This window comes from Vipera ursinii (assembly GCF_947247035.1).
Source record: "Vipera ursinii genome assembly, chromosome: Z".
NCBI lineage: Eukaryota > Metazoa > Chordata > Lepidosauria > Squamata > Viperidae > Vipera > Vipera ursinii.
The window spans coordinates 13,244,575-13,386,049 of record NC_139517.1 but is presented as its reverse complement, the minus strand read 5'-3'; the positions used below and the strand labels follow the sequence as shown (position 1 = coordinate 13,386,049).

General features: G+C 43.8%; 7 protein-coding genes and 1 long non-coding RNA gene across 15 annotated transcripts in view; 5 read left to right on the top strand and 3 right to left on the bottom strand.

The window, feature by feature from the left end:
• The window catches only part of TNFRSF12A (TNF receptor superfamily member 12A), a gene marked incomplete at its 5' end in the record, with an annotated part of 8,176 nt that extends 1,664 nt beyond the window's left edge, over window positions 1–6,512 (top strand). The window contains 4 exons of the mRNA XM_083377425.1: window positions 2,038–2,139; window positions 3,349–3,483; window positions 4,217–4,271; window positions 5,455–6,512. Coding sequence (XP_083233551.1) covers window positions 2,038–2,139; window positions 3,349–3,483; window positions 4,217–4,269 — 290 coding nt within the window. The 3' untranslated portion in view covers window positions 4,270–4,271; window positions 5,455–6,512. The remainder of the gene's footprint in view (window positions 1–2,037; window positions 2,140–3,348; window positions 3,484–4,216; window positions 4,272–5,454) is intronic.
• Window positions 6,513–32,602: 26,090 nt separating this feature from the next.
• LOC310648980 (zymogen granule membrane protein 16-like) lies at window positions 32,603–40,002 on the top strand. Its single transcript, XM_083377198.1, has 4 exons — window positions 32,603–32,648; window positions 33,948–34,002; window positions 37,729–37,861; window positions 38,606–40,002. The coding sequence occupies exons 2-4, from the start codon at window positions 33,948–33,950 to the stop codon at window positions 38,967–38,969; spliced, it is 552 nt and encodes a 183-aa protein (XP_083233324.1). The 5' UTR covers window positions 32,603–32,648; the 3' UTR covers window positions 38,970–40,002.
• A 4,246-nt stretch (window positions 40,003–44,248) lies between these two features.
• LOC310648821 (uncharacterized protein) lies at window positions 44,249–52,449 on the top strand. Its single transcript, XM_083376871.1, has 7 exons — window positions 44,249–45,034; window positions 45,249–45,330; window positions 47,167–47,190; window positions 47,373–47,435; window positions 49,492–49,756; window positions 50,640–50,790; window positions 51,816–52,449. Exons 1-7 carry the CDS (start codon window positions 44,489–44,491, stop codon window positions 52,227–52,229), a joined length of 1,545 nt encoding a protein of 514 aa, XP_083232997.1. The 5' UTR covers window positions 44,249–44,488; the 3' UTR covers window positions 52,230–52,449.
• A 1,087-nt stretch (window positions 52,450–53,536) lies between these two features.
• On the bottom strand, window positions 53,537–65,919 carry THOC6 (THO complex subunit 6). Of its 4 annotated transcripts, none has more exons than XM_083376873.1 (14): window positions 65,785–65,831; window positions 63,316–63,439; window positions 62,112–62,227; window positions 61,941–62,005; window positions 60,678–60,781; window positions 60,536–60,573; window positions 60,394–60,442; window positions 59,803–59,874; window positions 57,678–57,780; window positions 56,383–56,432; window positions 55,915–55,977; window positions 55,137–55,247; window positions 54,843–54,971; window positions 53,537–53,983 (listed from the first exon to the last, which is right to left on the bottom strand). In XM_083376873.1, the coding sequence occupies exons 3-14, from the start codon at window positions 62,225–62,227 to the stop codon at window positions 53,900–53,902; spliced, it is 984 nt and encodes a 327-aa protein (XP_083232999.1). In that variant the 5' UTR covers window positions 63,316–63,439; window positions 65,785–65,831; the 3' UTR covers window positions 53,537–53,899. The 4 variants fall into 4 exon arrangements, with proteins under 4 accessions (XP_083232999.1, XP_083233001.1, XP_083232998.1 ...); XM_083376875.1 differs by lacking the exon at window positions 65,785–65,831 and adding an exon at window positions 63,694–63,883; XM_083376872.1 differs by lacking the exon at window positions 63,316–63,439 and having other exon boundaries at window positions 65,785–65,919.
• Window positions 65,526–70,300, top strand: HCFC1R1 (host cell factor C1 regulator 1). Of its 3 annotated transcripts, none has more exons than XR_014494154.1 (6): window positions 65,526–65,653; window positions 67,109–67,270; window positions 68,952–69,002; window positions 69,443–69,607; window positions 69,704–69,874; window positions 70,063–70,300. XR_014494154.1 is itself a non-coding variant. In XM_083376881.1 (6 exons), exons 2-6 carry the CDS (start codon window positions 67,109–67,111, stop codon window positions 70,196–70,198), a joined length of 714 nt encoding a protein of 237 aa, XP_083233007.1. In that variant the 5' UTR covers window positions 65,526–65,653; the 3' UTR covers window positions 70,199–70,300. The 3 variants fall into 3 exon arrangements, 1 of the variants encoding a protein (XP_083233007.1); XR_014494155.1 differs by having other exon boundaries at window positions 67,109–67,299; window positions 69,688–69,874; XM_083376881.1 differs by having other exon boundaries at window positions 67,109–67,299.
• A 1,529-nt stretch (window positions 70,301–71,829) lies between these two features.
• On the bottom strand, window positions 71,830–91,172 carry LOC310648826 (ras-related protein Rab-35-like; the record flags this gene model as incomplete). Of its 2 annotated transcripts, none has more annotated exons than XM_083376883.1 (6): window positions 89,658–91,172; window positions 77,700–77,750; window positions 75,112–75,235; window positions 74,150–74,274; window positions 72,196–72,320; window positions 71,830–72,068 (listed from the first exon to the last, which is right to left on the bottom strand). In XM_083376883.1, exons 1-6 carry the CDS (start codon window positions 89,710–89,712, stop codon window positions 71,940–71,942), a joined length of 609 nt encoding a protein of 202 aa, XP_083233009.1. In that variant the 5' UTR covers window positions 89,713–91,172. The 2 variants fall into 2 exon arrangements, with proteins under 2 accessions (XP_083233009.1, XP_083233008.1); XM_083376882.1 differs by having other exon boundaries at window positions 71,923–72,108.
• Window positions 85,514–87,714, top strand: LOC310648570. Its single transcript, XR_014494109.1, has 3 exons — window positions 85,514–85,567; window positions 86,644–86,789; window positions 87,656–87,714. It is a non-coding gene; the product is annotated as an uncharacterized lncRNA (long non-coding RNA).
• A 3,415-nt stretch (window positions 91,173–94,587) lies between the features above and the next one.
• On the bottom strand, window positions 94,588–131,832 carry BICDL2 (BICD family like cargo adaptor 2). 2 transcript variants are annotated; one of them, XM_083378474.1, is made up of 10 exons: window positions 131,213–131,832; window positions 122,197–122,412; window positions 118,302–118,418; window positions 114,998–115,144; window positions 114,568–114,750; window positions 112,545–112,709; window positions 111,533–111,663; window positions 107,442–107,562; window positions 105,061–105,244; window positions 94,588–96,722 (listed from the first exon to the last, which is right to left on the bottom strand). In XM_083378474.1, the coding sequence occupies exons 1-9, from the start codon at window positions 131,519–131,521 to the stop codon at window positions 105,071–105,073; spliced, it is 1,563 nt and encodes a 520-aa protein (XP_083234600.1). In that variant the 5' UTR covers window positions 131,522–131,832; the 3' UTR covers window positions 94,588–96,722; window positions 105,061–105,070. The 2 variants fall into 2 exon arrangements, with proteins under 2 accessions (XP_083234600.1, XP_083234601.1); XM_083378475.1 differs by having other exon boundaries at window positions 94,589–96,722; window positions 105,151–105,244.
• Window positions 131,833–141,475: the final 9,643 nt, after the last annotated feature.

Genomic DNA, 141,475 nt, shown 5'->3' with positions numbered 1-141,475 from the left:
ATTAACTCTTTCATTCCTGTTTTGGCCCGGCTCAGGGCTTATCCACAGGATATAGTCAACTATGACAGCTCATTATTTGTGCAAATTATTCAAATTGCTAATAAAGAATTTGGGAGGCTAAGATGATCATTTCGAACTTTTTATGTTCTCATCAGTTAGTCATACCCCTCGAATCTCAGATAAAGGGTATGACTAACTGATGAGAACATAAAAAGTTCGAAATGATCATCTTAGCCTCCCAAATTCTTTATTAGCAATTTGAATAATTTGCATATATATATATTTATATATATATATAAATTTTTATCTCCCTTAATTCTTTGTTAGCAATTTTTTAAAAAAATTACATAAATATGAGCTGTCACCGGTGTGACTACTGCCTGTCGATGGCCTTCAGGATAGGCTGACACAGGAGATAAAGATTTGTCCCATGTTTGGGGCCTAGCAAGGTAATCTAATAGTTAACAAGCATTTGTCCTATAGATAGATAGATAGATAGATAGATAGATAGATAGATAGATAGATAGATAGATAGATAGATAGATAGATAGATAGATAGATAGAGATATAGAGATATAGAGATATAGATATAGATATAATAAATTAATAATAAAAGTGGGAAAGGGTTTTGCGCACGTTCGCCGCCTTCAGTTACTTATAAAAGTAATAAAAGCGGGACAAAAGAAAAATCTAAAGAAATAAGTAGAATAACAGTTCACCCCGAACTAAGCAATCTGCACATGCTTAGTGGCGCTTTCTTATCAGCTGCTGGCAAATTCCTGCGCTGAGTTAAAGCCCCGCCCCTCCCCGCGAAATCAATCACAGAAGTTGTCAGAATTGGAATGTTTATGAATGCAAGGCCCCGCCCCGCTCGACCCTGCCTCTTTCCTATTGGCGGGCTCTCCGGATAAAAGTCAAGGGGCGTCTCTTCTTCCTGCAAGTGAGACGAGCGGGGGGGGGGGGGGTGTCGGCGGGCGGCCTGACGTCGGCGTCATGCGACCCGCTCTGAGTCACCGGTCCGACTCGCTTCTGGGCTCAGCGCCATCTGGTTGCCTGCTCGCTCGGGGCATGTTTTATCAATGAAGTCATTTAAAAGTGAGGGACGTGATGGCAAGGAGGGAGGGGGGGAGGGAGGAAGGCTCCCTCTCCTTTTAACCCCCCTCCCGTCCCATTTTGCCATGTGATGCTCCCTGAGTTGACCCCTCCCCCCCCATGTTCTCCTGTTCCTAACAGTGGTTCACGTTTCGGGGTGAAACACAATATCCACTCACCCCAGTGACGTTATGCCTCTGGAAATAGCCCTGGTGTCATGGGGGGGGGGCTGGGATCACATGGATTAAGTGCAATGGCCCCCCATTTCTGAATCTTATCCTTATTTTACTTTCCTATTTTCACCCAGCTGATAATGCTTCTCATGACTTTCTCTTTCTTTCTTTCTTTCTTTCTTTCTTTCTTTCTTTCTTTCTTTCTTTCTTTCTTTCTTTCTTTCTTTCTTTCTTTCTCTTTCTCTTTCTTTTTTTTCTTTTTCTTTTTCTTTTTTTTCTTTTTCTTTCTTTCTTTCTTTCTTTCTTTCTTTCTTTCTTTCTTTCTTTCCTTTCTTCCAAAAATTCATGAATTTTTAGGAAAGCAACTATGGCTGAAAGCATGCTGGATTTCAATTTATTTTATTATTTTTTTAATTCCATTTATATCCCGCCCTTCTCCGAAGACTCAGGGCGGCTTACAAGCTTAGCAGTAGTTTTCATTCTATGTATATGCCTGCTTATTAGGGCTTTCACACACACACCCCAAGCGGCATTATTACAAAGTCAGCTTATTGCCCCCAACAATCTGGGTCCATAACCCTAGGAAGACAGGGACTATTGGAACTGGAGTCCAACATACCTGCAAGCGGGCAGAATCAGAAATACCAGAACTTTGGTTAATTCCACTTTCCTTTAGGGAGGCAGAAACTTTCTGATGCTGTTCGTGTGAAAAGGAGGGTGGGTGAACTCTCAACTCCCTTTCTGATTATTATTATTATTATTTTGCCCTCAGAAACTAGCTGTCCTGGAGACCAGTCCTGGAGTCCTGACTTGGAAAAGTGCATGGACTGCTCAGTGTGCCAACATCAAAATAAGAACGATTTTTGCTCTACCTGTAAGTGGCTCCTAACTGCGCCTGGTACTGTGGTGGAGGAGGGCTCCATACATCTTTGGTATTGCCGAGATAGCTCTTGGAGCACTCTGGGAGAGAGGATAGTGGCTGGATGTTCAGCCTGATGCTACAACATATGATTCTTTGGGGTTGAATGTTTGGATGGTGGAACGGTTGAGTGCAGGCCTGGCTTGGGACATTTTGCCCCAGAGCCCAAAGTCAAGATGCTGCTTCCTGTCGTTGCATAATCAAAAGCCAATAATCAATTAATCTGGAGACAGGATCCCAATCTCTCAGGCAGGTCAGACGGCACTCATAATGCCATCCCATATACCTGGATAGAGCTAGTGTGATTCCCTTCCCTGTCACATCTGCCACCGGAGAAGGCAGCCCTCTTTCTTTTCCCAATTTTGGGCAAGTGAGGGCGAAGGTTTATTCAGGGATGGTTTAAAAAGTGAAAAATTCAGCCTCAACCATTGATTAAAACTTTTCCCCATTTGTACCTGGGTTGCACAATCACATCTCCACAGCAGCCATGAAGGGGCGGGGCTTCTGTCACATGATTGTGGCTGCCATCTTGGCTTTTGAGGATACTCAGCCCACTTCTATTAGCTTTAGGTCTGCTAACTATAGTCTTTGTTTTTAATTTCCCCCCCCACACACACACACTTTCTTTTGGGAGCAAGTGGTAGCTTGATAACAGGACGGTAGCATATAAATTTAATAAATAAATATATAAATGGAAGCAAGCGTTAGCATCTTCCACCAATCCTGAGAGCAGCCACTGATGCCGCCGTTCAAATCTCTAGTCGCTGCTCTCCGTCATCTGAAAGCTCATTCTTTGTGGGGGCCTGGAGTTAATTAAGAGTTCAGAAAGACTCAGAGGCTTAGTTTTTGGCCAGCCTTTTTATGAGCAGGGTTTTGCCGTTGTGCTGCTGGCAATGAAAAAGATAATGGTTTTATTTTTCCCCCACCTCTATTCCAACATTTAAAACTGGAAAAAGTAAAGTCTTTGTATACAGTTTTATTCCGCTGCTTGTGGCAACTCTGCCTTGAGGGGCCTAGGTAGGCAGGAAGGGAAAGTATTTTTAAACAGTAGATGTCTGTTTCAGATTAAGAAATTGGCTGCATCAGCCAAAGATCCTTTGGGATCAACTAAAGGCTATTTTTTTCCGGGGAATTTAAGGTGTTCTTCTCTCCTCATTCTTGCAGGTGGAGACCCCCAGCCCACCAACGGCCTCAATCTGTGGGTGCTAGTTGGGGCATCGCTTGGTGCTGTTTTTCTGGCTAGCATCATTGCGGGCACAATCATTTATGCCCGCTGCCGAAGGCGAGAAAAGTTCACCAGTAAGTTTTTCCTTTTGGTGATATTTCATTCTAGTTGAAATTGTTGCCACAGCTAGTCCTCGACTTACAACCATTAATTTGGTGACCATTTGAAGTTACAATGGCAAATGACTTACGGTGGGTCTTCACACTTACGGGCCGTCACAGCATCCCCACAGTCACATGATCTAAATTTGGGTGCTTGGCAACTGGCACGTATTTACCAGCGTGCCAGGGTCATAGGATTGCCCTTCGCAACCTTCCCAGCTGGCTTCCAACAATAGCAATAGCACTTAAGACTTATATACAGCTTCACGGTGCTTTACAGCCCTCTCTAAGCGGTTTACAGAGTCAGCCTGTTGCACCACAACAATCTGGATCCTCACTTTACCGACCTCAGAAGGATGGAAGGCTGAGTCAACCTTGAGCTGGTGAGGATCGAACTACTGGCAGCCGTCAGAATTACCCTGCAATACTCCATTCTAACCACTCCGCCACCACGGCTCTGCAAAGATAGTGGGGGGAGATGGATTCACTTAACAGCCATGTTACTCACTTGACAACTGGAGTGGCTTAACAATTGTGTCAAAAAAGGTCATAAAAATTGGGCATTTGCCACGCTTAGCAACAGAAATTCTAGTCCCAATTGTCATTGTAATTCAAAGACTACTGAACAGCGAACATCTCTGCAGCCGAGTATCTACCTCTCTGTCACACTGATAAACTTTTAACCATATTTTTACTCTCTTTCCAGCCCCAATTGAAGAAACTGGAGGCCATTCAGCTCAAGAATCACTGATACACTGAAGGTGAGATCAAGATACTCCTAATCTCAGTTCCTTTCCTTGTCCGTCCTTTCTGCCTGTGGACGGAACACTTTTACTATTTTTATTAGAAATATCTATTGGTTTTATTGCCTTTAATATTGTAAGCCGCCCAGAGTTGCCTGTGGCGAGATGAGTGGCAAATTAAATACGTAAACGAATAAAGAAATAAAGCGACACTTTAAGAAGTGGAAAGAGAAACCAAGTTTCTAGTTCTCAAAAACAAACAACGGGTTTAGCTTGCCCTCTTTTTCAGAAACCTGCCCAGTGACCTTGAGCAGAAAACTTTTTTTTCTAGATAGTGAAACATTTACAGAAGCTCGGTATATTTGTGTGAAGTACAATGAAGTCATACTGTGATAACAGAAGTCTCTTTTTTTTTCCTTGGGCATAGTTCCGTGTTCATTCCTAAGCACTTTCATGTTTGAATAATCTCAAGGTTTTCCTATTTCACATATTTAATTGGGACTAACCCCTGATTAAGTGTAACTTCTGAGTAAAGCTGCCTAGGATTGTTTTGTTGATCTTATACCCTCTCTGAAAATCTCCAACGTCATACTTGGAATGAGCAGTATGTATTCCATTTCATACATACTCCTTGTACTGATGATGTTACCTAGTTTGGGTAATGAAACATCTGCAAGAAAACAAGCTAGCTCAGAGAGCGGCAAGGAGCCCTCAATGTTCATACTTGAGGTATTTTTGTTTTTAAAACATTCTGCTCTTCATCAGATTTGCTGAAATAAGGGTATCGTCGTAAAAGGGGGATAAGAAACCCAACAAATAAATAATAGATAAAAGGCACCATGGCCCTTTTTTAAACTTCATGACAACCCTGGGAGGTAGGCCAATCTGGTCCAAGAAAAGTCCCAACCTCTAGTTTAACCAGTCTGTTTCCAATGCTTTGCTTTCCCAAAATAATATATTCTGATATGTTTCGGCATATCCCAGCTACCATTCCCAACCAGTTGCCCTCCTTGGCCACTTTGAGATGTGTAGACTTCAACATGCTGGCTGGGGAATTCTGGGAGTTGAAGTCCACACACCTTCAAGTAACCAAGTTGAAGAAACACTGCCATAGAGTGATAGGAATTTTGGAGGGACAAGAAGAAAGAATCACACTGAGTGCAAATTTATCTTATGGGTTGTTGTTGTTTTTCCCCCACAGATCTGTTTTTTTTTTCTTCACCACTTCAGATTCAGGAAACAGCAAAGAAAACGTCACTTTTGGTTACCTCGACTTTTCTTGAAGCTGCAGGAGAGACGTTGTTCATCTGCCCTGGCATTCTGGGGCCTTACATTTTGCACACTCAGCAACGGGCTGTGAAACCTACTGTCTCTTGTTCCCATTTCAGGAAACAGGCCCCCTCTGGGGAAAGGGTGACCATCTTCCTTGTTAAACACTTTGTGCTGTGAGAGGAGGGGGAAAAAACCTCACTTCTGGCACATATGTACCCCAGGCCTAATGCCTCATATTGGGGTGATTTATTTTTCTACAGGGGTTACAGTTTGGGGAACTTTGCAGTTCCTAGATCTGCATTGTGGGCCTCCTCCTTTGTCGTTTCCCTCCGGGGAACATTTTAAGGGGGAAAAAAATGAATGTGATTTTTAGATTATCTGTATATAGAGAGATATTGGGTGCTAAAACTCTCCATGAAAGAGGAATATGGACTAGCCTCAGCAGAGCTTCCCGCACCATTTTTTCCAATCAGTGGCTGGCCACTATATCAGAAAGACAATTTAGGTGTAGCTCCAGACGTTCTGGACTACAACTCCCATAATGCCATGAAAAATCACTGGTTGCCTTAGTTTTATGGGTGTTTTGCTCCATAAGGAAGGCACCAGTTTGTTTCCTCTGATTTTCCTCACTATCCGTTCTTCTCTTTTTCCCTTCCCTTTGGTGCTGCCTGTTGAGATTCTATTTATGTCTCCTGCTCTCATAAGAGAATTTTAATTTTATGGTGTGATTGGGTTTTGTTTTTTTTAAACTGCATTCAGAAAAAAAAGAGAAAAAAAAGACTTTCATTTCCTGACACAGCATTTGTGAACTGAAAATAAAAATGCTTAAGTTTGGTATGAACATGTTGCGAATTGTCCCCAGGAAGCGAATGTGAATGTTGATGGGTTTGATATTGACCAACATTCTAAACCTTTGTTTAATGTATTAAATAAACCACAATTGGCCAGATTTGCATGATACAAAAAGCTGAAGCTGAATAAATCATCTTAAGGTTTAGTGTGAGATTCTATTTTTTTAAAGCGTTTCACATAAATGAGACGAGTCTCTTTTTATGAATCCTGTAAGGTGGTTCAGCATGATGAGATTTCTAGGTGGAGGCAGAGGCATTCTCACTTGTGTCTCCTCCTGCACCAAGTTGTAAAGCATATATTATATGTTTCAATAATCCAAGTAAAATCTCCAGTTAAAAGGTAGCAGATGGTAGGAAACACTACATTTAAAATCTGCTGGACATCAGAGCAGGTAAATACTGTGCTAATGAATAAATCAGTGTCTCGATCAATCTTGGCTATTTTCAGTTATCTGGACTTCAGGTCCCAAAATTCTTAGCAACGCTGCCTAGGGAATTCTGGGGATTGAAGTCTATGAAGCCTTTCAATTTTCTCCAGTGTGTATCCATTGGAGAGCTGTTTCAGAGAGACCTCTCCCAATTTGAGAATCAGACTAAGATCCTTTACTCTTCACTTAGGTCTTAGACCAATGTTCTACAAACTTGGCAACTTGAAGATGTGTAGACTTTCAACTCTCAGAATCCCCTGCTGGTGGGGGAATTCTGGGAACTGAAGTCCACCCATCTTAAAAGTTGCCAATTCTGAAAAACACTGACGTAGGCCAGCACAAATAGAGTGTTTAAAGCAATAATGCTCTTCCCCAATTCATTGCTCTTTGGAGGTGTGATTGGCTTTTCATATAATCGGGCGGGTCAGTCAAAAAATAACCCAGTGTTATAAATAAGAGAGTTGTGTTTCATTGTCAGAAGAATTCTGAAACATCAGCCTGCCTGACCATCTTTTTTTTCCCCCTAAATCCAGAAGTACAGACAAAAAACACTCTCTGCATGCTCAGGAATTCTTTTTTCACAGGTCCTACGGCTGAGTTTTCACCATCTGGCCCTGTAGCCCTGTTTGAGTCCTGCTTGTCACTTAAATAGGAGGCACCAGTTAAAATCTGGGCCCTTCCTTCCTTCAAAGCGGTAGAGGAAAAGTGAGTTTCCAAGTTTTCCTTTGTGAGAAAGCAAATTGAGGAGTGCCTAGCTGGCAGCAGGCATGGAAAAAAAAAAGTCTTCCTGTTTCCTTTGTAGCTAAAGTATAGCCTAAAGGCATCCTGATGTGCTTCCTCTCTGCAGCTAAGTGGATCTGACTCTAGCCAAGAGAAAAATGCTTTGAAACACTAGGATTCTTCATAAATGAAGCTGAAATACCTTAGAGGTATTTTTTTCCTCTCTCAACAGTTGGGAAAATTCCAGCAGTTATTGATTGTCAAAACTTAAGAAGTTTTAACTTCAATACACGAGGGCAATTCGGAAATAAAACCTCCGTTTGGTTATCAATGACAGACACAGATACAGAACTTTTATTATACACGTTAGAAAACTACAACATTACATTTACTTTTTCGCCATTCAAATTGAGGCACTTGTCATAACATCTTACAAGGTTGGAAATTCCTTAGTAGCAGTCGCTCAGCGCCAAATCTGGGCTATAGCGAGGGAGATCAAAAACATCCCAATGGAACTGCTTCAAAAGTTCTTGGGTTTGTCTAGCGGTATGCAAGCGAGCATTATCGTGAACCAACACCACACCGGAAGTCAGCGTGCCCCAACGCTTATTATGGATGGCTCATCTGAGTTTTCTTAACATTTCACAGGAGACTTCAGAATTGATGGTCGAACCACACTCCATGAACTTCACTAGCAGTGCTCCTTTGGCAACTTCACATTTGGCGGGATTTTCTACGGCACCACTTCCGGTGTGGTGTTGATTCACAATAATGCTCACTCGCCCACACACCGCTAGACGCACCCAAGAACTTGTGAAGCAGTTCCATTGGGATGCTTTTGATAACACACCCCCCATGGCCCAGATTTGGCGCCAAGTGACGTACTGCTAAGGAATTTCAAACCTTGTAAGACAATATACAAGTGCTTCAGTTTGAATGGCTATTATGTCGAAAAATAATGTAATGTTGTAGTTTTCTAATATGTATAATAAAAGTTCTGTATCTTATGAGTGTCTGCCACTGATAACCAAACGGAGGTTTGTTTCTGAATTGCCCTCACACTAGCAAAATGGGAGTCACTTCTGGCCCTTTTACAAAGGACTCTTTAAATTATTGGCTTGCCAAATAGACTGTACTCTTCATTTTCACTATATCTCGCGTCTCCATTCGGCTCTTCCTTTTCTTAATCTCACCTGGAGGGCTAATGGAGGAGTTAAAAAGCTCAGTGAGTGAACCAGTCATCATTTGGGACTTGTGAAAATTGGAATGTAAACTCTGGCTCTCAGTTCCTATATCGGTAAACTCCAAATTATGGCTTCTTTAAATTCAGGTGACCCCGTAAAACATCCCCAACCAGTTCTGCATAATTTGGAGATTCAGCAGGTGTTGGCTATGGACACTGAGGATAATGTCTCGTTTTAAGATGACCTTTCCCCTTAAGAATTGTGGGTATCCACAAAATTAAGTTTATTTTGATGTTTTGGCATTTGAGGAATAACCAGCTGGCCTGGGTTTCTCTTTGGCTAATTGTTGTGGTTTTGGGTTCTTCTATTGTTGTTTGCTTTTTGGTTGATGTGATGTTCTTGAGGGTCATGTCGTGTGCAGTTAACTAATCTTATGCCCACAGTGGAGAAAGAGTGCTTTTAAAAATATGTCTTGAATAAACAGACTGCAATGCAATCATAGAGGAAGGTCATGTTAAATGGTCACAGTGCTCAAATTCCACTTTTGCTGGTACAACATCATCTTTTCAGTTTTCAAAAATCTCCACCCCAATAACTGACTTGTTTCTTTTGAGGGAACCAGAAAAGGGTATGTTGTTTTTTCAGCACGGAGCTTGCTAGCACAGATAGATCTTTATACAGTCTTTCAGCTTCTCAATGCTAAGTTCATTCTATTTATTTTTACTATCTCCCCATCCTTCAAGTCTACCTTTTACCCAATCTCAATTATTTAGTAGACAGGTAGAGGGGAAACATCACAGGACTTTTAAAAAATTGGGGGATTGAACAAACCATTGTGTATGGTGGTACAGTGGTTAGAATGTAGTATTGCAGGCTAGTTCTGCCGACTGCCAGTGGTTCGATCCTGACTGGCTCAAAGTTGACACAGCCTTCCATCCTTCCAAGGTCAATAAAAGGAGGATCCAGATTGTTGGGGGCAAGATGCTAACTCTGTAAACCGCTTAGAGAGGGCTGTAAAGCACTGTGAAGTGGTATATAAGTCTCAGTGCTATTGTTCTAAAATGCTACTGTTGTCATTATATACACAGCAATGTCATTTCTTTAGCTGGTGTTGGCCTTCATACAAATCGAGTTCTTCCCAAAAATCCAGGATGTTGTAATCTATCAGTGTAATGTATGCATAGATCCAAGTAGTGTGGCCTGTTGCAATTGATTAGATAGAAATTTTGCAATGCACAGATTTTTCTAATGACTATCCAAGATTTTTTGGTATGGCACCAAGCCAGTAACCACCACCACAGATGATTTGTTATTATTATAGTTGGTCACACAGCCAGATGTTTAGACCAGATTTGGTATTTTTATCCAACTATTGAGCCCTTCCTGAGGACCTGGGCTAAAGAGATGCTGTTTGGTGGTATTATTATTGCTGTGTGTTGGTAATCCTCAGTTAGAATCATGTTCAAGACTGGTGAAAACTTAATAAATCAAGTCCTAACCAAGGACCTAAGAATTATTAAGGTAGCATCTAAGAATATATAGTTCCAAGCAGGGTAGCTTTTTAGTAAAATTAAGGTGTTCAGGTCAGATTAATCCAATATTTCCAGATATTGAGGAAGTTCTTTAAGTAGCCATCCAAGGATTCCATTCACAATTGCTACAACAATGGATTTCTTTTGTCATAAGCATCCAACTTCAATCTGCCAGTCAGGATAGGATAGGATAGGATAGGACAGGGGTAGGCAACCTCAGCTCTTTTATGACTCATGGACTTCAACTCATAGCTGACTCAGGAATTCTGGGAGTTGAAGTCCATGAGTCATAAAAGAGCCGAGGTTGCCTACCCCTGGGATAGGATAACAGAACTGGAAGGGACCTTGGAGGTCTTCTAGTCCAACCCCCTGCTCAACCAGGAAACCCTATACCATTTCAGACAAATAGTTGTCCAATCTCTTCTTAGAAACTTCCAGTGTTGGAGAATTCACAGCTTCTGGAAGCAGGTTATTCCACTGGTTAATTGTTCTAACTGTCAGGAAGTTTCTCCTTAGTTCTAGGTTGCTTCTCTCCTTGATTAGTTTCCATCTGTTTTTTCTTGTCCTGCCTTCAGGCGCTTTGGAGAATAGCTTGACTCCCTCTTCTTTGGGGCAGCCCCTGAGATATTGGAACACTGCTATCATGTCACCCCTAAGTCCTTCTCTTCATTAGACTAGACCAGACATGTCAAACACAAGGCCCAGGGGCCAGATCTGGCCCGCGAAGTGGTTTCATGTGGCCCGCAAAGCCATCCTGGAAACAGTGAGGGAACGGCCCCCACTGCCTTGGCCCTGGCCCAGAGACCTTCCTCCTGCCAGAGACCCTCAGATCTGTCCCACTCCTGCCCAGGCCCCCATAGGCACCCTTGATGCGAATGATGTAGAGCTGGCCACGCCCACCCAGTAGGCCATACACACTCTAGCCACGCCCACCCAGTAGGCCACGCCCACCCTGGCCATACCCACCCGCCCCCTTGAAGGCAACCGCAATGCTGATGCGGCCCTCAATGAAATTGAGTTTGACACCCCTGGACTAGACATACCCAATTCCAGCAACTTTCTATATATGTTTTAGCCTCCAGTCCCCTTAATCATCTTTGTTGCTCTGGTATTCTGGTAGTCCTGGTATTCCGTTTTTTTTTTTCCCCAACTTTTTTTTCCTGAAGTAGTCTTAAAAGATTATTGTTGTTATTATTTCCAACTTTTGCTTTCTTTTCACTAATTCCCACTTTTTGTTTCCCACTCATTTCCTTCCTCACTTCCCTGTACTGATTCCCCACCCCCACCTCTGTGCCGGCTTTTCTTTCCAGGCTCTTGTTCCTTTTGTTCAATGCTTCACCGCCTCCGCCTCCCCCAGAATTTCCTTCCCTGTCTCTCTCTGACTCATTTTCCCTTTTCTTCTCCTTGCCCTCCTGGCTCTGCATTCCTGTCCCCTTAGTTCATACCAGCCTGTACAGGACACCACCCAGTGACTCATCTGAAGGTGGCGGGGGGGGGGGGGGGGGAGGGCAGGGAGGAGGAGAGAAAGAGGGCAAAATCGGAGATGTTTCTCCCTCCTTCTGGTCAGTCAGTGGCTGCTCTAGAGAACTTCCCAGCACCTGAGTCCATGAGACCGAGTCAAGGTCAACTTTTCAAAACTTTCTTCCCCCTTGGAAAGGACAGCCTGAAACAGCTCCAGACCGAATTTAAACCCACCTGGGGGCTTCCCAAACTTAATTAGCCAAAATTGGGTAGTAGTGGTTTTGATAACGACAAGAGTCGCTAAATTGATTTAAAGCAGGAGTGGGCAACTACGGGGGGGGGGCCTTTGCGAGACCTCTGGACTTCCAGCTCCCGGAATTCCTGAGCCAGCATGGAATTCTGGGGATTGAAGTCCAGAGGTCATAAAGAGGCTTCAGTTGCTGACCCCTACTTAAAGTAATTTACTACATCGGTTAAACTGATAAGCAGTTTAGGTAATGAAGGAAAACATTTGTTAGGCACTGATCTAAACAGAATCCGAATATAGGAAGAGGTGAGAAAGTCTTGGGATATTCAGACCTGTGACAATTGAATTCTTACAGTACAGGCAGTCCTCAATGACCCATCGCTCGGTGACAACTATTGATTTTGACAGTCAAAGTTAAGAGGACCCCCTGAAAGGTGCTTATGACCCTCTTGCACAGTTCCAATGATCACACACACACACAGAGAGAGAGAGAGAGAGAGAGAGAGAGAGAGAGAGAGAGAGAGAGAGAATGTGACTGCATTTTGGGTCTGTGGCAACCCGCTCACTTTTACGGCCAGTTGCAGTGTTCCCAGTCACATAACCACAATTTATGACACTTTTTTTGCCCGTTTCTTTTCTGCTAGTTTCTGGCAAAAAATACCCATAGAAATGAATACAACCACTGCATTCACTTTACAACCCTCACGTTTGCTTTAGAACTGCAGCCTTTGCTTTGCAGCCGCTGCAAAAAAATCCAGTCGGTCACATGAGTGCCTCAACTCACAAATTACAATGGAAATTCTGGGTTTTGTTACGGTCATAAACTGAGGACTAACTGTAGAGGTTTCACAATATTGGGGCATGCACAGAGTGTTTTCCATTAGACCAGCATACTGCATCTCTGAACGGGGTGGGGGTGGGAGAAAGCTTTGCCATCCCTCAGTTGGCATGACAAATGTGCAAGCTTCTCGATTAGATCAGTTTCTTCATCCTGAGGTTGCATGAAAAAGAGGGCTTAATTCTCTGCTTTAGTCAAGTAAGGAGAGAAAGTCATTTATGTGTTTTTTACTGGACCTGGCCCAGGACTTTTTTGCAGTATGGCACAAAGAGGGGAACAGGCAGCGTGTAAAGGTTTCTTTTGCTATGTGTTGGCTGTGTTCACACATCACTGATTTTCTAGGTTTGCACAACAAACCAAATATTAAGAGAGCCCGCACCATAAAGCACAGCTTCTCTGCAGTAGCAATGTGTCCTGGTACCCCCAAGGAGACTGATTGGCCCCCTCCCAAGTAGCTTTTAGGAATTTCTCAAAAAAAATTCTCCTCTTCTGCCTCTTTTTTTTAATTTTTCCAATTTGGGAATGTATGTTTGCTTTAATTCTGTTGCTTTTCTTTGTGGAGATGCGAGATTGTTGCAGGGGGGAAAAAATCAAAATACTAACTGAACTGAACAAGCTGGACTCACAAAGCATTTTAAGACAGGAAAACAAATGAATAGAATAGAATAGAATAGAATAGAATAGAATAGAATAGAATAGAATAGAATAGAATAGAATAGAATAGAATAGAATAGAATAGAATAGAATAGAATAGAATAGAATAGAATAGAATAGAATAGAATAATAGAATAGAATAGAATCTGGAAGGGACCTTGGAGGTCTTCTAGTCCAGCCCCCTGCTCAGGCAGGAGAACCTATACCGTCTCAGACAGGTGAATGTCTAGTCTCTTCTTAAAAATCTCCAGTGATGGAGCGCCCACGATTTCTGGGGGTAAGCTGTTACACTGGTTGATTGTCCTCACTGTCAGGAAATTTCTCCTTAATTCCAGGTTGCTTCTCTCTTTGATCAGTTTCCAACCATTGTTTCTTGTCCTTCCCTCTGGTGTTTTGGTGAACAACCTGGCCCCCTCTGCCTTGTGGCAGCCCCTCAGATACAGGAACACTGCTATCGTGTCTCCCCTGTTTCTTCTTTTCTTTAAACTAGCCAAACCCAAGTCCCGCAGCCGTTCTTGGTATGTTTTAGTCTCCAGGCCTTTGATCATCTTAGTTGCTCTTCTCTGAATTTTTTCCAAACTCTCTACATCTTTTTTTGTGATAAGGGTGACCAAAATTGGCAGCAGTATTCCAGGTGTGGTCTTACTAGGCTTTTATAAAGTGGTAATAATACCTCACGTGATCTTGATTCTATGCCTCTGTTTATACAACCCAGGATTGTATTAGCTTTTTTGGTTGCTGCTGCACACTGCTGGCTCATAGTCAAGTGATCATTTTAAAATGAAAGAAGTTTAGGGTGTTGTGTGAATGCAGTGGCTGGGAATTTAGCTGTCTTGGCTGGGCCTGTTACGTGAAGATAGTTGTTGTGTGGTGGACACAAGAGGGTATGCAGAGTGTAAAAATGTCAAGATGGATGCCTCAACCATGCAAATGAAACTGTGCTTCATGGCTGTGGCTACCACGTTGACTTTTTTTATATATATAATCTCAGCCCTACAAACAACCACAGGTGATAATTACAGGTGCAGAATTTTTATAACTCAGATTAATTTGAGTGGCACTTTGGTTTAGAGAAGAGTTTCTCAATCTTGGCAACTTTAAGATGGGTAGACTTCAATTCCCAGAATTCCCCAGCCAGTTATGCTATGTTACAGTATGCATAGCACATATCTTAAAGTCCATGCGTTTTAAAGCTGCCAAGGTCAAGAAAAACTGCTTTAGGGCAGCAAATGTGCATCTTTCTGGATTAGACAAGATTCTTCCACCAAATGGAATAACTTTACTTGCATCTCAACTGCAGTCACAGATATTCAGTCTTTCAGCTTATTTCACACTACTTGAGGGATTTATCTAAGGCTTGGAAGGTACCAGATGTTCTCTGTTTCCAATGAACAACTGACAGGTAGAGGCTTGCAAGGACTTTCTAGCAAAAATTGGAAAAGAATCTGGATTTCCCAGGTAGGGCAAGCTGTGCTTTATAGCTGAGGCTCATCTGATGTGGGTGATAATGCCGATGATCACATGAGTGGGGAAAAAAACATAATTTGATTTATAAGGCCTGTACAAATTTAATTATTGCAACTTCCACCCACAAACCAGAGGACTTAAAGTTCTGCTTGATGAGAGGGACTGTTGAGTATTTAGTCTAATTTCCAGAATTTCTTGGCAGGAGCTACTTTAAAATATTCAGTGAAACAGATCTTCTCGTTTCCTGCCCGGAAACTATTTTGTGGTCAAAGCAAAGGGTCGGAGTCATTAAGCTCCACCCCTAATCGGAATACCGTATCAAGATTCAGATTAGTCAGTGAAGGCGTCAGTAGTTTCTGTGGGAATTAATTATTCTGGGTGACTTCCCAAAAATATGCAAATAGAGGCAGAATCTCCTCTCCACCAAAATGCCAGGGATCCAACTGGTTTAAGGCAGTTCAGACTTTAGCCCATATTTTTTTCTTCTGTTGAAATGCCATAGATCTACTTTAATTTTATTTTGGTTTTAATTATAGTACACACACACACACACACACACACACACACACACACATCTGTGTAGGTATTTGTTTAATTAGTTAATTAATTAATTATACAGGTCGTTCTCAAGACGAAAATTGGGACCAGAATTTCCATTGGTAAGCGAGTGAATCACACCCAATTTTACAACCTTGGTTGCCACAGTTGTTAAGTCGACCTCTGCAATTATTAATTGAATCATGTAGTTATGAAGCAAAACCAGCTTCCCCCCATTGACTTTGCTCTGCTAGGAAAGTTGCAAATATTGATCACACGACCTTGGGACACTGCAATCATTGTAAATACATGCCACTTGCCAAGCACCCAAATTTTGATCATGTGATTGTAGGGATGCTGCCATGGTCATAAGTTAAGGACCAGATGTAAATCTCTCTTTTTCAGTGCTCTTGTAACTTTGAACAGTCACTAAATGAATGGTTGTAAGCCAGTGATTATCTGTATACACATTCAGTTTCTTAAAGAATCAAAATAGGCGCTACCATATCTGGGGTGCAAAAGTTTCAGAGGCTCACTAGATGGCAACAGTGTTATGCCAAAGTTTGAACTCCTTGCTGCCAACTGGTGGCCATTCAGAACTTTGCAGCCCAGATGTAGTAATTTAATTAAAATATGATTTTCTGTTAGCAATCAAGTTTTCAATAAATTGTCTGACTTTAAGTATGAATTTTCTTTCCTATCTCTGTGGGATTTCTGTTCATCGCCCCAAAGTAAGACGGGTTAGTTTCAAAACTAGATTGAGGAACAACTTGGATTGTAACTACAAGGTAGCCTTCTTCCACCAGGCAGCTCTCTGGATGTCAGACTACAACTCCCATCGTTCACTGTGATCTGATCAATCTAAAAGGCTGCCAAGTTGAAGATTGGCGGTAAATCCTAAGGTAGAACCATGAATGTGCTGGGTTTTAGGTCAGGAAAAAAAAGATCCATTTTATATCATTTTTTTCTTTTTAATTCTCCATGTAAAAATACACATCCTTGAATGGGATAATTTGTTCCATGTAAAACTATAGATAAGTTCTTTCTTATGGTAAAGGAAGGTGATCCTTAGGTCACCTTGATTGGATTCACACAACCCTCAGGTTAAAATGCATTAGTTGGCTTATATTGTGTGAACCTAGCTAGCTAAAGGAGGAAATCACTCTGTAACCCTGCTTGGTTTACCTAGGTCAGGAGTAGGCAACCTTGGCTTTTTTATGACTCGTGGACTTCAACTCCCAGAATTCCTGAGCCAGCTCAGGAATTCTGGGAGTTGAAGTCCACGAGTCATAAAAGAGCCAAGGTTGCCTACCCCTGACCTAGGGGTTGACTGGTTGTCTGAACCCAGCCATTCCGTGCCACCTCTGGAATCCAGTGAGCAAAGGCTGCTTCCAAATCACCCTAAGGCTTAGGTAGAGCGGTCCTCCTACAGTGCCAAACCCACCGAGTGCCTAGTCTCCTAGGCCATATAAAGAGAACGAAGCCGGTGATGATCACGAAATCCACAAAATGGAAAAACCGCCTTTCCCATCCCATTGGGCAAAAAAAGAAAGAAACTGCCAGCAAAGGGAGGGAGGAGGAAGATTAAAGAGATGTAAACCAGAAGACAAGGAAGCCCAGACGGATAAAGTCATAGGGAAGGAATGCGCGACACTCTTGAGTTGCGTGTGTGCACGCTGGGCGGCTGGAGAGAACAACCCAGCCGGAACAGGCAAATGATTCACAGACACAGAAGGAGAATCGGAACGAAGCCAAGGCTGTTTCAGACAGCCCCAGGCACCCACAGAGGAGAACCTGGGAGTCTGGGCACCATCTATGGTTCCTGACCCAAACTGGGCTACCAAGGAGGATTTGGTGAGCTTGTCCGTCAACAATGGTGCCTAAGAGGCCCGTTCACGCCTCCCTGGCGAGGCGACAGCTTCCCCATCAACAACATCCTTCAGTTTTACAGCCTTTGCAAAATGCAAAAAAAAAAGAGAGAGAGAACAATGATTGCTGGAAAGACAGAGTGAGTCAGAAAAGAAGGATGGGACAGAGCGGAAGTGGGGGAGGACCAACTCTCCTTTTTTCACTGTAATCATGTTCAATGTCCTTAATAGTCAGGCTGCAGGGAGGAATTCAGCCGTGGCTGAGACAGTGAACGTGAAATGCTTTTCATCCTTAAAAGAAGGGCTGAATTAAAAGGTAATTTTGAAATACTCTGGGCATCTTGTCTTCAAAAATTGTTGATAAACCAGGGCCCATGTACCCTGGTTTATCCATACAGGTAGTTCTCAATCAATCAATCAATCAATCAGAATAGAGCTGGAAGGGATCTTAAAGGTCTTCTAGTCAGCCCACCTGCTCAAGCAGAAGATCCTATCCAGGGGTAGGCCACCTTGGCTCTTTTATGACTCGTGGACTTCAACTCCCAGAATTCCTGAGCCAGCATGGCTCAGCTTGGAAACCTCTCCCTTTCCCCTCAGCATGGCTGGCTCAGGAATTCTGGGAGTTGAAGTCCGCGAGTCACAGAGCGGCCTAGGCCTAGGCCAGGGTTAGGCAACCTTGGCTCTTTTATGACTCGTGGACTTCAACTCCCAGAATTCCTGAGCCAGCATGGCTCAGCTTGGAAACCTCTCCCTTTCCCCTCAGTGGGGCTGGCTCAGGAATTCTTGGAGTTGAAGTCCGCGAGTCATAGAGCAGCCTAGGCCTAGGCCAGGGGTAGGCAACCTTGGCTCTTTTATGACTTATGGACTTCAACTCCCAGAATTCTTGAGCATGGCTCAGCTTGGAAACCTCTCCCTTTCCCCTCAGCATGGCTGGCTCAGGAATTCTGGGAGTTGAAGTCCACGAGTCATAAAAGAGCCTAGGTTGCCTTCCCCTGTACTACTCTTTCAGAGAAATGGCTGTCCAGTCTTTTCTTAACAACCTCCAGTGATGAAGCACCCACCACTTCTGAAGGCAAGCCTGATTTATTGGTTAGTTGTCCTCACTTTTAGGAAGTTTCTCCTTAGTTCTGGGTTGGTTCTTTCCTTGATCAGTTTCCATCCATTGTTTCTTGTCCTTCTCTCTGGTGCTTTGGAAAATAAGTTGACCGCCCTCTTCTTTGTGGCAGCCCCTCAAATACTGGAACAATCCTATCAGATCACCCATAGTCTGTCTTTCCTCTAGACTGGCCATTCCCAAATCTTGCAACCATTCTTCATATGTTTTGGTCTCCAGGTCCTTAATCATCTTAGTTAAAGTCTCAATTTACAACCACTCGTTTAGCGACCATTCAAAGTTATGAGCACTGAGCAAAGTAACTTATACTTACAACCATTGCAGCTTCCATCCAGTCATGGGGTCAAAATCCGGGCACTTGGCATACCACCATGTATTTACAATGGTTGCAGCATCCTGAGGTCACATGGTCGCCATTTATAACCAGCTGCTTCCAAAAAGCAAAGGCAGTGGGGAAAGCTAGATTCACTTAACGTCTGTGTGATTCAGTTCACAACCATGGTGAAACGCTTAACTACTGCAGCAAAAAGATTGGAAAATCAGACAGAACTCACTTAATGACCACTTCACTTAGTAATGGAAGTTCCAATCTCGACTGTAGTCGCAAATTGAGGATTACCCGATAGCCCTTTTTCCCTCCTAGTTCCCATTTTTTTCAAAAAACAGCTTGAAAAAAAATAAGCAGGTTAAGTTACTGGTAAGTTTTTTCTGACTCTTGCATCTTCTAAGACCTGAGACATTTTGTACAAATTTTAGGATGAAGCTCTGGGAGGGATATAGCCTGTTGGAAAAAAAGACTCTTGGATTTTTCTTAAATAATTATAAGATTCAGCTTACAAAAAAAATTACAAGATTCAGCAGCCCATCTGGATTTAAAAGACAAAGGCCACTTTTTAAAAGAGATTTTGGACAGAGAGGACTGCTGGTTTGAAAGAGGGGTCAAAGAGGCCATCTATGTCAAAACTGAGCAGCCCTCTCTCAACAGAGGGGAAGGGATAGGACATCATCTATCTCCAGTCTACAACACAGTCCTTTCAGCAGTTCTAAGAAGGCTCCACACCCACTTGCACCACTCAGGTGACCCTGAGGACACAGGTAAACCTCCAAGTGGCCTCAATGACTCTCTAAAAGAATGCAAATGACCAGCTGTCTGCAAGGAGTATAAATCCTTCCATTCCCCCTTTTGGAAGCTTCTTGGATGAGCAGCAAAATGTCTTCAAAGAAAAACAAGAGCGTCCAGTTGCCTCTTGAAAAAGCACCTTTGGGACAACCATGACCTGGATGACTGAGAATCTCCATAAAAAAAAGTAAAGTTTCCCCCGCACATGAGTGCTAGTCGTTTCCGACTCTAGGGGCCGGTGCTCATCTCCGTTTCAAAGCCGAAGAAGCCAGCGCTTGTCCGAGGAATTCTCTGTGGTCATGTGGCCAGCATGACTAGACGCCAAAGGCGCACGGAACGCTGTTACCTTCCCACCGTAGTGGTCCCTATTTTTTCTACTTGCATTTTTACATGCTTTCGAACTGCTAGGTTGGCAGAAGCTGGGATGAGTAACAGGCGCTCACTCTGTTACGCGGCACTCGGGATTCGACCCGCCAAACTGCCGACCTTCTGATCGACAAGCTCAGCGTCCTAACCCACTGAGCCACCGTGTCTTGAGAATCTCCATAGACACTCTTAAATAAATAGTTCTAGAGTCATGGTGGCACAGGGGTTAGAATGTAGTACTGCAGGCTAATTCTGCAGACTGCCGGCTGCCAGCGTTTCCGCAGTTCTATTGTCACTGGCTCAAGGTTGACTCAGCCTTCCATCCTTCCGAGGTCAGTAAAATGAGGACCCAGATTGTTGGGGGGCAATATACTGACTCTGTAAAACTGCGAAGAGAGGGCTGCAAAGCACTGTGAAGTCCAAGTGCTGTTGCTATTGCTCTAGGAAGAAATAAACCATCACAACTTTTAATTACCAATCTGTTCCTGGAGTTAAAAAAGAAAGAGGAATGTCAACAGTACAGATCAGGCAAAGCCCCATCCATCAGAGCAACATCAAAGAAGCAAAAAGTGCATTAATTTCCCTAAAGTAGCTTCAAGCCTAGTTTGGAACAAACACAGAATTTTTTGGAAACCGTATGAGGAGTTTCTCAATTATTTTCATGTTTCCTCCCAGTCTCTCTCAAAATGGCTAAGCTGCACTTTATGAGATAACTATCCATTGGCTCATCCATTATCTGGACATTTTATGCTCATGTTCTTCTCTATCCTTTTTCTAGCTTCCCCACAGTCTCTCATAAGCGCCGTCTTTAAAAAGGGCACGGATTTTTTGCAACTTCTGAAAGCTTCCTGGCTGTAGAAACGTGGCCTCTTGGTACCACCAACTTGTTACTTATCCATTGCAGCCATCCACGGGTTGAAGAAAATAGGTTTTTTAAATTTACTTCTGGTGGACTGAAAGGAGTTTGCAAATCGTGACCAGAAAAAAAGTCAAGACAGGAGCTGCAACATTGCACATAAAAAATTAATTGGAGCTTTAGTGGCACCATTATAGCTTCATCTTGACTTTTTTTTTAATCACATCCTGCAAACACCACTGAGTCCCTGGATTCAGTCAGATTTTTCCAAGATACAGGTAGTCCTCAAGTGACAACAGGTTGTTTAGTGACCGGTCAAAGTTACAACGGCACTGAAAAATGTGACTTATGACCATTTTTCACACTTACGAACGTTGCAGCATCCCCATGATCATGTGATCAAAATTCAGATGTTTGGCAATTGGTTCATATTTATGACTGTTGCTGTGTCCCCAAGATCACGTGATCACATTATTTATTTATTTATTTTATTTATTTATTAGTTTTTATAAACCGCCCTTCTCCCGAGGGACTCGGGGCGGTGTACAGAGGAAGGAAGGTATACAGATGAACAATAAAAATAATAAAAACAATAGTGAAAACAAACTGGGACCCCAATTAACGCTATCATGCCAGGCCGGACTGCTGGAACAGGAAAGTTTTTAAGTCGCGTCGGAAGGTACGGAGGTCGGGGGCCATCCGGATTTCGGTTGGTAAGCTGTTCCAGAGGGCTGGCGCACCCACTGAGAATGCCCTCCCCCTGGGGGCCACCAGCCGACATTCCTTGAGCGGTGGCACCCTGAGGAGGCCCTCTCTGTGGGAGCGCACAGGACGGTGGGGTGCTGACATTGGCAGAAGGTGCTCCCGTAGGTAGTCCGGACCCATGCCATGTAGGGCTTTGTATGTCATTGTTAGCACCTTGAACTTCACACGGAAGGCAACCGGAAGCCAGTGCAGCGCACAGAGGAGAGGTGTGATATGGGAGTATCGGGAGGCTCCCAAGAGTGTCCGTGCCGCTGCACTTTGCACCAGTTGAAGCTTCCGAGGGGATCTCAAGGGCAGCCCCATGTAGAGAGCGTTACAATAGTCTAGGCAAGAGGTCACAAGGGCATGGGTGACTGTACATAAGGAATCCAGGTCCAGATAAGGCCGTAGTTGGCGAACTAGTCGAACCCGGGAGAAGGCCCCCTTGGTCACAGCTCCTATGTGGTCTTCTAGGGAGAGCTGTGAGTCTAGGAGGACACCCAGGTTGCGGGCCCTATCAACAGGGGGTAGTAACTTGTCCCCGATGTTAAGCAATGGGACGTTCTGAATATCCTGGCTTGCCGGAACGTACAGCCATTCAGTCTTGTCCGGGTTCAGTTGAAGCCTGTTCCTCCCCATCCATTCCCGGACCGCTTTCAGGCAGCGGGACATCACGTCTAGGGCATCACTGATATTGTTTGGAGTTGAGATAAAAAGCTGGGTGTCATCAGCATACTGATGGTACCCTACTCCAAAACTGCTAATGATCTCACCCAGCGGTTTCATGTAGATGTTGAACAGGAGAGGCGAGAGGACCGACCCCTGAGGGACTCCGCAAGCGAGAGGCCTCGGGGTCGACCTCTGTCCCCCTGTCAGCACCGACTGCGAGCGACCCTGGAGAAAGGAGGAGAACCAACGCAGAACCGTGCCTCCCACTCCCAGTCCCCTGAGGCGTCGCAGCAAGATACCATGGTCGATGGTATCGAAAGCCGCCGAGAGGTCTAATAAGACAAGGACAGAGGAATGGCCCCTGTCCCAGGCTCTCCAGAGATCATTCATCAGACCGACCAATGCCGTCTCCGTGCTGTAGCCCGGCCTGAAACCCGATTGGTACGGGTCTAGATAAACCGCTTCATCCAGGATCTGAGGAAGCTGGTGCGCCACCACGCTCTCAACAACCTTCGCAAGGAAGCGAAGATTGGAGACTGGACGAAAGTTATTCAAAGAGGATGGGTCCAAGGTGGGCTTCTTGAGGAGAGGTCTCACCACCGCCTCCTTCAAGGCGGTGGGGAAGTGACCCTCACTCAGAGAAGCAGAGATGACCGCTAGGAACCAGCCTCGTGTCCCCTCTCGAGCTGCATAGGCCAGCCAGGAAGGGCACGGGTCCAGTAAGCATGTGGAGGAGCTCAACCTTCTCATAATCCTGTCCACTTCCTTAGGAGTTACAGGATCAAATTCTTCCCAGATGACGTCGACAAGACTGTCCATGTCTTGTTCTTCCATCTCAGCCCAGTTGGAGTCCAGGCCAGTTCGAATCCGAGCAATTTTATCCAGCAGATATTGACCGAATTCCTTGGCTCGACCCTGCAAGGGTTCCTCCCTCACCTCTTGGTTTAATAGGGAGCGAGTCACCCTGAACAAGGCAGCCGGGCGATTATCTGCGGACGCGATGAGGGTGGAAAAATAGTTGGATTTTGCCACCCTTATCGCAGCGAGATAAGACCTGGTGAGGATTCTTAGTCGCAATCGGTCGGATTCGGATCGACTGGATCTCCAACGGCTCTCTAGGCCCCGTCTCCGACGCTTCATCTCCCGGAGCTCCTCGGTGAACCATGGGGCTCGCTGGGATCTGCGCCGGGTCAGAGGCCGCAAGGGTACAACTCGGTCCAGAGCCTCCGTGGCTGCCTTTTCCCAGGCTTCCACTAAGGCATCCGCCAAGCTGTGAGCAGGGAGTGCATGCGTGTCCCTAAGCGCTGCCTGGAACTTATCAGGGTCCATTAGGCGCCTAGGGCAGTACCATCTGACTGGCACCGTGCACCCACGGTGGGGGGTGGCAAGGGGGAAGTCTAGCCGCAGGAGGTGGTGATCGGTCCATGACAGGGGCGTAACAGTTGTGGTACCCCCACCGATATCATCACGCCACCATCCAGACAAGAACACCAAGTCTGGGGTGTGGCCTCTCTCATGAGTCGGTCCAGAAATTATTTGCGACAGGTCCATGGCCGCCATGGAAGCCATGAACTCCCGAGCCAGTTCGGACGATCCTCCCAGGGACGGTAGATTAAAGTCGCCCAAGACCATGAGTCTTGGGAATTCAACCACCAACCCTGAGAGGGCATCGAGTAGCTCGGGCAGGGCCGCCGCTGCACGATTAGGTGGTAGGTACGCCAGCAGCAGGCCCAACTGCGCCCCTGGGCCGTATCTCAGTAGGAGAGACTCACACCCAACCATCTGAGGGACGGTGGTCTCTCGCGGGCTAAGGGATTCCCTGATGATAACTGCCACTCCCCCGCCCCTCCCATGAGCCCGAGGCTGGTGCAGCACCTGGAAACCTGGCGGGCAGAGGTCAACCAGAGGAACACCACCCTCTGGGCCCAGCCAGGTTTCCGTGATGCAAGCCAGGTCCGCATGCTCGCTCTCCACTAGGTCACGAACAAGGTGAGCCTTGTTGGCAACGGACCTGGCATTTATGTAGACCAGCCTGAGCTTAGGAGGCTGCACATCTTCGCTCCCGGGTCCTCGGGGGAAGTACAGAGGGTCGGAGCGTCTCACCGCTTGTACAGAGTGGAGATGACCCTCCCGGTGTCGATACGGCCCTCTGCTTGTGCACCTTCTGCCGTTCCCCACCATCCTGGGAATTGGTTGTTCGTCAGCTCGCCACTGGGCTTTGTTGGCGACTGGCCCACGTTCCTCACCTTCGTGAACGGTCGTAGGCCCGGCCTGCGCTATGGTAGTTGGAAGGCCCCCCTTCACCGAACAACCATAGTCTTTTCCCGCCCCCCTCCCTAACCCGACAAAGAACTTAACTAGGAACTTAACCAGGGGCCTCTTGTTGGACTTATGCTGGAGGCCCCTGACCCTGCCCGGCCATCTCTCAGAGGCCCAATGGTCTGGCCCGTCATCGAGATTGGATGTAGTATAGGCGGGTCGCACCCAGGAGAGGGGGGAACCCCTGAGGGCGTGTAGGTCTGTGCTGGAATATTGGAGTAGCATAGAGTTACAAGGGTTTTTGGGAAGGCAGCCCCCTGGATGGAGAATTGGCAGGAGGGTCGAGTCGGGTGGGTGGGTATCTGACCGTCACCCAGCCACTGCCACTTGGCTGGGTGAACCCCAGAAGCAGGCCACTCCCCATCCTCTCACGATGGGTTGTGACTCTGTTTCCGGGGGTGGTCCAGAACCCACTCTGGGTGAAGCATACCCCATAGAGCTCTCACCTCTATGGGGCTGCAGGTGTAAGGTCAAGCCACTCTGCCACCGTGGCTTGCACCCAGGCCCATCATGTCCTGTGGGGAGAGGGTGGGCAGGGAGGTTGAGAGTTGGTAGAGGCAAGGCAAAGTTATGCGACTTTCTGACACGCAAAGTCAATGGGGAAGCCAGGTTCACTTAACAATTGATCAAGTGCAGTGATTCACTTAACAACGGTGGCAAGAAAGGTTGTAAAATGGGGTAAAACCTCCCTTAACAACAGAAATTGTGGGCTCAATTGTGGTTGTAAGTCGAGGACTACCCATAATGTGTGGCAGAGCCTTACCGATTTCACTTGCCTGGAATCAAAATTAGGGGGGAAATATTATTTAAATGCCGGGACACCAATGAGGATGACTTCAGCTTCTCCCAGTCAAAGACCGAAGATGAGATGAAAACAACATGATGGGGACATCATGCTGGCTGGGGAATTCTGGGAGTTGAAGTCCACACATCTTAAAACTGACCAAGGTTGAGAAACACTGTTGTGGATCAAAGCTCTGCCCTTTTTAAATGTCCATCAAAAGAGGCGGGACTTCAGTCCACCATCTTGGTTTCTTTTGATTCTCTTGCTGTGATGCTAAACATCAGGACAAGCCATCTGTGATCTGGCACTTCTAGACTTCAATTACCAGAATTCCTGGCCCACTCCACCTATCATCCATCCAGGAGTGGGATGCTGGGGTTAAAGCTATACTAGCTTTTTTATTTATGAAGAGCAGGGCTTTTTTTCTCATAGAACGTTCAGAACGGAGTTCCGGCACCTTTTTTGGATGGAACCTTGTAGGGTAGGCAAGGCGGGTTGTATGACATGTGTGAGTTCCGGCACCTTTTTCTTTTACAAAAAAAGCACTGATGAAGAGTAATAATATAAATCAGCAGATAAAAATCACCAGACTTTGCAGAACTCAGAGGCAGTTTCTTATACATAATACTGTGGAAAATTAAGACCAGTGTTTTTCAATCTCGACAACTTTAAGCTGTGTGGACTTCAAGTCCTAGAACTCCCAGACTTCAACCCTGGGAGCTGAAGTCCGCTTTTTAAAGTTGTTAAGTTTGAGAAACAGATTAAGAAAAGATGGGCTGAGCCACAACAATATTATGGGCTCTGCTGTCACCGTGTGGTCGTTATGTGCCTTTGCATAATGTTTCTCTGTGCATTGTGTCCTGATAGGACACAAGAAATACAGCAGTTCCACAGGGCCCTGAGTTCACGTGCTTCAAATGCAGCTCTTACCATCTTCAGGCTCACAAACCACAAAATTCGGCATTCATTGAAAATGAATATCTAGTAACTGTATTAGCCTAACATGCTAAGCTTGCTCCGTATGAACACTGGGTAATTTTTCATGGGTTAGTATGCTATGTTAAGTAAGGCCACTATGTGGTTATTAGATTTTTTTTCATTTTTTATCCTGAGATTCTCCCAGGTAGTCCTCGACTTATAACCATTTACTTAGTGAGTGTTCAAGGTTTTACAACTGCACTCAAAAAGTGATTTATGACCAATCCAGATACATACTATTGTTGCAGCATCCCCACCATTGGGACAAGAATTTCCATTGCTGAGCAAGGTGCTTGTTAAGTGAGTTACACTCAGTTTTACAACCTTCTTTTTTTTTTTTGCTAATATATTTTATTGATTTTTTAAAAACATAACTCGCTTAATAATTGGTGAACAATGTGCTGTCTGGGTTTACATTTGTAAAACAATCACTAACAATTGATTTCTATAATCCATAATCCAGATAATGGTTTTAGTTGATTTCCTCTTTTCCTCAAAACGTCCTCTTTTGCAAACATTAAGTTAATACAATTCTTATTGTTTTGATAGATAACAATTAAATATATAACTTTTTCCCAGTATTCCTAAAAATAATAATCACATCAATATAATATTTCTTTTCTATCCAATCATTCTGGTTGCCTTATCATAGATCCTGTTACAGTCCTTATTTAAAGTTTCACAACCTTTTTTTTGCCATGGTAGGTAGGTGACCCATGCGGTCATTGACTGAATTTCGCTTCCTCCATTGACCCTGCTTGTCGGAAGCCAGATAGGAAGGATGCAAAGGGTGATCACCTGGGATCTGGCAACCATCCTAAATACATTCCAGTTGCAAAGAGCCCAGATTTTGATCAGATGATGCTTAGGGGTGTTACAATAGTCATTAAGTGCAAGAACCAGTTGTAAGTCATGATTACTTTGCCCGTATAACTTTGAACAGTCACTTAATAAGATGACTGAGAAGTCACTACCAGTGGAGAAAAGTAACTTTTTTTCCCCTAGGCCTCAATCAATTTCTCTTTGTCCAAAGTAGCAGTGAATTAGGAGAGCAGCCCATATTTTTATTTGCCATGCAAATAACTGAAAACTAAAGAACGAACATTTTTTTTGTTGTTAAACAGACAGTATGTGTTTGGTTCGAATTGACGAGGACTCAGAGTGGTTAACACTGAACGAGTTTATTGAATACACAAAGTCAACTGTCAAATGTCAAATGTTGCAACCCTTTTATAGAGAAAACGTTTGAACTGTAACCAATACAAACAGTCTGTTTTCCCGCTCCTTGGTTGTGGCGTCCAATGATTGCACCTTATTTTCCCGCTTTAAACCTTGCAAAGCTGCACAGTGTTTGCACTCTCTTTCATGGCTTATTGCTAACTATTTACATACACAACACCCCTTACCCCCCAGTTGGTGTCATTTCTTTACAAAATCCATTAGGTATTTTGGTGGCCTATGTATTCTAGAAGGGTATCTGTTACTTTGGCTGCTAGGGACCCTTCTTCCTGGTTGACTGCTTGGCTGCTGGTTACCATGCTGGTTACTACTAGACCTGGGCTCAGGGTTACTGGCTTCAGATGTACTGCCTTGTGTATTAGGTTGTGTTTGGGATTCAGTTGTCACTGGCCTACTTCGCAGGGGTATTTCCCAATCAATTGGACTGAATTGTTGTTGATGGGCATCAGGAAATATGTCATCTTGCCCAACCACTACACCACTTTCTGGCCTAATGTTATCTGTACTGTTTGCCCTTACTGAGCTTTGGTCCCCCTCAGCTGGCACACACCCACTAGATCTTTTCCTCAGCTGGTCTATGTGTCTTTTACAGATCCTATTCCCTTCCCCCTCAATGATGTATGATAGGGGACCTAAGATTTCAGTTACCACCCCAGGAATCCATTTATCCCCTTGGGCGTAGTTCCTGGCCCAAATCAAGTCCCCCACTTCAAATGTTCTGTTAGGAATGTCTAATTCAATGTTTGGTTGGAGTCGGTCAGGGTGTAGTCTGTCCAACTTGGTCAAGATTTTCCTTCCCCACCTCATTTCAGCTGGACTTTTCCCTGTAGCCGAACAAGGGGTTGTGTGTTGAGCCAACAAGAACTCAGCTAGTCTCTGATGCCAGTCACCTCGAATGATTCTTTTAAGCGCGTCCTTCGTGGTCCTCACGTTCCTTTCAGCCAATCCGTTGGTGGAGGGGTGGAAGGGTGCAGAAGTCTTATGCTTAATCGAGTTGGCCTTGAGGAAATCCTGAAATTCAATAGATGTGAATTGTGGCCCGTTATCAGACACTATTAAATCCGGCAACCCATGAGTGGCAAAGAGGCCCCTTAATGCCTGTATTGTTCTGCCTGCCGTTACTGAACTGACCGGTACTACTTCTAGCCATCTAGAGTAGCTGTCGACCACTACAAGGAACGTTAACCCCTGGAAAGGTCCAGCGAAGTCAATATGAATCCTGGACCAAGGATTCCTAGCTAGCTCCCATTTATGTGTGCGGATGTGTTGTTGTTCAGGCCTGGAACGTTGGCACAGATGGCAATTGGCAACGCATTCCTCAATGTCTTGGTCCAATCCTGGCCACCACAAGTGACTCCTAGCCAGGGCCTTCATCCTTACTATTCCGGGGTGTCCCTCATGCAATTCAAATAGAATAGCTGATTTGTGGATTTCTGGAATTACTACACGAGTTCCCCAAAGTAAGCAACCCATATGAACTGATAGTTCATCTTTCCTTCTGAAAAATGGACTGTATTTTACGTCCGGGTTGGCGTTGGGCCAACCGCTCATGACCCAGGCCATTACTCTCCTTAAGATGAGGTCCTTATTGGTTGCCTCAGCTATGTCTTTAGCAGTTAGGGGCAGATCAGGAATATCTTGTAGGGACATTACTTGTCCCACTGGGGCAGGGTCCTCCTCTGTTGTGCTAAGGGGCAATCTGCTAAGAGCGTCTGCATGACCCATGTCCTTACCTGGTCGGTATTGGAGGGAAAATGAATATGCTGAGAGGAAAATGGACCATCTCAGCATCCTGGGAGACATAATTTGGGGAGTCTGTTTATCTGTGGTAAACAGTCCCAGCAGGGGTTTGTGGTCTGTCAGTATTGTAAAGTTCCTGCCATACAGGTAGTCGTGGAACTTTTTAACTCCTGCCACTATGGCTAAAGCTTCCCGGTCAATTTGAGCATAGTTCCGCTCTGCCTTGGTTAGTGTGCGGGAGTAGTAAGCAATGGGTCTTTGCATTCCCTGGGTGTCTAAATGGCTGATTACTGCCCCAACGCCATAAGGCGAAGCATCGCACGCCAGGTAGATTGGTCTGTTTTCTATAAAGTGGGTTACAGTTGAGCTACTGGAAAGGATATCTTTTAAGGTCTGGAAACTCGTTTTGTGCTTGTCTTGCCAATGCCAAGGGGTCTTCTTATCTAAAAGCCTGTGCAGTGGTTCTGCAATGGCAGCCTTATGTGGCACAAAAGTGTGATAAAAATTTACCAAGCCTAGGAAGGCCTGTAGCTCAGCCTTGTTCCTTGGTTCAGGCGCCCCTTTTATTGCTTTAATTTTTTCAGGGGTAGGGTGGACTCCGCTTTTGTCAATCCTGAACCCCAAAAAATCAGTGGATTTAACCCCTATGCTACATTTTTCCTCTTTTAATTTTAATCCAGCCTTTCTAAATCTACCCAGTACCTGTTCCAGTCGCTCTACTAACATTCCTTCATCTTTTCCCGCTATTAGGACATCATCAAAGTAAGGGCATACTCCAGGTATGCCCTTTAAGGTCCTCTCCATCACTTCTTGAAAGATGCCTGGAGCTGCTGCAATTCCAAATTGCAGTCTGTGGACTCGGAACGCCCCCTTGTGGGTAACAATTGTCTGTGCCTCTGCCGCCTCTTTGGAAACAGTCAACTGTAAGTACGCATGCGCCAAGTCGAGCTTGGCGAAGATGGCGGCGTCCTGGATCGTGGCGAGGACCTGCTTCACCGTCGGGACCGGGTAAGCATGCTTTTTCATTCCAATGTTGAGGGTCGCTTTGTAGTCGGCGCAGATCCTCACATCCCCATTGGGTTTGAGGGGTGTGACGATCGGCGTCTCCCACAAACCGCCCTCGACAGGTTCTAAAACTCCGAGGCCTACAAGCCGGTCGAGCTCGGCCTCGATTTTTTCTTTTAAGGCAAAAGGTACCCTCCGGGCCTTTAGCCTGATTGGATTTACTGAGGGGTCTAGGTTAAAATTAATGGGGGGCCCTTTGTACTTGCCTAGAGATCCATCGAATACGTCTGCAAATTCTTTGCAGACGGATTCGAGGGTCTTATTTCTAATCACAGAATTTATTCCCCCTATCCAAATTCCCAGGGCAGGAAACCAATTAAGCCCTATTAAGCTAGTCCTATTCCCCTCCGTAACTACCAAATCTAAGACCCCCTTAAACCCCTTAAAGTTTACTCTAAGGCTGGTCTTTCCTTTTACGATTATTGGACTTTTTTGGAAGTCCATTAATTGAATATTTGTTGGACTAAGTGGAATTCTTTTTCCGCTTAGTTGTTCAATTTTCTCCAGGGTTTCAGTGGAAATTATCGACACTGAAGCCCCAGAGTCGATTTCCATTCTGCAAGGAACCCCTTGCAGAAGGACTGTGATTTTTAATTTTCCGTCCGGAAAATTGTGCCCCCTTCCCTGCCGTTTCCGATTGACTCGGGCCACCTCCCTTAGGTTTGGAAATTTCGCCCGGGATCTAGGGGTCTCCTTGCCACTAGCATTGGGGGTTACCTTACCCTCTGGCCACACATCGACTTCATTCAGACGGGAGTCCCGGACGCGGTTTCTGCAGATGGCCTGGATGTGGCCGGTCTTGCCACAAGCCCTGCACTTGGCGGTGCGGAATCGGCAGGAAGCGCGGGGATGGTTGCCGCCACAGCTGCCACATTGGTTCTGGGTGTCGTTGTCGCGCGGTCTGGTTGCGGTGTCCCGCCACGGTCGTTGTGCCCCGGTCGGTGGTCTTTGCGGTGTTGCGGGTTGTTGCCGGCGGCCGGGTTCGGGCCCCTCGCTTCTAAGTTGTCTGGGTGCCATCTTTCCAAATCGCCTGGAGACTTCGGCGATCTCTTCCTCCCACTGCTGATCCACCTCCCCGCAGTCCACATAGCCCTCTTGGTTAATTTCAGGTGCTGTCGCCATGCTACTGCGGGGGGGGTCGCGATACCCGGTTGACTCATACGTTAGGAGTTCGTCGAGCACTTCCTGTAAATCGCCGGTAGGTTTGGCGATTATTCTATTTTGTAATTGTTCATCGCGTAAGCCCAGCACGACTCTGTCCCGAATCCTAATTTCTAAATTATCGTATTTGCAACGTACTGCGGCTTCCCTGACGGCAGCGACGAATTTCTGTATGGACTCCCCCGGTCTCTGATTTCTCTTCTCGAAGATGCGCCGCCAAAAAAGTTCGGACCTTCGGGGAGTAAAGTGAACCTTTAGTTTTGCAAGGAGGTCGGCATAGGGCACGCTGGAGACTGGTTGTGGCTGGCACAGCCCGACAGCGACTCTGTAGACCGGTGTGCCGCAAATTGTCAAAAGTGCCGCCGCTTTTTTCCGGTCGTCGGTGATTCCGTTCACTAACAGGAATCCTTCGACCTGACCAATGTATTCTTCCCAATCTTCGGGGAAGTTAGGGTCAAATTCCTTCAGTGACCCGATTTGCGCCATTCGGAGAATTTTTTTTTCCTATTCTGCCGCGGCCGCTCGGTTGACTGTGACTCGCTCTGACTTTGCCGCCTTCACGACAATTCTTCCTAATCTCTGGTCTTCTGTCAATCCCACCTTCGTCGCCAGTTGTTTGGTTCGAATTGACGAGGACTCAGAGTGGTTAACACTGAACGAGTTTATTGAATACACAAAGTCAACTGTCAAATGTCAAATGTTGCAACCCTTTTATAGAGAAAACGTTTGAACTGTAACCAATACAAACAGTCTGTTTTCCCGCTCCTTGGTTGTGGCGTCCAATGATTGCACCTTATTTTCCCGCTTTAAACCTTGCAAAGCTGCACAGTGTTTGCACTCTCTTTCATGGCTTATTGCTAACTATTTACATACACAACAGTATGGTGCAAGCACTCAAAGGTAAGTTCATCCAACGATCACTTTCTGGAATGAAGATCTTCTAAACAGGAGCAGGAAACCTCACAATAGAAGCCCTGTTTGTGTGCCCTGTGGCTAAGAACAGGTAAAAAGAAACTCCAGAAATTTTCCAAATTGTTGCCAAACCAATAGGAGCTCAGGCCACATTTGCAGCAGGGATTGAAAACAAGGGACTCTTTGACATCTGAAGCCTCGAGAAGACAAAGGGAAGAAAGCCTGTTGCCTTGGGCTCCTCTCACCAAATAACAATTCAATTTTGTAAGGTAAATTACAGAGTTGCGCTGCAGAAATATGTAAATATTGTATGTAGATTCGCCTGTGGTGATAATTACAGGGCTAAAAAGTTGCTTGGTGCATCTGAGGACATTTTCATGGGGAGAATCTCTTGGATGGATGGATGGATGGATGGATGGATGGATGGATGGATGGATGGATGGAATCAGAGTAAGAGAAGGCAAGGAAGGAGGGAGGAGGGAGGGAGAGATGGAGGGAAGAAAGGAAAATAGGGGGAAGGGGGGAGGGAGGAAAGGAGGGGAGAAGGAGGAAAAAGAGAAGAATTGTAAATGCAGTTCAAAATACATTGACTTATAAGTGTCACTAAAATAGGACCTGCTTCTGAATTGACATAGAAATATGGAAGGGGTGGTATTTTAAACACACCACAACCAGAGCCTTTTTGTTTTGCTTGCGTGATTTTTTTTTCTATTTACATTTTTGCCTTCAAATTCTTATTTCAGCCAACAACATGAAATCCTAAATCCTACAGTACCCTAATGCTGTAGTAGAAGACTGAATTTTAGATAGAGTAACTTGTGAACTTCAACAATAACCTTGGGAAAGCTTATTTGTGCATTTTAAATAGCATTCTTGAATCAACAGTTGCTTCTTTCAGTTGCCTCTCCCTGAGGGGAAAAAAAATCTGTTATTTCCTAGGAACCAACGTTTGTTTTTCATATCTTGCTGCATTTTACCTGCTTCTATTTCAACTGCCTGCCATCACTGTCTTAAACTGATATCCCAGCCCCTTGACTTACAACCATATTTGGGGCTTTCTGTTACTAAACAAGTGTGTGGTTAAGTGAGTCCCATCTGATTTTTTGCCACAGTTGTTAAAAGAATTGCTGCAGTTGTTAAGTGAATCGTGCAGTCATTAAATGAATCCGTTTTCCCCACTGACTTTGCTTGTGGGAAACAGGCTTGTTGGAAACATGGCAATCCCATGGTCCTACCATGGCACAACCATCATAAATACATGCCGATTATCACGTGCCTGAATTTTAATCACATGACCACGGGGATGTGGGAACGGTCACAACCATGAGGACCAGTTATAAGTCACTTTTCCGATGCCACTGTAACTTTGGATGATTCCTAAATGAATGTGTCGAGGACTACATGTAATGAATTTAAGGTTGGCTTTCTAAACAGAAGTATTTACAAGAAAGAATTGTTTAATTCAGTGGTATGTCAGGCTCCAGTAACATGCATTGTCAAAGATAACATGTTAACTATAACTCTCTCTTGTTCTGTAATCTTCAGATTAAGCCTATTTCATCTTCCAGATGCTGTTTTTTGTGTTTCTTTGCCTTCTTTGTGCTGGAGTATCAACTATTTTGGGTAAGCTCTAGAAATTCTAGAACAATGTCTCTCAAACTTGTCGACTTGAAGATGTATGGACTCAACTCCCAGAATTCCCCAGCCAGCTGTGGAAAATTGTAATAATTTGCACTAAGAATGATGTGTTTGTATGTGCGTATATGCATGGATTTGAAATTAGAATTAGAATTAGACGCGGTGGCTCAGTGGGTTAGGACGCTGAGCTTGTCGATCAGGTTGGCAGTTTGGCGGGTCGAATCCCGAGTGCCGCGTAACAGAGTGAGCGCCTGTTACTCGTCCCAGCTTCTGCCCACCTAGCAGTTCGAAAGCACGTAAAAATGCAAGTAGAAAAATAGGGACCACTCCGGTGGGAAGGTAACAGCGTTCCGTGCGCCTTTGGTGTCTAGTCATGCCGGCCACATGACCACGGAGATGTCCTCGGACAAGCGCTGGCTCTTTGGCTTTGAAACGGAGATGAGCACCGGCCCCTAGAGTCGGAAACGACTAGCACACACGTGCGGGGGAACCTTTACCTTTACCTTAGGAGCTGGAAGGGACCTTGGAGATCTTCTAGTCCAGCCCCGCCGTTCAAGCAGGAGAATCTATACCGTCTCAGACAAGTGACTGTCTAGTCTCTTCTTAAAAACCTCCAGTGATGGAGCGCCCACATTTGTCAATTACAAGGCTTAGTTGTGTACAGTAGGCAAAAATTAAAGGCAGGAGAGCCCCCCAACCTATACGTTAAAGCATAAGAGTTTTGGAGGATACACGTTAAAACTTTATATTTTTATGCAGATTTATAAGGCTTAAACAATGTGACTGCATGAGGTACAACACAAAAACAAACAAACAATAAACTAAAAGTCACACTCCCAGACCATATAACATTAAAACATGTCGCAGTATTTAAGATCCAAAATATAAAATGGCAATTAAGCATATAAGAGAGCAACTAAAGCAGACATGTCAGACTCGCGAGATCATGTGACATTGCGCGACATGTCGGGACTATTTTGCCATTGCCGACAATGGGGTGGGCATGGCTTCTGTGTGACACATCCAGCCCGTGGGCCAGCAGTTTGACACCCCTGAACTAAAGGAAACCCCACTATTTGCCCCTAAATCTTGGGGGAATGGCCAGGTCTTAACAGCTTTCTGAAAGGTAAGGAGAATTGAGGCTGATTCAAATAACAGGGCAACCAGAGAAAAAAGCATATTTTCTAGGTCCCCTAAGATTACAAGATTTACAAGAAGGCACCTGTTATCTATTTCATCAGAAATTTATTGGTTAAGCAGCTTTTCCCAGCCCACAATATAAGGGTTATTGTAGTAGATCTGAGTTACCTGCAAGAGCTGGCTAAAAAAGATATAATCTGAATTGCATAGTAGATTGCTTGGGTCTCTACAATTACAGGCCAGGATTAAATGATTAAAATTTTAAGCACTGTGTTTGAAAAATGTAACTCCAACTTAATACTAGTTCAGTAGCCAATCTTGTACTTTAGTAGACAAATCCTGTAATCCCAACAATTAATGGATGGCTAACCCAATTCTCAACATACTCTTCATTTGCACGCATTTCAATTCTCTTTTGCCTCAGCAGACGGCAGAATCTGATTGGCCTTATATGGACTGAGAAACTTATTTAAACTTATTTAAGACTTCGCTACAGGATATGTTTTAAAATTCTTTTTTTTCCCCTCTCCCTTTCTCTGTAAGCAAATCTGAAGTAAAGTGTCAACTTATGGTCCTGAGGAAATGATATGTACAATAGATTTTTAAATAAGTCCACAGAAATTACCAGCTTAAAAATATAAAATGAACCAACCAATAATTCAGGGGTCTTGAAACTTGTCCCGTTTATGACTTGTGGACTTCAACTCCCAGAATTCCTCAGCCAGCATGCCTGGCTGAGGAATTCTGGGAGCTAAAGCTCACAAGTCATAAAAGGGACAAGTTTCAAGACCCATGCAATAATTTATATTATTTACAAATACTATTTATAATGTATGGTCCAACTGCCATCAAAAATAAGTAAATTTCAGTTAAAATTGCACACAAGCAATAACTTCAAGATATACCATGATGGATTTATATAGTAGAAAAAACATTTATACAGTTATAGAATTCTAAATTTATACTCCTATTATCTGACACTCCTATTATCTAACATTGCTTATACAGATAGTCCTTGACTTACAACTGCAATGGAACCCAGAGTTTCAGTCATAAGTTGTTGCAATCATGTGAAAGCACCAAATGACAACTCAATTTGATGACCATTTTTACATTGGTCTTAAAGAGAGTCACCATGGTTGTCGAACAAACCCAGCCTACCAATGAGTGGGGTTTTTTTGTTTTTTTCTGCAAAAAATGGCAAAAAACATCACAAATCACAATCAGATGATTTTGGTAGGCGACAACCAGCTATAAATGTGAGTTAGTTGCCAAGGACCTAAAATGTGTGTTTTTGTGACTTTGGAGTATGTGTGGTAGCTGTAATTTGGAAGACAGGTCACAAGCGGCTTTTTTGAAGTTCATTGTAACTTAGGACAATTGTTAAGAGACCGGTTGTAAATTGAGGAGTGCCTGTAAGATTTACAAAAGAAAAAACAGCCCTACCATCTAACTCAGGGTTTCTCTTGGTAAGATGTGTGGGCTTCAACTCCCAGAATTCCCCACAGCATACTGGCTGTGGAATGCTGGGAGTTGAAGTTCATACATCTTAAAGTTGCCAAGGTTGAGAAACACAGATCTAACTATTAGCCATCATTCTCAATAATCATTCACAACCACCTCTACCAATTCGAGGGCTTTATTAAGTAAGTACATTTTCCAACATTAATGACGTTCCTCTGTTTTGAGTATGAGTGTCAGCTGAATATGCAATTGTTTCAATAATATTTGAGCTCCTGGAAGATGGGAAGTGAGAGCAGGAATCTGCAAGAGGACTTCCTATCTCCAGCAGTCTTCCCCCACCAGCCTACGTGATTCTTTGTCTGGAACTCTAGTTCACCTCTGAGTGAGCTATCCATATACAAATACAAGGCTGTTTAATCAATGGGACACAAAATGGGACGTAGTCTCATAAGCTATTCTGCAGGGATAGAGTGTTCTGTTCCAGCCTACGACCGGCCCTGTTTGAATGTCAGGGACAACCACTTTTTATAATCAACAGGCTGGAACTAACCCAACCAAATTTATTTACAAAAGTTAAATGAAAAGTTCAAACAAAACTTAAACAAAAAAGGTTAAACAAGAGTTAAACAATAACAGACCAGGACTCTCACAGAAGCTCTTCAAACGGTTGTCTTCAGCAACCAGCACCTCCCATACATTCCTCTTTTAACAGCAGTCCCAAGGCGTGGCTTCTCATTGCCCTCTCCCAAGTTGCCTCACTGCTTTCCTCTGCTCAGTTCTGCTAGATTGCCTCCTGCTCCTAGTGTCCCTGAACAGAGCCAGCTGTGGATCGTCTTCTTCCAATCCTTCATGCTCATGCAGCTGGGTCTGAGGAGGAACAAGATGGGAGGGGCCAGGCTGAGAGTTCTGCGGTGCATCAGAACCTTCCTCTGACACCAAAGGCTCTCCAAACCCCTCCTTCTCCTCCTCTTTAGAATTGTCCAACTCAGCTGCCAAAACCACAGGCTGACGCTGAATCACAACATAGAGGAAGCTCAGGGATGGATTGGTTGATTGATCAATAGACTCATTCAGTTAACTGGTTCTCCCTCTTCTTTATGGATCCAGACCAGGAAAACTTCTCTTCCTACTCTGGGGAATACGGTGGAAATGGTGGGGACTCTTTTGATCAGTCCAGCAACCAGTTTGAAGGCCCTATATCAGCGATGAAAATAAGGTCGAATGACCGAAGTATACTAAGGTACGTATGTTTGCATGAACCCCAGAGGTCTATAGCGGGGCAGAACTTGACATCTGAAAATTTACGAATCAACTGAGGAGAGCATAAATTACATAGATGTGGAAACAGTTTATTGATAATTGATTAATCAGTCAATAAGCTATTTTTATGTGAAAACATATGTCTAAGGGCTTCAGACTGTATAAAGAACATATCTAGATCAATACTGAAGGAAAATAAGGTATGAATGAAAGGAGGATGGTTCCTTCTAGATCAGTGAAGATGAATGGACTTCAACTCCCATAATTCTCTATCCAGCATGGCCAGTTAGAGAATTCTGGGAGTTGAAGTCCACAGATCTTCAAATTGCTAAGATGGAGAACCACCGTTCTGGAACCATTTCCTAGCTCTTCTTCATTCTGGATAAGAAGATGGAAGTATAGGTGAAAGACCTCTTCCTACAGAGGTTTGCTGAGATGAGCATCATCAATAAAAGAGAATATTTGTAGCACAGGGTTGAAACGATGGGTCCTGGCTGCTTTCTGAGCTTGCTTCTGGTTTTCTTGCAGACATTTTATTACCCAACTAGTTAACATCATCAGTCCTGCCTGTAACACTGACATGTTACCTAGTTTGGGTAACGAAATGCCTGCAAGAAAACAAGCAAGGTCAGAGAACCCCAAGGACCCCCTCATGAGCATCGTCATTAATTTCCATTTACGGTGCCTCTCTACACTTAACATCATCCTTCTCTTGTTAATGCAGCATCCAGGTTTGCTATGGTGACACGTGGTCCGGTAATGAAGGCAGCACAGCAGGCCACCCTTCGGACATGCACCTGTCCTTTGGGGAGGGATTGGTGCAGGTGAATGGCCGTTTCGGAAACGCCGTGGAATACCTGGCCTTCCGCACCAACATGGGCCACGTCTTTGCCTTTGGGCCGAATTCTGGTTTGGGAATGCCTTTCATTGCAGAGCCCTCACACCCCAACACGGTTCTGAGGTTCATCAGTGGGAGATCAGGACCGATGGTCAACGCCCTCGGTTTCCACTGGGGTGAAGATCCATGGATGAGAGGGTGGAATGAATCCGTTCACTCTCCAGCTCCACCTCCAGTGACCCAGATATAGATCTCTCTACCTTTAACCCTCACCCTGAAAATCAATACAAATATTACACACTCTCTTTTGTTGTTTCCTTTGGATCTTGGGGCGGGGGGAGTTGTATGGGGAAAGAAAAGAGAAGAGGGAAGGATAGGGAGTGATACACTTTTGTTGTTGATACCATGGTTTTGATAGTCTCTTAATTTTGATTTTGCTTCCTTCGTTTTGATTTTTGATAGCCCCTTACTTGATTTTGATTCCTTGGTTTTGATTTTGCTTTCTTGGTTTTGATTTTGCTTCCTTCATTTTGATTTTGCTTCCTTCATTTTGCTTCTGTTTCATTAATTTTGACTTTGGCTCATTAAAGAGATGTTAAGCTCGGAGCATGGATCAAAGCACTAAGAAAATATACAGGTAGTCCTCGATTTACAATCATACATTTAACCATTCAAAGTTGCAGCGTTTTGAAAAAAAGTGACACTGGTCCTCGTCTTTATGATTGGTCCTCACAGGACCATCATGTGATTAAAATTTGGGCACTTGGCAACTGTCCCTTTTACAATGGTTGCAGCATCCCGGGGTCATTTGATTGCCATTTGTGACCTTCCCAGCCAGCTTTTGACAAGGAAAATCAATGGTGGAAGCCGGATGTGTTTAACAATCAAGTGTTTCACTTAATAATGGCAGTGATTTATTTAACATGGCAAAAAGATCATAAAATTAGGCATGACTCAACAACTGCCTTGTTTAGGAATGGAATATCTAGTCCCAGTTGTGGTTGTAAGTCAAGGACTATCTGTAATCTTATCTCCTGCGCATCTAACTCTATCTGGAGACACTGGGACCCACAGAAAAAGATGGCGGGTGTTCCTTTGAAAGCCATTTGCTCAGCTCATCCAACAGATGTAATGGGAAGAAGGAATAACCTTGTGGAACTGGAGGAAGAGTCACAACCAGGACAATAAACAAAAGAAACCTGAGTCTGGGGCAGAACTACCACCTAGAAAAGCCTCTGAGACGGGACCCTCTTAAGTTCTCACGGAAATAAAAGGAGAGAGAGGAGAAACGCATTCAGAGTTTCAAGATTCTGTTATTGTAACCTTACAATAAAAGTAGTATTAATATTCATAACTTTGTTTCCTAGTCTGGTCTACTTTGAAGGGCTGACCACAGAGCACATGATTTGGCTAAGGCAGGGGTCGGCAACCTCGGCTCTTTTATGACTCGTGGACTTCAACTCCCAGAATTCCTGAGCCAGCATAGCTGGCTCAGGAATTCTGGGAGTTGAAGTCCACGAGTCATAAAAGAGCCGAGGTTGCCAACCCCTTGGCTAAGGGCTCCTCGTAATCTGGTACAAGCGCTGGATCGGCACAGAATCTCCGTCCTAATGCTAGAATGCATCTCAGCTTTGATCCCACCTACTTCAAGACGTTGTTAATTTGATCCGGATAAAAGGCAGCCATCCGAAGTTCCCAGAGCAGGGCGGGGTATAGAATTAAAAGTGGAACATGATTGGAAGGGGAGAAAATAAGTTTGGCAACAGCATCTGTTGCCTTCCGGCGCGATCTCAAAACCTACCTTTTTGAACAAACTGGCGTGGCCTGATGGGATGGGGTTGGGTTGTATTAATCTGTTTTAATCTATTTTTAATGTGTTTTAACTTATTCATGGGCATTTGTTTAATCGTTTTTAATTTTTGTATCTTGTTTTTTAATATGTATTGCCCTGTTCACCGCCCTGAGTCCTCCGGGAGAAGGGCGGTATACAAATAAAACTATTATTATTATTATTATTATTAATAATAATAATAATAATAATAATAATCTTATGGGTAGATAGAAACGATAGAGAGGAAGGGAGATCACAGATGATAAAAAGATGGATGGATGGATGGATGGATGGATGGATGGATGGATATGAATGGATGGATGAGTAGATAGACAGATTTTGAAGCCAAATCAGCAGGCATTTATTCAGGAGCCAAGTCATTAATTTGGTTTTTGCATATAAAACTCTAGACCTCAGTTGCAAATATATGTGTGTGTGTGTCAGTTTTTGACTCCTAGTGACTGCCTGGACAGGTCCCTGCAGTTTTTCCGGAAGTAGTTTGCCATTGCTGGCTCCCTGGGGCAAAGAGAGGGCGACTGGCCTGAGGTCACACAGCAGGCATTATGCCTAAATTGGGACTTGAAGTCTCGGACTCCTAGTTTCTAGCCCACTGCCTTTAACTACCACATACAGGTAGTCCTCAACTTACAACCAACACTGAGCCCACAATTTCTGTGACTAAGCAAGACAGTTGTTAAGTTTCTAAAATGGAGTTTTGCCCCATTTTACGGCCTTTCTTGCCCCAGTTCTTAAGCGAATCACTGTGACTGTTAATACCATGTTGTTGTTAAATGAATCTGGCTTCCTTGTTGACTTGGCTTGTCAGAAGGTGACAAAAAGTGATCACTTGACTCCGGTCCCTGCAACCGTCATAAATATGATCCAGTTGCCAAGTGTCTGAATTTTGATCGGGTGACCCTGGAGATGCTGTAACAGTTGTTAAGTGTGAAAAATGGTGACATCACTTTATCAGTGCTATTATAAGTGGGAAAGGTCACTAAATGAAGGGTTGTAAATCAAGGAGCACCTGGACTGTAGGACAAACTGGCTGTCTTTGGTAGCCACTAGAGGGCAGCAAAGTTGGAAGTTTGTGTATCACTCTGTGCTGCCTGAAACATGGCTGGCACCTGGACTGATGGTGCTTGGGCCCTTTTAAGGCCTCTCCCCAGCCAGCCCAGCTTCCCGGCCACCAGTAGCTATAAAAGCAGAGGAGAAAAGCAGCTGGGTGTGGCTGCGCATTAGTTCCTATGCAGAGTTGTTCTGGGAGTGAGAGGGGAGGTGGTTTCTGGTACTTGCTGGGCATAGACTAGAGCAGGGGTAGGCAACCTTGGCTCTTTTATGACTCGTGGACTTCAACTCCCAGAATTCCTGAGCCAGCCAAGCTGAGGAGAAATGGAGAGGTTTCCATGCTGAGCCATGCTGGCTCAGGAATTCTGGGAGTTGAAGTCCACGAGTCATAAAAGAGCCAAGGTTGCCTACCCCTGGACTAGAGTAACTGGAAGCAGCCTAGGGCGAGGGCTAAGTAGTCCTAAGATTAGTAGGAGCAGTGATAGACCTGGGGAAGTGTGTGGGAAGGAACTGTGCACTATCCATTGTTGGCTAAAGGCCAAGGGGGCTTGTATTGGCTAAATTGGGAGCCCCCTGAATTTGGATAGATCAAAGCTGCCAAACTTGAGAAATAGTGGGTTAGTGAAATGCAGGTAGTTCTCAGCTCACAACACTTCATTTAGTGATGCTTGAAGTTACAATGACACTGATAAAAGTGACTTATGTTTTTCACACATGATCCTTGCGGCATCCCCATGTTCACGTGACCAAAATTCAGACACTGAGCAACTGGCTTATTTATTTTATTTTTTTATTTTAATTCCATTTATATCCCGCCCTTCTCCAAAGACTCAGGGCGGCTTACAAGCTTAGCAGTAGCCTTCATTCTATGTATATGCCTGCTTATTAGGGCTTTCACACACACCCCCAAGCGGCATTATTACAAAGTCAGCTTAATTGCCCCCAACAATCTGGGTCCTCATTTTACCTACCTCGGAAGGATGGAAGGCTGAGTCAACCTTGAGCCTGGTGGGACTCGAACCTGCACTAACTGCAGGCAGCTGGTGTTACTTAAGGAGGCATTAGCCCACTGCTCCACCAAGGCTCAGTTATGACGGTTGCAGTGTCCCAGGGTCATCTGATCACCTTTTGCAACCTCCTCACAAGCCAAGTCAGTGGGGAAGCCAGATTCACTTAACGATCGCGTTACTAATTTAACAATTGCAGTGATTCTCTTTAACGACTGTGGCAAGAAAGGTTGTAAAATGGGGCAAAACTCACTCAACAAATGTCTCACTTAAAAATAGAAATTTTGGGCTCAACTGTGGTCGTATGTTGAGGACTACCTGTCATGTCTCCGGGTAGCAGAAGACCGGGACAGAATGAGCTCTGGAACTTTAGTTTTTTGGTAGAAATCCTGTTTGAAACGCTCTGTTAAGAGCATAGAAAGAGCTGGACTACTCTCTTGACGTGTGGATGATTTTGCTACTCTGGCACCCTTGGTAATTCTCTGTGCTTGGCTGTTTACTTGCAAATGTTTCATTACACAAGTAGGTAACATTAGTGCTAGTGAGAGGTTCGCTCCCTATTTATACACTCATTAGCACTGATGACGTTACCTAGTTGGGTAATGAAACATCTGCAAGAAAACACACAAGCTCAGAGAGCACCGAGGATTCCACAATTCAACCCTGAGCTACAGATATTCCCTTTTACAGGTGGTCCTTATGACCAGTACAGAGAAGAGTTCAGAGAAGAGCAACACACAGGATTAGGAGACGGGAGACTAAAACATACTGTATAAAGAATGGTTGCAAGAATTTGGGTATGTCTACTTTAATGAAAAGAAGGGCTAGGGGTGACATGATAGCAGCCTTCCAATATCTCAGGGGCTGCCACAAAGAAGAGGGAGTCAAGCTATTCTCCAAAGCTCCTGAAGGCAGGACAAGAAGCAACGGATGGAAACTAATCAAGGAGAGAAACAACCTAGAACTAAGGAGAAACTTCCTGACAGTTAGAACAATTAATCAGTGGAACAACCTGCCTCCAGAAGCTGTGAATGCCCCAGCACTGGAAGTTTTAAAGAAGAGACTGGACAGCCATTTGTCCGAGGTGGTATAGGGTTTCCTGCCTGAGCAGGGGGTTGGACTAGAAGACCTCCAAGGCCCCTTCCAACTCTTATTGTTGTTGTTGTTGTTGGATCATTTGGTAACTGGCCCTCATTTATGGATGCTTTGTGTCCTGCAGTCATGTGACCATGTTTTTGACAGTTTTGCTGAAAACTTTTATTTCCTGTTTTTGGCAAAACAGCCCATAGCAAACCATTTGCTTAACAACTACTGCAAATAAGGTTTTAAAATTGAGTCAGTCACAGGGGCGATCCGATTTAGGACTGTCACAATTTAGGACCATGGTGGCCAGGCTTCACTATGGTCGTAAGTCACGGGCTATCTGTAGCGATATTGCTGTTTCTCGGCTCTGATCTTTTCACATCCGGGAAATTGTGTTGGAACTTAATTCCTGCCTCTTATTTGTGAAATGTACATTATTTAAGATCTCAGCTTGTGTTATAATTGCTCAGAGTTCTGGAAAATGCCCTCAGAATAACAAGAAGGTTAAAAAGAGCTTAAAACGTCCCCTATTCTTGCTCGAAGGAGAAGCTGCAAAAACCTGCATCTTGAGGGTTAATTAATGCCCGTCTCTTTTACTTATCCCTTGCTGGAGGGGGGGGGAGGGGAAATCCACTTTTTCTCCCTCTTCCTTCTGCCAAGTACAAAAGTCACAAACAGCCTATCAGCCAACCGGAAAGCAACTCTGAATTGAAAGACAAAAGGAAAAGCGAAAGGAAGGAACCAAAAAAAAAAAAAAAAGAATTGAGGAGAAGGTTCAAAATGAGCAACGCAGATCTAAATGAGCAAGAGAGAATCCTTCAGGAATTCCACGCAGAAACAGTTTTCCTTTCAGGAAACAAGGAATGGCTGGTAGAGAAGAATTACTTTGTCGTGAAAAGCACGGTGGAGAGGATTGTGAAGTGGGCTTATGAATCCAGCACTGGGTTGTACCCCTTTGACCCCATTCCCGTGGGCAGCTACAAGGAAGGGCTGCACCTTCAAGTGGAGAACAGTTCCAACGACTTTGACTTCCTCGTCCCAATACGGTGTAACTCCAAGTTGGCACTCCGGAGCAGGGTCGTCCCCAATAATTCCTCCAGCTGTCCCACCCACCAGCTCCCCACCTACATTTTTCGCAACAGAGGATTCCGCAACCTTCCTGACAAAGGGCTGCCGGTCTTTCACCAGGGCACCAAAGTGTTGGTAGACATTGAGGATGTGGCGGAGACAGCTGTGAAGATCTATTGTGATAAGCCAAAATCACAGTTGGGGGAAGATGAGGAAGAAGATGATGACCCTGAATATTATAAATTAAAAATGTGTGAGGTAGGTATTAACAGGATGGCCTGGAGCAGGGGTAGGCAACCTTGGCTCTTTTATGACTCGTGAACTTCAATTCCCAGAATTCCTGAGCCACCCCTGGCCTGGAGGGAAGGTGGCGCACCCTAGTGCTGAAATCTGGGGCATGTTTGCTGGGAAAAAGTCTTTTTCTGGGAGGGGAGAAAAAAAAGCTCTTTGTTTTTTTTTCTTTTTTTGCTAGGAGAGTCTCAGCCATCATAATTTGGACCCAGAGCAAATCCTGAAGGACTTTCATCGATATGTAGGGATTGCCTTGAATCCAGGTGCATCATTTCATTAAAATTAACTAATAATGCAATGGGAATCCAGCACAGGGCTGGGCAGCTGTGTCGACCAGACACGGTTAGAATAAGAGAGAGAATGATGTGAATGCTAAAAACAAATATGAGGAGGATTCACAAAATTAATTTTCTTGGTGAGTTGTGGCTGTTTAGGAAGGATTCAGTTAGCAGAAGGAACATGATCCCTGGGCCAAGGCCCATTAGTCAGCTGTGAGCTGTTGGGAACTGGGGTGTGAAAGCAGTGGTCGAGCATCCCCATTTGTGCGAGAAGCAGACTAGGACGTGCACGCACACTCCATCTCTTCTCCCTGCCAGTACACAAAGCTGGAAAGGTTGGGGAACTCTGTTGTAGAGCCTCCATCCCACACGTTATTTATTTCTTAAGAAAAATTATATGGCTGCCCAACTTATGGGTGGCTCTCAGAAATAAAACCCCAATGCAAAACCCAATAACCCTTCATCCCCCCCCCCACAGTGACAACAAACAACTCTTGATGGGGCTCCATATCAACCTGGAGTTCCCAGCTCCACTGGCAAAACTCTCTTCGGGGCCTTTCAAAAGAATGTCAAGGTGGGCCAATCTTATTTCTGCAGGGATGATGTTCCACAGGGAGGGAGCCACCACAGAAAAGGCCCTTCTTCTTGGATCTCCCATATGGACATCCTTAAGAGAGAGGATTCCTAAAATCACCTATTCCCCTGCTCTGGCAGGTTGTTAATCATAACCATCATAATCATAATAGTAAAGTTGGAAGGGACCTTGGAGGTCATCTAGTCCAACCCCCTGCTCAGGCAGGTTGGATAAATGTAACTGGGAAAAGACGGTCCTTCATCTTTCTTTCTGAGATGGGCAGACTTGAAACTTAACACTACACTATTAACCATTTCAGTGTTCAAAGATCAGTCATCCGGATACATTTTTGTGAATAAAGATGTTGGTAGAAACTAGTCTTTTGCCACGTGCCAAGCATCCTATTTGCCTTTTGAATGAAATAATTGTAGAAAAGTAAAGCCAGATGTCACCTACTCGCTTTATATCTTAATTAAGGCCGATCCAAATAGGGGAAAGCATGCAGGTTCTTCATTGGGCTGGATGTCACAAAAATGTTCCTTGTGAGTAAAGTCTGGGGACTCCCAGCCAGGCAGAAGTTTTTAGAGACTTTTATTGTGTGAAAAGTCACATCTTTTCCAAAGACATCAACATAATAGCTGCTGTTGTTATTTTCCACGGCTCAGTTCCCAACAACCATGAGATAGAAATTTGTAGGCTCCTCACTACAGTTAGTCCTCAAGGTTACGACCACAACTGGACCAGATTTCCGTTGCGAATCAACCTGAATGTTAAGTGAGTTGTGTCCAATTCTACAACCTTTTTTGCCACAGTTATTAAACAAATTACTGACATTGTTAAGTGAATCATGTCATTAAGCGAATCCGGCATCCCTGACTGACTTTGCTTGTTGGAAGCTGCTGGGAAGGTCACAGATGGCAATCATATGGCTCTGGGACATGCCACCTGCCCTAGATACATGCTGGTTGCCATGTGCCCAAATTTTGATCACGTGACTGTGGAGATACTGCAACCGTTCTAAGTCTGAAGTCTGGCTGTATGTCACTTTTTTCAGTGCCGTGGCAACTTCAAAAAGTTGTTAAATGAATGGTTACAAGTCGAGGACTATCTGTATATCAAGATAGCATAGAAAGTTGTGTCTGCTGGGATGAATGTTGGTCTGTTCCCTGGTTCTTAAATGAGATTCTTCTTGAAATTACAACACATTCTCCTTGACTTTTTCCTATTTCTCTTTCCCATCTCCCCAGAGTACACCCATCCTCGACAAAACGGTAAGTCCAGAAAGCATAAAATGTAAATATTTTTCTAGCGGGAGAACATGTTGAGGGATTGGATTGGGTTCCAGTGGTCCTCTTGCTAATTCACTGGGTTTTAAAAACAAAAGCAGTGATTACAGATTATAAAACCTTAACACCAGACTTAAATTTATACTGGATTCCTCTTCAACCTTTAGACCCTGTTTTCCAGCATCGGATGTTCCCTTCCCGAGTACCCAGTATACATAATAGTATAAGAGGTAAGTTGATTTTTTCTTATTGCCCATTTTTTTTCCAAATAGGAAACATTCATCATGAGCAGATACATCTTTGTTGTCTTTTGAGTTGCCGGGCTATAAAAAAAATTAACTGACTACAGATTAAGAAATTTAAAAATTATCTTAGAAACCCCGCATAGCAAGAAATTAGCTTCTCAGGAATGCCCCAAAGGTGCTTTTTCAAGGATTTATATTCCTTGCAGTCCCCTGGTCATTAGCACTCTTGCTGAGAGTCGTTGTGGCTACTTAACAACCCACAGAGAGAGTGTTAACAACCAGATGACTGCAAGGAATATAAATCGTTCCATTCCCTACCATTCAGTCAGAACTGAAGAAGCTTCTTGGGTGAGAAGTGAAACATTTTCAAGGAGACACAAAAGAAAGACCAGTTGCCTATTGAAAAAGCACCTTTGGCACAACCACGATCTGGATGATTGAGAATCTTCCTACACTTCTCAGGAATGAATCAGATTATGATTAGAGGCAGATTCTTTGCATGAAACTAATTCCTTTTGGCCTCTTGTGTTTTTTGTCTTTGAATTTCAAACGGGTCCCATTCCGTTCCCTTTGTTGCTGTCTTTACTAAACGATCTTAACATTATTCCATTTTTAATTCAAAGGAGAGGCCTCAGATTGATTTTGCTATTTGCCTTCCAGCCACTCTAGAAATAGAAGTACATTTAAATAGATCCACAACAATGAAATGTGGAAATATGCATTTACACACAAATATATACCTGAAATTAAAATATAGTAAGATTGTACAGGCAGTGAGTCAGAACAAAGATTTTGCTAGAGGAAGGGCACTATTCCAGCTCACTGCCCCCAAAGAATCTATTTTAAGAATGCTTTTATAATTGATTATGTGCCATTAAGTGATGATTTGTTTCTAACTTGGTCCAAGGGCACCTCCATCGCCATCTTAACCGAGTCCCTCCATCTTGATGGTGGTCCTCCTCTTCCTCTCTTTCCTTCCAGCATCAAATGCTGGGTCTTTGCATAATTTGTCCAAAGTAGGATAGCTTTGCGTCAAATCAGAACTCTGTGTGTCGATTTGTTTGATGATTCACTTGTTTGTTTTCTGGCTATCTATGGTACCCTGAAGAATCTTGGCTAGAAATTGATAACCAAGGAATGAAGGAAATCAGATCCATATGCATGTTCATTCATATGAATGAAATCTTTTTTCATTCATATGAGTGAACATGCATATATATACAATCTGTGTGTCATAATAATAAATGCAAATATAGTTTGTATAATGGTATGTGCACAAAATTTGTATATTATAATTTATGAGCAACTGGATAGAGTAGAAGTTAAAGAATTGCCTTTCATGTGGCAGACCAGGGTTCAAATCCTGGATGGTACCTACCTTACTAGTAGAGATCCTTGGCCAAAGACCCCCTAATATTTCACTTGTCTTACTTCAAAATATGAGTGACACGTGTGTGTGTGTGTGTGTGTGTGTGTGTGTGTTAGCTTCCTAGTCAGTTAGCCTTTTTATCTGCCATTGTTTTTACTAGTTTTATTTTTCCCACCGTGCAATGCAGTACAGGTAATTCTCGACTTACAATTTGTTTAGTGACTGTTTGAAATTACAACAGCACTGAACAAAGTGACTTATGACCAGCTTTCACGTTTACAACCGTTGCACCATCCCCATGGCGTGATCAAAATTCAGGTGACTTGACAACTGGCATGAATTGATGAGGGTTGCTGCATCCTGGGGCAGCCACATGATCTCCATCTGCAACCTTCCCAGCTGGCTTCCAACCAAAATCAACGGGGAGAAGCCGGATTCATTTTATGACTGCTTAACTGCCTTGGCTATATATATATATATATATATATATATATATATATATATATATATATATATATATATGTAAAATACTTAACTGCCTCGCTTAGAAACGGACATTCTGATACCAATTGCGGTCGTAAGTCAAAAACTATCTATAGTTACAACTCAGGGCTGTGCATCGCTTTGGGTAATTAACACCCTGGATGTTGCTTTCCTCTGACACATTTTTAGGGAACATCAAATTAGAGCCCTTGGATTTGAGCGGTCCAGCCGTCCGGTTAGTTTTCCACGAAGGGAACGAAACCATCCCAGTGAAGCTGGTGCCGGCCATTCAGGGGGCAGTAGAGTTCTCCAACGAATGGATAAGGGAAGATCTCACCCACCTTTCTGATTGGTGGGACGGTGACCTCAGCAATGAAAAGAAAAGCTTCCTTCGGAAGGTACAAGTCCTGAAAGAAGTGGCGCCTGAGCTCGTCCCAAAGGATGGATTCTGGAGGTAAACACACACACACCCGCCAGTCATTTGGTGAGAGGGCAGCAGGTGGCCAAGGATGAGGCAGTGCAACAGGACATGGCTTCAAGGCCTGCAGGGATGCTGAATAGTGATGCAAAATAAAACACCTGATTGGCAACCTTGGCTCTTTTATGACTCATGGACTTCAACTCCCAGAATTCCTGAGCCAGCATGGTCAATTCTGGGAGTTGAAGTCCATGAGTCATAAAAGAGCAGATGTTGCCTACCCCAGAGCGTTTATCTGGGTTTTAAAACAAAAAAAAATGTTTTAAGCCTTTGCCAAATTCTGCTTTTAATGGAATTCTTGAACCCTCATCTAAGGAGGGCTACACTGATGTTACCTTCCTTAATGAAAGAATGACATGCTCATCCATTCACTGGAAAGAAAGCCTCTTTTGAGAAGTTGTGTGCTTCTCTTGCTCTGTATTTGAGGGTTTCTCAACTTTGGCCACTTGTAAGATGGGTGGACTTCAACTCCCAGAATTCACCAGCCAGCGTGTCTTAAGTCCACCCATTTTAAAGTGGCCAAGGTTGAGAAACACTAAACTGGTTGCTAACGGTGCCCATCGTATCCAGGTGACCCCCCTCTGCTTCGAAAAATTCCATCAAAAAAAGATGCTTCCTAATGTATAGAGGTGCCAATCCAGCACCTCTTTGGAACTCTTTAAAGCAGCTGCATCTTTTCCCAGATTGTGGACTAGTCTAGCCTCCCATCATTTCACTTTTTCTGCCCACCTTAAGAAAGAAGGCAAGCTGCAAACATGTAACACTCAGGGAGGACGCCTGAGATGAATACATACTTTTAAAGCCATTTGCAGAACGGTTACAATATTCCTAACTACCATTTCCCCCCCCCCCGAACCAGGTTGTCTTTCAGCTGTGCTGAAGAGATGATCCTTAGGGAAGTCGACGCCGATGGAGGGCAGAGGCGGGCAGCTTTACGACTGCTTAAGTTTGTTAACAAGACCAGGTGGACCCCGGAGTATGGCAAACTCTTGACTTCCTACCATCTTAAGGTGAATCTGCTGAAGTAACAGTACGCTAGGCCAGATTAAGCTTCCACCTCGCCCTCATGAAGATACACTGAAACTCCCCCTTATCCAGGTGGGCCTTGGCCTATGACCAGAATTGGGACCAGAATTTCCATTGATCAGCAAGGCAGTTGTTAAGTCAGTCAAGCCTGATTTTATGACCTTGATTTGCCAGCATTTAAGCGGATCGCTGCAGTTGTTAAGTGAACCACGCGGTGGCTAAGTGAATCTGGCTTCCCTCCCACTGATGTAGCTTGTTGTAAGCTGGCTGGGAAGGTTGCAAACAGCGAACAGGTGACCCCCCAGGATGCTAGAACTATCGTAAATGCAGGTGGTTTTCAAGCACCCAAACTTTGATCATCTTAACTGTGGGGATGCTGTGATGGTTGTAAGTGTGAGGACCGGTCACAAGTCAATGCCTTTTTTCAGTGTTGTAACTTCAGTCACTAAACAGACTACTTGCGCTTGTATAAATGTACAGCAAACTCACTTCTACCCCGCATGGGAGCATTTAAAATTGTGTAGCGATAAAAAAGCACCCCTCTTCCACAATCTCCTTTCCTTCTGTGCTGCTGGGGTGTGTGTGTTCTCGAGAGCTTTGCGTGATTTAGTCCTGATAGCACCAATTGCCGACTTCTACTTTCATAATCCCTCAGCTCCCTCTCACCTCACTCTGCAATGACACCATTACACCACCCAATTCCTCTCCTCCTAACCACTTCTTGATATAAACCTAGGACAGGGGTAGGCAACCTTGGCTCTTTTATGACTCGTGGACTTCAACTCCCAGAATTCCTGAGCCAGCCATGCTGAGGAGAAATGGAGAGGTTTCCATGCTGAGCCATGCTGGCTCAGGAATTCTGGGAGTTGAAGTCCACGAGTCATAAAAGAGCCGAGGTTGCCTACCCCTACCCCTGACCTAGGAGTATGAAGATCGACTCAACCCGAGGGAGGCCTCCAAAGTCAGCGTAAGATCTAAGAATTGCTCTGTTGCTTTTCATCTCCTGCAGACCGTTTTGCTGTGGTGCTGTGAGATCCATCATGGCAAACAGGACTGGGAGACTGTGCTGTCCTCCCTAAGGAATCTCCTGGGGCTGCTGAAACACACCCTGGCCAAGAAACGCCTCCCTCATTACTTCCTACAGCCTCTCAACCTCTTCAACAAACAGTACAAAACCAGCAGCTCCATCTACCAGCCCTTGTCCTTGGAGGTCCTCGGCCATGAGGTTTCAGCCATGCTAGCGGACCCCACGGCCTATCTCGTCCCAGGCCACGAATCAGCAGGTTTCCTGGTCAACCAAGACTATGAAGAGAAAGCCGCAGCTCTCCAAGAGTTTAAAGAAAGACACCGGGAAGAACTGAGCGAGCTGAAGAGAATGGAAGATGAACGTATGTACGTGGAAGCGGAAACCACCGAAGAATAAACCCTGTGAGGTCCCTTCGGGAACTAACGGCTTTACGCTGCCATGAAATCTGGCTTTGTTCCCAGGCCTGTGGATAATTATTTTGGGGGGTTTGGAAGGAATATGTGATTCAGTTTTGGGTCATTTCTGGATTATTTTAGTCCCAAGCTGTGAATGTGATTTTAGCTTTTAATCTCTTCTTAGGGGATTTTGGGAGGCGAGGGGATTGTATGCAGCTCAAGAGTCCACTGGAGTTGGGACGGCTCTAATAATATGAAATAATGATAAATAAATAACTTTTCCTCCATCTCAAGGCATTGTTTCGTACCGTGAAGTAATTCCAACCTTCAGAACGCAGAAGTAAGAGGCCGAAGCTGTCTAGGCAAAATTTGGCAGGAGATTCAAGGGCTTCAAATCCAAGGGTGCTAGTTCCTGAACACCTCTTTATAGCTTGGCTATTCTGTTTCCATCATCCTTGGCTGGTTCTGGATGAGAGCCAGAATGCTTGATACCGGTAGCAAGAGCAGAGTAAGGTTGATATGCCCTCCCCACAGCATCTAGTTGGTAACCAAACATATAGTGGCAAAATGGCCAATTTTAAAAAATAATTGTGGAATTTCCAAACATACCCTCCAATAAGAGCCAATTTGGTCTAGTGCAGGAGTAGGCAGCCTTGGCTCTTTTATGACTCGTGGACTTCAACTCCCAGAATTCCTGAGCCAGCCATGCTGAGGAGAAATGGAGAGGTTGTCCATGCTGAGCCATGCTGGCTCAGGAATTCTGGGAGTTGAAGTCCACGAGTCATAAAAGAGCCAAGGTTGCCTACCCCTGGTCAAGTGGTTAATGCACCAGGCTAAAAACCAGGAGACAGTGATTTCTATTCCTACCTTACTCATGAAAGTTGGACATATGACTTTGAGCCAACCGTTAGGAGACTGTGAGTTCTAGTCTGGCCTTAAGGCAGGAAGGCTGCCTGGGTGACTTTGGGCCAGTCACTCTCTCTCAGTCCAATCCACCTCACAAAGTTGTGGGGAAAATAGGAAGAAGGAGATGTGTGTGTCGGGGGGGAAGAGATAAAAATATGAGTGGAAACGGGGCGTGGAGGCATCTGAAGACCTAATACCTACACTCTGCTGCCAAACTCTGGCAGCTCATTTCCAGCTGTTTGGGGAAGAGATCAGTGCAATGTTTTTAAATATATAAATTGAAGCAGTTAAACTTGCAAAAGATCCCATTGCTATTCCCACCTTCAAAACCCCAGCAGAGACCAACAAACGAAGAATCCTTGTTGAAATACCTGTGAAAATAAAAAAAGGAAAGTAGAGATGAAAACATGTTGATTTTTAAGGGGAGAAAAACAAGGGGGGGGGGGAAGGATAGTTTCCATGTCTTCAGGAATAGATTCAACAGTCCAGTCCTAGGATGAAACACGCAGATCCGCAGTAGAATTAGGACGTCCGCTTTCTGAAAACACAGGCAAGTTTCAGTTCCTTTCATTCATTTTTATATTAAGTAATCCTGTTTCAGGTGCCTCTTTTTGGAGTGTCTCTCACAAACTTGGGGGGGGGGGCGCGACCCCCTTTGCAGGCAAACCTTTGCAGGCTCCTCGGCAATCAGAGAAGTCCCTAGAATGGAGATGTTCCCTAGACCATATCAGATTTGAAATTGCACAAAAGGACACTATGTGCATCTTAGGTAAAAGTTAGAGAAAAAGCTCGGTAGCCAAAGTTGGTGAAGACGTCGATGCAGTGGCTGCTTCCAGCTGCTGTCAGTACCTGAAGGGGGAGAAAAAACATTTTGGGGATGAGTTTACATGAGGCGCTGAACCAGACTAGCTAGCCACAACTCCAGCTTCGTGGTTTGCGCGCTGCTGTTTCAAAATGTAGTTGGACTGGCGCTGGCACCATTTCCAAAAGAGTCCTAGCAGCTGTTGGAAAATCAGAAGATTTTCTACTCAACTATACTGCGCAATGTTCTGCCCAAGGATACGATGGACTCTTAAAGAGAGCCGTGGTGATGCAGTGGTTAAAAAAAAAACAATATTGGAGGCTTAATTCTGCCAACTGCCAGCAACTGGATTCTGACAGGCTCAAGGTTGATTCAGCTGCCCATCCTTCTGAACTCGGTAAAATAAGGACCCAGACTCTTGGGGGCAATAGGCTGACTCTGTAAACCGCTTAGAAAGGGCTTCAAAATGCACAGTATATAGGTCTATGTGTGCTATTGCTATTAAGTGATAGCTAAAATTTCTCATCTCACCCTGGTTCAACTGCTGTTTTTGGTGTTGTCACTGTATTTATTAGCCGAATTGGACTCTGCCTTTATGGGACAGGATGTCAGATACAAACACTATGATTAATGAATCTATGTTGTTACCAAGATCTGAGTTTCTTCAAAATCAAAGACCCAAGTATCTGTCTCCTTCCCAAAAACTGGGGGGGGGAGAACCCCGCAACCACCTTCTCCTCTCCCAGATAGGTTAGGCCCCTTATGCAAAAGGGGCCTAAGCCATGGGGGAGGGGAGCTCATTGGCATTTTAGGCGCCGCCTAGCCAATTTGAGCTCCACCCCATTCGTCCAATTTTACAGCCGCAACATCTACTATCCCTCGTTCTGCTCCCAAACGTGGAGGTACCTTATGCTCTGCAGAGTGTTCGTTGATGGAAATGGAATGAACGCAACGTGGGATGCAAGGGATTTGGGCCTTCACTTCTCCGCTGATCTGTAAATGGTTAATGGTTGGGCTGTGGCCAGCAGAGAGAATCTGTGAAAGATGAGGAAAGGGGACGGAAGAATGAGAATATTAACAGTAGTTAAATAAAGAGGCAAAGGCAGCAAAGCGACAGCCGCCATTAAGAAAAAGCAAGGATGTCAAAATACATCGTGGGGCAATTGTGCAGGACCTAAAATTCAAGGATGTAAGACTTACCAGATCTTGGTAGAACATGGCTTGTTGCTGGCATTGAGGCAAGGGAAATACAGTGGTGGGTGTCACTGAACGTAGGTGCCAAAGAGTGAGCGCTGGGCCCCCGCCACACACCTGTGACATTTTTTTTTAAAAAGTATGTTTCAGATTTTTCGTTCCACAACCCGGTGCTCTCTACAAGTTTGAACTCTCAATCTATAAATCAATCACCCACTTCAGAATAAATTGGAGATCGGGGGCTCCAAAAGGAAGAGCCATGGGGCCCTTGGTGCTCTCTGAACTTGGTTGTTTTCTGGCAGACGTTTCATTACCCAGCTAGGTAGCATCATCAGTGCTAGAAAGGGAGTGGGGTTTCCTCTCTATTTATTTAAGAGTCACCTTGTAGGGGAGATGGGCTACGTAGGAATTTAATAGTGGAAATAAATAAATCTGTGGCTTGCCCTGTCAGTGTTGGTGGGAGTATTCTCAGTGGCTCCTTGATCAGGCTGTTTGTTTGCTAGTTCCTTGATTAGAGTAACTTGTTTCCTGCTTGTTAGCCTACCTAGTATTAATCCTGGTATTATTCTCTGCTTATCTGGGTGTTGATTGCTGGCAAGGAGGTGGTTCTGGTCTTTCTGTTTCCTCTTGAACTTTTTGACTGTCTCTTTTGAATAGTATGCAGATGAGCTAATGGTATGAAGAGAGCTAACCCAGGAATCATGAAAGCCCCATTAATGATGCAAACAACTGGAATGCCCTTGTCTGCTCCATCTCCGGAAATGCAAGTTGCCCAGAGACTCACCATCCAGTCCGAGTCAGTCGCCAAACAACTGATCCACTTCCCATTCTGCGGGCGGCTGCATTCCTAAAAGAATTAAGGACAGTTTTTAGAGGAAAACTGCTGAGTTAAGGAGTAGTTAGACTCCCAGTATTAAAAAACTGATCTTTGGATTAGTCCCCACTACAACAGGCTCACTGAAATCAATAAGACTTAAATTCCTAATTTTTTTTAACAAAAATGCTAAGCTTGTAAGCCGCCCTGAGTCTTCGGAGAAGGGCAGGATATAAATGGAATTTTAAAAAAAATTAAAAAAAATATCTATGGGCAAATCTAGAAAAAAGGATAAGGAGCACAGAATTATTATGCATTCTGAGTTTTGGAGAAAGAAGATTCGCTCATTCATTCATTCATTCAATTTCTATAGCCACCCATCTCAATCAATGACTCTGCAAGGCTTACAATTCAAAATTCAGGTTAAGATGAAAATACCTCATATTTGTGGACTTCAATTGATTGGACTTGACCTCCTGTACGTAAATCTGAAAAACAGGTTAAAAGGGGGAAAAAAAAGAGATTGTCCTTAAAACAGCATTTTCTTACTGATTTAAAATCAAAACAGCATCCTTCAGATGTGTTGAGCTGCCCAGCATTCATTCTCCTTGCGTCTGGAAGGCAGCAAATTAGGGGCAGAAACAAAAACAACGCCAAATAGACTAGAAACGTACAACTCTTCAAATTCTGCTTAAGCTCGCATCAGGATCAAGCCAATACAATTCACAGTGAAAAGGATTCCTGGGAGTTGTGGTTCAGAAACATCTGGATTTACAATCACCCAAGGAAGCCTTATCATTTTGCATTCGGCTCAAACCAGAATGCTGGTAGCTTTGCATAGAGAGCCTGTTCCACAACAGTAGGGCCAACATAGATGAAGTTCTGCCCTGACAGGGCCCAGATACAAGTTTGCTTTAGAGGGGAAGGGAAGGAATGCAGCTGAGTGATAAAGCACAAACCCTATAAGCAGAAGTCTCAAATCTATCCCTGACATGTACAGACAGAAATCCCAGGAGCCGGCTACTAATCATGCAACGTGAAATAAGTCAGAAAAGGAGTTCCCCGTAGGTTTTACTCAACTAGTCAGAGCCAACTTTAGGAGACAGTGCCCACCTCCATTTCTAGGCCACTGAGCCAACGCTGTAATCATGTGGCCAGCATGACATCACCCCACAGCGCAGAGCGTGCAGCAAAACACGGAACATTGTTACCTTCCCACCAAAGTACTTATTTAGCTATGTGCACTTGCATGCTTTTGAACCACTAGGTTGGTAGGAGCTGGGGCAAGTGACAGGAGCTCACTCCGTCACACAGTGGTAGAACTCGAACTTTCAGAGCACAGATCTTCTCCGGCATCTTTTAAGACACTGAGTCACCGTGCTTCTAGAGGTAAGTGGACTGTTGATGACTTTAATGTAAGGCATATGTATTATGCTCCTGTAGTACGGCCTGTCACATTTGTGGAGGTAGTCCCAGAATTCCCTAGCCGGTATGGCCTCTGCTGAGAATTCTGGGAATTGAAGTTAACATATCCAGAGGACACTGCATTTGTCCAAAGCAGGGTTGGGCGACTATGGCAACTTTATGACCTGTATGTAGACTTCAACTCCCAGAATTCCTGAGTCAGCAGGGAGGAGTTGCCCACCCCTGGTCTAAAAGACCGTTAGGATCTTTTATAAAGACATGGGGACACATATGAAAGGAAGAGAGAGTCTGACATAGGAGACACCTACCCCAAAGACGTACGGTGCCATCTTCACTTCCTGATAGACATTCTCGGAGCTGCTCCCGAAGGGCCAAACAGTGGATATAATCAGTGTGGCCCTGAAATTCACGCTGAGAGGAGGAGGAAGGGACAGACAAGGTAAAGTGACTTCAGGTCTACCTATATAGGTATCTATGGAGATTCTCAGTCATTCAGGTCATGGTTGTCCCAAAAGGTGCTTTTTCACGAGGGAACTGGACTTGCTTGTTTTTCTTTGAAGACGTTTCGCTTCTCATCCAAGAAGGTTCTTCAGCTCTGACTTCCATTCCCCACCTCCAATCAGAACGGAAACGTCTTGGATGAGGAGCGAAACGTCTTCAAAGAAAAACAAGGAAGTCCAGCTGCCTCGTGAAAAAGCACCTTTTCGGACTACCTATGTTGGTGTTCCAATAATGGTCCATGCAGATCAGCTTTCCAACTTTGGTTAACAGTGAGAGAGAGAGAGAGGACACCAGAGTTGCTATTCAACCCTAACAAAAGAGAATATGCCTCTGATCTATACTGATCTATAAAAAGGTAAAGGTAAAGGTTCCCCCGCACATGCGTGCTAGTCGTTTCCGACTCTAGGGGCCGGTGCTCATCTCCGTTTCAAAGCCGAAGAGCCAGCGCTTGTCCAAGGACGTCTCCGTGGTCATGTGGCCGGCATGACTAGACGCCAAAGGCGCACGGAACGCTGTTACCTTCCCACCGTAGTGGTCCCTATTTTTCTACTTGCATTTTTACGTGCTTTCGAACTGCTAGGTTGGCAGAAGCTGGGACGAGTAACAGGCGCTCACTCTGCTACGCGGCACTCGGGATTCGACCCGCCAAACTGCCGACCTTCCGATCGACAAGCTCAGCGTCCTAACCCACTGAGCCACCGCGTCCCTTCATACTGATCTATACTATTCCCCAAATCCCCCAAACATCTCTCCCAATGAATTCTGAGAGAATCCTGCAATTCTCCTGCGGAAGGTCATTAGGCTGAAGAATAAACAGGATATTGAAGGCAGTTAAGCTATCTGTTCCATTAAATCCAAGCCGTGGTGAATACGAGAGGCGGTGATAACCTTTCTCTTCCAGAAGCCGTTGCTGGAGCCAATGTTTTTGAATAGTTTTTGTGCAGTCTCCGACCTTCCCTTCCTGGACAAGGTTGTTAAGAAGCGATCAGACTACATCTTCAGAGGACCATGGAAGGATTATCTAGACCTGCTCAAGGCAGGTTTCAGACCTGAGATAGTACAGGCAGCAACGATTATGTGTGTTGATGAGGGAACGGTAAAACCCATAACCATGTTTCACCCGACTTTACAGAAGAAAGCTGAAAACACTTTCAGATCTATCAAATTCAACTTCTGGATTCTCAGCAACAGCACTGAAAGTGATATGATGAAAAAAGCTCCCTGGTATCACCCTGGAAGTTTAGAAAGTAAAAACATGGGCAAATGCAAAAGGCGGAGTACTCAAAATAGATGCATTAAGATTGGTAATCAACATTTATTTAGTGCGTGTTTTTAATGCTCTATCTATCTAGCTACGACAGAGAATGAGGTGGCTGGATGGAGTCACTGAAGCAGTAGGTGTGAGCCTAAATGGACTCCAGAAGATGGTAGAGGACAGGAAGGCCTGGAGGAACGTTGTCCATGGGGTCGCGATGGGTCGGACACGACTTCGCAGCTAACAACAACATCTATCTATCTATCTATCTATCTATCTATCTATCTATCTATCTATCTATCTATCTATCTCCCTCCCTCAATCTGGATAAAAAAGTACCGATTCGGTAGAAGGAGTGGGCAGAGTCAAAACAGGGTTCAACCTAGAACCACTATGTAGTCACAAGTGAAATAACTTCCCTTGAATTCCACTGACTTTATCTAATTCCAAGAAGGTGAGTTGAAAGAGATTCCTCTGCAGAGAAAGATTAGGAATAAACCAGTTTAATTGGAGCTTCATACATGGACCTGATCTTTTGCTCTTGACATGACCTGCTGGTTAAATGATCAACATTTATCCAGATCTTAACAATTTGAGAACACCGAATGAGAAAATCAGTAAGGCTGAAAGGTCCATGAAATCTTTTTGGTTTATTTCCCCACACCTGGGGGACTCACAGTAAAGGCTCCAGTCTCCAAGTCCATCATGTGAATGACACAGTCACCTCCAGCCATCAGAAGAGTATTATCCTGGAAGAGGTGGGGGAGAAAGGAGAGAATGTGGCATGATGAAGCCTCCTGAGCGGTACTGACCCATCTCAAGACAGCCCAGTGGCCATACCCGTGGTGGCGAACCTATGGCACGTGTGCCACAGATGGCACGCAGAGCCCTCTCTGTGGCCACGCGCGCCGTCGCCCCAGTCCTAGGCCTTCAGCTGGGTTTTATAAAACCTTTTCGCTTTAGGCCTCTGCCGCCGTGTGCAAAAAAAACAAAAAAAGGTTCAATCAATCAATCAATTTCAACTTTTCAACTTCTCGTGGGGAAAAAAAAGATCTTGCAAAGTCGGAATTGATAGCTTGAACTTTTTTAGTCATACCCAGTCTGCCGTTACCACCGCAGCCACGCCCACCCAATGGGCCATGCCCACCCAATTGGCCACACCCACCCAATCGGCCACACCCACCCAGCCCCCAAACGATACATAAGCGGGTTTGGGGTTGCACTTTGGGCACTCGGTCTCTAAAGAGTCCGCCATCACTGGGCCATACCTTCAGGTTCAGTTGAAGGCTGTTGATTTCTGGCACTTCAAGTCTACTTCTAAAGAGGAAAGGCAAGGCAAACCTTCAATCTCGACAGGGAAAAAAAATAATAGCCAAAAAAAAAAAAGGAAACAGCAAAACTAGGCTTTACCCGTAAGGTGGCCTCCTACTCCAAGCCTCTTTGCAACTCTATAACGGGAGGCAAGGAAAGGCATCTTAAGAATAACAGAAGTCATAAAACTACAGCCAGGCTAGGAAGGAAGGAAGGGGGAGGACAGCAACCCAACTCCTACTTTTTTCACAATCTCGCTCCAGTTCCAGGCTTTGACCTCTCCATTGCCAGCACTCAACAGCTGCCGATCGGTGGACACCATGGCATAGATAGCTCCGCTGTGGGCTATGGAAAGAAGGAGGGTGTTTTAAGAGGGAACTGGCCTCAGGAGGGCGATGCCTTCTGGGGAATCCTCAGCTGAACCAAAGAAACCCAACCACATTGATGCCAAATGAAGAACTCCTTCCGGGTTAGACAGAGGCAGATGGCCCAACCATGCTGCCTGCTGACGACACGCAGCCCTAACTTTCAGCACAGAAGAACAAGCCAGGTTAGATTTTAAAAAACTGAACGCGTTTCTTTTTTGGGGATTCCTAAAGATAAGACTGCAAAAACATCTTTCAATGGATTAAGGGGAATCTCTAAAAAAATATAACTGATTTTACATTTAGCTTTTAGGTTTGTAAAGGAAAACAAAAGTAAGCTTTTAGAATATAACTCTGAACTATGTTATAGAACTTGGAATGACGCATCAAAAGATAGTATTTTAAAAATGGATGTACGGTCAAGATGACTTATAGAATATGTCAGCGCTTACTTTTGAACTATAGTACAGAATCTAGAATTTTATATATAAAAGATAGTATTTTAATAACTGTTGAACGGTTAAGACAAAAAAATATATTTCTAATAACTGGTGATGTGTTAAGATGAAAACTAGACTTTAATGGTAAAACATAAGAATGTTTTGTAATGAACCATGTAAGTTTTGTAGACAAGAGAATTATTCTTTATTGAAATAGGGAATTATGGGCTACCCAAAAATCAAGCTTTCTTCTATGTTCTATAGGCTACTCTAGAATATTCTATTGCAATTAGATAAAATTTAAAAACAGGATACTGATATGTATTAGTGAAAATATATTTTAAACTTTATTAACTGACTAGGTTACAACTAAAAATGTATTAACTTGCCTATTTTGACTACGTAATAACTAAGGGAATCAGAGAGGGCATCTCTGTTGATGCAACCTGAACTATTTACAACTGGTCATTTCTTATTTTAACTACCCAACCACCATATTGTTTCACAAATACATGTATATGTAAATATTAAAAAAAAATCAATAAAACTTGTATATAAAAAAGAACAAGCCAGGCATTATAGGCTAATGCTTCTGTTGAAGTCCACACATCTTAAAACTGCCAAGATTCAGAAACTTTGCTACAGGCAAAGCTAAGGCACCCCTAGCTTTTCTCTGCTAGCCAGACCACCGTCACCAACCTGCAAAGGACACCAGCGGCTTCTTGCTCTCCTCTTTGGCTTCTGAACTTAATGCTGCTGACAGGCTATCCAGGAAAAAAAAAACACAGTGCAGGTTAACCCAAGGATGGTTCGCTTTAAAAAAAAACAATGAAAGAAAAGCATATCCAGTGATAAGCCACATCAAAATACCTGAATATGGCAATTTCTCCATAGTTGTTTCCGGCTGCTAAATATTTGCCACAAGGTGAGATGCTCTGAGTGTATATGGTCATGTGCAAGAGCTCAAGAGATCGTTGAATATCCATCTAGCAAAAGAGAAGGCGAATTCCAAAAGAATGGTGTTGATAAAAGCAGAGATTCACTTAGGCTGCATCCAGAGATGTTCCTTGTGGGTTTCTTAAGAAGCAACTAGCTTCTCTTGGCACAGAAATACTCTTAGGCTCCTACCCACAACAGGTGGTCTAACTCTGATTCTTTTGAGACTAGCACACAGAACTGTTAAAAAAAAAACAAAAAATTGCCCTGCATTTTTCCTTAACAATTTTCCTTCACTGCGATGACAAAATTCACTTCCCACATTTATTCCAAAGGATAATTTCAGCGAAGACTCATGAGTAGAAGCGATGGTGTTCTTGCACTTGTTCAAGTTGTCCAACCCACACTCATGCACGTGTATGCGTATGAACTGCCTTTCATCATGCAATCACATTTCCATCCTACACCTAGGATGCTTGCTTCCCTGTGCCTCAGTGAAATCCCAAAGAAATCATGAACGACTAGCTGAGAGCATATACCGGGACCAGTATCTGATTTTTTTAAATATAAACAATGCTGCGCTTCAACGGTTAGATGGCCTAGACCAGGGGTAGGCAACCTTGGCTCTTTTATGAATTGTGGACTTCAACTCCCAGAATTCCTCAGCCAGCTTTGTTTTGCTGGCTGAGGAATTCTGGGAGTTGAAGTCCACAAGTCATAAAAGAGCCAAGGTTGCCTACCCCTGGCCTCGACATATTTGAACATAGTTCTTTTTGACACTTATATTTTATTGGGTTCTACTAATCTGGTTAAAATGTTAATTTATATTGCTAGTCCACATATGATATGCCATACTCTAAAGAAAGAAGTCGATGGGCTTCTATAGACTGGGAAAGCTTTGGAGGAATGGAATGAGATGCAACAATTACAAAAATCAACTTTAGTTTCAGTATATCCACAATGAAGTAAGCTAAAAAAAAACACCATCAGAGGAAATCTGTAATAAATTCACAATTTCCTGACATGGAGATAAAGTAGAAAGGCAGAAGCCTTCCCTAGCACCCTTGTAGCTGTAGTCCTCAGCTTATGACTTTAGCGATATTTGAAGTTACAACCCAACCCAAAAAAGAGAACTTACGACACAGATCTGAAGTCCTGACAGTCACCTCCTCGCGATCATATGACTGCACCTTAGGCCAGGGCTGTCAAACTGCCAGCCCGTGGGCAGGATGTGTCACGACGAAACCGGGCCCACCCCATTGCTGGCAATGGGAAAAAAGTCGTGATACGTCATGTGATGTCGCACGTTTGACACCCCTGCTTTAGGCACTCGGCAACATGGCTTCATGTATGGCCATTTTGCAGCGTCCCACAGTCACATGACTGTATTTTATGATGTTTTGCTGAAAATCAGTTACTTTCAGTTTTCAGCAAAGCAGCAATCCAAACCAATGGTTCACTTAACAATCACCACATAAAATAAATAAACATTATAAAATCAACCATTAAGACTTACAACTGTAATGGGCAGGCTCCATTAAGGTCGTAACTCAAGGACTACTTGTAGTTTCAGCAAATCCTCTTGGGATGACTGCAGAAGATAGACTGGCAGCAGTCTCCACTTTAATACTACATTATTCTGCATGCCAACACTGACCAATGCAGTATATTCAATTTCATTGGAAACAAATTGGATTCAACGCAAGCTGGTGTGATCAATAAGCAGCAACTGAGTTTCATTCTGTCCTGATTTCATTATTTACTTTGTTGCCATGTCTGCTTAATTGCCATTTGCTTCTGATTTTGTTGCAAGGAGTATGTTTTGTCACCACACATTTGATTTTATCCCCAAAAGGTTGGATATATTTATATTGAATTCTCAAAAAAAAATCTAATTAAAATAATTATTAACTGGATAAAATAGAAACCACACTGCAACGAAAATGAACTGCTCAGAGCAGTATTTCTCAACCTTGACAATTTTATGCTGTGTAGATTTCAACTCCCAGAAGTCTCCAGCTAGCATGGTGGCTGGGGAATTCTGGGAGTTGAAGTCCACATATCTTAAAAGTTGCCATGGTTTGCCGGCTTAAAGCACAGCACATACTAAATTGCTAATTTAGTTGCTCCTTTCCAAATTTCCTTCCCGGCCCAAATTTAGAGCTCAAATGGTGGGGGGAAACATGCTTTGCATTTTAATCTATCAATCAACTTTCATCTATGCTGAACTACAACTCCTATCTATCCCATCTTGGAGAAAAGACTCTAAAGAGGATAATTCTGTGAACTACATAATTGCTTAAGATGGAAGAAGGACTCATTAAGAAAGTTGCCTTCTCACTCACCAAAGAGGCTTTGGTTAAATGATTTGCAAACACAGTGTTTTGGTTTGGCTCACCAGAGAACAATGCAGCCAACAAAACAACTAACTAAGGTCTCTCATTTTCCTTCACGGCCTAAATTTAGAACTCAAATGGCGGAAAATGTGCCTTGCATTTTAATCTATTTAATCAATCAACTTTCACCTATGCTGAACTACAACTCCCATCTACACCAGCGAGTCCGATTAAACCACTGGTTCGAGTCCAATCATTTTCTTTTTTTTTATTAAAAAGTTTTACAGTACATTTTATTTATAACAAAACAAAACAAAACCCCTCCCAACCCCCTCCCCTCTTCCCAACCCTCCCCGACTCCTCCCTCCCTCCCCCTCCCCCCCTCCCCGACTTTCCAGAGCTAAATACAAGGTATAAAAGTAAAAACAATCATAATCTACCGTATGCAAACAACAATAAACTATTAAATCTATCGCACTTTAACTCTTATAAGATGACTACAAGCAATATAAATATCACACCAGTACTTATTCAAATGCTAAATGATTCCCAGAGCTCAATACAAGATATAAAAGTAGAAACAATCATAATCTACTATATACAAACAGCAATAAACTATTAAATCTATCACACTTTAACTCTTATAAAATAACTACAAGAAATGTAAATATCACATCAATACTTATTCAAATACTAAATGAAACTTTTTAGTCCCATATTAATCTGTTAATTAAAACCTTAACAAATAGCTTGTAGTCCGTGTTCAAAAGTGATATTGGTCTATAATTTTTTGCTTGAGTGACATCCTAATCTTCCTTCGGTATCAAAGAAATAAAAGCAGTTTTTTCTTTCTCAATTATCAATTGATGAGTCCAATCATTTTCGAAATGGAAAAAGCAGACGGTAGGGGGCGCGAGTCATCAATTCAACATCTCCATGGTTAAACGAAGATAGAGAGACCCGAACCCCAAACTCAAAGTGTAACGGGATTCCTCGTTTAAGCCTACAGTACTACATTTCCCACAATTCCTGACATTAAGCATCACTTCTCTTCACGTGATGATTGTGGCGCTTCTAATTTTCCCGTCTGGCTGTGGTGCAACCATTGTGAGAACAGAGTGAGAAATAATCTGAAGGACGGTAAGAATTGTTTTCCTTCTTGGGTAAATTTTGCAATGGAATAGAGCATGCGCACATCCTACCGTCCGGTTCGCACTCTAACCTCTCTTTCATTCCCCGCCTCCCACCCGGCAGCGTGCGCGTGCACTGACCGTTACTAGTTGTTCAGTTTCTTCTCCACAGCGCGCACGTGCAAAGGATCAACCGGGCACCCTACCCCACCCTCAGAGAGAGCCACGCCCTTTCCTGTGATCATGGTCACGCCACCCCGGCTTAGTGGCGGGCCATTAGGCCAGCGCAAGGCATGCTGGGATTCGAATTTCTTGATTGCGCGCTGTAAGGCATCGGGAACGCCCTAAAATGGCTGCCAAAGGGCGCAAAGCTTGCTGGGAGCACTCTTTTTCCCCCTCAACAATATGTAAGCTGGGCTTTATCAGCAAAGGGAAGTCCAGTCAGCGAATTTGTCTTACCCTGAAGGGGCCTGATGACCCTGGAGGGTTAAGGAAATCCCTTGTGAGCCTTGTAATCCTTGATCCCCTGCCTAAGAATTTACAGGGTGTTTTTTTTAGCGGCGATTTTGCTCAGGAGTTGAACTGCTGAGAGCTCTGAAAATCAAGGCATTTGCTTTGTAAAAAAAAAAAATTGCAATCCCTGATGTAGCTGATTCTTAATTGAATGGAGTTTTTGCAAATAAATGATTTGATTTAGGGTATTTTTATTACGATACGTGATTTTATAAAATTTCCTTGGTTTTGCTCTTGAATTTTCCTTTGTAAAGCAAAATTATAAAGATTTTTTAATCCTCTTTTCGGGTTTGCCCATTTTTTGGGATGTGTCCCTTTATTTTTTTTTCCAAGAATGTACGTTTACTATATAGATAGTCCTCGATTTACAACCACTTGTTGAGAATTAAACAGCACTGGAAAAAATGACATCGCTTTTCCCAAGGCCGTTGCAGCATCCATGTGGTCACATGATCAAAATTCAGATGCTTGGTAACACATGATAATTGCAGTGTCCTGGGATCATGTGATCTCCTTTTGTTACCTGACAAAAACAGTGGGGGAAGCCAGATTCAATGGCTTCAGTAACATTCAATCATGTTACTAACTTAATTGCAGTGATTCACTTAACTGGCAAGAAATGCTATAAAATGAAGTGAAACTCAATTCACTTGTCTTGCTTTGCAATGGAAATTTTGGGTTCAATTGTGGTCATAAGTCAAGGACTACCTACAATTAGTGTGCATCTAAGCATTCTGCATGGTTCTTTGTGCTCTGTAGCAATATTTTTTAAAAGTCAAGATACTTTTAGCAGAGCTCAGTTCAGTTCCTGATAAATGCTCAGGTAGAATTTTGGGGCCCAATAATGAGTTTAAATCTTAGAGGTTTCTGTACTTTGTAATTGTCCTGAAAGTTGGTCACATCTCTGTTGGGAATTTTTTAAAAAAACTTTTTGTTTTGTTTTACTCCACAGATGAATCCTACAATAAACCCAGGGTCATCCTTAGCTGTTCCTTCTGGGCATTTTTTGCACTGCTCTGTCTTGTCGAGGAATATGGGCTGTAGCCACATCATCCCAAGCTGGGAACGTGATGTGCCTTGCACAATTCCACGGATGAAACCCAGACACAGATTGGTGAATTTCAGTGGTGTACAAGGGTCTCGGTAATCATGTGCTGTGAGGCTTTCAGATAAATATGAAAAAATTCTGTTTAGGCTTAGGTGTGAGATAGAGGAGAACTCATCCATCTAGCATTTATTCACACAGCATCTAAAAAGATGTTAAGAGAGCTGCTAGAGAGGCATTTTGTGGCACTCAAAAGATGAGTGAGCGAGCTCTGTGGCTCAACTAGCCTTTCTTCAAAGCAGGAGTAGGCAATTTTCCCAAGGGGCCATATGAGAAACTCGGATTGTTGTGGAAGGCTGAACTAATAGGATTGTACACTTATTTACACTTGATTTCTAATTTCCGATTGACCTCATGCAAGCCAAATGGGGACAGCCAAAGGGGTGGATATGGCCCAGTGGGGCGTTAAATGCCCAGTTCTGCTTCAAAGGAAAAATGATGAAGGGTGCTGAGGCAAAGAAGGCAGGTATCAGCAGGTTTATTTGGATATTTAATAGTATTTTTGAATAGCACCCTAATATACATTACTTCTGCCAACCTAGCAGTTCGAAAGCACATAAAAATGCAAGTAGAAAAATAGGGACCACTACGGTGGGAAGGGAACAGCGTTCCGTGCGCCTTTGGCGTCTAGTCATGCCGGCCACATTTATTTATTTATTTATTTTTGGGACTTATATGCCGCCCTATCTCCTGAAGGTCTCAGGTCGGCTAACAACAATAAAAGACAATAATACAAATGTTAAAAAAAAATAAAGCCCCAATGATAAAATATTAAAAACATTTTTAAAAATCCCTATTGTCAGTCCAGGTCAAGCCTGATGGAAAAGAAATGTTTTAAGGCCGCGACGAAAGGACCAGAGGTCCAGGGCCATCCGGAGCTCAAGGGGAAGTTGATTCCACAGGGAATCAACATGACCACGGAGACGTCCTCGGACAAGCACTGGCCCTTCGGCTTTGAAACGGAGATGAGCAATGGCCCCTAGAGTCGGAAACGACTAGCACGCATGTGCGGGGGAACCTTTACCTATGCATTACTTTTAGAGAAAATCTATTTGTTTACAAAGAGTCGTTACCAACGTGGTGGCATATAACCTGCCTTCTATACAAAAACATTTAGAAAGCACAGCTTAGACTGTAAAATTATTTACTGAGTAGCATCCAACAGTTAAACCATAAAAGATAAAAGCTTGGGCAGGGGTTTTGTCTGCTGCTGAAATTAACTGCAATAAACAGATTGGGAAATATTTCAAAAATTCTGTACCTAAGCTGTGAAGGCCTTGGGAATGGACTACACCTTGGGATTTGACATAAAAGTACTATAAAAGTGATATCAAAAGGAAGGTTTTGGATTTTCAAAGGCAGTAAGGAGCCGTTAGACATTTTATGAGCTCTGGTGGCATAGTGGTTAGAATGCAGTATTGCAAGCTGACTGCCTACAGCCAGGAGTTTGATTCTGACCAGCTTGAGGTTGATTCAGCCTTCCATCCTTCTGAGGTCTGAAATGAGGACCCAGATTTTTGGGGGCAATATGCTGACACTGTAAACTGCTCAGAGAGTGCTGTAAAGTGCTATGGAATGGTATATAAGTCTAAGTGTTATTAGTATTTTATTTTAAGGGTATGTTGCTGGTGCAAAAAAGAATCAAGAATGATGTTTAGCTCCTTAATGCAAGTCTAATTTCTTTTTTTAGGTACCGATCAGTATCCCTTGCTTTCAAGCGACATCTGGAAAGCCAAGATCAGTAAGTGTGGAGGAAAATGACAGCTACAGCTAAGAAGGCATTGACAAAATAAATGCCCCAATTCACTTTTGTATTCCATATTGTTGGGTATACAGATGGCACTTGATGGCTTAGTCTGGCAAAATGTAAGTTTTTGTTCAGAGGTAGATGTTAAGTCACTATATGGTTTACAAGACTAAGTAGTAACCCAGCAAACCAAGCTGTCAGTTAAGCTTGCCCCTTCACGTTGCGTTCTGGAACCTTCTCATGCTATCATAGTGTAGACATTCAGCAACATAAGTGATGAGAAACACTGTATAAAGGACCACCTTGTATTTTGGAGGTCCTCCTGTTTGCAGAAAACTTCCAAAATGTTTCTAATGAAGTGCCACCTTCCAGAAGGTGGTGAGCTCGGCACTCCTTGGGGGAGTGAATTTTCACTGCTTTCTGCACCTCAACAGGGAACCCAGTTCTAAACATTTTCTCTCAGAGGAGAAGATGGCTGCCCGTTTTAACTCCCTTAGCCTGGACAATGACCACATCTACAGTTCTAATGGCTTCCCTGTGCACTGTGAAAACCCCAGATGGCAGCAGGCATACACGCAGTTGAAAGAGCTACAACAGAGGTACCAGAAAGCATAGCGGCTTTGTGGTTTTAACAAAAGTGGGTTCAGGGAAGTAGAGTATTATGACTTCCTCACATAAGGCCTTCTACATCTCAGGCTGTCTCAAGATGGAGCAAGTGAAGAAACCAACTTTACAGAGGAAGAGCTGACTACAGTCATGGTAGATGGTGAATTCATGATGGGAGACTGCCCTATGCTGGTGCTGTCTTCCTTCATGTTAGGACTTGAAGGAAGCAGTGTCGCCCCTGAAGAAATGTTTCTTTCTCTGTGAGTATTAATGAAGTACAGGCAGTCCTTGCTTAATGACCGGTGGGGTGGGAATTTCTTAAGCAAGGCGACCTTGCTTGAGAGGTATCACCACTTGCGACCGTATGTTGTATGTCAAAGACTACTTGCAGGAAGATATAATAAGGAAAATGGATTGAACAATTAATCAGCTTCCCTAATTTTCACAGGAATCCTTGTACCGAAGTTGTCCTGTGGAGCCCTCAGAGTAACTCCCTCTTGCACACCATTAGGGCACTGATGTCTCCCTCATTGGTCCGGCCCCACCTAGAAGCAGTGTCAAACCAAGAGGAAATGGAAATATGAACCACCAACCCTAATTTTACTTCCCTTTGGAGTGAAATTCAGTTCTGGCTGGCTGTGTCAACAAAAAAGCACCTTTATCCAGTCGATATAAATATTTCACTACAAATATTTTACTCCGCCATGGCGCATTTGTTTTTAGCCAGCTGCAATAATCTGATCTTATCTCTTCCATCCCCATAATGTACAGTATACCTGCAACTAAGTCCAATATATATTTTCTCTTTCAATAAGCAATCAGCGAATACTTCCTAGGACACTGTAATATACTTTTAAATAAGAGTTAAATGGGCATTCCAACCACTTCTTTTATACTTGATTGGCGCATATTTTTAATGTACATCAAAGCTGGAAGAATTTTAAGTGTTTTTTCTTGACTTTTTTGCTTCCGATAAAGAGAATTCAACACTTACACTGCCAAATGTTATTTGAGAAGAGTTGGCGTAATGATGAACTCTTCCTGTTGGTACCTAAGGAATGGGTGTTAACAGGCAAATAAAAGCAGAAGTGTTTTTATATCTAAATGTCTTTATTGAATAGTGGTATATCCTTAACAAGTCTGATGCCATTAGCAGTGGGTTAAAATGAGATGTTTTTAGTTGGGTGTATATAAAATAATTAATGAAGCAAATAAATTGTACAGAGGGCCCCAATGTTGAAAGGGGACAGTCTCTCTGTAATACCCAAAGGTTGGGAATCATAAGTTGGCAACTCATCAGCTGAATCCAGACATAATTTCATATTCCTATATTAAAATTTATGCCTCCATTTCTTACTTTGTTTCTGGAGGTAAACATGAATGACTGAATGGTACTCCAATTGTAGCTGCAAAGGTTACAAAGTCCTTTTTTCCAACCCACCACGTGGACAGTTGGCTATTTTCTCACCACATCTGGATTGAAGGACGGGGCTAATGGAAGTGATGGAAAACTCTCCAAATCCTAAGAGGAGAGCAACGTAGCTTGGTCCTAAACCATTCCTATTCAGAGCAAGGCTAAAGAGAGATGAGAAGGGGAAAAAAAACAACCCAATACTATCGGCTGGGAAAATTCTGAAATGTTTTGCTGGGTTTCTTCCGCTTCCTCCTATTATTATGTATGTAAACTGAGGCACAGCTACAGAGCCTGGAGGAGCTTGCCCCAAAATAATCGTAATGCCCACCACCTCCCTCAGCCTGCAGCATTCATGCCGTGAGTGGAATTGGAACATCGGTTGCATTCTGCAATTCCAGCAGCCAGCCATCAGACCAGAAGCGGAGAAATAAAATACAAATGAGCAGACATCACTGTAAGAGAAGAGGCGTTTTGTTTTTGTTTTTCAGTTGTGGGGAGAAGGGACAATTTCCTTGGGCTCGGCTACGCCCCACATCCTCTTTATTTTGATCACCTTAATAATTTGTTTTAGTAGACTTTTTTTTTTAACGCTGCTCGGTACTTCCCACCCCCTTTTTTGTAAGCACAACCTACACCGCCACCCCAACCTATCAGCAGGCAGGGAACGCAGTGCTTCAATTTGGCTTTCTATCCCCACAACGCAACTTCCCCAACGAAGGGGAACAGAAGAATTCCAGGGCTAGGAGGATTCATACTGGTTCTCCTGCCCCTCTGACCAAGATCCGGAAGCCCCATCCCCAACATCACATGAGCCACGATTATTATTATTTTTTTGCCCACCCAACTCCCCACAGTTCATCATTTCCCCCCCGCCCCTCCCAAAGAAAAGGGCATCTACAGGGGCTGTCCCTTCAGCAGCATTTCTTGACCGAAGGCTTCTTTTTCGGCTTGTTGATTTTGACAACCTCGTTCTGCTGTTGTCGCCGCGCCAGGTTTTCCTGTTTCGTTCGGAGCACCATGGTGGTAATGGCGTTGAACATCTATGGGTGGAATATACGAGGGGAAGGGAATTGGAACAATCTTAAATCAGGTTGTTGTTTTTCAGCCCAAAGCCCCAGCCGCCCCCTCTTGAAACACCGAAGGCCTCCTAACCAACTCTGCCTCTACCTCTTCAACGTTGAGGTTCTCCTTAGCGCTGGTTTCAAAAAGCCGCACTCCCATTTGCTCACTGAACCGCCGGGCATCAGCTGTCTCTACTTGCTTCCGTGACAGGTGCTCACATTTATTACCCACTGATTTGAGAGGATAGGAGAAGAGGCAAATTAGAGCAACGGCAACAATCCAAATCCTTTAATATACTATGGAATACATTCTGCACAAGTAGCAGATAATTCAGGCCTACTGTGTCTTCATTCTGAGCCTATCACAGTTTAAGACCAATTAGACTGTCTTTAAGCTATAGTCCTCTCTCTAATCTTGAGCAGCTCAACCTGGCTCCTTTTAATGATTTCTGCAGTGATTCTTTTTGTATGTGTGTAAAAGGATTTTGGCACAAAAAACACAGTTCAGTGGCATAGCATATGTTGTCCAAATAAATGCCCCAATTTCGATGTGTCCCATTTTAAAAGGCACTGGTAAGCAGATAATCTTAAATAGTACTTTTTCTGTCTGACACTTTGGAGAAAAGACTCTAAAGAAGGTAATTCTGTGAACTAATCGCTTAAGATGGAAGAGCGACTTGTTAAGAAATCTGCCTTTTCACTCTAGAGTGGCTGTGGTAACAAGCCATTCATAGTTTGGTTAAATGATTTGCAGACAGAGGGTTTTGGTTTGGCTTACCAGAGACCAATGCAGCAAAAAAAGCAAGAATTAACCCTAACTAAGGTCTCTCATTTTTTGCAATAGGCAAAGCCAAAATTCCATATTTATTTGGCCTTCTAATCCACAACAGATGACCAGTTAGTTCTTCATCTTTTGGATAAAGCAAGTAAATTCATGTGATTTTTAAAAAAACAACCTAGTTTTAATTTTATTTAGGACAATTTTCTACAAGCAATATATTCATCTTTGTTACATTTGAGTTTTTAGGGAAAGGTGAGATAAAAATATAATGAATTCATATCTTCTCTAGGAATCCCAGTCACTGGGTTTAGTTCTATGCCAATATCTTGGCTGAAATTTTATTTTACCCTTTTATAAACCCGCTGAGAGATTTTAATAGTTGGCAGTATTAGATAAAGAAAGAATTGTCCTGCAGTCAGCAAATCACAGTGCTTTTTTGTCATAAGCCATCGCTCATATCAAAGTGAAAGGCATGTGACAAATGTTCAGATGATTAGCTTTGGCCAAGCATTAGCTAGTGGATCCAGCAGCTTATCTTCAATCCTCAAAGACCCACTACAGTATCACCCTGCAAAGTATCTCAGTAAAATATTCTTCCTATCACTACAAACAATAGGCAGGGCCTACAGAAGCCCTAACTAACATAAGGATTGTGGGAGTTGTAGTTCTAACATAAAGTAGCTGGAACATTCCGTTGAGGAAGAACATACCAAGACAGGGTAGAATATTTTTCCCCAACCAAAAACTTGTTCAAATGGCCAAATCAGCGCTTCATAATCTGAAATGCAAGGAGAATGGAAACAATACTGCCTGTCCTGTTCCTAGGTGCAACCATAGCAACTCAAATAATTTCCTCAAATGCAATGCTACTATTGCAATAAATAAATGAAGACTCTATCAGGTTTCCGTAGCTAACCTTCAATGAGACATCTCTGGAGTTACGTTTGTTTCTAGAGCAACCAAGAAGAATTAAGCAATTGTAAACATGTGAACAGACATGTGAAGAGGCCGAAACCTCAATGCCCCTGAAGATAATTTTTCTAGTTTGGATATTCCTGAAATAAGAAAAATACCTCACAAGCAGGAACACCATGAAGTATTCACAATCTACTTCCTCTGCTTCCTCTGGTATGAATAAAAACTATTGGAGAAAATTTCATGCATTTTCTATTAGCCCGATCAGGGTTCAATGTAATGTGATAGAATTACAAGGACTCACAACCTCAGTTATTGAACTGAAAGATGAGGGGGAAGACAGGTCAGTAACAAAACCACTCACCCAAAATCTTGCACACATTGTCACAGTTTTGCCCAATCTCATGCAGCCAACGTTTGACATTAACGAAGGACTCGGCGTTTGTCACATCGTAAACAATGATGACACCATGGGTGTTGCGGTAATACCTGCACGAAAGAAAATAAACTTTGAACGGAGAAAATAATTCTCTTGTCTTTCTCCTTCCTTCAGCGAGAGGCTTCGAAGCAGTTCTGTAGCCGCACCAAGAGTTACATTTAGTTTAGCGATTAGCCCTGAGGTGTCCATAAAACCTCAGGAGGGATGACACCCCCCCCTCGACGTTAAAATAATAAAAAAAATAAAAATGGCTAGAATCCCACAACGTTGTCCAAGTACAGATAGTCCGCAACTTACAACAGTTCATTTAGTGATCATTCTAAATTACAACAGCACTGATGACTTATAACAGTTTTATAAGTTGCAGCATCCCCATGGTCATGTGATCAAAATTTGGATGCTTGGCAACTGACTCATATTTACGACGGTCGCAGTCATGTGATCACCTTTTGCGACCTTCTGACAAGCAAAGTCAATGGGGAAGCCAGATTCACCTAACAGCCGTGTAACTAACTTGACAACTGCAGTGATTCCTTTAACAACCGTGGCAAGAAAGGTCGTAAATTGGGGCAAAACTCAAAAAAATGTCTTGCTTAGCAACAGAAATTTTGGGCTCAGTTGTGGTCGTAAGTCGAGGACTGCCTGTATTCAACTTTTTAAAATAATTTCTCTTTCTGGATCAAAAATCTGGTAGCTTTTTAAGGAAGCACATTCGCACAATTTTTTGAACTTTTTATTTATTTTACCTTGCAAAATTGTAAATGCGGATCATCATGTGAAAAGGTTGCTTACTGCTGACTAGCTAATTAATACTCTCTCATAGGCCTCTCATCAATTTATCCCCACTCTTCAGTATTCAGGCCCTACTGTTCATGTCCTAGACTTACGTGGAGGTAATAGTTCTGAACCGTTCCTGTCCAGCTGTATCCCAGATCTGCAGCTTCACTCTTTCTCCATTAATCACTAGTGTCCGGATCTTGAAATCGACCCCAATTGTTGTGATATAGCTACCTGGAGAGACACAGGGACGAAAGAAGAAAGAATAAAAAGAAATCAGAAAACAGTAAAAAAAAGGCTTTTTGCTGCCCAAACCCAGAAATATTAAAGCTAAGTTTTATGAGACATTACTGCCAAATGGAAGCGTGATCCAATCTTGTTATTACTAAGGGGGGAAAAATAGGATTGTGAAGGGTCAGAAATTTCATTGTGACACACGAAAGATCAAAGACAGGTAGTTCTCAATTTATGACCTCAGTTGGGAGCTGAATTTCTGTTTCTAAAGCGAGGTGATTGTTAAAGAGAGTCGCACCCGATTTTTATCATCTTTTTTTTTCATAGTTAAGCGAGTCAGTGCAGTTGTTATGTAAATCATACAGTCATTACGCCAATCCATCTTCCCCCATTGACTTTACTTGTTAGAACAGGAGTCCTCAACCTTGGCAACTTTAAGACTTGTGAACTTCAACTCCCAGAACTCCTCAGCCAGCAAAGCTTTGCTGGCTGAGGAATTCTGGGATTTAAAGTTCAGAAGTCTTAAAAGTTGCCAAGGTTGAGGACCCATGTTAGAAGTCAGCTGGGAAAGTTGCAAATAGTGTTCACGTGATTCCAGGATGCTGCAGAAGGTCGTAAATACACCCGGATTGATAAGTACCCAAATTTTGATCATGTGGCCATTAGGATGTTGCGACAGTTGTAAGCATGAGGACTAGTTGTAAACTATTTTTCCCAGTGCCATTGTAACTCGGAATGGCCACTGAATGAATGGTTGTTAACCTGAGGACTACTGAGACCACTGAATAACTCAATGGGAAAAAAGAGATACAATAATTCTTAAAATTTGCAGGATTCTAATATCACTTATGGGCGCAACCTATCTCTAACAGGAAAAATACAGGAATTTTGCTCAAAATAAATGTAATAATAATAATAATAATAATAATAATAATAATAATAATAATAATAATAATAAGAAGAAGAAGAAGAAGAAGAAGAAGAAGAAGAAGAAGAAGAAGAAGAAGAAGAAGAAGAAGAAGAAGAAGAAGAAGAAGAAGAAGAAGAAGAAGAAGAAGTTGTTGTTGGAAGGGACCTTGGTGGTCATCTAGTCCAACCCCCTGCTAACGCAGGAAACCCTATACCATTTCAGACAAATGGCTGGCCAGTCTCTTCTTAAAAACTTCCAGTGTTGGAGCATTCACCACTTCTGGAGGCAGGTTGTTCCACTGGTTAATTGTTCTAACTGTCAGGAAGTTTCTCCTTAGTTCTAGGTTGCTTCTCTCCTTGACTAGTTTCCATCCGTTGCTTCTTGTCCTGCTTTCAGGTGCTTTGGAGAATAGCTTGACTCCCTCTTTCTTTGGGGCAGCCCCTGAGATATTGGAACACTGCTATCATGTCACCCCTCACCCTTCTCTTCGTTAAACTACACATACCCAATTCCAGCAACCATTCCCTATATGTTTTAGTCTCCAGTCCCCCAATCATCTTTGTTGCTCTTCTCTGTACTCTTTCTAGAGTCTCGACATCTTTTTTACATTGTGGTGACCAAAACTGGATGCAGTATTCCAGGTGTGGCCTTACCAAGGCATTGTAAAGTGGTATTAGTACTTCACGTGATCTTGATTCTATCCCTCTGTTAATGCAGCCTAGCACTGTGTTGGCTTTTTTGGCAGAGAGAATCAATAGAGTCTGGATTTTTGGCAGGTTTTTCCTGGTCATTTAATCAACAGTTTGGCCAACCGGCAAATTACATTACAATCTGACTTTGTACACTGAAAACTAGCCAAATAAAATGGAGAGAAGTAACTCAACCACGGCAGGAGGGAGGGACAAACGAGAAGGAATTTATTTTGAAAAGAATTCATGTTGCAATACTTTGCAAAGACATACAATCTTAAACCAGCAAGTATTCAATTACAGCATTCCCCTAGCAGGGAAACACAATCAGCACACAAACACGTTTAATTAGAGCAGATAGGAAAATCTGCTTTTTTATATAGCAAAACTGAATAAAACAACGCCGGCTAAATTAAACCCCCAATCCACAATTGGGCAATATCATTATTGTGACCAATTAAAATGCCACGAAGCAGGGAGGGAGCCTCTACATTCTTCGGAACAGACCTGAGAAAAATCTCTGGGAAACTCACACGCTTGTTTGTGGAATTTCGGCTCCTCCTAATTGCCCATTTGGACAGTGTGATTTTTTTTGCATTTCACAGACCAGCGCAGCTATCCTGCTTTTTTTTTTCTTTTCTTTTCTTTTTTTTCCTTTTTTTTCTTTTGCATCTTTGCATTAAAATAGTCTTCTCTAGTTGCAACGTTGCAACTGCTTTTAAAAATGAGATGTTAAAGCCAAAAATCCATCTTATCCAAAGATGCTTGACCTGGACTGGGCTGGACTCATATTGCAGCGGTGCACAGCAAGAATCAGGACTCCCAACCCATCCAATGATCATTGATACAGGAGGCAGTTCCTTACCTGAGAAGGTGTTATCTGCAAAGCGGAGCAGAAGGCTACTTTTGCCAACCCCTGGAAAGGAAACAAAAGGGAACAAATCACACAAACGCAAAATGAGAGATTAATCCTCCCCATCATTTCTTAAACAGCCTCTGGTGCTACAGACGGCCCTCAGCAAAGCCGCTGAGAAGCTTCCCGCCCAAAGCAAACAACCTTGGAGTATTTATTCAAAAAGGGCCACTCCTGTCTCAACCTATTGTGCCCTACTACAAGGAGAAGAAGGAGGGGGGAAAACCACAGGATTGGAAGAGAAGCTTGTACAGCTTTGGGGGGAGAACCATCAGAGATTGTAGATTATCTTCCATGCAGTGGATGTGAACTCTCAGGCAGTGGTGAGAACATAGGATAAATAATAACTAGATCAGTGTGATGCTGAGTAGTCACAAAACTTTGCTTCTAAACAGGAAGTTGAAAGGTTACGAGCAGGAAGGCACACCTCGATACTCTGGCTTAAAGTAATCGAGACACCTAACAAGGGTGGCACCACAGATGTCACGGGACACAAATCCGCTCTGGCAACTTCTGAGGTCACCTGTTGACATAACCCTGGAAATCAACTTCTCCAGTTCTTCTCCTTTCCTTCCTCACAGCTTCTTGAACCAGACCCCTTCCTGCGAAGGTGCAGAGTATACATACAACTGCATCTCCAGTCTCTAAAGCTGCAGTGGGAGATAAGCCAAGACTGAGTTCCGCAGCGCAAGCTTTCTTGGCTGATCTTGGCTGCGTGCTAGGCCGTCTCTTTCTCTCTCCCTCTCCCACACATGCAGCATATACACACTGACGGAAATCTGTTTTTCTTCCCAGATTTCACAAACCAGCTAGGTCCCATTGTGTGCCAGCTGATTTCCTTTGGTTCCTGTAGGAGCCTCTTGGCTCTCCACGTCATTCAATATGACGTTCAACCGAACTGCAATTTTAGCACACTTTTACTCTACATATATATTACCCTTGGTTATTGGTTTGTTGACAAACTAGAATTGGCTGAGTGCATCCCACACACTAAAGGCAGAGAGGTCCAACCTTGGCAACTCTAAGACTTGTGGACTTGCAGCTCCCAGAATTCTGGCTGGGGAATTCTGGGAGTTGAAGTTCACAAATCTTAAAAAGTTGCCAAGGTTGGATACCCTTGCACTAATGCAAAAATCAGCTGAGTTCATGTAACATGCTAAAGCAAACCAAACTCAGCATATTCTATAGGCACTGTGTGAATCACATCTTCCTTGAGCTATGTAGAGCCTGGCTACTTATTACACAGATTTCTTTTCAGGGAATGCATATCAAGACAACCTCCACATCTGAGCATGGCTGTTCTCTTTAATTATTCTGTCCTAAGATGGCTTGGGCTTTTCACATAATGTAGTTAGCAGGTAATCTATTTTGTAAAGTAACTCAAGATGCAGACGGGTTTCTACAGGCGAAAGTTCTAGACTTCATCACCGAAAATGGCCACAGACAGAAGAGGGGAAAAAACAAAACTGGAAGAGAATATGCTAGAATACATTGAGCTAGTCAAACTGATGAAGGCCACCCATGAAATCTAATTCTCCTCCTAGCGCTGAATTTAGCAGGAATGCCACCAGGAAAGAGGCCAAAATACAGCTACTGAGCCACAAGAGAGAAGAAATATCAAGCAGACTCAGGGGAAACGAAATGTTTGCAGAAGAACAAACTTCTAAGAGAAGAAAGGGGGTGAAGAAGCAACCCTCTCAAATGGCTTAATGAAGATGGGAGTAAGCTGAAAGGCCACGGAATGCAAAGAATTTGCTAGAGGCATACAGAAAACAAAATTAAGAAAATAGTCAAGGAATGGAGTCTCTAGAACAAGGGCAAGGCTGCCTGGCTGGCTGGAAAGTTGACCTAACGTTCCATTCTGCAACACTGGGATAATTTAAGTTTCAGAAGGACTCTCCAGTTAAAATGAAAAAGGGTCACAGCAGCTGTTCTCCATCTACCCCATCTCTGTTATCTTCCTGACATGTTAATTTTTTGAAGAGACTTGGTGGTGGGATAGCTGGGAAATAATAAGTAGAGGAAAAGAGCTTGCAGCTGTATGACCCTCTTCTAACCCTCTCTGTTCCTCTCCAAGGAAGCCTTCTGAAGAAACGTCAACACATAACAGGAAAGGAATCTGTGGAGTTTGTATCCCACAATGTAAGATAGCTGCATGTATATACGTGCAACTTCTCTATTTTTACAGTACATGACATAACCAGGCACAGAAAAGCTTCACAGAATGCCCCAAAACCAGGCTACTGGGTTAAACACACCCAAGGAAACCAAGATTCCTAAACAAAACAAAAACAAACAAAAAAAAACAAGCCAAGCCTTCATTTTAACTAGCTTCATTGTTTGAGCACTCCTATCCACAAAGCTGTGCTAAGGTGGTGTACAAAATTCTCTTCTTTGACACTAGTATGACACAGTACCTACTAGAAAGAAGAAAATGGAAGTAATTAGGTTATCTCAAGTTTCAGGGTTTATTACACCTGGGATTCCTGCTTATGTATGAAGGCCATCACTGGATTGTTTTTCATGTAACATATAGCCTTGCCTCACAAGGGATGAAAGGAGATATACCCCAAGGAGAGTTTTCTCCAAAGAGATGCTTGGGTTTCAACTTTATTTTTTCTCGATTTCAGCCACTTTCAGATGGTTGGACTTCAATGTCCTATCTCAAGCAATGGTGTGGCTCACTGGTGGATTCTGGGAGTTGAAGTCCATTCACCTGAAGCGAAAACAGGTTGAAAAGGCTGTGGTAAGCGGCTGGCCACCACAATGGATGAAGACATTGGTTAACAAGATTTCTACAACTATCGTTCCACCATGAGGGATAAAAATGTTTCTGAAAATCTGGCACAGGTATTCCTTGATGTACAATCACAATTTCTATTCTTAAGCAAGACAGAAGAAGTGAGTTTTGCCCCATTTTACAACCTTTCCTGCTACAGTTGTTAAGTGAATCACTGCAGTTAGCTAATAATAACAGTTGTTAAGTGAATCTGGCTTCCGCATTGACTCTACTTGTCAGAAGGTTGCAAAAGGTGAACACATGACCTAAGTGTGAAAAATGATTATTAATCACTATTTTCAATGCTGTTATACCTTCACTAAAAATGGTTGTTAACTTGAGGACTACCTGTAGTTACCCACAATTCTAAGCCAAGATTTAGTGGGAGGTTTTTTCCCCCCTACAAATCCTAGATCACTAATCTATATGGAAACTAGTTCCCAAAATTGTCATCTCAGGAACAGTAACAAAAGACAGACTATCCAAGGCCTATCAGTTACTTGTCTCTTCTGCCAGGGGTAGGCAACCTTGGTTCTTTTATGACTCGTGGACTTCAACTCCCAGAATTCCTGAGCCATCCATGCTGAGGAGAAATGGAGAGGTTTCCATGCTGAGCCATGCTGGCTCAGGAATTCTGGGAGTTGAAGTCCACGAGTCATAAAAGAGCCAAGGTTGCCTATCCCTGGCCTAGCCAAACCAGATCTTAGAATTGGGTTGAAAGGGTTGAAAGGGATCTTGGAGGTCTTCTAATCTAACCCCCTGCTGGAGCAGGAGATCTTATACCATTCCAGACAAGTGGCCGTCCAATCTCTTCTTGAAAACCTCCAGCGATGGAACATCCATAACTTCAGGAGGCAAGCTGTCCACCGATTAATTTTCTTACTGTCAGGAAATTTCTCTTTAGTTCCAGGTTGGATCCATTTTTGATAATTCTCCATCCACTACTTCTTGTCCTGCCCTCTAAGTGCTTTGGACAATAGATTGAGCCCCTCTTCTCTGTGACAGCTTTTCAACTCCTGGAAGACAGTTTTCATGTCACCCTAGTCCTTCTCTTCATTAAACTAGACCAGGGGTACGTAACCTTGGCTCTTTTATGACTCATGGACTTCAACTTCCAGAATTCCTGAGTCAGCTATGCTATGCTGACTCAGGAATTCTGGGAGTTGAAGTCCATGAGTCATAAAAGAGCCAAGGTTGCCTACCCCTGGACTAGACATATCCAGTTCCCTTAACTGTTCCTTGTACAGTTTAGCCTCCCAGATCCTTGATCATCTTTGATGCTCTGATGATGATCATGATTTGTGACATATTTTTTTTGCTGGTTTCTTTTGTTTCTGACAAAAATAGCACCCATTTAGGAGAATGGATTTGGACTTATGGCAAACATGATTCACTTAACAAGTGTCATGAAAAGAGTTGTAAAATTGGCTTCAGTTACCCGGAGCCTCAATGTATGACCATCAGGAGTTTCGACCAAAATTCCAGTCCCAATTGTGGTCGTAAGTTGAAGACTTACCCTTTCCTGCATCTGCTATAATGTCTCTGAATCTTTAAAATATGGGGCCCAGAAAGGAACAACACTGAATTATGTATCAGTGAAGAATACACTGATCCAGGGATGATGCTTTTATTCAAAATATCTTGATAAGTAGATAGCTGACTAACATCTAGAGCTGAATACCACCTAGTAGTAGTGACCAATGCAAAACTCTGTAGTTCCTTTTTTTTTGCAGTCTTCTCTCTCTGCTGACTCATATACAGTTTGCAGTCACCAACTGTTTTGAGATCTTTTCCACAAATCCTCTTATCGATCCTCTATCTCCCATCTTATAATTGTGCATTTTATTTTGGTTTCCTGAGGGAAGAGTCTTGCATTGGCCACTACTAGATGTTATTCAGCTCTAGATGTTATTCAGCTGATCTACTTATCAAGATACTTTGAATTGCAGTGATTGTTTTCCAGAACAGGAGCTGTCCCACTCATATTTTTCCAACTGAAAATTTAGCAAGCCTTTCTCCCACCTTTTCACCCAAATAATTGAACCAACGTGGAAGCGTACAAAAGGATCGAGCCTTGCTGCCACCCCACTTCAGATTTCACTCTAGCTTTAACAACTAAGTTTTGAATTAGCAAAACAACAGATTTGGAAGGGACCTTGGAGGTCTTCTAGTCCAACCTCCTGCTCAAGCAGAAAACTCTATACCATTTCAGACCAATGGTTGTCTGATCTCTTCTGGAAAACCTCCAGTGATGTAGAACCCAAAACTGTCGTGGCCCCATCAGAGCCCGGTTCAGAGGAGGAGGAGGAGGAGCTGGAACCGGGACCATCTCACAGGGATGGCACGTCTCCCTTGGCATGTTTGGGGAGGCCAGAGGTTGAGGACGTTGCTGTCCCAGTCTCCTCAGGCACTGGGGGAGGTGGTTGACCAGACAGAGCGCTGCTTGCCTTCCCAGACACGGGAGGATCGGCTGCTGACAGGCAGTGGTGCTGATAGGCAGCAGATCTCCTCTGATGAGGAAGGGCTGCCTCCTCCACCAATTCAAGGTCACGGAGAGCGGAGGTAAGCCCAGAGAAGGGCTGCAAAGCTACTCGGGAGAAGGTTGCCCCATCCCTCCTCACAAGGAACACCTGGAGTGGAATGACTTTGGGAGAAGCGGTGAGGTGTTAGTCTTTGCCAGGAACAATTGTTAGCTTTGGATTCTACTCCCCCAGCTTTGAAGGCAAGGCCTTTTCACCTTGCTTCGAGGACTGCTTTTCGTCTTTGCTTGAAGGATTGCCATTTGTTTTGCCCTAGCCTTGTGGACTGTTTTTGCCCTTTGCTTTGCTTTACCTTCAGAACTGCCTTTGCCTTGTCTTTTGCCCTGAGGGCTGCCATTTGTCTTATGCCTGGACTTTGCCTTGTGGACTTTGCTGGTCATATGTGGGTTGTTGTTTGGGGGATTGAGGATTGACTGCCTTTAGGGTAGCATGGGATGGAGCCTTACTGGTCGTTGGAGGGCAGTTTGTAGAACACACCTTAAGTACAACAAAGGACTCTAAAGGCCTGCCTCGCCTTGATCACCTGGGTCATAACAGAACTTCCAGAGGCAAGCTTGTTGTTAGTTGCGAAGTCGTGTCCGACCCATCGCGACCCCATGGACAACGTTCCTCCAGGCCTTCCTGTCCTCTACCATCTTCTGGAGTCCATTTAGGCTCACGCCTACTGCTTCAGTGACTCCATCCAGCCACCTCATTCTCTGTCGTACCCTTCTTCTCTTGCCCTCAGCCTTTCCCTGCATTAGGCTCTTCTCCAGTGAGTCCTTCCTTCTCATTAGGCGGCCAAAGTATTTTTTTTTAATCCCATTTATATCTCGCCCTTTCTCCAAAGACTCAGGGCGGCTTACAATTTAAGCACAAACCAATGTGCTTAGCAATAGCCTTCATTCTATGTATATGCCTGCTTATTAGGGCTTTCACCATCACCCCCAAGCGGCATTATTACAAAGTCAGCTTATTGCCCCCAACAATCTGGGTCCTCATTTGAGTTTCAACTTCAGGATCTGGCCTTCTAAAGAGCAGTCAGGGTTGATCTCCTCTAGGACTGACTGGTTTGATCGCCTTGCAGTCCAAGGGACTCGCAGGAGTCTTCTCCAGCACCATAGTTCAAAGGTTTCAATTCTTTGGCGCTCAGCCTTTCTTATGGTCCAGCTTTCACAGCCATACATTGCAACTGGGAAGACCATAGCCTTGACTATATGCACTCTTGTTGGCAGGGTAATGTCTCTGCTTTTTAGTGTGCTGTCTAGATTTGCCATGGCTTTCCTCCCCAGGAGCAAGCGTCTTTTAATTTCCCCATGGACAGTACCAAAAGAGGCAAGCTATTCCAAGTAAAGTTAATTGTTCTGTCAAGAAATTTCTCCTTATTTTTAGATTGGTTCTCTCCTTGATTAGTTTCCATCCATTGCTTCTTGTCCTGCTTTCAGGCACTTTGGAGAATAGCTTGACTCCCTCTTCTTTGTGGCAGCCCCTGAGATATTGGAACACTGCTATCATGTCACCCCTCACCCTTCTCTTCATTAGACTAGACCAAGGGTAGGCAACCTTGGCTCTTTTATGACTTGTGGACTTCAACTCCCAGAATTCCTGAGCCAGAATGGATCAGCATGGAAACGTCTCCATTTCTCCTCAGCATGGCTGGCTCAGGAATTCTCGGAGCTGAAGTCCACGAGTCATAAAAGAGCCAAGGTTGCCTACCCCTGGACTAGACGTTCCCAATTTCAGCAACCGTTCCTTATATGTTTTAGCCTCCAGCCTCCTAATCATCTTTGTTGCTCTTCCCTGCACTCATTCTAGAGTCTCAACATCTTTTTTATATCATGGTGTCCAAAACTGAACTGTTTTCTTAGACCCACTTAGGAAATATCCCCTCCAGCCCATGTTTAAAGTTCTAAATATCTGCCCTCTTTCAGACTCTTTCAATGGCCTTCACATGGAGCGGACCAATTTTCCACACTGATTAGCACAATGACATAATTATGCAAACAACGAAAACTGATGCCGATGACCCAATTTACATTCTTCCCATAATGATTTGATTATGTGAATTATCACATGAATAGAAGACACCCCCCCCGCCCCCATCTGCCAATGAATACATTTTAATAAACGTTAACCTGTTTCTGCCCCCGAATACTTCTTAGCCAGTCCCTCTGATTTAGCGTGCCTATTTGTACTAAGGGCCATGACTACGTGACAGGCATCTAAATCCTAAAATCTGCTGTAAATCAGACAAGTCTTGGAGCAACCTGATCCAAGCAGATCCCAGGAAAACCACCAACCTGAAATGTGATCACCAAAGATCAACAGCCTTTTTTGCACCAGCCTTTTACCATGCCAATCTATCCATCAATCATTTCATCAACTTTTCTCTCTTCTGCAGCCAGCATCTACTTTCAACTGTTGGAGATTTCATTTGTATTTCTACTGTATCATGAATCAATTTCTTCATGAATAAAGGCAAATATACGTGTCCCGGGATAATACTGCAGGATCAAATTTGGGTCAGTAAACGGGACCAGAGGTTTATTTTTTCGAGCTTTCAGACTTATGGTGGAGTCCATCCTCAGGGAACTTCTCTCTAGCAGAATGTGTGCTTTGGGTTATTCTATGTGTAGTATTTATGTAGTGCCTGGTTGTGTGTGGCTTTTTAGTTATTGATTGGATGTTGATGGGAGAATATTAAGTCATTGGCTGTTGTTTCCATATGCTGCCAAAGGCTCTTAAATAACTGATAACCTGGTGGTAAATCAGTACTCATATTGATTGACAAGGAGCCCGTTTCCCAGGCTTCAATCATTTCCCTGGCTATTTTTGTCCCTGCTCAGCCAACAATCTTAGTAGCTGCAAAATTGATTGAAATGATTGCCAGGTTGGAGCAAACCGATTCTTGAATACACTGAAATATGCATGAACTCATACCAAGATTGCTGCTTCTACTAATCTTACTTTGATCCACATCAAAATCAGCTTTATCAAGAGTAGAAAGCAAACAGAGGAAGCCATTAAAACTTCCCAAAATCCTAAAGTGAGAAGATAAGCCACATCACTTGCAAAGGGCCTAAAGAGAAAGCAAGGCGCTGAAATCTTCATCTCTCTGGGCTTTCTGACTGGAGAGAGAAGCTAAGATCATGTGGGGGGCCTTTTCAAAAAGAATATAATAACAAAGGAAGAGTAATCCATTTCTGCCACAGTTCTGTTTGCAACACCCCCGTGACAATTCAGTGGAAAAGATTTCTGGACGATTGTACTACTGCTAGCGCTCAACTTACAACCACAATTGTTTCCAGAATTTCTGTTGTAAGCAAGGCAATTGTTATGGGAGTCGTGCCCACTTCTACATTTTTTGCCTCAGCTGTTAAACGAATCGCTGCAGTTAAGTGAATCGTGCAGTTGTTAAGCAAATCCAGCTTCCTCCATTGATTTTGGTTGTCCAAAGTTGGCTGAGAGTGTTACAAATGGTGATTACATGGCTCTGGAATGCTGCAACTGTCATAAATATATGTTAATTGCCAGGATTTTGATCATGTGGCCATGGGGATACTGTAAGGGCAATGACTGATCGTCTTTTTTTCCCCAGTGTTGTTGAATGGTCACTAAACAAATAATTGTAACACAATGGCTACTTGTGCTAGCAATGGAAGAACAGGTCAGCCTCAACTGGACAAGTCTGCCTCAACCAGTCTTCACTTCCACTTCTTGGTTTTGTCATGAGTCAGCTGGAAGGTAAAGTTCCCACCTCATTCTCATTCTCAAATTTTCCCAAGCAGCTGTGTGAGGTCAGCAGTTTGTGGCAGACCACAATGTGTCTACAAACTGCAATACCATCTGTATGAATCATTCATCCTAAACTGAGGAATTCCACATCCACGTTAATATCTCCGATTTCACAGCAGGTGCACCCCAGCGAATCCCCCAGTTCTCTCTGCTGGCGGCCCCCACCTTCAGCAGGAAGCCAAGCTTTTAAGCTATGGCCAAAGAACACTAGAGCTCAAAATGCAGCCTGGGAAACGAAAGATGGGACTCAACCAGATGAGTTGAATGGAAACAGTTTTGCCCCAACATAGGCAATCTGTTGCTTTCCAGATGTTTTCTATTATAAATCCATCTCTGGATTTGGCCAAGCTGGCTGAGGCCGGCGAGGGACAAAATCTAAGATATTCTGGAAGGCCCCAAATCACCTGCCTGATTTCTTTAATTTCTAACTTTCTTTAAAGAGCTGAAAAGACTATGTAAATAAAGCAACACTACAATCCTGTACATCGGGGGGGGGGTAGCCAACCTGCAGCCCAGACTGCATGCAGCCCTGGACAGCTAGTAATGTGGCCCCCACAAGATCTTAAACTTTTAATATTATTTATAAGGCCCTGTGTCCAGCTGTGTCTAACTCAAGGGGGTGGTGCTCATTTCTGTTTCTCAGGCAACAGAGTCAGCGTTGTCCGAAGATGCTTCCATGATCATGTGGCCAACAAGACTATACGTCGAAGTGCACAGAGCACTGTCAGCTTTCCACCGAAGTGGTGCCTATTTATCTATTTGCATCTTTAACTGCTGAGCCATCTTATTAACTGTATCATATATTTTATATGCAGTCCAAAAGAATTCCTCTTCACTTAATGCGGCCCAGGCAAGGCAAAAGGTTGGATACGCCTGCGGTATGTGATTAAAAGTTAATATCTTTTGAGTAAATTCAGCTTACCCTTAGGTAAAGAGCTACAGGATTATAACAGGATGTGAAACATATGGCCATTGAGAAAGGGCTGTTATAATCGGGTGAAAATCAAAAAGCCCATCCTGCTTAATCTTAATTTTCCATCCCGCTACTCCACCCACATTTTTTTTTGCTATTCAGTTTTTTAATGTCATCCTTAAATGTTAATAATGCATCAATAGCTTTTATGTGTACATTTGTGCTTTGCTTTAAGATAACTACCCAGGAAATGACCTATATATTCAATAAATGCAGGAAATAGTATTATAAACAATTTGAGGAATGATAAGCAGCCATTCTCAGTTTCAGATGCACTTGAACTTCAACTCCCAGAATTCAAAGTCAGTCTGGCTGTGTAGTCCCAGCATGCCGGGAGTCCATCCACTTGGAGATGGTAGGTCAACAATCTCAAGACAATAAAAAACATAGGAAGAAAACTACCAAGATTGTTCCCTCATCACTAAAGCCAAATGAAAACATTCCAGGGTTGAGAAAACCAGAGCTCAAAGGATGCTGGAAGCTCTACAATTTGAATTAAGTCTTGAAGAAAACCGTTAATATGTCATTAAAATAAAATTCAGCCTTTCACTTATTTAATGGATCTTTCTGTAAGTCAGTGGAGTCTGTAATGCAGTGTTTAACTATGGTAACTTGAAGATGTTTGGACTCCCAGAATTCCATGCAAGGAGGGGAATTCTGGGAATTGAAGTCCAGACATCTTAAAAGTTGCTAAGGTTGGGAAACACTACTATAGAGAATTAGAGTATCTGAAAAGTAGTGAAGAACAAGAAGAGAGGTAGAATTAAGGAGGAAATCATTGGTCCAATGATTTCCTCTCAGAGTTGTGTGGTTTTTTATTCTGCCCAGAGATATTTGCAGAAATAAAAGTGAGGCAGAAAGGGTGGGGAAGAACAAAAGAACAAAAATAAAGGACAGGTAAGAAGGAGATTATATATGGAGGGAGGGACACATTCAGCCCATCCCAAGTGCTCACAATGAACTGGAGGAAGAAAATGGAAGACTGACATAAAAGTCTACGAAGGCAGAAAAATTGGAAAGAACCAGGCTAAGTGTTCAGAATGAAAATGGCAGAGTAACAGATAAGTCTAGCATGAAAAGTGCTAGGAAGATCTGAAAATGTGCAAAAAAGACAGCAAAACGGTTGAAATAATGTTTGGAGGGGGAGGGGGAACGAGCAAGAGGCAGTTTAGTATAGTGGTTAAGATGCTGGCCTAGAAATCAAGAGAATGTGAGTTCTAGTCCTACCTCAGGCACTTGACTTAAGGTGACTTTGGGCCAATCATTTTCTCTCAGCCCAGCCTACTTCCCAGGGTTGTTGTTGTGGGGAAAACAAGCAGAAAAAAGAGAACAGGTGTTTCTCGACTTACAGCCACAATTGAACCCAAATTTTCTGTTGCTAAGTAAAACATTCGTTAAGTTGCCCCATCTTACTACCTTTCTTGCCACAGTTGTTAAGTGAATCACTGCACTTGTTAAGTTGTTAAGCGAATCTGGCTTCCCGATTGACTCTGCTTCTCAAAAGGTCACAAAAGGGGAATCACATGACCCCAGGACAGTGGAACAGTCACAGATATGAGTCAGTTGCCAAAGCGTCTGAATTTCGATCACCTGACCATGAGGATGCCGCAGTGGTCATAAGTGTGAAAAACGGTCGTGCCACTTTTTTCAGTGTGCTGTTGTAACTTCGGACTGTCACTAAACGAACTGTTGTAAGTCAAGGACTACCTGTATTATGTATGTTCTCTGCCTTGAGTTACTTATCAAGTTCTAAAGGCAGGATAAAAAAAAATCTAATAAATACGGAAGGACAGCGTTAGATAAGATTGAAGATGGAATGACAAGGAAACAACAAGCATTCTTACCCGAATCTCCGATGATAAGCAATTTAAACAAGTGGTCATAATCCTTGGCAGCCATTCACAGTGTTGGGTCAGCTTCCGTCACTGCTTTTATCTAACACTCAGTTCCTCCCGGGAGAGCTTTTTCTCTCAGCCCCTCAGGATCCAGTGGGAAATCAGTTTGGCCTCACAGCCCCATCACAGCTTCCCAAGGCCAAACAGGGTCCAAAGATTGCCCACAATTTCCAAGAAGGGGAACTGAGTCAATCCACGAGGATTCACCGTCTTTTCCTCCAAAGAGTTACCGTAAAGAACATGGAAACGTTTGTAACTTAGCCTCAGCTGGGAAGATGTCAAAACTTTTTTTTTTCCTCCCCCTTCCAAACGTTTTCCTTCCCTTGAGGTCAAATGACAGAGGAACACAGCCCAGTTTGTGTGTCCAAAAGCACTTTTTTCTTCTGCCAAACAACTGTAGGATGTGCGCTGATTGTTCTGGAGTTTTGTCCTCTAATACCGGAATCACGGTTTACTAAAATCTTGGCTTCGCTTGTCATGGGAAGAAGGGAAACAGACAGAAATGGTTAAGTGTTTCTGAGCCAATTGGGGGTTGGGGGGATTTTTCCCAAATTCCTGGCTTACCAAAAAGCCGCCCAGTGTAGAAAATATTGTAACAGAACAACAACAAAAAAAAGGAAAAGGAAAAGGCAGGAAGAAACGTGTGTCTTCTTCTTCTTCAGTCTTTTAATCCCAGCTTTTAAAAGAGAACAAGATTCAACTCCCTCGAGCAATAATCCTGACTGGTTAAAAAACGAAAGCAGGACACAAAAGGTAGCTCTTGTTTAAAGCCTATCCAGAAAAGGGGTAGCAAGGAGGCGACAATTTAGACCTCCATTCCAAAAAAAAAAAAAAGATCTGCTTGGCTCCGGAAAACAAACGCCCAGCAATATCGAAAGGAGTGCAAGCAGCAGCAGCAGCATCAGAGAAAAAAAACCACTTGCCGTGATGATGAAGATGATGATGATGACGATCCGATCGGCTTCTTTTTTTTTTGTAAGGAGAAACGGAGGAGGAGGAGAAATCAGCACACCCGATCGAGGTTGGAAGGAAGCAGGTTGGGAGTTTCCCACGAAGGGTTTGGCCAAGAGGAAGGATGGCAAAGTTTCCCCAAGTGCCCGGCCTTCTCGTGTTTTTCCAAGAAAAGAAGCCAGGAGAAGGGGGAAAAAAGGCCAAAGGGAAGGAGCAGGAAAGACGCCGCCGCCGCGCAGGAATCAATGAAGGAGGCGAGGAGAGCCGGGCGCAAGGCGGCCTGCAGGAAGAAGCATTGCGACGGGAGCCAAGGAGCTCGACGCTGAATCAGCTGCCAGCCCAGGCGGGTCTCCCGCGGTTGGCGGCGGCGGCGGCTGCCTTCCCTCCTCGTCCCCTTGCCGGACGCTGCTCTGGCCGGGATCAGATGACCGACAGGTCCCCGCAGCCCGCGGCTTCCTGCCTCTCCCTTCCGACGGCCGCGGCTTCCCCGCTGGAACGCCGAAGCAGCGTTCGAACCAGGCGGAGGGAGAGCGAGGGGCGGAGCCCGCCTTGTAATGGGCGGCGCCTGTCCTATAATGGGCGGCGCTTAGCGACGGCGGCCCGGGGCTGGGCGGGGCCGGGAGAAGAAGAAGAATAATAATAAAGTAATAAAGAGGAGGCGGGGCTTGGAGGAGTCGCCGGGCCCGCCCCCTTGCGGGGAGGAGTCAGTATGACCGCGCGCGGGGTCCTCTAGGTCAGGGGTCGGCAACCTCGGCTCTTTTATGACTCGTGGACTTCAACTCCCAGAATTCCTGAGCCAGCTATGCTGGCTCAGGAATTCTGGGAGTTGAAGTCCACGAGTCATAAAAGAGCCGAGGTTGCCGACCCCTGCTCTAGGTTAAAGATGCGGACCGTTTTGGTTTGTTTTTTCCCCCCCCCTTTAATTAATGGATACGAGATTTCTTTATTCAGACGTGCAGCCCGAGCAGTCCAGCCGGATTTCCCACTTCGAGGGGTTAAAACGCCTGCATATATGCGGCAGCGGGCCCCAACCTGGCGCCCGCAGACGGGAGGGGACTCCAATGGCTATCCTCCCCGGCCGGGCAGGGAATGGGAATCGCACGCATCTGGAAGCCGCCTGCTTAAGGATGGCGGCAGCCGGCAAAAAGGGCCGCCAAGGTTGGCCTCCCTGAATTCCCAAAGGCCAAAATCAGGTTTTATTTCCTTCTCCACCCCCCGTTGGGCGAGGATGCGGAGAAGAGATGGGCGGGCTTCGTGGACATGGGTGGGGATGCGACCCAGGGGAAGGTGGCACGCGTTAACAAAAGGGCGGAAAAAAAAATACATTTCAGGGTGTGTCTTATTTGGCTGCGTCCAAATACGCGTCTCTGGACGAGGTTTCGCCTTTTAACAGCTGCGCTGGGCACAGCAGTTTCCTTTGCAGCAAGCACCTCAACCGGGAAACTCTGGGTCGCAGCTTCCAAATTGGTGGCTGGCGTTGCCTGGATTTGGAGCAACCTTTGGCAGAAAAGAGCCCCAGGCGGGGAAAGCAGCTCGGTTGATCTCCAAAACAGTTCAGTGGAATTGGAGCTGATGGATGGGGGACCACAAGGAAATCCCAAGACTAGCCTGGGAATTGGGGGAGCTTTGCAGATGTCAGTGGCAAACTGCTTCTTTTTTTACTGCCAAGAAAGGGTGGATGTGTCCCCCCCAAGGTACCAGAAATAAACCAGATTTTTTAAACTTTTTTGCCAGAAGAAGGCATTGACAGAGGATCCCCAGCACAGGGTCCTACCCCACCCACCCCCGCCGCCTCTTCTTCCTAGGATCTGAGGCGTTCAAAGGTTTTCTAAATAATCTACATCTGTGTTTCTCAATCTCAGCAACTTTCGATTGTGTGGACTTCAACTCCCAGAACTCTCCAGCCAGCATAGCTTAGTTTAGCATAGCTAGATGGCTGGGGAATTCTGGGAGTTGAAGTCCACACATCTTAAAGCTGCTGCGATTGAGCAGCGCTGATCTAAATGCAGCTTCCTGGTTTGAGAGAGGAGTGGTGGGGTGGGGTACGGATTGCCCATGCCTGTGGCTGTTTGCTTTGACCATCTGCCTGACCCATCCGTTCTGCATTCCTCTCCGGAGGGTTGGGATGCCAACTGCAGCCGCCCCCTCAGTTTTGCAAGAGTCACACATTGTTCTCTGCTCAGGCCCACCATGAGAAAAAGAAAATGCCACCCAGAGGGATGCAGCTGGCGCAGAAAGACCAGGGTGCCCACAGCCGAGCAACTGAGGCACAGTTAGAATCACAACTTTTACTACTGTAAAATCAAAGGGCAGACTCAGTGTCTGTGAGCTTGTATTCAAGTCTCGTTAAAAGGGGAAAAAAATAGATCACTTTGGTTTAAATCCTTACAGTTGGTAACAGTATAACTTTTTAACTCCTTAGGAAATTCTTGGCAGTTTTCTCCTTGGATCCCTATTGACATTATTTTGTTCCCAACCTTTATTTTAAACATTAGGATTGGGGGGGAGGGGTGTTCCTGCTCTAACCAAGAATAACAAAAAAGTTATCAAGATTAAAAACAACACAGACACAGAACTATCCCAAATACAGGTAGTCCTCGACATACGACCACAATGGAGCCCAAAATTTCTGTTGCTAAGCAAGATGGTTATTAAGTGAGTTTTGTCCCATTTTCTGACCTTTCTTGCCACAAGTAAATTACTGCAGTTGTTAAGTTACTGACATGGCTGTTAAGTGAATCTGGCTTCCCCATTGACGTTACTTGTCAGAAGGTGGCAAAAGGCGATCTCATGACCCTGCAACCGTCATAATAATAAGCTGACTTTGTAATAATGCCTCTTGGGGTGTGTGTGTGTGAAAGCCCTAATAAGCAGGCATATACATAGAATGAAGGCTACTGCTAAGCTTGTAAGCCGCCCTGAGTCTTCGGAGAAGGGCGGGATATAAATGGAATTAAATAAATAAATAAATAAATTAAATAAATAAATAAATAAATAAATAAATAAATAAAGACAGGCCAGTTGCCAAGCGCTCGAATGTTGATCATATGGCCATCAGGATGCTGCAACAGTCATAAGTCACATTTTTTCAGTGCTGTTGTAATTCTGAAAGACGCAGCAGGGGATCCGAAGCAATTTAGGGTGCTCTGTGTGTGTGTGTGTGTGTGTGTGACATTTCAAAACATGCTTGTGCAAGTGAAATGGAAGACTACCTAAACTCACCCCAGATTATGTTTTTCAGCAATATATGGTCGATTTTGTTCAAACATGTAGAGTTAGAACAGAAGGATGCAGAATCCTTTCACTGGCCTCAATTTGTTTATTATTTATTTTTAAACAAATGTATATATAACCACCCAACTCACACAGAGTGACTCTAGGTAGCAGTTACGTCAGTTACTATACTGCACTGAATGGATTTTGTACTTCTTACGTCCCACAGTTCTTCCGATAGGAAACAGGAGACCCTGAGTTCACATCTGAGCCTTAACCATGGAAGCCAGCCAGGTGACTTTGAACCAGTCACTCTTGCTCAGACCAACCCACCTCACAGGGTTGCTGTGGGGAAAATAGATGGAAGATGTGTCGCACTTGCTTGTTACAGGTTGGCCTTGACTTATGAACACAACTGAGCCCAACATGTATTTAAACATCTTTCAGGAGGCAGCTGAACTAGGACTGGCATAGATGCAAACCCTTATGATAGAGGTCTTCAAACTTGGCCCTTTGATGACTTGTGGACTTCAACTCCCAGAATTCCTCAGCCAGCATAGCTGGCTGAGGAATTCTGGGAGTTGAAGTCCACAAGTCATCAAAGGGCCAAGTTTGAAGACGCCTGCCTTATGAGATGGTAAATAAATATGGGGTCACTGCAGCATGAGCAGAGTTCCAAAGTCTGGTCATAAATTCTCCTCTGAGATTCCTGAGTATATTGTTAGACTCCTTCCCGTCTTGATCTGTTGAAGAACCAGTGTTGTAAAGCCCGTGTTTCCAACAGAAGCCTCAGAGAAGTGTGAAGGGCACACTTTAATTAAATCTTTATTAAATCTGTATTAACAAATTTACAACAAAAATACTCTATAACAATATAGAATTTCTTCTTCATAGATAAATAAATCTCTGTTTGGATCCGGCCTGTCAGCTTTGGTATTGAAACCGGATATGTATATCTGTATGTTAAATAGCAATAGAAATTATACGTGCAAAATAGTGTCTTGTTTCTTGTTTGCATACAACGAGAAAGGGGAGGAGGAAGAGGAAAGAGCATTACTGCCCCCTGCTGGTATTCCTGCAACATGACTGAATCTTATCTGCAAAAATATATGCAGATTTTTTTAGAAGCCACAAATGTACCGATATATACTTTATATAAAAAAACAAGTTATAGAGAAAACCTCAATCAGCCTTCCCCAGTTTGGTGTTCTTCTGATGAGTAGGGGCTACAGCAGCGTTTCTCAACTATGGCAACTCTGAGATGTGTAGAACTACAACTCCCAGAATTCCTCAGCCAGCATAGCTAGCTGGGGGATTCAGGGAGTTAAAAGTCCACACATCTTAAAGTTGTCAAAGCTGAGAAATACTGGGCCACAGCATCCAGAATTCCCAGAAATATGGCAATATTGGCTAGGAATTCTGGGATTTGCAGTCCCAAAACAGCCAGAGGGAGACTGCTACAGGTTGATCTTATTGAAGAGGACATCCTAATGCAGGGGTCTCCAAATCTGACAACTTTAAGACTTGTGGACTTCAACTCCCAGATTTCCTCAGCCAGCCATGCTATTGGGGAATTGTGAGAGTCCACAAGTCTTAAAGTTGTCGAGTTTGAAGACCTCTGCTCTAATGCATTGAAGAATATAATACTGGTGCCTTTTCAAAGGATATTCTTATGCCCATGTTCCTGTGCACTATTTCAGGTGGAGCTGACAAAATACTTTGTCCTCTGTTTGACAGGATTTTAAGAATCTGGCCCAAAGTCTCTTTATTTCCTATTATCCATCCTATTTAAATATCAAAACCTTGGATACATTCTTTGGTATTCATTCTTTAAGGCAAGAAGAGAATCTTGAGGCTGAACTCAATGCTTCTCAGAAAACACACGTGTCTACATAGCTACTAGCAGCTGACCTCAACCCAAGGGGAAATTACTTTTTTTTTAACCATGAAAAGTAAAATAGGGTCTGCTGCAAAGAACAGTTTGTCAGAGGGTATCCATGGGATGTGGGTCAAAAATTCAAGATGGCCGTTGCGTGAGTGAAGCTGCCATCTTGATTTTTTTTTTCATTTCCTCCTCCAGGGACATTCCTGTTTTGCCAGCAGTTGTCTCCCACTTGAAAGAAGTGAACATTGCAAGTCGTTCTCAACTTACGACCACAACTGAGCTCAAAATTTCCATTGCTAAGCAAGACCGTTGTTAAGTGACTTGTGCCCCATTTTATGACATTTCTTGCCACAGTTAAGAAAAACTGGGCAGGCTTTTCTGCCTCTTTAAGATCCTTTGAGGAAATATATTTTTCTGCCCTTTTAATATTTCCTTCTCTGGGGGGCTGACTTCCTACACGTTGTTAAGTGAATCACTGCAGTTGTTAAGTTAGTAACATGGTTGTTAAGTGAGTCTGGCTTCCCCATTGACTTTTGATCACATGACCCCGGGACACTGCAACCATCATAAATATGAACCAGTTGCCAAGCATCCAAATTTTGATCACATGACCAAGGGGATGCTGCAATGGTCATAAGTGTGAAAAATGATCATAAGCCACTTTTTTCCAGTGCTGTTGCAATTTTGAACGGTCACTATGGTTGTAAGTTGAGAACTACCTGTAATCTATTTCTTCTTGCAAGGCAGGAACTTGAGATTAATATCAGTCTTGATTCTAAGAAAAAGTGGAGGATCAGAAGCCAGATTTCTAGGCCTATTCCATCAAATGCCAGGCGCTGGGACCTGTGAATGTCTCCAGGCTTGCCTTTCCGGAATAATCCACTTAGCTCAGTCATGCCTCCAATTGGCCAGAAGAGGGTGACCTTAGAACTTGGAGCAGAGATTGGCCAGCTGCTGTTGGAAACCTAGATGTGTTTTAAAAGAGAGACCAGAACAAAAGTTAGTGTTTTACAAAGCTGCTATACCAGTAACTACTACGTAACAAGAATTGCATTCAATTGCATGCCTTTAGTTGGCATCCAGTTTGGGCCACCACATTACATAAAAGACGTTGAGACTTTGGGGGGGGGGGAAGTGCAAAGAAGAGCAACTAAGATGATTAAAGGCCTGGAGACTAAAACATATGAAGAATGGTTGCAGGATTTGGGTATGGCCAGTCTAAAGAAAAAAAGGACTAGGCGGGACAGGATAGCAGTATTCCAGTATCTGAGGGGCTGCCACAAAGAGAAGGGGGTCAATTCATTTTCCAAAGCACCTGAAGGCAGGACAAGAAACAATGGATGGAAACTAATCAAGGAGAGAAGGAACTTGGAATTAAGGAGAAACTTCCTAACAGTGAGGACAATTAACTAATGTAACAGCTTGCCGTGAGAAGTTGTAGGTGCTTCATCACTGGAAGTGTTTAAGAAGAGACTGGACAGTCACTTGTCTGAAATGGTATAGGGTCTCCTATTTGAGCAAGGGGCTGGACTAGAAGACCTCCAAGATCCCCTCTACCTCTCTTCTGATTCAAGATTCAATCCAATGGCCAACTGATGCCATCTGCTTGATTTGACCTACTTTCAGACTGGAATATTCTACCTAGTTCTTGTAGTTACTTCTTGGATTGTTTTCAATAGTATTTGAATTGTGTCAGCTGGGAATTATTGGTCTGAATATCTGAAAAGCATCTGGCTTCATGTTGTTACAGGCTCAATGGGGGGGGCAATTTTAAGACCTGTGGACTTCAACTCCCAGAATTCCCCAGTCAGCCATCCTGGCTGGGGAATTCTGAAAGGTGAAGTCCATAAGTCTTAAAGTTACCACAGTTGGACATCCCTAGACATGGAACCTCCAGCTGCTCCAAGTTAAGTATGACTGTATATCAGCAGATGAAGATTTGATTGAATGGGATGCCCCAAACATGCCTTGAGATGACCCAATCTTGCTAACTGAGAAAGGCCAAGAATCCTATTGGCAACCTTGAAGGCTGTCCTATGTTAAAGAAGGACATGGATGCTTCTCTAAGGAAGTATGGATGGCCAACCATATTCCCAAGAAATTCCTGTCTCTTTTCCAATGGTCTACATCTACCATTATGTTATGGGTGCTTGTAAAGGAATTCTTGGAGCCATAACTGACATGTAAGTAAAGATAAAGGTAAATGTTGTGTATGTAAATAGTTAGCTATAAGCCATGAAAGAGATTGCAAACACAGTGCAGCTTTGCAAGGTTTAAAGCGGGAAAATAAGGTGCAATCATTGGACGCCACAACCAAGGAGCGGGAAAACAGACTGTTTGTATTGGTTACAGTTCAAACGCTTTCTCTATAAAAGGGTTGCAACATTTGACATTTGACAGTTGACTTTGTGTATTCAATAAACTCGTTCAGTGTTAACCACTCTGAGTCCTCGTCAATTCGAACCAAACAACTGGCGACGAAGGTGGGATTGACAGAAGACCAGAGATTAGGAAGAATTGTCGTGAAGGCGGCAAAGTCTGAGCAAGTCACAGTCAACCGAGCGGCCGCGGCAGAATAGGAAAAAAATTCTCCGAATGGCGCAAATCGGGTCATTGAAGGAATTTGACCCTAACTTCCCCGAAGATTGGGAAGAATATATTGGTCAGGTCGAAGGATTCCTGTTAGTGAACGGAATCACCGACGACCGAAAAAAAGCGGCGGCACTTTTGACAATTTGCGGCACACCGGTCTACAGAGTCGCTGTCGGGCTGTGCCAGCCACAACCAGTCTCCAGCGTGCCCTATGCCGACCTCCTTGCAAAACTAAAGGTGCACTTTACTCCCCGAAGGTCCGAACTTTTTTGGCGGCGCATCTTCGAGAAGAGAAATCAGAGACCGGGGGAGTCCATACAGAAATTCGTCGCTGCCGTGAGAGAAGCCGCAGTTCGTTGCAAATACGATAATTTAGAAATTAGGATTCGGGACAGAGTTGTGCTTGGCTTACGCGATGAACAATTACAAAACAGAATAATCGCCAAACCTACTGGCGATTTACAGGAAGTGCTCGACGAACTCCTAACGTATGAGTCAACCGGGTATCGCGACCCCCCCCGCAGTAGCATGGCGACAGCACCTGAAATTAACCAAGAGGGCTATGTGGACTGCGGGGAGGTGGATCAGCAGTGGGAGGAAGAGATCGCCGAAGTCTCCAGGCGATTTGGGAAGATGGCACCCAGACAACGTAGAAGCGAAGGGCCCGAACCCGGCCGCCGGCAACAAACCGCAACACCGCAGAGACCACCGACCGGGGCACAACGACCGTGGCGGGACACCGCAACCAGACCGCGCGACAACGACACCCAGAACCGATGCGGCAGCTGTGGCGGCAACCATCCCCGCGCTTCCTGCCGATTCCGCACCGCCAAGTGTAGGGCTTGCGGCAAGACCGGCCACATCCAGGCCATCTGCAGAAACCGCGTCCGGGACTCCCGTCTGAATGAAGTCGATGTGTGGCCAGAGGGTAAGGTAACCCCCAATGCTAGTGGCAAGGAGACCCCTAGATCCCGGGCGAAATTTTCAAACCCAGGGGAGGTGGCCCGAGTCAATCGGAAAAGGCAGGGAAGAAGGCACAATTTTCCGGACGGAAAATTAAAAATCACAGTCCTTCTGCAAGGGGTTCCTTGCAGAATGGAAATCGACTCTGGGGCTTCAGTGTCGATAATTTCCACTGAAACCCTGGAAAAAATCGAACAACTAAGTGGAAAAAGAATTCCACTTAGCCCAACAAATATTCAATTAATGGACTTCCAAAAAAGTCCAATAATCGTAAAGGGAAAGACCAGCCTTAGAGTTAATTTTAAGGAATTTAAGGGGGTCTTAGATGTGGTAGTTACGGAGGGGAATAGGACTAGCTTAATAGGGCTTAATTGGTTTCCTGCCCTGGGAATTTGGATAGGGGGAATAAATTCTGTGATTAGAAATAAGACCCTCGAATCCGTCTGCAAAGAATTTGCAGACGTATTCGATGGATCTCTAGGCAAGTACAAAGGGCCCCCCATTAATTTTAACCTAGACCCCTCAGTAAATCCCATCAGGCTAAAGGCCCGGAGGGTACCTTTTGCCTTAAAAGAAAAAATCGAGGCCGAGCTCGACCGGCTTGTAGGCCTCGGAGTTTTAGAACCCGTTGAGGGCGGTTTATGGGAGACGCCGATCGTCACACCCCTCAAACCCAATGGGGATGTGAGGATCTGCGCCGACTATAAAGCGACCCTCAACATTGGAATGAAAAAGCATGCTTACCCGGTCCCGACGGTGAAGCAGGTCCTCGCCACGATCCAGGACGCCGCCATCTTCGCCAAGCTCGACTTGGCGCATGCGTACTTACAGTTGACTGTTTCCAAAGAGGCTGCAGAGGCACAAACAATTGTTACCCACAAGGGGGCGTTCCGAGTCCACAGACTGCAATTTGGGATTGCAGCTGCTCCAGGCATCTTCCAAGAAGTGATGGAGAGGACCTTAAAGGGCATACCTGGAGTATGCCCTTACTTTGATGATGTCCTAATAGCTGGAAAAGATGAAGGAATGTTAGTAGAGAGGCTGGAACAGGTACTGGGTAGATTTAGAAAGGCTGGATTAAAATTAAAAAAGGAAAAATGTAGCATAGGGGTTAAATCTACTGATTTTTTGGGGTTCAGGATTGACAAAAGCGGAGTCCACCCTACCCCTGAAAAAATTAAAGCAATAAAAGGGGCTCCTGAACCAAGGAACAAGGCTGAGCTACAGGCCTTCCTAGGCTTGGTAAATTTTTATCACACTTTTGTGCCACATAAGGCTGCCATTGCAGAACCACTGCACAGGCTTTTAGATAAGAAGACCCCTTGGCATTGGCAAGACAAGCACAAAGTGAGTTTCCAGACCTTAAAAGATATCCTTTCCAGTAGCTCAACTGTAACCCACTTTATAGAAAATAGACCAATCTACCTGGCGTGCGACGCTTCGCCTTATGGCGTTGGGGCAGTAATCAGCCATTTAGACACCCAGGGAATGCAAAGACCCATTGCTTACTACTCCCGCACACTAACCAAGGCAGAGCGGAACTATGCTCAAATTGACCGGGAAGCTTTAGCCATAGTGGCAGGAGTTAAAAAGTTCCACGACTACCTGTATGGCAGGAACTTTACAATACTGACAGATCACAAACCCCTGCTGGGACTGTTTACCACAGATAAACAGACTCCCCAAATTATGTCTCCCAGGATGCTGAGATGGTCCATTTTCCTCTCAGCATATTCATTTTCCCTCCAATACCGACCAGGTAAAGACATGGGTCATGCAGACGCTCTTAGCAGATTGCCCCTTAGCACAACAGAGGAGGACCCTGCCCCAGTGGGACAAGTAATGTCCCTACAAGATATTCCTGATCTGCCCCTAACTGCTAAAGACATAGCTGAGGCAACCAATAAGGACCCCATCTTAAGGAGAGTAATGGCCTGGGTCATGAGCGGTTGGCCCAACGCCAACCCAGACGTAAAATACAGTCCATTTTTCCGAAGGAAGGATGAACTATCAGTTCATATGGGTTGCTTACTTTGGGGAACTCGTGTAGTAATCCCAGGAATCCACAAATCAGCTATTCTATTTGAATTGCATGAGGGACACCCTGGAATAGTAAGGATGAAGGCCCTAGCTAGGAGTCACTTGTGGTGGCCAGGATTGGACCAAGACATTGAGGAATGCGTTGCCAATTGCCATCTATGCCAACGTTCCAGGCCTGAACAACAACACATCCGCACACATAAATGGGAGCTAGCTAGGAATCCTTGGTCCAGGATTCATATTGACTTCGCTGGACCTTTCCAGGGGTTAACGTTCCTTGTAGTGGTCGACAGCTACTCTAGATGGCTAGAAGTAGTACCGGTCAGTTCAGTAACAGCAGCCAGAACAATACAGGCATTAAGGGGCCTCTTTGCCACTCATGGGTTGCCGGATGTAATAGTGTCTGATAACGGGCCACAATTCACATCTATTGAATTTCAGGATTTCCTCAAGGCCAACTCGATTAAGCATAAGACTTCTGCACCCTTCCACCCCTCCACCAACGGATTGGCTGAAAGGAACGTGAGGACCACGAAGGACGCGCTTAAAAGAATCATTCGAGGTGACTGGCATCAGAGACTAGCTGAGTTCTTGTTGGCTCAACACACAACCCCGTGTTCGGCTACAGGGAAAAGTCCAGCCGAAATGAGGTGGGGAAGAAAAATCTTGACCAAGTTGGACAGACTACACCCCGACCGACTCCAACCAAACATTGAATTAGACATTCCTAACAGAACATTTGAAGTGGGGGACTTGATTTGGGCCAGGAACTACGCCCAAGGGGATAAATGGATTCCTGGGGTGGTAACTGAAATCTTGGGTCCCCTATCATACATCATTGAGGGGGAAGGGAATAGGATCTGTAAAAGACACATAGACCAGTTGAGGAAAAGATCTAGTGGGTGTGTGCCAGCTGAGGGGGACCAAAGCTCAGTAAGGGCAAACAGTACAGATAACATTAGGCCAGAAAGTGGTGTAGTGGTCGGGCAAGATGACATATTTCCTGATGCCCATCAACAACAATTCAGTCCAATTGATTGGGAAATACCCCTGCGAAGTAGGCCAGTGACAACTGAATCCCAAACACAACCTAATACACAAGGCAGTACATCCGAAGCCAGTAACCCTGAGCCCAGGTCCAGTAGTAACCAGCATAGTAACCAGCAGCCAAGCAGTCAACCAGGAAGAAGGGTCCCTAGCAGCCAAAGTAACAGATACCCTTCTAGAATACATAGGCCACCAAAATACCTAATGGATTTTGTAAAGAAATGACACCAACTGGGGGGTAAGGGGTGTTGTGTATGTAAATAGTTAGCTATAAGCCATGAAAGAGATTGCAAACACAGTGCAGCTTTGCAAGGTTTAAAGCGGGAAAATAAGGTGCAATCATTGGACGCCACAACCAAGGAGCGGGAAAACAGACTGTTTGTATTGGTTACAGTTCAAACGCTTTCTCTATAAAAGGGTTGCAACATTTGACATTTGACAGTTGACTTTGTGTATTCAATAAACTCGTTCAGTGTTAACCACTCTGAGTCCTCGTCAATTCGAACCAAACAGTAAAGGTAAAGGTTCCCCCGCACATGCGTGCTAGTCGTTTCCGACTCTAGGGGCCAGTGCTCATCTCCATTTCAAAGCCGAAGAGCCAGCCCTTGTCCGAGGACGTCTCCGTGGTCATGTGGCTGGCATGACTGGATGCCAAAGGCACACGGAACGCTGTTACCTTCCCACCGTAGTGGTCCCTATTTTTCTACTTGCATTTTTACATGCTTTCGAACTGCTAGGTTGGCAGAAGCTGGGACGAGTAACAGGCGCTCACTCTGTTACACGGCACTCAGGATTCGACCTGCCAAACTGCCGATCTTCTGATTGACAAGCTCAGCGTCCTAACCCACTGAGCCACCGCGTCCCCTGACATGTATTCCTCTACAAATGTATCCTGGGATGCATTTGGCCAAACATGATCTTGGGGGTAGGACCTGGAGCAAAAAAAGGTAACTGTTTCCTTGTCAGTTGTGTCTGACTCTAGAGCACAATGCTCATCTCTGTTTCTTGGCTGAAGTAGCCAGTGTTGTCTAAAGACAATTTCTGTGGCTATACACCAAAGGCGCATGGAACGCTGTTACCTTCTCATTAAAGGGGTACCTATTTATCTACTTTCATTTACATGCTTAGGAACTGCTAGGTGGGCAGGAGGTGAGGCAGGTAACAGGAGTCCACCCCATTGCACAGAGCTTGGGTCTTGAACCTGGGCTGTCAGCTCTCCAGCTGACAGTACAGCCCATTTTTTCCCCAACATCTGTATGAGTGGAACACAGAATAAGAGAACATATTCTTTGGCTTAGATGGGTTCAAAGCTGCTTAAAATGACTCATAAATGACTTAGATGAGGAAACTGAAGGGGAACTCATCAACATTTTATTTTTATTTATTTTTATTACATTTATATCCCGCCCTTCTCTGAAGACTCAGGGTGGCTTACAAGCTTAGCAGTAGCCTTCATTCTATGTATATGCCTGCTTATTAGGGCTTTCACACCCCTCCCAAGTGGCATTATTACAAAGTCAGCTTAATTGCCCCCAACAATCTGGGTCCTCATTTTACCTACCTCGGAAGGATGGAAGGCTGAGTCAACCTTGAGCCTGGTGGGATGCGAACCTGCACTAATTGCAGGCAGCTGGTGTTACTTAAGGAGGCATTAGCCCACTGCTCCACCAAGGCTACTTTGCAGATGACACTAAACTGGCAGGAGTATCCAATACCCCGGAAGACAAACTCAGGATCCAAAAAAATCTTGACCAACTTGAATAATGGGCCCTATCCAACAAAATGAGTTTCAAGGTGGGGAAAAGCAAAGTTTTGCATTTTGGCAGGAAAAATCAAAGGTACAAGTACAGATTAGGTGAGACCTGGCTTAAAAACAGTAACTGTGAGAAGGACCTTGGACTCCTAGTGGTCGATCGCTTGACTATGAGCCAGCACTATTCTATTCTAAAAAGAGGGAAGAGCAACTAAGATGATCAAGGGCCTGGAGACTAAAACATACGAAGACATGATAGCAGTATTCCAGTATTTGAGAGGCTGCCACAAAGAAGAAGGGGTCAAATTATTCTTCAAAGCACCAGAGGGCAGGACAAGAAACAATGGTTGGAAACTGATCAAAGAGAGAAGCAACCTGGAATTAAGGAGGAACTTCCTAACAGTGAGGAGAATTGCCTCCAGAAATCCTGGCCGCTCCATCACTGGAGATTTTTAAGAAGAGACTAGACAGTCACTTGTCTGAGATGGTATAGGTTCTCCTGCCTGAGCAGGGGGCTGAACTAGAAGACTTCCAAGGTCCCTTCCAGCTTCTATTCTATTCTATTCTATTCTATTCTATTCTATTCTATTCTATTCTATTCTATTCTATTCTATTCTATTCCTATTCTATTCTATTCTATTCTATTCTATTCTGTTCTGTTCTGTTCTGTTCTGTTCTGTTCTGTTCTGTTCTATTCTATTCTATTCTATTCTATTCTATTCTATTCTATTCTATTCTATTCTATTCTATTCTATTCTATTCTAGTAAAAGGCTCTTGAATTCATTCAGCCCTTGTCCCTACAAGATGTCCCTCATAGGAGCCTCTACTGCATCTCTTATCATCCAGTCCAGCCTTTGCATTCCCTTCGCCCACTATCCTGCCTTCAGCCATATTAGAAGTTCCACACCTTCAACAATTCAGCTTTTCCGGAAGAATGAGAAGAAGCCTGTGCCACTGGGAATGCTGGCACCAGCCCGAAATAATTCAGGACCCTTGCCTTGTGTCGGTGGCTTTGGTGGCGGGGTGAGGCAATGGCGTTCTTCCCGCTGTTTCTGGAGAAGCTGCTGGTGAATAATATACTGAATATCATCCTGTAGGTCACAAGGAAAAAAAAAGAGAATATTCTGATCAACATGAAGGAGAATCCAGAAATCCACTCTTGAGTCTCTGCAAAGTAATATCAGATAGGCTGTCCCATTTTCATTTAAAAGGGTTCATCTGCCTTCCGTACAGATAGTCCTCAACTTATGACCACATTTGGGATCAGAATTTCCATTGCTAAGCAAGGACATTGTTAAGTGATTCGTGCCTGATTTTATGACCTTTCTTGCCACCGTTGTTAAGTGACTGTAGTTTTTAAATTAATCGTGAAGTCGTTAAGTAAATTCGGATTCTCCCTTTGACTTTGCTTGTCAGAAGCCAGCTGGGAAATGGTTGCAAATGGAAAGCACATGATCCTGGGACAGTGCAACCATCATAAATATCACTGGCAGTAGCACTTAAACTTATATACCGCTTCATAGTGCTTTATAGCCCTCTCTAAGCAGTTTACAGCATCACCATATTGCCCCCAACAATCTGGGTCCTCTTTTTACAGACATGTTAAGGATGGAAAGCTGAGTCAACCTTGAGCTGTTCAAGGATCGAACTGCTGGCAGTCGGCAGAGTTAGCCTGCAATACTGCATTCTAACCAACCGCGCCACCATGGTTCTTTCCGCACATAAATACATGCCGGTTGCGAAGTGGCCAAATTTTCATCATGTGGCAGTGCGGATGCTGTGATAAGGTGTACTGCAAGTGTGAGGACTGCTTCTAAGACACTCTTTTTTTTCAGTGCCTTTGTAACTTGGAACCATCATTAAACGAACGAGTGTAAGTTGAGGACCACCTGTTATTTTGAACAAAAGACACACAATTTTGCCCTTGGAAGACTCCCATTTGTAAAGTATTTCTGCCCCAAATGCTCAAAGCAAAGACAAAAAAAGATTCCTGTGATTTCGTTTTGGCTTTGTGGAAACGAAACGTCATAATTTGGCCCCAACAATACAGTTGCATTATTCTGAAAGTGCTGTTTCCTTTTCTCATATAGTTAGAGGCACGTACTTGCGATTGGTAATTTTTGCTCAGGGTTTTGCTCAGCTTCAGACCAAATGCTTAGCTGGTTTCATGTGTAGCATCACAAATCCAACAAAGAAACAGAAAAAATATTTTAGCTCCTCACTGATTTGTTTCTGTGATTTTCTAAATTTCTAAAATCTTTCCTGCTATACCTTCCCCATTCCACTTCATTTTTTTTATTTTGCACTAATAATATCTTAGCATTCCCCTTTCTATAACTCAGGGGTCTTCAAACGTGGCAGCTTTGAAGACTTGTGGACTTCAACTCCCAGAATTCCTCAGCCAGCCAGGGCTGGCTGAGGAATTCTGGGAGTTGAAGTCCACAAGTCTTAAAAGTTGCCAAGTTTGAAGACCTCTGCTATAACTCATTTGTTTTTAACTATGGCTAGTCCTCGACTTACAACTTTTCATTTAGTGACCGAAGTGACAATGGCACTGAAAAAAGTGACTTATGACCATTTTCACACTTATGATCGTTGCAGCAGCCCCGTGGTCACGTGATCAATACTCAGACGCTTGGCAACTGATTCATATTTATGACGGTTGCAGAGTCCCAGGGTCACGCGATCACCTTTTGCGGCCTACCTGACGAGCAAAGTGAATGGGGAGGCCAGATTCGTTCAACAACCGTGTTACTAACTTAATAACTGCAGTAATTCACTTAACGTCTGTAGCAAGAAAGGTTGTAAAATGGGGGCACAACTCGCTGAAGAAATGTCTCACTTAGCAACATAAATTTTGGGCTCAGTTGTGGTCTTAAGTTGAAGACTACCTTTTAACCTTCAGTAAATATTTGTTTTTGCATTTGCTTGCCTGCAAGCTCCCCTTTTATATCCCATCATTGGGCCTTCCTCTCACCCCCCCACCCCCACAAAAAGGGGTCTATTTGAAAAGGGATGAGATTCATTCAGTGAACCTGGAATGCAGCTTGGAATATAGGAAAAGGATAAAAATCCCCACACTCCATTCCGCTATGTCACAAAATGCGTCTGAAACTGAGGCAATGTTGAAGGAGCCAAAGCTGTATCTGAATGGGATTTTTTTAAAAAGGGGACATCGAAACTGTTACAGTTCCTGACACATGGTTCACAGCTTCCAAACGGATTAACTTTAACGGTTAAACCTCAGGAGGACATGTTTTCTGATGCTTCTGATATTTGCTTACTCACTTGCCAAGCTTCCAGCTCCTGAGTAAGTGCCATCTTCTGGCGAATGACACGCAGCAACTGCTGGCTCAGCGAATCTCGCTCCAGGGAGATTTTTGCCAATTCCAATTCTATTTCACCTTTCCTAGCAGGAAAAAAGTATAGTCGTAGTCATACATCTGGAGCACAACGTGAACACCATCGGCATTGATGAAATCCCCATCAGTCAATTTCAAAAGGCAGCTTTACTTGGAACAGTAAGTGTCACCCTGTGATGATACCTTTAACATCATCAAACAACAGCATCTATCACAGTCCCTTGGGAAAGACTTAAAAAGTAGACAAAAATGACAAATCCTCTCTAAACATCTGGCTGACTGTGTAACTAACCATAATGCTATTATTTTTATATTATAGACAATAAATTAGACTAGAGTGGAGTGGAATAGGGTAGGGTAGCGTAGGGTAGGGTAGGGTAGGAGAGGAGAATAACTTAACTTGGCCAAGTGTGATAGTGTCTCTGGTGCAGAAGCTCAGAGTGTACATGCAAAGCAACAGTAGAGTAATCATAATAATCTTACCTACAGTATAAGAGGGGTTAGTGAAGAAGGTAAGAAGGATAATGATACTACTGTCATACTACATCAGTAAATACAGGTAGTCCTTGACTTACAACAGTTCGCTAAGTGACCGAAGTTACAACGGCACTGAAAAAAGTGACCTGACCATTTTTCACACTTATGACCATTGCAGCATCCCCATGCTCACATGATTTACACTGGGCTGCTTGACAACTGACTCACATTTATGACGGTTGGAGTGTTCCGGGGTCATGTGATCACCAATCCTCTGACAAGCAAAGTCAATGGGGAAGTCAGATTTACGTTAACAGCCGTGTTACTAATTTAACAGCTGCAGTGATGCACTTAACAAATGTGGCAAGGAAAGTCGTAAAATGGGGCAAAATTCATTTTAACAAATTTCTCACTTAGCAACATAAACTTTGGGCTCAGTTGTGGTCCTACGTTGACTGTATACATAGACATTAGAGAGCTCTGTGAGAATCAGGTGTTTAGCCGAGCGCTACTGGGTGGGCGTGGCCAGCTCTACATCGTTCGCATCAAGGGTGCCTATGGGGGCCTGGGCAGGAGTGGGACAGATCTGAGGGTCTCTGGCAGGAGGAGGGTCTCTGGGCCAGGGCCATGGCAGTGGGGGCCATTCCCTCACTGTTTCCAGGATGGCTTCGCAGGCCGCATGAAACCACTTTGCGGGCCGAATCCGGCCCCCGGGCCTTGTGTTTGACATGTCTGATCTAGTCGTTTTGACATGCAATGCCCCGTAGCACCATCCTGAGGGGAGGGGTTGAAGTGGTTTATGTCCAGGATGTGAGGGGTCTGTAGATATTTTCTCAGCCCTCTTTCTGGTTCCTGCAGTATACAGATCCTCAATGGAAGGCAGGCTGGTTACAACTGTTTTTTTTTTTCTGCAGTCCTGACTTTCTGCTGGAGTCTGTACCTGTCCTGTTAGGTTGCTGTACCAAACCAGACAGTTATAGAAGTACAAATGACAGACTGAATCATTATTGTGGGAGTTTTTAAAAAAAAACCACACAGATACAGTCTTGGCTCATAACACATCAGATTTAACTGTGATTGAAACAAAAAAGCATAGATGTGGCAATACCAGGAGATAGTAGAATAGAAAACAAAGAATTGGAGAACATCATAAGTATCCAGATCTGAAAATTGAAATCGAAAGAATAGGGCAGGGGTAGGCAACCTCGGCTCTTTTATGACTCATGGACTTCAACTCCCAGAATTCCTGAGCCAGCATGGTCAATTCTAGGAGTTGAAGTCCATGAGTCATAAAAGAGCTGAGGTTGCCTACCCCTGGAATAGGGCATTAAAATTAAAAAAATCTTGGAAGGGACTTAGAAAATACAAGCATTGACAATATTTCCATCTGTCAATTACCAAAGGGCAAATCTGATTTTAAGTTATTGGACTGTAAAAGTGACTCTGTGTGTATGTGTGTGTGTGTGATGTATTTTCAGACTTGCAAAATTTATGTCAGCCTTCCCAGGTAAACCAGACAGGAAATAAAAATTCTATGTTATTGTAAAACTACACGAAGAGAAACTTGCAAATCTGAAAGTACAGATCTTCCACCACCTCCTTAACACTCTTTTTTTGCAGCTGTAGGCTATGCTCCCTCTTATCTGACCAGTCCATAGGCAGCATCTCTTTGGCTGGTCTCCCAAGGTTATTTCCTGTATTATTACAAATACAGAGAATCGTCATCATTCTTTCTATTTATTTTCACCTTTCTGAGTAGACATTATTTTGTGGTGTCATAAATTTGTGATATGGCATTTTGGGTAGCTGGCAGTTTCTATAATACTTGCTAAATGTGTCCTTGGCGGATTCTCCTTTGGTTCTGATATAACCTGGTGCTATGCTATTAAAAAAAAGCTTTTTAGGGAATGGGCAGCATTTTTAATTGGATTTTCTAGTCTAATAGTATCAATGCAGTTACTTCAAATCTGGTGTAATCGTGTGGCAATTCCATTCAAGGTGTGGTTTTGCGGTTATTTATTAACTCACTAGCAGTAAACATTACAGTTGTTCAAACAAGCAACCTTTGCAGAGTGTATAGTGAAGTCAGCAAGTTTATTCAGGTTGAATAACTTTGATAAGCAGGAAAGGAACACGATTTGGCTAAAATTGGAAAGATTCAAGGCTGATGCATAAAGATTTCCCCCAAGGTCTCATTTCCATCCTTTCAACCCTCACAATTATGCACCATCGTCATAAATAAGGCCACTCGCTGTAAGAAAATGCAATGGTGGCAAAAAAGGAGAATATTTGTAGCTTAGGGTTGAAATGAGGAGTCCTTGGTGCTCTCTGAGCTTGGTTGTTTTCTTGCAGACGTTTCACTACCTAATCTATGTAACGTCATCAGTGCAATGGTAGAGATTATGATTTCGATTATTTCGTGTTGCATCTGCGGCAAAGTACAAATTCTAGCTTTTGTTCTCACAATAATGAGGGAGCCCTAACTGGGATGGAGAAGGGTATCTCCATTCCATAATGGCCTCTGCCATGGAACAGTGGTTCTTAACCTTGGCAGATTTAAGATGTGTGGACCAATTCCCAGAATTCCTCAGTCAGCCAGGCTGGCTAAAGAAATCTGGGAGTTGAGGTTTACACATCGTAAAGCTGCCAAGGTTGGGAAACATCAGCCTATGGCAGGGGTAGGCAACCTTGGCTCTTTTATGACTCGTGGACTTCAACTCCCAGAATTCCTGAGCCAGCCATGCTGAGGGGAAAGGGAGAGGTTTCCAAGCTGAGCCATGCTGGCTTAGGAATTCTGGGAGTTGAAGTCCACGAGTCATAAAAGAGCCAAGGTTGCCTACCCCTGGCCTATGGTAAACTGCCTTGGAAGACCGGGCCCTCGTTTAATCTGCCTTGCCAGTGAGCCCATATGATTGGGGCTAACTCAGTTTTCCCCAATCTGATAACTCCAAATTTAGTGGCTTTGTTAATGACTGCCGGGGACTTCGAAAGTTGCCTCCCCATGATAGACAGGCTGGTCCAACTGCTTTGACAGGCAATGAACCCAGCAGCAATCATAGTATCAGGAGCAAAGGGATTATAGATAGTCCTCAATTTATGACAATTGGGACTGGAACTTCTGTTGCTAAGCTAGGCAGATGTTAAGTGAGTACACCTGGTTTATTTTTTATTTTTTTGACATAGCCATTAGGTGAATACCATGGTTGTTAAGTGAATCATAGGGTTGCTAAGCAAATCTGGCTTCCGCCATTGACTTTTCTTGTCAGAAGCGGGCTTGTAAGTTTGCAAATGGTGATCACATGACCGTGGGACACTGCTACCATTTTAAACACGTGCTGGTTGCCAAGCGCCCAAATTTGATCACATGACTGTGGGGGATGCTGTAACGATCCTAAGCACGAGGACCAGTCATAAATCACTTTTTTCCACTCCTTTGTAACGCTGAATGGTTGCTAAACGAAGGGTCGCTAAGTCAAAGGATTACCTGTACATAAATCAATGCAGTGTATGGGGTTTGCAAAGTCAATCGTCAGAACTCACTTGAATATAGCCTCATCCCGGTCTGTTACAGCTAACTTCAAGGCCTTGTCCCGATTGCTTTCTTGGTACAACCGCCTCTGGTTCTCTATCTCAGACTTCAAACCGCTGAGCTCCACGTGTTGCAAGGTCACCTGGGGATGGAGAAGAAGTCATGCAATGTGTGATTCCCCAAGCCACACAAGAGATTGGCCTCCCATAGGTAAGGTTCTACATTTAGGCAAGAAAAACCAAATGCACAGGTATAGTACAGGGGGTACCTTGCTCAATAGTAGCAACTGTGAGAGGGATCTCGGAGTCCTAGTGGACAATCATTTAAGTATGAGCCAGCCGTGTGCTGCAGCTGCCAAAAAAGCCAACACAGTGCTAGGCTGCATTAACAGAGGGGTAGAATCAAGATCACGTGAAGTGTTAATACCAATTTACAAGGTCTTGTTAAGGCCACACTTGGAATACTGCATCCAGTTTTGGTCACCACGATGTAAAAAAGACTCTAGAAAGAGTGCAGAGAAGAGCAACAAAGATGATCAGGGGACTGGAGGCTAAAATGTATAAGGAACGGTTGCTGGAATTGGGTATGTCTAGTTTAATGAAGAAAAGGACGAGGGGTGACATGATAGCAGTGTTCCAATATCTCAGGGGCTGCCACAAAGAAGAGGGAGTCAAGCTATTCTCCAAAGCACCGGAAGGCAGGACAAGAAACAAGGGATGGAAACTAATGAAGGAGAGAAGCAACCTAAATTCTAAGGAGAAATTTCCTGACAGTTAGAACAATTAATTAGTGGAAGAACCTGCCTCCAGAAGCTGTGAATGCTCCAACACTGGAAGTTTCCTGCCTGAGCAGGGGGTTGGACTAGATGACCTCCAAGGTCCCTTCCAACTTTTATTTTGTTGTTGTTGTTGTTGTTGTTGTTGTTGTTGTTGTTGTTGTTGTTATTATTATTATTATTATTATTATTATTATTATTATTATTATTATTATTATTATTAAAGAGAGAAGTACAGCACAGGTTACCTGATCCTGGAGTTTCGCAATCTCCATTTCTTTCTGGGCCAGGATGTCTTGCTGCTGATAGCTCAAGGCCGAAACCCTTTTGGTGTATTCAGAGATGTCCTCCTCCAGTCTTGGAGAGGCCTTCTTTGGAGTGGAACCAGTCTTGTGGATGCCGTGGGTGATTGACTAAAGCAGATAAATAGATGCCCGCCCAAGGAGTCAAAAGGCTTAGTGCTAGAAAGTAGGAGACTTATAACTATCCGTTTAGCGACCATACAAAGTTATAATGCCACTGAAAAAAGTGACTATGACTGTTCTTCACACTTAACAACCACTGCAGGATCCCCATAATCAAACTCTGGATGCTTGGCAATCGCCATTTTATTCATGACGGCTGCAGTGTACCGTGGTCAGGTCATCCCCTTGTGCAACCTTCTGCAAAAGCAAAAATCAATGGGAAACCTAGATTCACTTAACAACCCTGTTACCAACTTAACAAATGCAGTGATTCACTCAACAGCCGTGGCAAGAAAGGTCGTAAAACAGGGCAAAAAACCCATCTTGCTTAGCAATGGAAATTTCGGGTTTCAATTCAATACAGCCACATTGTCTTCACGTGAATCTCACCGGGACAATTCTTCATGGGTGTCTCCCATGTTGCATTAAGATACCAACTGTCTCCCTTTGGACCAAATCGCAGTTGTGTGCATGGTTTCTTAGGAACAAGCCTACCTGGGCTCAGGAGAACCCATCAACCTACTATTGTTCTAACACTACTCTTTTCAGAGGCTTTTTGGTAAGGACAGAAGAGATGCTATTTTCAGAGCCCAATGGCTCCCACCACAAGGGTTCATTTATTTATTATCGTTTTCAACTGCCAAAGAAGAGTTTACAACACATATTAAACATCTGGCAGGTGTGGAGGCCATTTATGTCTTTTAGAAAATAAAAGAGTGATGGTCTGTGCGTAGGGTATGAGTCAGAGGATTTGTAATCATTCAGGGGACGGGACAGCTCTGCAACCAGACATTATTTAAGTCCCAGTTTTGGCCTTCTTTCTTGGTCCAGTGATGAGAGAACTGACTGACTGGCTCACAGTGTTCCTGGTCTTTTTCCACTGTTTCAGGTCCCACAGAAAGGAAGATACACAAAGGTCATTTTCCAATTGGGTGGTGAGTCTTTAGGGCTGGAAACAAGAACGAACACTGTGCTGGGCAGAAGTGTCTTATAATTTGTTTCAGCCAGGTATGAAGATAACATGCTTTAGATGGTCCCAAATTTGAATACCGGGTAGCCCTCAATTTGCGATCACACTTCAAACCATAATTCCTATGGCTAAGCAAGATGACTGTGAAGTGAATCATGCCAAATTTAACGACTTTTTCACCTAAGTGGTTAAGAAGTGAATCCCTGCAGCTGTTAATTAAAACATGTGCTCAAATCCAGCTTCCCCCACTGGCTTTGCTTGTCGGAAGCCCGCTGGGAAGGTCGCAAAAATGGTGATCACATGAACCCCAGGACGCTGCAACCATTGTAAATATAACCCAGTTGCCAACCACCTCGGTTTTGATCACGTGACTCTGTGGATACTGCGAGGGTCACAACAAGTGTGAGGGCCAGTTGTGAGTCTCACTCTTTTCACGGCCATTATAACTTTGAACAGCCACTAAACTGATCGTTGTAAGTCGAGGATCAGTGTGTGGTTGTAAATCGAGGATTATCTGCACAGCCCAGAGTGTGGGGAAGGATTGCCCCTGAAGAGTCAGAACTGATGAAGCTTCTTGGATGAGAAGCCAAACAACTTCAAGGAAAAACAAAGTCCAGTTGCCTTTTGAAAAAGCACCTTTGGGACATCATGACCTGAATGACTGAGAATCTCCGTAGACATTTGGGAAGGAATGGTCAGAAATGTGTAATGCTGTGCGCTGTCTCAAATTAGCACACAAGTTACAACCTTCTTTGAACATTGAAAATTTCCCCAGTGACGCTAAAAAGGGAATCTGAGGGCCCCCCTCCCCTCCCCAGGTGTATACTTCTGGTTTACCTTTGGCGTCTGTCCAGGGGCTCCTGGAGCATCGCCTAAACTGCTTTCAATCTCAGATTGGATGGAAGTAACAGAGGTATCTAACTCATGCAGACGGATCTCTTCCTTCAAGTCTTTGACCTGATGCTGGAGGCGCCTATTGGCAGTCCGGAGTTCCTCAGCTTCCACTTCTACCTGTTTAGACTTTGGATGGGAAGAGAAACAGGAAGCAGAAAGGCTAAAATTAGCTTCTGGGGAAGAGTTTTTTTTCCCCCCCGAGATGCGGCTGCTTTCATGGAATTCTTCCTAATTCTGCGCATAACCGCCCCTGGGTGACTCATTTTCCCATCAGTGGTTTCATATCTCTTTTGGTTTCTTTCCTTTTCAAGACTGGCCATTGTTTCCCTGAAACGTACCGTAACCCTTATGTGCAAATACACAAACCACATACCCGCAGCTGCTTTTCACGGCTCTCTCTGCGGAGAAGGAGGAGGTTGTCGTGTAACATGTCCACCAGCGCCTGGATGGATTCGTTCTCCTCCCGAAGCTGACGGATCTGTTTCTCCATATCTTGCTTCCGCTCTTGAAGCAGACGATTCTGCGAAGGAAGGCGTCAGAAATGAACATAGGAAGAAAGGAGGGAACGCTTCGAAGATCAGCTCCATATCACCATTCCCTGCTCAGTCAGCTCCATGCCTCGTGCCCAGTTTTGGTTTGGGAAAAGTAGGAAAGTTTTCTTCCAAACCCAGAAAATCTGGAGTAACACTGCATACCTATCTTTGTTAAAGTAAAAAAAAAAGATATTAGATAACAGATATCACCAAAGTGTGGTTGCCAATTCAGATTGGGCAAGAGATTATCCATTTGTAATAGGAGATTGCACCCACTGAAGAACAAAGAGCAATAGGACTTATATACTGCTTCATGTAGCCCTCTCTAAGCGGTATACAAACGCCAGCATATTGCCCGCAGCAATCTGGGTCCTCGTTTTACTGACCTCAGAAGGGTGGAAGGCTGAGTCAACCTTGTGCTGGTCAGGATCGAACTCCTGGCTATTGACAGAGGTATCCTGCAATACTGCATTTTAACCACTGCACCATCACAGTTCCTAATAAAGCAGGCATGTCAAACTCGCAATGTCACGCAACGTATTTCGACTTTTTCCCCATTGCCGGCACAGTTTCGGTGTGACACAACTGGCCCACGGGTCGGCAGTTTGACATGCCTTTAATAAAGGATTTTAACAAATGACGTTACCTAGTTTGGGTAATGTAACATCTGCAAGAAATCAGCCAAGCTCAGAGAGCACCAAGGACCCCTCAAATACAGGTTTTCATCCTCCATCTTTCTCTACATGCAAACTTGTCAATGTAATACAGGTAGTCCTCAGCTTATGACCACAATTGTGACTGGAACTTCCAGTGCTAAGCAGTGCATTTATTAGGTGAATCATCATGTGACTGCACCTGATTTTATGACCTTTTTTGCCAGGGTCATTAAGCAAATCACACAGTCATTCAGTGAATCTGGCTTCCCCCATTGACCTTGCATGTTGGAAGCTACCCCAGGATGCTGTAATCTTTGTAAATAGATGCTGGTTTCCCAGCGCTTGAATTGGGATCATGTAACTGCAGGGATGCTGTGATTGGTCATAAGTCACTTTTTTCAGCACCGTTATAACTTCAGTCACGAAACAAATGGTCATAAGTCAAGGACTACCTGTACTTCTCAAAATGGTTTCCATTCAGTGACTAATACACTTTCCTTGACATAATCAAACCTGCTGCTCCATCAGCAATTTTTGAGAACTGGGCATCCTCTCATGATTATATGTTTTACTGTATTAATACTGCAATTCTTCAGAGAAAGAGGGTTACATAAGGATTTCAGGATACCTTCCACACTGCTCCAGAGTGATGCTCAAGGGACTTGTAGGAAATATAAACAGACACTCCAAATTGCCCAGCATTTCCTTAATCTTGGGGGAAAAAAGACCTAGGATAGTGTTCTGATTCAGTGTAGCCTGTGCTCCCAGCAGCTGAGTCCAATGAATCTGAGGAGGAGGAGGAGGGGTTTGGAGAGCCTTTGGTGTCAGAGGGAGGCTCTGATGCACTGCAGGACTCTCAGCCTGGCCCCTCCGGTCATGTTCCTCATGAGGCTCAGCTGTGTGAGTAAAAGGTGTCGGACTCAGAGGAGTCACAGCTGAATCTGTTCAGAGACGCTAGAAGCAGAAGGCAATCCAGCAGAGCAGAGCAGAGAAAATAAATGAGGCAACTCAGTGAGAGGAGAAGAAGGCAGTGAGAAGCCACGCCTTGGGACTGATAATAAAAGGGGAAGGTGTGGGCGGGGCTGGTTGCTGAAGGCAACCGTTTGGAGACATTCTAAGAGAATCCTGGTCTGTTCTTGATACTTCTGTTTAACTCTTGTTTGTTGACTCTTGTTTGATATTTTGGCTCATTTATTGAAGGAAATAGTCTGTTGCTTTTTTTGTTTGAACTGTAAATAAAATTGGGTTGGGTTTTTCCAGCCTATTGATTGTTTAAAGGAAGAAGGGGTTGTCCCTGACACACAAACAGGACCAGTCGTAGGCTGGAACAGATACATGCTAAGAATCAACCATATTGGGGACTGAAGGAACTCAAAGATTGATTATTGTCTCTACAGATGAAGACTTTCACAGTGATGATAAGAGTCAGATATTCAGATAGGACAGACATGGGGCTATTGCAGAATCTTTTTGGCTTTGTGGACCAGCATGGGGGGGGCGGAGAGCGGATGGTTTTCCATGAGAAGTTGGCGAGTGTGTTTGCAACTCCATTTGCCTGGGCACACGCACCCACTTCTTGGGCAAATGGAGTTGCATGCACACATGCTCACCCACTGCTTGCATAAGTGTGAATGCACGCATGAACGCACATGCTCACCTTCCACTTCCATGGCCCAATTCTGAAAGGCTCAAGGCCCAGTAGTGGGTTGGGGACCCCAGGACTATTGGATGTTTTTAAGAGCTGGAGGCCGTGGCTTCTTAGTTTCAGGAACAGAATGTGTGTGAAGAGGGAAGGAAGACCAACTTGAACACAAACAAACCATGTCCTTTTTTTAGCTCTGGGCAACCTGGACTGTGCAACATAGGTTTGAAAATAGAGAGGAGAGTTGTTTAGGGCTACTAGATGGGGGCTGCAGAATTCCAGATGACCTCTAGATGGCAGCAAAATGACAACAAACACCAAGTCTGTGCTGCCATCAGGTGGTTGTCACTATTTTTGAAGCCCAGATCTAGTACGGTAGCTCTGAGTCGTCAGTTACCAGTTTGGTGTATGTTGTCAAGGTACTGATTTAACAGCTAACCAGCTTATGTAATGTAAGATATAAGATGTAATGATGGGAATGACTCATCAGGGTCTGTGTCTCTTTAAGAGCCTTTGTATAAAGGGAAGTCTCCGCTGATGTGTTCTCTCTCTTCCATTTCCTGCTGTAACTGTGGTTTGTTGGATCCTGCTGTATTAGCACATGTATGTATACTGCTCGTGGTGTATGATATAGATAGTGTAAGATAAACCACCATTTATTATAGACCACTGTTTACTGTGTTTACTCCTGGGTTATCTCGCGCAATAAGACTGTGCACGTTAAATCAACCATTTTCAGATTAAACTATAACACCTCTAGAGTGATGGAGAAGAAAGGATTAGTCTTTTACCTGCCTGTCATCCCTGGTCCGAAGTGGGGCATTAATCAACAGCCTTTTTTCTTACCTCAGCTTGCAGACTTTGCATCCGTGCAGCATGCTCAGCATTGCAAAGGCTCAGGGTCCGATGTTCTGCACGTGATACAGCCAGATCTTCCTGGAGCTGGTGCTCCAAGTGAGTGACCTGTTATAGGGGATGGAGCAGACAGCTCTTGGTTAGGCTTTTGTAAGGTTTTACACTTAGCCTCACAATTGCCCCAGCATTACTCAGGGATTGAAAAGAGCCCAAAGAAACTGCTGAACTGAGGTTTCAGCAAGCAGACAACTTTTATTTTGATCAAAATAGAGTTGGGTGGCCACATCTCTCTTCGTGGCTGGTAGAGAGATGAAGGCAACAACCAGGAAAGATGTCTTCCACCTTTTATAGCTTTCCAGAACAAAGAGATCTGGTCTTGGTACTAGGAACCAAAAGGTACAGAAAAATAATTCCTAGATGCTGACTCATACACAACAACCCAGGTTCCACCATAACTCCTTTCCCTCCCTCCCCTTACCATGCTCTTCACGTAAGCAATCCCCTGTACCTAAAGCATGAAACATTTGCTTTTATATAACTAATTTCCCAATATAAAGCACCTACAAAGCTGCCTGCACATAAACAAGGATGATTACAAAGTATCACTACTAATATCAATATTACTAACATCAACCTTAAGCATAACAAAATCCCTTCACTTTGATAACAGGGGAGCTTCTTTAAACCTCTTTTCCAAGCTATTCCTGGCTCTGGATGGCGCAAAATGTGCTTCGCCTCCCAATGCAGGTAGTCCTCGTCTCACGACCATAACAGACCCTGCCCATCACATTCGTAAGTCACGGCGATTGTAAAATAGGTCAACCAGGCGACTAACCCAATTTTGCAATCTATTTTGTGATGGTTGTTTAACTCACACGGGGATCATAAAGCGGCTGCCATGGTCATTACACGAACACAGTCATTAAGCAAACCAAGGGTTCGCGATGGGTGCAGTTTTGCCCCAAAGCGGAAGTAACTGCTGAATTTTGGCAAAATCATCGTAAAACACAATCAGTTGACCAGGGGATGCTGCAAGCAGCCGTTAAGCGGCGTCAAGTTGCCAAGAGCCTGAAATTCAGTCACATTACTTGGGGAGGGGACTGTCTGAATTTCGAATCTGGGCCGTAAGTAGCTCCCAGCAACAAGTAGTCCTCGACTTACAACAGTTCATTCAAAGTTACAACAGCATTGAAAAAAGTGAGCTATGACCGTTTTTCACATTTACAACCATTGCAGCCTCCCCCATGGTCACATGATAAAAATTCAGACGCTTGCCAACTGACTCATATTTATGATGGTCGCAGTGTCCCGGGGTCATGTGATCACCTTTTGTGACCTTCTGACAAGCAAAGTCAATGGGGAAGCCCGATTCATTGGAAACCACGTTGCTAACTTAACAACTGCAGTGATTCACTTAACAAATGTGGCAAGACAGGTCATAAAATGGGAGCAAAAGTCACTTAAACAATGACAGAAAATTTGCAGTCGTCAATCGAGGACTACCCGTACGTCACCTGTAACTCTGAATGGTTGCTAAGTGATCGGTCATAAGATGAGGACTATCAGTGCAACCCAATACTCAGGCTCATGAAAGAACTGTGTGATATGTGCACTGGGCAGTCGTCTAAGGAAGAACGTCCTTATGTAAAGAATGGCTTTCCTTAACAATTTAATGGCTTGGGACTTGAACATCTGCAACAGAGCTACAAGCTTTTCAAGGGGATGTTGTTTCTGGAAAGAAGTCATAACTTCCTCTTTCTTATTAGCTGAGACAAGAGACAGTATCTCCAAGATATGCAGGCTTTACTTTGCCTTAATTTCCCAAAGATAAGAACAGACTCTATGCCTGAATGTTAAAAGGAAAATAAACATTTGCACAAATATATTTCAATCAAACAACTTCTTAGTTTGCTAGCTGCGCAGGACACCAACACAGGTATCAAATAATAAGAGAAAGAATACTACAGGGAGTATTCTGCAAGTAGTCTTCAACTTACAACAGTTCATTTAGTGACCACTTGAAGTTACAATAGTACTGAAAAAACAGACTTATTACCTTTTTTCACACCTACGACCGTTGTACCGCCCTCAATGCTACGTGATCAAAATTTGGATGCAAAGTGAATGGGGAAGCCAGATTCACTTAACAACTGGGTTGCTAACCTAACAACTGCAATGATTCACTTAACTGTGGCAAGAAAGGTCATAAAAGGGAGCGAAACTCACTTAACAACTGTCTCACTTATCAACAAAAATTTTGGGCTCGACTGAGGCCGTACGTTGAAGACTACCTGTACTAGATTTCAGTAATACTTTGGCTGTGTGTCACCAAACAATGTAATTGTCCATTTTGCAAAAAAAACAAACCCCAAACCCACTTTTACATCCCATTAATAAATTTCAGAAATGCAAAAGCACAAAAAGAATCAGGCCAGTGACTTTAATTTTTAAATGTTTTTTTTTAATCTATGATGGCATCTCTTCATTTAACTTTTGAGGGCAGTGAGTATTTTAGAACCCTTATTGTCACTTCTTTGACTTCCTTATCTTAAATTGTGGTTAGATTCCTACGTTGTTAGAATCCTGCCAGTCTTGTTAGTGCTGTTCTAGGAACAACATAATGTGACTCAGACGTTTTTCGATCTAGTGTGGCACATTCCATCCACTGGGCCGTTATTGTAGTGAGAATGAACTTTTATTTGCATCGAAAAACGAAGTCCCCGTTTCAGAAATGTTTAACACCATCCACCTCACCTGTGGGGAACTTAGGGCTTTTCAAATATCGGTGAACTACAGTCTCCATCATTCATACCAAGAGCTTGAGACTGATGGGAGATGGAAGCTTGGTAAGTTTTCCAGGATGATACAGGTCAGGATGATGGAAATTGTAGTTCAACCCTTGGAAGGAACTTGGCTAGGGAGATTCCTCCTCTTCTCTCTTCCTATCCCTACCCACAATATTCCAGTTAGGGATACTGGTGAATTTAGCCTTTTTAACAAGGATGGGATTCAGCAAAGGTCTATGAACTCGGCAAGATTGACCACCCTGATTTATTTTAAGATTTACAGTGGCTTAGCCTGACACGCACTTCTCAGATTTCAGTGATTTGAATCCTCCGTCTCTTGTGCATTTCTGCAACCAGCAGATCAAACAAGGTGCGAGATATTTTAAAAGATGGCACCTCATTCGGCCATCTCTTACTTGCTTCTGAAACTTATAGAATCCCCTTCATGGTACTCAGTACACCTTTTTTGGACATGAGTGATTCACCTGAAAACAACCTCTAACCCAGTTCTTGCTTCTTTCCCTGTTTCCCAGGCTGGATGTTTATGTTAAACATCTGCAGGAAAACAGCCAAGCCCAGAGAACATTAAGAACTTATCGGCTCAACCCTGAGCTTCATATATTCTCAATTGCTGGATATGACAGTGTGCTAAAATATATGACAGTATAGGTCTTTGGCCTAGAAGCCAAGCTTCCTCTTCTCTTAACAAGAACATTGAGAACCAAAAGCTACTAGATTGCAGTCATAAATTTGATCTTTTGCCCCTTTACCTTCATGGGCACAGAATTGGCAGCAGAAGCAATCTTTGACTGATTTGTTACATGAATAAAATTAACATGGTGCTTCCTTGCTCATAAGAGAGCTTTGTCTGTTGATTGACCCTCTGCAGCTGGTGAAATATACCAGAAGGCCTCCCTCTTAGTCCTTCTCCTTCCCAATGGGGTAGACCAGGGGTAGGCAACCTTGGCTCTTTTATGACTCGTGGACTTCAGCTCCCAGAATTCCTGAGCCAGTTCTGGGAGTTGAAGTCCACGAGTCATAAAAGAGCCAAGGTTGCCTAACCCTGGGGTAGACGAAACCCTGTCAAAGTTCCACCTCACCTGACTGAGCTGTTCCACCAGACGTTGGTTCTGCTCTGAAAGGTCCAAGACCGCCTGTGAGCTTTCTCGACTGGTGTCCTGCTGTTCCAGACGCTTCTGGCCCAGCTGGGCTCGGGCGGCCACCAAGTCAGCCTCCAGCTCTGCCGTCCGGGTCTCAAATTCTGCCCGGCCTGATTCAAGGTGTCGCCGGAGTTCATGTTTCTCTTGTTCAAGATGCTGCAAGAAGCAGAGCCAGAGATGTGAGGGCCAGGAGGAGAGGACTCAAGGCCGGTGTAGAAGAAGGATCCAAAAGGTGATCTGGGATCCAGAGCACCTTGACTTCAAATCACGCCTTCTACTAAGCCAGGGGTAGGCAGCCTTGGCTCTTTTATGACTTCAACTCCCAGAATTCCTGAGCCAGCCATGCTGAGGGGAAAGAGAGAGGTTTCCATGCTGAGCCATGGTGGCTCAGGAATTCTGGGAGTTGAAGTCCACGAGTCATAAAAGAGCCAAGGTTGCCTACTCCTCTACTAAGCATTCAAATTTTTGATACAGGTGGTCCTCGACTTACAACAGTTCATTTAGTGACTGTTCAGAGTTACAACAGCACTGGAAAAAAGTGACTTATGACCATTTTTCTTACAGATGTTGCAACATCCCCATGATCACGTGATCAAAATTCAGATCCTTGGCAACTGGTTCGTATCTATGAAAGTTGCAGTGACCCGGCATCATGTGATCACCATTTGCGATCCTCTGACAGACAAAGTCAGTGGGGAAGCCAGATTCCCTTAACAACACTGTTACTCATTTAACAACTGCAGTGATTCACTTAACTGAAGCAAGAAAGTCGTAAAGTGAGGCAAAATTCACTTAACAACTGTTTCGCTTAGCACAGAAATTTTGGGCTCAGTTGTGGTCATATGTCGAGGACTATTTTGGTCTATCTCATAGGATGATTTTAAGGAAAAGTAAAAAGATGATTAGATATCAAGTGCCATAATTACGTAAACAAAGTGCTCTACAACTTGTAAGCAATCTTCCCTGTTCAGAATACATATTCAGATATAACCCATGAATGATTTTCAACTGGAAACAGAAATCTTTTCAGGGTCTAGGTGTTCTTTAATTATTAGCAAAAATTATTAAACCTTCAGCCAGATTGTGGTACCAGATTGGAGCACAGGGATATGCTTAGCAGAGGCCTTACTATCCGTTAAATCTGCTACATCTCTGAGTGGTCCCAATCTCCAGGACTTCAGGCTGGATTCGTTCAGAGCTCAGTGCTCAGAGTTTCTCTAGAAGTTCTCATTTCTTTATAAAATCTGACTTTTTAGATTTCAACATCAGATGACAAAATACTGGAAGGGGAGTCCATCATATCTGGAGGGCACCAGACGGTAGACATCCTACAGTTGGCAGATCCTGAAAACAGGACACCATAAGATCCGGGCTCCACTGTTGAATGCAAACGTCATTTTTTTCAAAAGCTTCATGAATGTAACCCTTCCTTCCTTCCTTCCTTCCTTCCTTCCTTCCTTCCTTCCTTCCTTCCTTCCTTCCTTTCTTTCTTTCTTTCTTTCTTTCTTTCTTTCTTTCTTTCTTTCTTTCTTTCTTTCTTTCTTTCTTTCTTTCTTTCTTTTTCAGGCAGCATCTCACTGGGCACCAGAGACAGGACCTTCCTGTTATTAGGGAAGGTCAAACCGCCAGCCAGTGACAGAAGGCTCATACAACAAAAGCCAGGTTGACTCAAGCCATCTGGCCTATTTTACGGCTCCCTAAACCAGCCAATTGCCTTGGCTGTGATGGTGGTTTTCACCTGGAATTAAGCTCCAATTGCCAACCCAACCTGCTTCTGCATGTAGAAAAGTGACCCTGCCTCATTAGTCTTTCATGCGGACAGACGGACACAGAGTATTAACGTGAATTTTGACTCTGCAGCCAAGTCCCACAAGAAAGGCAAGGGTCAGAAGTTCCCTTGAGGAGCCCAAGGGATTTGGGAAGAAAGGCATAGAATCAAGATTACGCAAAGTACTATTACCGCTTTATAAAGCCCTAGTAAGACCACACCTGGAATACTGCAGCCAGTTTTGGTCACCATATCACAAAAAAGATTTTGGAAGTTTGGAAAAAAAATTCAGAGAAGAGCAACTAAGATGATCAAAGGCCTGGAGGCTAAAACATACTAAGAACGGCTGTGGGACTTGGCTTTGGCTAGTCTAAAGAAAAGAAGAAATAGGGGAGACATGATAGCAGTGTTCCAGTATCTGAGGGGCTGCCACAAGGCAGAGGGGGCCAGGTTGTTCACCAAAGCACCAGAGGGAAGGACGAGAAACAATGGTTGGTGTAATGTATTGGGATCTTTACTTGAACTGTTCACAAGTCTGTTTGAAGGCTGCTTATGGTTGCTCAATGGTGTGTCTGTGTAACGGTCACTGACTAAGCCAGACTTGCTGTCTCCAAGAAGATCATTGGATGATTTGGGGTGGCAATGGGTTCCTTTAAACCTATTGGCCGCTGCCTAGTGGCCAACCGTATAAATAGCTGCGCAGCAGCCTCTGTTTCAGTTCTGTTCCTGTCTGTCTCAATAAAGCAATGTTCCTGTTTGCAACCTCTCGTCTCGCTTATTGCTTCCAAAGAACCGGCTACACAACAGTTGGAAACTGACCAAAGAGAGAAGCAACCTGGAACTAAGGAGAAACTTCCTGCCAGTAAGGACAATCGACCAGTGGAACAGCTTACCCCCAGAAACTGTGGGCACTCCATCACTGGAGTTTTTTAAGAAGAGACTAGACATTCACCTGTCTGAGATGGTATAGGTTCTCCGAGAGGGGCTGGACTAGAAGACCTCCAAGATCCCTTCCAATCTTATTCTATTCCATTCCATTCCATTCTATTCTATTCTATTCTATTCTATTCTATTCTATTCTATTCTATTTGGGATCCCTCCTACTCTCACACTGTTCGTCTCTTCACTACCTTAGGCACTTTTGGAAGTGCTTTCCAGTGATTACATAATGTGAGGTGTCAGAAATCATTGTCCTCTAAGGACTGAATCAAGGGCCCTGCCTCATGGTAGGGTTACTCCCAATGCACTGTAAATTCATTTCCCCATAGAGGAAGTCAGCCCTATTCAAGAATTTCCTAGCAGAATTATCCACAACCGAGTGCCACAAGGTACAGCTGGCCTCACCCTATACAGGTAGTCCTCGACTTAACAACCATTCAGTTAGTGACCGTTCAAAGTTGCAATAGAACTGAAAAAAATTGACTTATAGCCAGTCCCCACGTTTATGACGGTTGCGGCATTCCCCACTGTCACACGATCAAAATTAGGGCACTGTGCCATCGACATGCATTTGCCATTGTTTGTTTGTATTCCACATGTATTGCTTTTAAAAATTAGGCAGCAAACATAGTCAAAACACCTTCATCTATTTTCCCCGACAACAACCCTGTGAGGTGAGTTGGACTAAGAGAGAGTGACTGGCCCAAAGTTACCCAGTTGGCTATACTGGCTGAGGAATTCTGGGAGCTGAAGTCCACAAGTCTTAAAGATATCAAGGTTGCAAACCCCTGCACTAGACCAAGCTGTTGCAGTGTTTCAGGGTTGTGTGATTGCCACTAGCAACTTTCTCAGCCAGGCTCAATGGTGGAAGCCAGATTCTCTGAATGACTGCATGATTCACTTAATAACTGCAGTGATATTTTTTTAACAACCTCTGCAAAAAAACGGCTGTAAAATCACTTAACTGCCTTGCTTAGCAACAGAAATGCCCAATTGTGGTCATAAATCGAGGACTACCTGTAAAGAAATTTTATGTGCCTGGGATATGAAGCCAGGGTGGGTCAGGCCTTGTGTGGGGACTTCACTGCATGTGCTGAGGTACCACAATGGTACAACTTGTTGCTTAAAAGGTAAAGGTTCCCCCGCACATGCGTGCTAGTCGTTTCCGACTTTAGGGGCCTCTGCTCATCTCCATTTCATAGCCGAAGAGCCAGCGCTTGTCCGAGGATGTCGCCGTGGTCATGTGGCCGGCATGACTAGCACGGAACGCTGTTACCTTCCCACCGTAGTGGTCCCTATTTTTCTACTTGCATTTTTACATGCTTTCGAACTGCTAGGTGGGCAGAAGCTGGGACGAGTAACAGGCGCTCACTCTGCTACGCGGCACTCGGGCCGCCAAACTGCCGACCTTCCGATCGACAAGTTCAGCGTCCTAACCCACTGAACCACCCCGTCATGTTGCTTGCTTGCCAGCAAAAAACAGGCCTGCCAGGTTAGCTGCCTTGTTTTCTGCCAGCAACCCACCAATTAGTGGGTGAGAGTAAACAAATAGTAAATGAACTGCAAACTGCTGCTACTACCAATCTGGTGTTTTGTCGCTTGTTTTATTTGCTGGCTAGCAATAATTAAAGTTATTGTTATTTTTATTTAATTTTTTACTATTTTTCCTTCCTTTGCTTGGATTTTTGTTGAAATTTCCTGGAAAATCAAATTACAGCAACAGATTCCACAGGGTATATAATCCCTAATGAACAGTTTGTCAACTTCCCCAGCAGCAGTTTCTCCAGGCAGTGCCAATAAAATGCAAATACACGCAGAGGGAGAAGTATTTAAAGGAACCTTACTCCATTTAGGCACACCTGGAGGAAGTATGGGAAGGCAGATCTCTTAACAGGATTGCACGAACAACAGTCGAGCAGGGTTGGGACAGCAAAAGAACACTGTTTGGCAAGAGTGTCGTAAAGCTGTAATTGCCATGGCTTAAAAAGAGCCACAGCCCTGCGCAGAATATATTTCGTGGGTGAGGTCCTGTGGAAACAAGAGTGATTCACCCTGGGTGCTTTCTCACTTCTGTTCCTGTCAGTTTCAGTCACTTTTATATCCTTCCTTACCTCTTAGGTAATTATATCCACCCTGGTAGTAGCAGACTCACGTTGGTTCTGCAGTGACGTCCTCTGGGCCAACTGGTTCTCCCAGTCGCCATGGGTAGCGTGCCCAGAAATTCCCTAGTTGGCATCTGTTCCATCTGAGGTTAAGGACTTGGAGAGCAAGGTGTTTGAGAGGGGAAAACGAGGAGAGGCTAAGAATGCTCCAGCACTGGAGGTTTTTAAGAAGAGACTGGACAACCATTTGCCTGAAATGGTATAGGGTTTCCTGCCTGAGCAGGGGGTTGGACTAGATGACCTCCAAGGTCCCTTCCAACTTCTTCTTCTTCTTCTTCTTCTTCTTCTTCTTCTTCTTCTTCTTCTTCTTCTTCTTATTATTATTATTATTATTATTATTATTATTATTATTATTATTATTATTTTTATTATAATACAGCTTCTTTGCAGGGAAAAGAAGGGAATGGAAGGGAAGTCCATTTCTCTGGCTTCTCTGAAAAACACAGATGATCCCGGCAGATGCCAATGTGGTTTCACATGCTAAGCAAGAGTTCCCATGTTAGAACGAGCAATGTTTAAACATGTGGTAGGCACAGCTTCAAGGAAGCTAACCTGGCAACTTTCCAGGTCTGCTGGACTGCAAGGCCTAATGTTGGATACCCTACATATACCTGGAAAACACTAATTCTACTTATTGTCCACCTGCTCCTCACTGGGGATAGGCAGAGTGCCTTAGATCTACAATCAGTTGAAGCAAAGGGTAATATTTTAACAGAATAACAAAGTTGGGAGGGACCTTGGGGGACTTCCAGCCCAGGGCTTTTCAACCAGTGATACGGGTACCATCTGTGGTACACTGGCACCTGGCAGGTGGTACGCGGCCATCCTAGAAAAGTGGTAGTGGGGGAGAGGAATGAGCTGAACCGGTGGCAGCACCGCACAAGCCTGAGCGAGAGATGGCTGGAGCTGCAGGGCTGTCAGGGCTCAGCGGAAGCGCCAGGATCAGCGCCAGGCTCCAGCTGGAGCTCGGTGCTGATCCCAGCGCTTCTGCTGAGCCCAGAAGCAGCGCCGATCAGCTGGAATGTTGCAGCATCTCCAGGGTCTTGTGATGTACATTCAGATGCTTGGCAACTGATTCATATTTATGATGGCCAAAGTGTCCCAGGGTCATGTGAAGTGACCAAAACCTGCTGTAACCATGCAGCAGACGGGGGGGGGGATAAAAACCAAACACCCTCCCCCACCCCTGCTGCCAATCCTCAACAAAAATGCTCACAACAATGAAAACCTAGGACAGGAGGAAGAGCACCGCTGGGCAGGCAGGCAGGTGTCTTGTTCGGCTGTGGCTTGGGGGGCACTTTTTTCAGTGCCATTGTAACTTTGAACAGTTACTAAGCGAACTGTTGTAACTCAAGGACTACCTGTACTTCATCACTTTTTTCCTTTTTTTTTGGTCATCAAGTTTTTGACACCTTTCTAGGCGACTGGTGATAGTCGGATGTTGCCATATCCTGAAAGTGGCACAATGGGTGAAAAGGTTGAAAAGCCCTGTTCTAGCCCAACCCCCTGCTCAGGCAGGAAAGCCTATACAATTTCAGACAAATGGTTGTCCAGTTTTTCAAGTAGAGGTCTACGTACTGTATAAAGCATCCTTTCTCATCTTGGTGATTTGTATCTTGTGGGATCACAAGTGGTCCTCAGTTTACAGCCATTCGTTTAGCGACTGTTTGATGTTACAATGGCAATGAAAAAGTGACTTGGGACCGATCCTCACATCCGCAGCACTCTCACGGGTCACATGACGAAAATCAGGTGCTAAATAACCAGCAGGTATTTACAACATCCAGGGGTTATGTGATCGCTGTTTGTGACCATTTCCCAGCCGTCGTCTGACAAGCAAAGTCAATGGGGGGGGGAAGCCAGATTCACTACTGCTAAGCTTGTAAGCCGCCCTGAGTCTTCGGAGAAGGGCGGGATATAAATGGAATTAAAATAAAAAATAAATAAAACTTAATGACCGTTTTATGATTATTATTATTTTTTTAAAAAGGTCACAAAATTGGTCATGACTAACAGCTGTCTTGCTTAGCAGTGGCAATTCTGGTCCCATTTGTGATCATAAGGACTAGCAGCTGCACAATGTAAATCCACTTCATACATTCCTGTTAAGTCATATATTGAAGCCTGTTGGAAATGTTTTCTGATTTGCAGTTCTGAGTGGAAACAGCCCTTGGGAGTGGGGGGTGGGGGAAAGATAAGCTTCTGCCAAAGAAAGCTCCTGACTCTCATGTTTTGTGACACGAAAAGCAATGGGATGAAACTGTAAATCATGATCTGATGACAAGAGACAGGCAGCCTCTGGAAGCAGGAGTGGCTGGGCCCTTCCAGTGACTCTAGTAAATAACTCCGGAAGACAACCCTCAGGATCCAGTCGACAGCAGTGAGTTATGTTGGGATGGGGTATACAGCTAGTTCTCAACTTACAACCATTTGTTTAGCGACCACTCAAACATTACAACGACACTGGAAAAAAGTTATGACTGGTCCTCTGCAATTACGACCATCACAGCATCGTGTGAATTTGGGCACTTAGCAACTGGCATGCATTTAAGATAGTTGCCGCATCCTGGGGTCATGTGATCGCCATTTGTGACCTTCCCAGCTGATTTCTAACAAAAAGTCATTGGAGGGAAGCAGGGTTTGCTTAACGACCGTGTGATTCCCTTCACAACTGCAGTAATTCACTTAACAGCCGTAGCAAAAAAAAGATTGTAAAATTGGATGCAACTCACTTAACAGCCATCTTGTTTAACAATGAAAATTCTGGGTCCCCGTTGCGGTCATAAGTGGAGGACTAAAGTACCTGTATAGGGTTTTGGAGTTCACTTCGCACAGCCTCTTTTCCTTAGCAACTCCGCTTCACACTCCTGAACACACTGTGGAGTTACATGCAGCTGGTGCATGCACCTGCGCACTATTTTATTTTGTTCAGAATTCCACTCTAAATGTCACAAGTTCATGTTTGTCCATAGCTTGTGGGAGGCCACTGTGTAGCTCTTCCGCTCCAAAGAGTTGGGCAAATCAACCAGAAGTAGGAATCGGGCAGTTCATAAAGTCAAATAAATAACGATTGAATGATGGAAGAGAAGAGAGAAGCAAAGCATGAACCGATTTCAAAACAAGAAGTTTTGAAAATGAGCGGTTACTAGCTGCTGAATAAAAATAGGTGAAAATACAAGGGAGTGAATGGGGACGCTGGCACGCATCTGTGCTCAGAACGAAGGGCGTGAAGATACAGCAGTAGAACCACGGATATCACTATAGAGGTCAAACTGCAACCCCTCCTATGAGAAAACCTATGGAAGAAAAAGATCACAAGAACACTCCTGCTTCAAAGAATGCCCTTATGCAACCAAAGTTATTTTTCAACTAAATGTGTCGTCTCCCTCCTGGAAAGAAATCAAAGAGATGAACAAGGAATAAAATATGGTTGTTTGTTTGAAGGCTGCTGGGGTGTAGATGCTCAGTGAAATCCCAGTGATAAACTCTGGGCCATAAGGATGGGAAAAACAAACCGGGGAAGCAGACAGGGTAAAGAGTTCCAGGATGGGATTGCAAGAAGGGGTGGATTTGAATCCAGAACTTTGCCGAGAAAGTACAATACAACACAGCACATAAGAAAATCCTATCTTTCAGACTTTCTTTTTCTTTTCATAGCAACCTAGCCAAATATGCTGGACAGAGAGAACATGATGGGGCCTAATCCAGTGGTGGGATTCAGCTGGTTCTCAGCAGTTCAGCAGAACCGGTAGCTAATTTTTTTGTTGCCCAGGCCCAGAACGGACTTCCGAAAGCGGCATCCACCACAGAGAACCGGTTGCTGACATATTTGAATCCCACCACTGGCCTAATCCCAACCCTAATCCCAACCATGACCTTAATTCCAACTCTAATCCCAAACCTAACCCTAACTCCAACCTCTGCCCTAATCTCAACCTCAGACCTAACCCTAATCCCATCCTCAACTCCAACCTAACTCTAATCCTAACCTCAACCCTAACCCTAGCAATTTTGCATCTGACGAAGAAATCTTGGTCCATATCAGGTCTTCTCCTGTCTGCTCTTTACTCCAGTCACAGTGCCTCACCTCTTTGACTTCCAAATGTTCCTTCATCAGTTCATCATAGCGTCGTTCCAGTTCCTCATTACGTTCCAGGAGCATCTTTCCCAATTCTGCTGCCAACAACAAGTCCTGTTCTTTCCTCTGAAGCAGCACCCCCAGATCCGTGTCTTCGGGATCCCCTTCCCCCGCGGCTCCGGCCGCAGCAGCATCCCCGCTAAAGGGGGGCTGGCTCTCATCCCCAAAAGGGTAGTACTCATCCCGCAGAGCTGGTGGGGGAGTCAGAGGGAAAGGGCTGCGAAGGGCCTCTTCCTCTGGGTTCCTGAAGGAAGTCATGTAGCCATAGAGTCTCTGGAGTAGTGTAGGAAGACCTGTCCCTCAGACTGGTTAGAGTGGGGAGATTTTGCAAGCCAGGATGCTGGTCTCACTGGTTTCAGGTGGGTTCAAAAGACCAGAGAAAGAGCTGGCATGCAGGACCTGGCTTGTCCCATGGAATAAGGCATCTTCGAGAAAAGAAAGCTGGAGGTGATCTACGCCATCCAAGGCTCCAACTGCTGAGGTCCACCAAAGGCTCTATAGTTGGAGAATTAGCCTAGGCAATCTCCAGATCCTGTCCTTCTGATCAGGTTTCGCTGTTTGTTTCCCGATTCCAGCCTCCACCCTCCCAGGTGAACAGGTGAGGTTTGACGCGGCTTGCTCCACCTTTTCTAACTCACAGCCTCACCTGTTGCTAGCTTTTCTCCTCCCCTGGGAAATTTCTGACAGTGCGGTTTTTCCACTGCCTTGGTGTAGCACAAAAGCAACCGAATCCTGTGGCTTAAAGGCAGGGAAAAACATCTTCTCAAGCCTGTTTTCTAAATGCTCAGCCTTTTTCTAGGTCAAACCACTTTTTGGGGGGGGGGATTATTGGGTCACGCAGCCTAAAATTATTTCCCACCAAAAGGAGTTCTCTCATCCTTCAGATGGGAAATGCCAGGTGAGCAGGGACATCCAGGTGGAATTGAAACTCTCGAGTGAAAGCACCAGTTTAGGCTGCATTTTCTATTTCTTTTCTTCCAGAGTGGCTTCCCTGTTTATTTCCTGTTTCCTGCCTTTTACGGCAAAGGTTACAAAAGGCTTTCAAGCACCTTTTGCAATTTCCTACTGAAGTTTGGAAACTAGAGATGAAAGAATCGGTTGGTTACAGACATCAGTGGTCTCACAGCGGAACTGAGATTTATAACTCTTCTCTCTTTAGCCACTAGATTATATTTGACCCTCAAATGTAATCAATCTCTTGTGTTTTGTGACAGAATTAATAAATCCAGTTCTGATTCTTCCCATCCGTAGATTCACATGGACTGCGTATTGAGTAAAACAAGTTTAAAAATACCCCGCACCAAGCAAAGCAAGAAACAGTACAGAAATTCTGGGGAAATCTTCATACGTACATCGATAAACACAAGCATTAAAAGTTACGGGCAAAGGAGGGATAACATTGACAATAAAATAAACTGGATCATGACATAAAATGTATTTGTATCCTGCCTTTATTATTTTTACAAATAATTCAATGCGGCTAACATATCCACCACACTTTCTTCCTCCTATTTTCCCTGTAACAACAATCCTGTGAGGTAGGTTGAGTTGAGAGAAAGTGACTGGCCCAAAGCCACACAGCTGGCTTTCAAGGCTAAGGCAGGACTAGAACTCACAGTCTCCCACTTTCTAGCCTGCTGCCTTAACCGCTAGGCCTAACTGGCTCTTAGGCCAGTTTATTTTAAAATGAGCATTATAAATGGCATTTATAAGCATGATAATGGGATGTATAATTCTCAGTTTTTGGCAGGCAGCTGTGAAGATAAAGCTGATAAAGTAAAACTGCTACTGTGGTCAAAATTATGTGCAAGAAACCAGAAAATAAATTTTTTATGGCTTGATTCAATTAACTTTGCATCCAAAATCAGATTTAAAAATATTGACTGAATGTCAGAAAACAAAGGAGAGATTTTCATCATGTGGGCAAAATTTATGATATGTGAAGTTCCCTTAAAACAGCATTTATATTGTTGTTGACAGAAGTTAGCTGATCTTTAATCAAGTCATAGTATTTCTAAAAGCACAATTGGAAATATGCTTTAAATAAAATTCAAATTAAAGCCAATTTTTCACCCCATGAGTTAGGAAGCAACCTCATTATTTTAACATTTCTTAAGTCATTTTCATATATATATATATCCAAGATCAACATTATGTAAAAGAAAAATCTCAAAAAACTAAAGAGCTGTAAGAGAAAACGATTATGAACTAGACTTTGAAGTCAGGATTAATATTAAACAACTGGCCTAATTCCCACTTGGTCTAAAACAGTGGCTCCCAACCTTTTCTATACCCCACATCCCTAGAACGCTTTCTGATATATTCTCGCACCCCTTACAAAAGTTCAAAATAATAGCAACAAATTATGCATATACACTATAATTTTGAAAACCCAAGTTTTTGCACCCCCTGCAATATCGTCTCGCACCCCCAGTTGGGAACCCCTGGTCTAAAAGGCTAAGTTTAATAAATGTAGTATCAAGCAGAAACCATTTGAGTGAATAATTCAATAATCTAATTCTGGTGATAGAACTGAGATAGGACCAATTTCATCAGTGTAAAAATAAAAATCCAAGTCCCAAGCTGTGGACTTGGATGTTCTAAGTATTAACCTCAATAATTTACTCCAAAAATATTTTTAGGCCTGCTGTAGATTTTGAAGCTAAACTTTCAGCACTGCAGGAAAAACAAGCAATACATTTTTATTGCAGTAGGTATAAAATGGCTGAATTTGATATCCACCTGCTGAATGCAAACATTAAACTACTTTGTTCACTTTCTGGCTAGCTGTCAAATTTAAAGCTTGATTGATAATATCCAGCTCTACTACCAGATCAAGGAAAAAGTCAGACAATATATAAAAAATGCAATCTATTCTACCAAGGAGTGCCATTCTGCTTAGATTGCAACGTCTTTTGTTCAGATTAATAACCTTGATTTTGCTATAACTGCTGGCTAATTAGTTTTCTCAGATACTTAGCTAAAGCTTAACTGGAGGCCAAGAAGCCCAGATTAACCTCTCAGCAAGAATATACAGGATAAACTTCACTCCCAGACATGTTGGTGGGGGGAAAATCTGCTTCAATATATGGCAATTTTACTAACAAAAAAGTGCAGCCAAAACACAACCTTATTTAAAAGCTCGGGACCTTGGGGTATTGAAGGATTAGGGTGACATGATAACAGTGTTCCAATATTTGAGAGGCTACCACAAAGAAGAGGGGATCACCTATTATCCAAAGCACCTGAAGGCAGGTCAAGAAGCAATGGATGGCAACTAACCAAGGAGAGAAGCAACCTAGAACTAAGGAGAAATTTCCTAACTGTGGGAACAATTAATCAGTGGAACAACCTGCCTCCAGAAGTTGTGGGTGCTGCACCACTAGAGGGTTTTATGAAGATATTAGACAATCATTGGTCTGAAATGGTATACAGGGTCTCCTGCTTGAGGGATTTTGAAGGTTGGACTACAAGACCTTCAAGGTCCCTTCCAATTCTGTTATTCTGGTATCCTGTAGCTGCCCTGCAGAGAACCCTCACTTGGGTTTTTAAACTCTTGTATGAACATTTTGAGAGTAATAAAAGAAGACCATCTATACGTGTAATTAATTTTGCCCATGATCTCCATGAGAGGGCTGAGCCCATTTTGGGTGGTGGTGGGAAATTGGCTGGATGTGTCAACTCTTCTCTCTCCAAGAGTGAGAAACTGGTGAAGCGGGCACTGCAGTGCCCGCATTTTCTGCGTCGCATGAGAAAAGCACATCTTCCTTCCCCTGTCCAGACCACTTTCTACAGGGGAACAATCGAGAGCATCCTGTCATACAGCATCACAGCCTGGTTTGGAAGCAGGAAGCAGGAAGGCAGTGCAGAGAGTGGTGAGGATGGCTGAAAAGATCATTGGCAGTTCCCTCTCTCCCATCCAGGACATAGCACAGAAGTGTTGCTTGAACAGGGTCCGTAAGATTATCTGGGACACGACTCATCCTCTTCAGGACCTGTTTTCCTTGTTACCTTCTGGGAGGAGGAGGCTTCGTGGTATCCGTAGCAAAACATCCAGATTCAGCCATAGTTTCATTCCATACAGCATTAACCTTGTGAACTCTCAGGCTTCCTCCTTCCCTTATATATTCAAGATGGACAGTATTTAATATTTATTTGTTATTTATATGTAGAGATGTGGGTCTATACATATGTTGTATGTAGTATGTTTTAGGTGTGTGTCATGTACGTGTTTCACTTTGAGAGCGGGCAACTAAATTTCATTTTTGATGTGTGCCGATGTGCACCCACAGTAAAAAATGACAATAAAGGTTATCTTATCTTATCAAATCCTTTTTCACACCTTGCCACCTCTTTATCGGAAATAGCAGCTTGGTAGTTTTCACTGATGCCCCTAAATTTCCTTTACTGCCTCCTTCTTCATTTCTGTTGTGGGGGCAGGGGTGCTGTCTTCCTGCTGCCTTTCTGGCAAAAATAAGGAGAAACAAATTAATTTTTAATGTCAATGTTTAACTATCCTGGCCTCTATTTTAAATTTTGATCTTCTGGTTTTATGTTTTTGATATGTTATTTGTACTTGTCCAGAGCCCCTCTGTAAGGGAGATAGGAAGTTTCTAAAGTGATAATTAAAATTAAATATTAAAATAAAATAGAAATAATAAAATACTGCAATTGCAATTGCCCTGTCTCCTGACCATATATTCTCCTATGATAATATACATAAGATGTCTATATATAAGATGTCTCATATAAGAAATCTGTCTCCTGACCATATAACAGGGGTCCTTAAATGTGGCCACTTTAAGATTTGTGGACTTCAACTCCCAGAATTCCCCAGCCAGCATGCTGGAATTCTGGGAGTTGAAGTCCACAAGTCTTAAAGTGGCCACGTTTAAGGACCCCGCCAATAAGATGCCTATGGTGGAACTAGCTCACTGTCTCCTGGTGATTGGCCCAAAGTCATCCAGCTTGCTTTCAAGCCTAAGGACTAGAAGACTAGAATTTACCGTCTCCTGGCTTCTAGCCTGGTGCTTTTTCTAAAAAAAAAAATCCCATTTATATCCCGCCCTTCTCCGAAGACTCAGGGCGGCTTACAATCTAAAGCACAAATCAATGTGTTTAGCAATAGCCTTCATTCTATGTATATGCCTGCTTATTAGGGCTTTCGGGGGCCCCCAAGCGGCATTATTACAAAGTCAGCTTATTGCCCCCAACAATCTGGGTCCTCAATTTTACCTACCTCGGAAGGATGGAAGGCTGAGTCAACCTTGAGCCTGGTGGGACTCGAACCTGCACTAATTGCAGGCAGCTGGTGTTACTTAAGGAGGCATTAGCCCACTGCTCCACCAAGGCTTTAGCCCAAACTGGCTCTTGCCAAATCAGGCTGACCTAAGCACTCACAGGCAAGAGAGATTAAAATTTAACATGACTTCTGCCCAAAATCTGCTTTTTAAAGATAACCTGAATCCCCCAACATCTGGGGGTCCTTCCAGCATTTTACCTGAGTTGCTGGGAAGATAATCGCCACACACACTTCCTTCCCCAGTTCAAGAGCAGTAACTTCCTTCTCTATTTTACAAGAAAATTCCCACTCAGAAGGTGACTGTCACTCCTGCAAATGTTGGCGTCTCAATCATTTGTTCCAGAGTTCAGATCTGAAATGCTTGATCAATATTCCTGGCTCCAGCTTGCTTTTTCCCTTCCCCAGAAGAGAGGAGAAAAATAATAATAATAATTTCCTTGAATGTTATTGCCAAGGGTACGTGCCACCAAGTGGAGGGAGTACAGGCCTTTCCATCATTTATTTAGACTCAAGAGCTACTGATTACGATTTTTTTGGTCTTTGTTTACTGCCAAGGAAGCAAAGGGCTGACAAAGCGCATCCATACTAGGATTGCTAACTGAGAGGGAAGAATCTGCTCTTGAGAGCAACTCAATCTCTGCAGAAATAAGCAGGGAAATTATTAATGCATGCAGATGACTGTTGCCCGCCTCTAATGTTTGCAGATCGACCCCTTGTTAATGTTAAGGAGCAAAAGCTGGAGGAAAAAAAAATTGACAGTTCTTTCCATCTAATGGGCATGATTTCTGAGGAGAAGGAAGCACACACTTCCTATTTTTAGAACATCTTGCAAACCGCATGTGGTTCCTGACCTTCGGAAAGAGGCTCTTTCCCCCCCCCCACCCCCACAAGATCCAGATGGCCCCCACCTCAGCCGGGCCTTCAGCAAGAGAGAGAGAGAGCTCTCACTTCATCATGAGTGGCATCGTTTATCTTTAATCCATTTTATCGTAATGTGATCGTTTGATCCATTGTGAACTGCCCAGACTTGGGTAACATACAAGCCTAGTAATTACTATTGATATTAAAATGCCATCTTTTCAAACCACGCCTGCAGGGTTTAACATGAAGAACGGGCATAAGAAGGAAATATTGTCCGCAATTGTTTTTACTGGGCATTATTACTGATACTACTGTTGTGGACACTAAGTTGATGTTGAATTTAATTACGGCAGCAAGACTTTTAGTAGGGCAATATTGGAAGAAGGAAGAACTGCCGACTATAGAAGAATGGACTTTAAAAGTTTCCAACCTGGCGGAAATGGCAAAGATCTCAGCGTACTTGAAAGACCATTCGCAACAGAGATATATTGTGGAGTGGAAAAAATGGACTGATTATATCCAGAATAAATATGGGACTAAAAAGTTTCATTTAGCATTTGAATAAGTATTGATGTGATATTCATATTGCTTGTAGTTATTTTATAAGAGTTAAAGTGTGATAGATTTAATAGTTTATTGTTGTTTGCATAAGGTAGATTATGATTGTTTGTATTTTTATACCCTGTATTTAGCTCTGGGAAGTCGGGGAGGGGGGAGGGGGAAGGGAGGGAGGGGTTTGGGAGGGTTGGGGAGAGGGGAGGGGGTTGGGAGGGATTTGGTTTTGTTAAAAATAAAATGTACTGTAAAACTTTTCAATTAAAAAAAAAGAAGGAAATAAATAAATGACCAGGAGGCATTTTAAAGACAGCAAAGGTATTCTTTGCTTAACGACTCATCTTTTGCAGCCTGTCAAAGTGATGACAGGTATGGAATGGATGCTTTATGGCACATGTGTCAAACTCGCTGCGTCACGTGACGTGTTGCGACATATTGCAACTTTTTTTTGCATTGCCGGAGCTGGGGTGGGCGCGGCCTCCACATGATGCAACCGGCCCGTGGGCCGGCAGTTTGACGCCCTTGCTTTATAGTAAACCACACCCCAACCATCATAAATGCCCTTCCCCCACCTTCCCCCTCAGGTGGGTCATCTGTATGTCTCATCAGAATGTTTCACGGTCATGTGACCACGATTCGCCATACTTTTTGCCAGTTTTTGGCATTTTTCGCTGCTTTCCGGCAAAAGCACCCATTCAAATGAATGGGTTCGCTTAACAACTGCCTTGTTTGCTTAATGACCTTTGTGAAAAAGGTGGAAATTTTACTTCAGGTTATGTGTGTGCCTCAATGATAATTTATGACTGTAATTCCAGGTTCAATTACAGTTATGAGTTGAGGAATACCTGTAATAACTTTTATCTCTCAGACTACCACAACAGTCGTAAATGTGAAAATTGGTCCTAAGTCGATTTTTTACAGTGCTGTTGTAACTTCTAAGGGTCACTAAACAAATGGTTTTAAGTGGAGGACTATTTGTAGTCTGAGAGAAATGAATTGAGTTTGTTTACTTTTAATTTGGTAAAGTGCCTAGAATCCAGTGAGAAGGCAGCGCAGAAATTATTGAAATAAAAAATAAACACATGCATGAATAATAAAAAGAATTTATTATTATGCACTTAAACATCTCTTAAGCACTAAGCCATGATGGTTACCAGTAAATGCTTTTTTTTAAAAAAAAATGCATTTTTAAAAAATTACCTGTGTACTTCTTAATATGATAAGCTGATGTGAAGCAACACCATGCTGTGCTGTATGAATTCAGGAAATTGGGTTAATTTAAGAAATCATGGTTAAGTGAAATAGTAATGAGTTGTGTACACAGTCATTGTAGATGTCAATGACTACAATGACTACACTCATACATTGAGTTTAACCATAGTTTCCTTAATTACGTGTGGAATAAACCACAGTTTGTTGGGTTTGCTGAGTAAGCCAAGCCAAAACCAAGTAAAACCCACAATGGCTTAGACCAGGGGTAGGCAACCTCGGCTCTTTTATGACTTATGGACTTCAACTCCCAGAATTCCTGACTCAGGAATTCTGGGAGTTGAAGTCCATGAGTCATAAAAGAGCGGAGGTTGCCTATCCCTGGCTTAGACCAATATGGGAAATAATTCCTTGTGTGGTTCATCATTCAAAGACAAACCTTTGTGCTGCTTTAATTCAGGGGTAGGGAATTATGGCCCTTTTATGACTTGTTGATGTCAATTCCTAGAATTCTCTGAATGATTAAACAAGGAGAAACCCACACAAATTAGTGTGTGAATGTGAATAATTGTGGGGGAGGATGCAGAACTGGTATCCATTTTGAGCGCACCACTGTGATGCTAACCGATAACTGAGGTGGGAGTCCTTGCCATTTGCACAATTCTTGTGGTTTGTGATTTTGCTCTATTTCCAGAGAACAGTGGTTAGAAATGACAAATGTTCTGACAGCATCTGCTAACTTTCTTATCATCAAAACTCTTCAGATAACAGGGACAGGAGTATGGTTTTTTATGACACAATATCCTGTTTCAACAGTTCAGGCAGGAAAGAAGTGAAGCAATTACTCTTTCATTCTCCTCAAATATTTCTAATTTTCTCTCATATAAGAGCCAGCCGAAAACCACAAAAAAATGGATTTGGCCGGCTGGTTGCAAGACCCTCCATTTTGTCCGCAGTCCCCAGGCAGGCAAAGCTGCCCCTTTATCATCACCAGCTGGAGGGAAAACCACCCAACACCCATTGGTGTAATCAGAGATAGTTTGGGCAGATGGCAAGACCTGCAATTTTAACCATCTGTCAGAAGAGCCCCCAGCCTTGGCCTGAGGATCAATGTCCAAGCTGGAAGAGGCAGCTGCTAAAGAAGTAGAGGATCCTTGATGACTGGGTAGGGCTGTTCCTGAAAACACAAAAAAGTCAAGATGGTACCCACAACCAATCAGTTAACGCTCCATCCCTGTTTACATGGACATGAAAAGGAAGAGGCTTTGGTCACATGGTTGTAGCAGCCATCTTGATTTCTTTGACCCTACCTTCCTGTGGATTTCTCTGCTGCCAGGTACTGAAGCCAATCATTGGCTCAGAGACCTGGTCTGAACACAAGCGTTGAAGGAAAAATCTTCATCAGGGTCCAGTCCAAGCCGGGAATAAACATCGTTGCGACTGCTTTAGAAAGAAGGTTGTAGTATATTGAAGAGGAGACCCAGACAGAAAGATGGCTCTGGAAAAAAGAGAGATCACATGTCAATGGGTTTTTATACCTTCTTGGGCTTTTCCTTGGAGTTGTTCCTGTGTCATGAACTTTGACCTGAGTCTGAGTGTACCTTTCTAGTATTCTGATGATGGTGGGTTAATCCTACTATGTCCTGTCTAAGAGTTTGGGTGGGGTATATAGATTTTAAGGGTCTTTGTCTTCCTGATCTCTTCAGCTCCTAGCTGGAGGGCTCCAACCTTCCTGAATGGATTATTATTGTTGTTGTTGTTAGTTGCGAAGTCATGTCCAACCCATCGCAACTCCATGGACAACATTCCTCCAGGCCTTCCTGTCCTCTACCATCTTCTGGTAGTCCTCCACCATTCAATAATCCATTGAATGGATTATTACAACTGCATTTCTAAAAGCTGATTTCTGCTGAGTTGTCTGGCTGGGGGGAGTGTGTGTGTGTGGAGAAGTTTCTACCTTTTTAAAGGTCTTTTCCATTATTCCTTTGGGGAAATAAATTCTGCCTATTCCCAAAAAACTTTCTTTCTCTGGATTGTTCCCACACAAGTAAGCCTCGACTTACAAGCATTCATTTAGTGACCACTGAAAGTTACAATCCACTTTAAAAAGTATCTTAAAACCAGCCTTTGCACTTAGAACCATCACAGCATCCCCTCAGTCATGTGTTCAGCATTTGCACCCTTGGCAACCAGCATGCATTTGCAACAGCTGCAGAGTTCTGGGGTCATGGATCGCCATTTGCAATCTTACCAACCAGCTTCTGACAAGCAAAGTCAATGGGGGA

Bases quoted from the DNA above. Each gene is read 5' to 3' on its own strand.
- LOC310648980 (XM_083377198.1), top strand. From the start codon at position 33,948: ATGCTGTTTTTTGTGTTTCTTTGCCTTCTTTGTGCTGGAGTATCAACT. The intron at 34,003-37,728 runs GTAAGCTCTAGA...TTATGGATCCAG, and splicing joins TGGAGTATCAACTATTTTGG to ACCAGGAAAACTTCTCTTCC. The intron at 37,862-38,605 runs GTACGTATGTTT...TTGTTAATGCAG, and splicing joins AATGACCGAAGTATACTAAG to CATCCAGGTTTGCTATGGTG.
- LOC310648821 (XM_083376871.1), top strand. From the start codon at position 44,489: ATGAGCAACGCAGATCTAAATGAGCAAGAGAGAATCCTTCAGGAATTC. The intron at 45,331-47,166 runs GTGCATCATTTC...CCATCTCCCCAG, and splicing joins AGGGATTGCCTTGAATCCAG to AGTACACCCATCCTCGACAA. The intron at 49,757-50,639 runs GTAAACACACAC...CCCCCGAACCAG, and splicing joins CCAAAGGATGGATTCTGGAG to GTTGTCTTTCAGCTGTGCTG.
- THOC6 (XM_083376872.1), bottom strand. From the start codon at position 62,227: ATGGATATTCAACGATCTCTTGAGCTCTTGCACATGACCATATACACT. The intron at 60,782-61,940 runs GTTGGTGACGGT...TTCTTTCCATAG, and splicing joins GCCGCTGGTGTCCTTTGCAG to CCCACAGCGGAGCTATCTAT. The intron at 59,875-60,393 runs GTATGGCCCAGT...CACCTCTTCCAG, and splicing joins GCCTTCAACTGAACCTGAAG to GATAATACTCTTCTGATGGC.
- HCFC1R1 (XM_083376881.1), top strand. From the start codon at position 67,109: ATGAATCCTACAATAAACCCAGGGTCATCCTTAGCTGTTCCTTCTGGG. The intron at 67,300-68,951 runs GTAATCATGTGC...TTCTTTTTTTAG, and splicing joins AGTGGTGTACAAGGGTCTCG to GTACCGATCAGTATCCCTTG. The intron at 69,608-69,703 runs GTACCAGAAAGC...TCTACATCTCAG, and splicing joins TTGAAAGAGCTACAACAGAG to GCTGTCTCAAGATGGAGCAA.
- BICDL2 (XM_083378474.1), bottom strand. From the start codon at position 131,521: ATGACTTCCTTCAGGAACCCAGAGGAAGAGGCCCTTCGCAGCCCTTTC. The intron at 118,419-122,196 runs GTGAGGTGGAAC...CCCCTATAACAG, and splicing joins TGGTGGAACAGCTCAGTCAG to GTCACTCACTTGGAGCACCA. The intron at 105,245-107,441 runs GTGAGTAAGCAA...TGTGACCTACAG, and splicing joins AGGAGCTGGAAGCTTGGCAA to GATGATATTCAGTATATTAT.